The 144,179-nt window shown below is 44.2% G+C and overlaps 1 protein-coding gene and 1 long non-coding RNA gene across 2 annotated transcripts; one reads left to right on the top strand and one right to left on the bottom strand.

Annotated features, from left to right (window-relative positions):
- Window positions 1–17,650: 17,650 nt before the first annotated feature.
- LOC120997403 lies at window positions 17,651–22,340 on the bottom strand. Its single transcript, XR_005778166.1, has 2 exons — window positions 22,300–22,340; window positions 17,651–17,761 (listed from the first exon to the last, which is right to left on the bottom strand). It is a non-coding gene; the product is annotated as an uncharacterized LOC120997403 (long non-coding RNA).
- A 30,950-nt stretch (window positions 22,341–53,290) lies between these two features.
- On the top strand, window positions 53,291–114,327 carry FKBP1B (FKBP prolyl isomerase 1B). The gene is made up of 4 exons (XM_040427441.1): window positions 53,291–53,438; window positions 60,089–60,136; window positions 103,151–103,263; window positions 111,961–114,327. The coding sequence occupies exons 1-4, from the start codon at window positions 53,402–53,404 to the stop codon at window positions 112,087–112,089; spliced, it is 327 nt and encodes a 108-aa protein (XP_040283375.1). The 5' UTR covers window positions 53,291–53,401; the 3' UTR covers window positions 112,090–114,327.
- The last annotated feature ends 29,852 nt before the right edge of the window (window positions 114,328–144,179 follow it).

Here is a 144,179-nt window from a genome sequence, read left to right as displayed (position 1 = left end):
GTCCAGCGTATATTTAATTCAGAGCTATAGCCACTCCCCTACCCACCTGCTGCTGATTCCTATGGAAACAAACTGTCATTCAGCAGCAGGTGGGCGGGGAGAGTCAGGAGCTCATGAATATTCATCACTCATCATTATCAACTGGAGCTTTTCAATACAAGATTAACTGGGTCAATTAATGAAAGTGACCCAGCATTGTTGTAAGAGAATCAGTCACTTATTTATGTTGCCCTTAGTTAGGACACCATAAAACTGGTGACAGGATCCCTTTAATTCAGAGCTATAGCCACTCCCCTGCCCACCTGCTGCTGATTCCTATGGAAGCAAACTGTCATTCAGCAGCAGGTGGGCGGGGAGAGTCAGGAGCTCATAAATATTCATCACTCATCATTATCAGCTGGAGCTTTTCAATACAAGATGTTGGCAGATTGACTAGGTCAATTAACCCCTTAAGGACACGGCCATATTTCACCTTAACCACCTCAGCCCCCTAGCTTAAACACCCTTAATGACCAGGCCACTTTTTACAGTTCTGACCTACATTACTTTAACCGTTTATTGCTCGGTCATGCAACTTACCACCCAAATGAATTTTACCTCTTTTTCTTCTCACTAATAGAGCTTTCATTTGGTGGTATTTCATTGCTGCTGACATTTTTACTTTTTTTGTTATTAATCGAAATTTAAAGATTTTTTTGCAAAAAAATGACATTTTTCACTTTCAGTTGTAAAATTTTGCAAAAAAAAACGACATCCATATATAAATTTTTCTCTAAATTTATTGTTCTACATGTCTCTGATAAAAAAAAAATGTTTGGGTAAAAAAAAATGGTTTGGGTAAAAGTTATAGCGTTTACAAACTATGGTACAAAAATGTGAATTTCCGCTTTTTGAAGCAGCTCTGACTTTCTGAGCACCTGTCATGTTTCCTGAGGTTCTACAATGCCCAGACAGTACAAACACCCCACAAATGACCCCATTTCGGAAAGTAGACACCCTAAGGTATTCGCTGATGGGCATAGTGAGTTCCTAGAACTTTTTATTTTTTGTCACAAGTTAGCGGAAAATGATGATTTTTATTTTTTATTTATTTTTCTTACAAAGTCTCATATTCCACTAACTTGTGACAAAAAATAAAAACTTCCATGAACTCACTATGCCCATCACGAAATACCTGGGGGTGTCTTCTTTCCAAAATGGGGTCACTTGTGGGGTAGTTATACTACCCTGGCATTTTAGGGGCCTAAATGCGTGCAAAGTAGTTTGAAATCAAAATTTGTAAAAAATGGCCGGTGAAATCCGAAAGGTGCTCTTTGGAATGTGGGCCCCTTTGCCCACCTAGGCTGCAAAAAAGTGTCACACATGTGGTATTGCCGTACTCAGGAGAAGTTGGGCAATGTGTTTTGGGGTGTCATTTTACATATACCCATGCTGGGTGAGAGAAATATCTTGCCAAAAGACAACTTTCACATTTTTTTTATACAAAGTTGGCATTTGACCAAGATATTTATCTCACCCAGCATGGGTATATGTAAAATGACACCCCAAAACACATTGCCCAACTTCTCCTGAGTACGGCGATACCACATGTGTGACACTTTTTGCAGCCTAGGTGGGCAAAGGGGCCCACATTCCAAAGAGCACCTTTAGGATTTCACCGGCCATTTTTTACAGATTCTGATTTCAAACTACTTACCACACATTAGGGCCCCTAGAATGCCAGGGCAGTATAACTACCCCACAAGTGACCCCATTTTGGAAAGAAGACACCCCAAGGTATTCCATGAGGGGCATGGCGAGTTCCTAGAATTTTTTATTTTTTGTCACAAGTTAGCGGAAAATGATGTGTTTTTTTTTTGTTTTTTTTTCCTTACAAAGTCTCATATTCCACTAACGTGACAAAAAATAAAAACTTCCATGAACTCACTATGCCCATCACGAAATACCTGGGGGTGTCTTCTTTCCAAAATGGGGTCACTTGTGGGGTAGTTATACTGCCCTGGCATTTTAGGGGCCCGAATGCGTGAGAAGTAGTTTGAAATCAAAATCTGTAAAAAATGGCCGGTGAAATCCGAAAGGTGCTCTTTGGAATGTGGGCCCCTTTGCCCACCTAGGCTGCAAAAAAGTGTCACACATCTGGTATTGCCGTACTCAGGAGAAGTTGGGCAATGTGTTTTGGGGTGTCATTTTACATATACCCATGCTGGGTGAGATAAATATCTCGGTCAAATGTCAACTTTGTATAAAAAAATGGGAAAAGTTGTCTTTTGCCAAGGTATTTCTCTCACCCAGCATGGGTATATGTAAAAAGACACCCCAAAACACATTGCCCAACTTCTCCTGAGTACGGTGATACCAGATGTGTGACACTTTTTTGCAGCCTAGGTGGGCAAAGGGGCCCATATTCCAAAGAGCACCTTTCGGATTTCACCGGCCATTTTTTACAGATTTTGATTTCAAACCACTTCTCACGCATTTGGGCCCCTAAAATGCCAGGGCAGTATAACTACCCCACAAGTGACCCCATTTTGGAAAGAAGACACCCCAAGGTATTTCGTGATGGGCATAGTGAGTTCATGGAAGTTTTTATTTTTTGTCACAAGTTAGTGGAATATGAGACTTTGTAAGAAATAAAAAAAAATCATCATTTTCCGTTAACTTGTGACAAAAAATAAAAAATTCTAGGAGCTCGCCATGCCCCTCACGGAATACCTTGGGGTGTCTTCTTTCCAAAATGGGGTCACTTGTGGGGTAGTTATACTGCCCTGGCATTCTAGGGGCCCTAATGTGTGGTAAGTAGGTAAATGACCTGTGAAATCCTAAAGGTGCTCTTTGGAATGTGGGCCCCTTTGCCCACCTAGGCTGCAAAAAAGTGTCACACATGTGGTATCGCCGTATTCAGGAGAAGTTGGGCTTAGTGTTTTGGGGTGTCTTTTTACATATACTCATGCTGGGTGAGAGAAATATCTCGGCAAAAGACAACTTTTCCCATTTTTTATACAAAGTTGCCATTTGACCAAGATATTTATCTCACCCAGCATGGGTATATGTAAAATGACACCCCAAAACACATTGCCCAACTTCTCCTGACTACGGCGATATCAGATGTGTGACACTTTTTTGCAGCCTAGATGCGCAAAGGGGCCCACATTCCTTTTATGAGGGCATTTTTAGACATTTGGATCCCAGACTTCTTCTCACGCTTTAGGGCCCCTAAAATGCCAAATACCCCACATGTGACCCTATTTTGGAAAGAAGACACCCCAAGGTATTCAATGAGGGGCATGGCGAGTTCATAGAAATTTTTTTTTTTTGGCACAAGTTAGCGGAAATTATTATTTATTTATTTTTTCTCACAAAGTCTCCCTTTCCGCTAACTTGGGACAAAAATTTCAATCTTTCATGGACTCAATATGCCCCTCACGGAATACCTTGGGGTGTCTTCTTTCCGAAATGGGGTCACATGTGGGGTATTTATACTGCCCTGGCATTCTAGGGGCCCTAAAGCGTGAGAAGAAGTCTGGAATATAAATGTCTAAAAAATTTTACGCATTTGGATTCCGTGAGGGGTATGATGAGTTCATGTGAGATTTTATTTTTTGACACTTGCCAGTTAGTGGAATATGAGACTTTGTAAGAAAAAAAAGAAAAAATTCCGCTAACTTGGGCCAAAAAAATGTCTGAATGGAGCCTTACAGGGGGGTGATCAATGACAGGGGGGTGATCAATGACAGGGGGGTGATCAGGGAGTCTATATGGGGTGATCACCCCCCTGTCATTGATCACCCCCCTGTAAGGCTCCATTCAGATGTCCGTATGTGTTTTGCGGATCCGATCCATGTATCCGTGGATCCGTAAAAAACATACGGACATCTGAATGCAGCCTTACAGGGGGGTGATCAATGACAGGAGGGTGATCAATGACAGGGGGGTGATCAGGGAGTCTATATGGGGTGATCACCCCCCTGTCATTGATCACCCCCCTGTAAGGCTCCATTCAGATGTCCGTATGTGTTTTGCGGATCCGATCCATGTATCCGTGGATCCGTAAAAAACATACGGACATCTGAATGGAGCCTTACAGGGGGGTGATCAATGACAGGGGGGTGATCAATGACAGGGGGGTGATCAGGGAGTCTATATGGGGTGATCACCCCCCTGTCATTGATCACCCCCCTATAAGGCTCCATTCAGATGTCCATATGTGTTTTGCGGATCCGATCCATGTATCCGTGGATCCGTAAAAAACATACGGACATCTGAATGGAGCCTTACAGGGGGGTGATCAGGGAGTCTATATGGGGTGATCACCCCCCTGTAAGGCTCTATTCAGACATCTGTATGTGTTTTGCGGATCCGATCCATGTATCCGTGGATCCGTAAAAAACATACGGACATCTGAATGCAGCCTTACAGGGGGTGATAAATGACAGGGGGGTGATCAATGACAGGGGGGTGATCAGGGAGTCTATATGGGGTGATCACCCCCGTCATTGATCACCCCCCTGTAAGGCTCCATTCAGACGTCCGTATGTTTTTTACGGATCCGATCCATGTATCAGTGGATCCGTAAAAATCATGCGGACATCTGAATGGAGCCTTACAGGGGGGTGATCAATGACAGGGGGATGATCAGGGAGTCTATATGGGGTGATCACCCCCCTGTAAGGCTCCATTCAGACATCTGTATGTGTTTTGCGGATCCGATCCATGTATCCGTGGATCCGTAAAAAACATACGGACATCTGAATGCAGCCTTACAAGGGGGTGATCAATGACAGGGGGGTGATCAGGGAGTCTATATGGGGTGATCACCCCCGTCATTGATCACTCCCCTGTAAGGCTCCATTCAGACATCCGTATGTTTTTTACGGATCCGATCCATGTATCAGTGGATCCGTAAAAATCATACGAACGTCTGAATGGAGCCTTACAAGGGGGTGATCAATGACAGGGGGGTGATCAATGACAGGGGGGTGATCAGGGAGTCTATATGGGGTGATCTGGGGTGATCAGGGGTGATCAGGGGTTAATAAGGGGTTAATAAGTGACCGGGGGGGGGGGTGTAGTGTAGTGTGGTGCTTGGTGCTACATATTGCTGAGCTACCTGTGTCCTCTGGTGGTCGATCCAAACAAAAGGGACCACCAGAGGACCAGGTAGCAGGTATATTAGACGCTGTTATCAAAACAGTGTCTAATATACCTGTTAGGGGTTAAAAAAATCACATCTCCAGCCTGCCAGCGAACGATCACCGCTGGCAGGCTGGAGATCCACTCGCTTACCTTCCGATCCTGTGAACGCGCGCGCCTGTGTGCGCGCCTTCACAGGAAATCTCGCGTCTCGCGAGATGACGCATATATGCGTGACTCTGCGCAGGGCTGCCGCCTCCGGAGCGCGATCCTGCGTTAGGCGGTCCGGAGGCGGTTAAGGACCAGGCAATTTTTTGCAAATCTGACCAGTGTCACTTTAAGTGCTCATAACTTTAAAACGCTTTGACTTACCCAGGCCGTTCTGAGATTGTTTTTTCGTCACATATTGTACTTCATGACACTGCTAAAATTGGGTCAAAAAAGAAAATTTTTTTGCATAAAAAAATACCATATTTACCAAAAATTTAGAAAAATTAGCAAATTTCAAAGTTTCAGTTTCTCTACTTCTGTAATACATAGTAATACCCCCAAAAATTGTGATGACTTTACATTCCCCATATGTCTACTTCATGTTTGTAGCATTTTGGGAATGATATTTAATTTTTTGGGGATGTTACAAGGCTTAGAAGATTAGAAGCAAATCTTGAAATTTTTCATAAATTTACAAAAAAACAATTTTTAGGGACCACTACAGGTCTGAAGTCACTTTGCGAGGCTTACATAATAGAAACCGCCCAAAAATGACCCCATTCTATAAACTACACCTCTCAAGATATTCATAACTGATTTTACAAACTTCGTTAACCCTTTAGGTGTTGCACAAGAGTTATTGGCAAATGGGGATGAAATTTGAGAATTTCATTTTTTTGCCTAATTTTCCATTTTAACCCATTTTTTCCACTAGCAAAGCAAGGGTTAACAGCCAAACAGAACTGTATCTTTATTGCCCTGACTCTGCCGTTTACAGAAAACTGCTGTACGGCCACACAGCAGGGCGTAGAGTGAAAGGTGCGCCGTTTGGTTTTTGGAAGCCAGATTTTGCTGGACAGTTTTTTTTACACTATGTCTCATTTGAAGGCCCCCTGATGCACTCCTAGAGTAGAAACTCCATAAAAGTGACCCCATCTAAGAAACTACACCCCTCAAGGTATTCAAAACTGATTTTACAAACTTTGTTAACCCTTTAGGTGTTGCACAAGATTTAATGGAAAATAGAGATACAATTTCAAAATTTCACATTTTTGGCAGATTTTCCATTTTAATATTTTTTTTTCCAGTTACAAAGCAAGGGTTAACAGCCAAACAAAACTCAATATTTATGGCCCTGATTCTGTAGTTTACAGAAACACCCCATATGTGGTCGTAAACCGCTGTATGGGCACACGGCAGGGCGCAGAAGGAAAGGAATGCCATACGGTTTTTGGAAGGCAGATTTTGCTGGACTGGTTTTTTTGACACCATGTCCCATTTGAAGCCCCCCTGATGCACCCCTAGAGTAGAAACTCCAAAAAAGTGACCCCATTTTAGAAACTACGGGATAGGGTGGCAGTTTTGTTGGTACTAGTTTAGGGTACATATGATTTTTGGTTGCTCTATATTACACTTTTTTGTGCGGCAGGGTAACAAGAAATAGATTTTTTGGCACTTTTTTTTTGTTATTTACAACATTCATCTGACAGGTTAGATCATGTGGTCATTTTATAGAGCAGGTTGTCACAGACGCGGCGATACCTAATATGTATACAATTTTTTTTATTTATGTAAGTTTTACACAATAATTTCATTTTTAAAACAAAAAAATGTTTTAGTGTCTCCATAGTCTAAGAGCCATAGTTTTTTCAGTTTTTGGGCGATTATCTTAAGTAGGGTCTCATTTTTTGCAGGATGAGATGTCGGTTTGATTGGCACTATTTTGGGGTGCATATGACTTTTTGATCGCTTGCTATTACACTTTTTGTGACATAAGATGACAAAAAATTGCTTTTTTTACACCATTTTTTTTTTTACGGTGGTCACCTGAGGGGTTAGGTCATGTGATATTTTTATAGAGCCAGTCGATACGGACGGCCAGCCCTGTCGGCATTTCAAAAATCGCGCGCCTGTGTTGAATCGGCGCAGGCGCTCTGAGATGAGGAGGCTTGTCTCCTCAGCACTCCCTCAGTGCGCCTGCGCCGATGACGTCTTCTATTTCGGTGATGTCATCGGCGCAGGCGCACTGAGGGAGTGCTGAGGAGACGAGCCTCCTCATCTCAGAGCGCCTGCGCCGAATGAACACAGGCGCGCGATTTTTGAAATGCCGACAGGGCTGGCCGGAGGAGGAGATCCCGGCTGGCCCTGTCAATCAAAACGACGAGGGGGCGGATTTCTGCAGCAGCTACCAGCAAGTAGCCGCCCTACTTGCTGGTAGAGACCGAATTTACATATTATAAAACTTCGTTTTTTGCAGAAACTGCTGGATCAAAGTAACACAATTATATTGTCATATATCGCAATATAACTAATTTAACTAGCCCAAAAAAAAATAATCACTTTAGTGGGGTGACAGAAGCCCTTTAAGGATTATCTTGTTCACAGTCATTATCAGGAACAGACGTCACCTACAAAAAAACATAAAGATGGCCCCAAGGGATCAGTACCATATGGAGACTGTTCATTTTGTAAATTCATTCTAAGAGCACAGTACTTCATAAATCCCAGTGATGGAAAGAAATATGAGATTAAACAGCTCATGACCTGTAAGACCCAAATTATATGTGGGCAAAACGATATGCAGTGGCCGGGTTTGGGGTGGTCCCAACGCTACGCTGGGTCCCCGGACACGGTCGAGGTTTCACCACGTGTTGCTGCTCTCCAGAAGGGATGGTAAGGCGTGGTGCACCCCAATGAGAAATAAGTCCAGAGAGTTAGGGTCTGCAGTAAACCAGGGTGCTTCTTTACTGGAAGAATTCAGGTACAAAACAATACAGGCGAGGCACTGGGCTGGCTTCTCCAGTCTCCTCCCTGGCAGAAGAAGGGGTTGATGCTGAGGAAAGGCCTTAGCTAGCTGTCCCTCTTTCTCTTCAGAAGGCTGGTACCCTGGTCCAAGGCTGGTGATCCAGGGTCTGTGGCAGCATATCCCTGTCTCAGCGTCTTCTTCTGGTCACTAAGTAGTCTGGCAGAGTCTCCTCCCTGCAGAAGAAAGGTTTGATGCTGAGGAAAGGCCTGAGCTAACTGTCCCTCTCTCTCTCAGAAGGCTGGCATCCTGGTCAAGGGCCCACCGTCTGTAGCTTAGTAGTCCGGGTGGCTCCTTGGTCACAGGGCTAGTGACCGATGGTCTGTGGCTCAGCATCCCCATCTCAGCGTCTTTTGGTCACTCATGCAGGTTGGCATGAGTCTCCCCTCCAAGCACTATTCCCTAACTGCAGCACACTAGGGGCTCAGACTGCTCTCTTTATATACAGTATTTGCTAGACTAAAACCTTCTAGTCGAAGGGGTGGAGTGGAGAAACTCAGCACAAACAGATACAATGTTTCAGCTCCCGTCTGGTATAGACTTACATTATAGCTTCAATGATACTCAATGGCAATGACACAGCAGGTTTTCCAGACAAAAACAAGTTTCCAAACATAACAACATAGCTAAAACCAGACATTTAAAAGGTCAGACTGTCTGTTTTTGGTGGTAAACAAGTCTGAGTTTTTTTTCCTCCAAAACATGGTCTTCTTTAAACCCTATGGCAGCTGTGGAAAATTGCCAGCTTTTCAATCAAAGCCCTAACAGTCTCTCAGTATTAATTAACCCTTTCCACAGAGCCATGTAAATACAGTGATAATGAACAGGATATATATCACAACATATAAAATGCAGGTACACAGTATTAAACAGTATAAGTTAACCCTTTCAAGAGAAATAAAGTAAGAAGTTTTAACTTTGCATAGGGAATATAGGCAAATGTCCACAAATGTCCAAATGTCAAAGTACTCCCTGCTCCAGGGCACTACAGATATAGGAACTATGACGACGCATATCTGGTCATCTGAGCGCTATTGAAACAAATAAGGACACATCAATCGCGCAACATATAAAATATTTTCATGGAAACAACCCAAACAACCTGAAATTTTGGGGTATTGAAAAAGGAAAGATGGGACCAAGGGGTGAGGGGGGGGGGGATTTGGATAAAAGATTATTACAAAATGAGGCAAGGTGGATACATAGACTCAACAGAATGAGTCCCACAGGCCTAAACGAAGGCTTTTCTTTCTCAGCCTTCATATAAAAATATGGGAGATATAGAGAAATGAAGAACTATTATTCATATGAAAGATTATTCAATAGATGAAGAAGCCGCATACAAATTTTATCTTATCACCTAAGGGCTCTTTCACACTTGCGTTGTCCGGATCCGTAGTGCACTCCATTTGCCGGAGGTGCCCGCCGGATCCGGAAAAACGCAAGTGAACTGAAAGCATTTGAAGACGGATCCGTCTTCAAAATGCGTTCAGTGTTACTATGGCACCCAGGACGCTATTAAAGTCCTGGTTGCCATAGTAGTAGTGGGGAGCGGGGGAACAGTATACTTACAATCCGTGCGGCTCCCGGGGCGCTCCAGAATGACGTCAGAGCGCCCCATGCGCATGGATGGCGTGATCCATGCGACACGTCATCCATGAGCATGGGGCGCCCTGACGTTACTCTGAAGCGCCCCGGGAGCTGCACGGACGGTAAGTATACTGCTCCCCCGCTCCCCGCTACACTTTACCATGGCTGCCAGGACTTTAGCATCCTGGCAGCCATGGTAACCATTCAGAAAAAGCTAAACGTCGGATCCGGCAATGCGCCGAAACAACGTTTAGCTTAAGGCCGGATCCGGATTAATGCCTTTCAATGGGCATTAATTCCGGATCCGGCCTTGCGGCAAGTGTTCAGGATTTTTGGCCGGAGCAAAAAGCGCAGCATGCTGCGGTATTTTCTCCAGCCAAAAAACGTTCCAGTCCGGAACTGAAGACATCCTGATGCATCCTGAATGGATTTCTCTCCATTCAGAATGCATTAGGATAAAACTGATCAGGATTCTTCCGGCATAGAGCCCCGACGACGGAACTCTATGCCGGAAGAAAAGAACGCAGGTGTGAAAGAGCCCTAAAACAATAAAATTTATAAATAGAAGAAAACTGACCAAAAGACAACATAAAAAGATAGGATGGAGGATATTCAGATTACTAGGACATATATGAGATGATTATATAAAAAAGGATTTAGAGGCATGATCTTTAACAATTGAAAAAAACAGCAAATTATATGTGAAACATGTGAAATATATGAATTGAAAGAATGATTAAAGTAAAATAAATAAATAAATAAAATGAACTAAGTGAATTTTATACAAATACATTACATACTAATATATGAATAAATAATAACATTATTATGCACTAATAAACATAAAGGACCAGTGACGAGGGTATATGAATTGATAAAATGATCAAAATAAAATAATGTATTAATATGACTATGTATTAGTAATCTTTATGATGTATTTTCTGATATCATGATTTTGAAGGTATAAATTCATAATTTAATATGGTAGATAAGGCATCTAATAAACGGATGCGCTTTATTGATATATATATATATGCTGCTACAATTTATTGTACATCATTTACAATCATTATACATGTTTTTTGTGATCCTGTTTATTTTTGATCATGTCTCTGAATTAATAATAACACTGATACCTGTGTATTTAAACAACCACATGGAAAATATTGGACCCATAATTCTAAAATAATATCATCTCTAAATAAACATCATCTTAGTACCCCTTTCCCTTCCCCCTTTTGATCCTATTAGAAAGGAAAATAACAGAATGGAGCTAAGTTTAATAATTATGCACAGTGAGAGTGGGGGATACAGCACAGCATTAATAATAGGAGACAATGCTGACGATCAAAGCAAAATGAAAGTCCATAAACATGTGCAGTAAGAGGCAAGGGGAGAGAGTGGGGATGTTAATACAGCGAGAAGAAGAAAGAGGACGCTTCTTCTTTCTAAGTCCCATACGCAGGCGCGGGTCCTAACGTGTATTGGTCTACTCAGTACAGATATCAGGTAAAAATATGTATCCTATAGGTCTGGAGACCTTCGTGCCTCTATCCTAGTAGGTGACTGATATTGTCATTTTATGCATCGAGGGCTGTGAATGGATGTGATTGATAGAGGAGGGTTTTCTCCCCTTATAAAGATCTAACGAACCCAGCGCTCGTGTTACAAGCTCCTAACCCCTGAAGACGCCACATATGTGGTGAAACATGTCGGGGAGCTCTGATCTCTTTTTTTAAATACAAAAGCATTAGTGTTGTGAAACAAGGGGGCCGACCTGCAGGCGCCCCCCTGAATCTAATTGTGAGAAATAGAACTGAGAACCATAATGGAGGATATTTAGGAAATCGATTGTTTGGAGAAAGCTTGCTCAAACGAGTATTAGATTGGCAGCTGTGATACCTAGAAAGTAAGCGAAATTAAGTGAGTTGAACAGTGTAACAAACTATCTTACTAAGAATAAATACTGTCGCTAACAGAGAGCAACTGATATTAGAGCTTTTCAGTGCACTCAGGAAATAAGCAGAATGTTTAGATAATACACTGCGTGCAGAATTATTAGGCAAATGAGTATTTTGACCACATCATCCTCTTTATGTATGTTGTCTTACTCCAAGCTGTATAGGCTCGAAAGCCTACAACCAATTAAGCATATTAGGTGACGTGCATCTCTGTAATGAGAAGGGGTGTGGTCTAATGACATCAACACCCTATATCAGGTGTGCATAATTATTAGGCAACTTCCTTTCCTTTGGCAAAATGGGTCAAAAGAAGGACTTGACAGGCTCAGAAAAGTCAAAAATAGTGAGATATCTTGCAGAGGGATGCAGCACTCTTAAAATTGCAAAGCTTCTGAAGCGTGATCATCGAACAATCAAGCGTTTCATTCAAAATAGTCAACAGGGTCGCAAGAAGCGTGTGGAAATACCAAGGCGCAAAATAACTGCCCATGAACTGAGAAAAGTCAAGCGTGCAGCTGCCAAGATGCCACTTGCCACCAGTTTGGCCATATTTCAGAGCTGCAACATCACTGGAGTGCCCAAAAGCACAAGGTGTGCAATACTCAGAGACATGGCCAAGGTAAGAAAGGCTGAAAGACGACCACCACTGAACAAGACACACAAGCTGAAACGTCAAGACTGGGCCAAGAAATATCTCAAGACTGATTTTTCTAAGGTTTTATGGACTGATGAAATGAGAGTGAGTCTTGATGGGCCAGATGGATGGGCCCGTGGCTGGATTGGTAAACAGCAGAGAGCTCCAGTCCGACTCAGACGCCAGCAAGGTGGAGGTGGAGTACTGGTTTGGGCTGGTATCATCAAAGATGAGCTTGTGGGGCCTTTTCGGGTTGAGGATGGAGTCAAGCTCAACTCCCAGTCCTACTGCCAGTTTCTGGAAGACACCTTCTTCAAGCAGTGGTACAGGAAGAAGTCTGCATCCTTCAAGAAAACATGATTTTCATGCAGGACAATGCTCCATCACACGCGTCCAAGTACTCCACAGCGTGGCTGGCAAGAAAGGGTATAAAAGAAGAAAATCTAATGACATGGCCTCCTTGTTCACCTGATCTGAACCCCATTGAGAACCTGTGGTCCATCATCAAATGTGAGATTTACAAGGAGGGAAAACAGTACACCTCTCTGAACAGTGTCTGGGAGGCTGTGGTTGCTGCTGCACGCAATGTTGATGGTGAACAGATCAAAACACTGACAGAATCCATGGATGGCAGGCTTTTGAGTGTCCTTGCAAAGAAAGGTGGCTATATTGGTCACTGATTTGTTTTTGTTTTGTTTTTGAATGTCAGAAATGTATATTTGTGAATGTTGAGATGTTATATTGGTTTCACTGGTAAAAATAAATAATTGAAATGGGTATATATTTGTTTTTTGTTAAGTTGCCTAATAATTATGCACAGTAATAGGCACCTGCACACACAGATATCCCCCTAAAATAGCTAAAACTAAAAACAAACTACTTCCAAAAATATTCAGCTTTGATATTAATGAGTTTTTTGGGTTCATTGAGAACATGGTTGTTGTTCAATAATAAAATTAATCCTCAAAAATACAACTTGCCTAATAATTCTGCACTCCCTGTACATAAAAGGTGTTCTAACGAAGCAGCTGCTAATAACTGCTATAAAAGACATCTCCTTATTGTAGCGGTGGTGTGTGAAAGCTAACACAACCACCGCCATAATATATCTATACCTAAATAATACCATTAATACATACAGAAGATTTGGAAAAAACAAACGCACTAATGTTTTTTGTTTTTTTATTATTACCAAAGGCTTTTGAAAAAAGATAACACAGAGAGATATAAAGATATATTATCTTGTCTTGTGTTTATTTTAAAAGACTATAATAAAGGTTTTTGTTTTCTTTTAAAGAAAAAGAATAAATAATTAGGCCTCAAACAGAATTGGCATATCCCTTGGCTATTGATTTATGTTCATTTTCAAAACATTCTGGGCCAAAAGGGTCATTCTTTTCTAAAAGGAATACTAAATTACCATCAAAGAATAATAAGAATATCCTAGTGAAGCAATACTGTGAGTTTGACTAAAGTAGCATTCCCCAAATATATATATTTTTGGGGAATCTTTTGATACCACCAATATTAGGCTACATGCACATCTGCGGCAGCGATTCTGGCACAGAACAACCTGCCGGGATTCTCCTGATCCGGCACTGCTGGATGCAACCAGAACGCCACCGGCCTCATTAACTATAATAGGGTCCAGTGGAGATTCTGCCTCAAAATTGCAGAGAATCGGCCGGACAAAAAATGCTTCCTGCTTCGGTTTGTGTCCAGCCGATTCCCAGCATTCTCTGCTGGAGTTGGCGGCCGGAGCACCCTGCCACGGATGTGAAGGTAGCCTTAGCTAAATATATCTGGGATATTCATAATAATACAACCACTACAGCAGCATCCTTGTATATTAGTGATTATAAGGGCTTATGCACACGACCGTTGTTGTTTCGCGGTCTGTTTTTCACGGATCCATTGTTCAGTATCTGGGGGGGGGTTCTGTTTTGAGTCCACATCCGTTCCGTTATGCCACAAAACTTTCCCGTATGGTTTCATGTGTTCCGTTTTTTGCAGATCGTATACGGACAAAAGAATTAGGCAATAAAGAGTTACAAAAAAGCACCTGACTATTGTGGGCCTGGCCTAAGAATCCACAGCACGGATCCGCAAAAAGCGGATGAAATACGGTGGTGTTTCGTGTGCGTTCCGTATTTTTTGCGGACCCATTGACTTTAATGGAGCCACGGACCGTGATCTGCGGACAATAATAGGACATGCATTACTTTTTTGTGGAACGGCCATGCGGACATATGGAAACGGAATGCACATGCAGTGGTTTCAGTTTTTTTTGCGGACCTATTGAAGTGAATGGTTCCGCATACGGTCCACAAAAAAAACAGAACATACACGGAAAGAAAATACGCTCGTGTGCATGAGCCCTAATACTGTGACAAGTCCTAATTCTACCGCTCTCCAGACGCCTCCTTGGAGGATAATCAGCAATACTATTCCAATTGTACACTTGGGCTGCTCACAGTCACACACTTACTGCAGCACTACTACCTAAAGGCATTGTAAAGATGGATGCTACCAACTCCACCACTAATACTACTGCACACCAGCAGTTTTAGGGCTCATGGAGACGATTGCATGTTCAGTCCTCAACCAATCCGCGTCTTTTGTAATGCTTGCCTGAGAGTTAAATATTGATGACTTATCCTCAGGTGGGGGTCTGACTTCCAACACTCCCGCCAATCAGACCTGTAACCTATCATATGCATCGGTTGCAAGGCCTTTCTGCACCGAAATCCTATTCGAGTGAATAGAGCTGTGCTGCAATTCCAAGCACAGCCACCATACAATGGATGGTGCTGTGCTTGGCAAACAATGAAAAGGACGCATCGCTTGTCCAAGCAGCCCTGCCCCTTCAGCTGATTGCCGGGGGTGCTGGAAGTCGGACCCCATGTTGACATGCTGGTGACCCATCCTGAGATAGGTCATCAATATTTAAATCTTCTAAATACATTTGGCAAGTTGATTTTATAGCCATAAATCTGTAAATGTTTTGCATTGGCATCCTGTGCCTGCCGCTGCCCTGCTCCTCTTCCTGGCAGGCACCATGCTACTTACTTTGCCAGCCTCTCCTACCGTCTCGCAATCCTTCCCTGACAGTGGTGGTCCCGGACGCCGACTACTACTGTGAATGTGGCAGGCTGCCGCTTGTACCTCCTGTTGTAGGCCTCCTGGTCTGTTCTCTAGGGCTAATTCCTTTCCCAGCCAATGGCTGTCAGTCCCAGTGGGAGGGTGCCTGAGCTTTAGGTTCCTAGTTCTTAATTACCAAGTGAATGTGGGATTTCTGTCTGACTACCCAGGTACCATACTGCAGCCCGACTACCAGCCCTGTCAACTATCCGCCTGCCCTACTCTTGTATTGCTTTACTGCTGCCTGCCTTGACCTTGGACTTGACTCACAGATTTGTTTGTATGCTGCCCGCCCTGACTTAGACCTGTCTCCTGACTACACGTACTGCCTCGCCACTGTCTTTGACCCACGTGGGTCAGCCGCTAACCACACTGGGACTGTCTAAGGTAGCAGCCTGGTAGCTCCCCTGCAGCGAAGTCCAGATACCTGTATAGGGCTTAATGGGTAAATACCGGGGGACAGCCAGAATAACGTCCTAAGCCAAACCAGTTGGTTAGTACAGGGGGTCCACACCTAGTGTCCATAAGAAAATGGAAGTGAGCCAGTTATAATATCGCCACAGTTTAGCAGAATTATTGTAGTCACTTGCGGTACACTAACATGGCAATACTTATTATTGGTAATCAGCACTGCCGGTGTGTCTGGCGCAGCATGTGCCAGTGGGGGGCCCAACCAGCCATGCAACCTTGACCAGGGTATTTAGTATACAGGGCTAGGGCAACAAATTAATCTTTGCGCTAACAAAGGAGAGCCTAGCTAGGACTTAGGGTTTCACGTGTTTGAGATTATGGTGAATGCAGAATCTGACGGCTGAGTGCTGAGGGCAGGGCTCCATATGACAGCCTCTCCCGGTACGTTATAGATTTGCAGCAGCAGACTGGGATTAATAGCTTGAGACTCTCCTCTGTTGCTAGGAGACAGGGAAGAATAAAAAACCTTGAAGGCCACGATAGGCTGGGGCTCTGCAGACGCTGACTTTTCAGGAATTCACACTGGCTATGATGTGTCCTAGAGATACAATTGCTGTTTTCTGTCCTACCTGTGTTTTTTTTTTTTTCCTGTAAGGTGATACGGTGGAATCCAGTGAACATTGGATAATTCTGGAAAAGCTGGGTGACAAACAATCAATATGGGACAATTATATTCTAGATCTCATTGGGGTTATCCTCCAGCTTTACTGGATTGCAGTGTGTGAAATTGACTTAATTATACAGCAATATATGGGGGGAGGGGTATATTCTGTATGACAAAGATGGGTGGTCACTCATGGTGGTCATATTGGTTCTTCTCACCCATTTTTCCCCAGAAACAGTTATATGCATTATTAAAAGATGTGTCCAGGTCTTTCAAATTTGATCATCATTATCAGATAAGTGGTGCTCCGACTCCCAATACCCCCGCTTATCAGCTGGCTTAAAAGGCAAAGACACATTTTGTGTTGTCTGTTCCTGGTACTTCAGCTCTCTGTAGCGTTGTATGGCGTGGTAAACAATGAACGTTCGTTGGGTTGCCGTAACCACCTCATTCGACTGATTGTTAGGGGTGCAAAAAGTTCGACCCCAAGAATCTGATATTGAGGTCATCATTTTCAAAGACCCTAAAACCCCCTTGGAGTTTTCCACCATTTGGCTATTGATGACCCATCTTCCAGATGGGTCATCAATATCAAATTGGTAGGGGTCCAACACCCAGTACCCCCACCGATAAAATGTCTCCAGTGCTAGAACAGTGGATGGAGCCTAAACAGTTGACATAGCGGTGTGTGGAGGCCATGCTATCATAGTGCAGCTCAGTTCCCATTCACCTCACACGGTCGACAGAGCTTTCCGTTCCCTGATCCTTCCGATGTTTAGTTTCTGGCATTGGCAGCTTCCGCAAACAGCAGGACGGTGGGGGTGGTGGGAGTTAGACCCCCACCAATCTGATATTGATAACCTACATATGAACATATGTCTCCAAATGTTCCAGCATCCTCCATCACCTATGGCATTACTGAGCTACTCTCACCTAGGAGCATTGCATCTTGGGAAGATTATCTCCAGCATATGGCACCCGATTGAGCATCATGCAATCCACCAGAGTCAAGTTCTAAAAGGATATGCTTGAGAGAAGAGGTGCTCCATGATAAGCTTTTGGAGAGTACTGGGACCCACTGTTAAAGGGGTTTTCCGAGACTTAAATACTGATAGCCTATCCTCTGGATAGGTCATCAGTATCTGATCATTGGGGGTCTGACACCTGGGACCCCCGCCGATCAGTTGTTTGAGGAGGCACCAGCGCTCACAGTAGTGCTGTGTCCTTCTCTCAACTTTCCCTAGGCCAGTGACAACACATTCATCGGTCACATGGCCTAGACACAGCTCAGCCCAACTGAATGGGGCTGAGTGCTATACCAAGCAAAGCCGCCATACTATGTATGGCGCTGTGCTTGGTGAGCAAGGAGAAGGCCTCAAACCGCTGATTGGCGGGGGTCCCAGGTGTCGGACCACCACCGATCAGATACTGATGACCTATCCAGATTATAGGTCATTAGTATTCATGGCTTGGAAAAAGCTTTTAATGCCTCCTCAAGTTTAAGGAGTCTATTAAAAAAAAAAAAACACCTCATATCTCAGCTTCCTGGCCCTCAATGGTCATGAAAATCAGAACTGAGCAGAATTTGTCTTTAAAGGGGTTGCCTGGACAGTATTTTTTAAAGGGTCAGAATGGCTTAAAAATGTAAAAATCACCTCAGCTCTCCTGGTCCATCATGCTTTCCAGGTCTCTACTTCAAGGTAGACCGGCGGGGAAACTTGGGAAGTATTGAAACAAGACTGTGTATTACTTTTTATTTTTGTAAGCCCATTCTGACCTTTAACAAAAAAAAAAAAAAACTGACAAAACTCTTAAAGCGTCACTGAGCTTTCAGCAAACTTTGCATCAATCAATAGTACAGTGAGTGTACATGAGGAATAACACTATTTCTGACCTCTATATGACTTGTATCCTGCCTTTCTCTTGCAGGACAAGAAAAAGGCTGGACATCTAGTTTGCAGTCCTCTCAGACTTGGTAGGTGGGAGACTAGCTGCCATCCACTGCACACACAAAAAGTAGAGGAGAATCTGCTTCCTGTCTCACAGTCACTCAGAAGCAGCCCCATCCCAGGATAATGGAGGACATTACAGAAAGATAAGTACTGACCTGTATTTTTGTGATTGAAGCATTTGTGATCAGCAATAACCTTCCTATGTAGCTGTGCAGTCTCTCTGACTGCATCTGTCTCACTCATTTCCTTCTCACTTCTTCCACCTCCCCTCTCCATAGACTTGCATTGACATGTGTAATATGATCCTCCTGCAGAGATGATCCTGTCCTGGACCGGAAAAAGCCATTTTTCAAAGTGAAAAGCAATAAGCTGGGGATCCAGAAAATTGAAGCTGCAGCATAAACCCGTCACATAAAACAAGTATTCCTGGTCTGAAATGAGGATCATTATGACATAACTGATTATAATGAACGTTCTGCCGCTGATATTGTTAAATTCGCAACTAAAGAATTTACATATGTAGCTGTGCAGTCTCTCTGACTGCGTCTGTCTCACTCATTACCTTTTCACTCCTTCCACCTCCCCTCTCCATAGACTTGCGTTGACATGTGTTATATGATCCTTCTGCAGAGATGATCCCGTCCTGGACCGGAAAAAGCTATTTTTCAAAGTGAAAAGCAATAAGTTGGGGAAGGGGGGGGGGGGGGGATAACAGGGATGCTAAATTCTGAGAGCTGAATTTCTCACTGACAAAACATATTACAAAGCTTCTTGTACTTCACTTGTACTATTGATTTATGCAAAGTTGTTTGAAAAGTTGATGACTATTTTAATCGAAGGCTATCAGCAAGTTTTTTGCAGCATGTGCCATTCACAGTCATGTGACAACTGCAATAGAGAAACCGGGTAAAAAAAAAAAAATCACATGAATATGGTGGTATTAAAAAGTTGCTGTTGCAATTGTGGATAAGAGCGCAGGTACCATAGAGGCAGCCCATGCAGGTATTGTCGGGCCTGGGAGAAATGTTACCCACCATATCCTCCCCTTTAAGGGCCTCTTTAGGGTTGCCCCTCAGTAAGTATTTGTTTAGGCGGTCTGGGGTATGTATTCATTTTGGCTTATGGCGAAGGGGGTTATATGATTTAATTGGGGGGGGTGTCCTAATATAAATGGGAGGGGCACAATAGGTATTCATTTTGCGTGTGTCTCTTGAAATGCTGCTTTTCAGACTCTCCCTTCTAAAGAGTTGGCAAGTATGGAATTTTGCTGGTTTCAGCCTTTATTTTTTTTGTCGGGGCTTAGGAATAGCATTTTCTCTAATCATCAAAGAATTAGTCATTATTCCCCACAGAATGTGAGGAATACGGCGGCTGAGGTTAATCATGTTATAATCTTGTTAATCCAGCATTTTTTTTTTGTTATAGAAGGAGGAAGATTTATCAAAACTGGTGTAAAGGGAAACTGGTTAAGTTGCCCATAGCAACCAATCAGATTCCACCTTTCATTTTTCACAGGAGCTCTGAAAAATGAAAGGTGGAATCTGATTGGTTGCTATGGGCAACTAAGCCAGTTCTACTTTACACAAGTTTTGATAAATCTCCACTATAATCCATATGTTGCCACACTGCAAGAGGCCAAAAGGGCACCAGAGAAATTAAGCTGCAGCATAAACCCGTAAACTGATTACAATAAGCGTGCTCTCTGCCGCTGATTTTGTTATACTCGTAACTAAAGAATTTATTTATGGGGCAAAGAAATAAAGAATTATCCCGAGAAGGAAATAAAACTGTAACTAATCAACATCACACCACACCCATAGTGGGTTACATGCAACAGGGGTCTGACTGTTGTCTCAAGTTTCCCTAGTTACTAGCAATAGAATTGCATTTGATTCTGGGTTTGGTTACCACCTAGCCTTGCCTAGTTGGTTTGGGTGGAGTTGCTGATTGTAGAGTCTAATTAGAGCCAAGCCTCCCTTAACTCTAATGGTCATGTATAGTGTTTGTCATGTGCATATCCTTCGAGAATCCACAGGGTTTTATGTGTTGCTATTTTTGGGATTGTATTGTCCTGGTTAAACTGCTGGGTGGAATTTGAATAGGGACAGTTCAGTACAGCTCTATTTTATCTCAGGAGCTTGGCACTTGTCCTCAGCATGTAGGGATGAAGAGCCCCTCGTGGTAAGGCTCACACTGCACAGACCCATGCAGCTCCTCGCACTTCATTTCCCTAGGTCAGACTCACTGGCTGATGCAATCAGACTACACAGCTCCTCCCTCAGAGGGGAAATGACCAGCCTTCCTTTTGCTAAGTAGGTCCAGCCTTCCTTTTGCAAATTTGGAGGTTTGGATATTTTAAAGTCCAGTATCAGAGATGAAGCTTTTGGGCCCCAATTCAAAAATTGCAATAGGCTCTCCAACTAGAATTTGCCACTTGTAGTACCGGTGTCTTCCAATGTGGCAGAGGGACCATTGGGACCACTCAAGTATGAGGACCTAGGTGCCAATGCAACCTCTGCACCTTCTATAGATAAGCCTTGTCCTGCAACATCTGAGCTGCAATAAACTACAGTACCACAACAGCCAGAACATAACATAGCAGAAGCATGTGACCTCAACCTATGAGCCTGATAGCAGTGCCATTAAGATGCTATCTGATACTACAGGTGATGAATCACATCCTCTGGATTAGGCCTCATGCACACGACCGTTGTTTTATTCCGTGTCCGTTGTGCCATTTTTCGTGATTTTCTGCAGACCCATTGACTTTCAATGGGTCCGTTGAAAACTCGGCTAATGCACCGTTTGCCATTCGCGTCCGTGATCCGTGGTTCCAGTCCGTCAAAAAAATATAACCTGTCCTATTATTTTTGCGGAAAACGGTTCGCGGACCCATTCAAGTCATTGGGACCGCTAAAAAACGCGGAGGCACACAAGATTGTCATCAGCGTCCGCGCGTACGTTTTTTTCCTATCATTTGCATGGCAAACCTGTCTTAGATTTTTTTTACTTTCCTTTATGTCTGGTGGTCCTCCAAAAATAAAGGAAGACACACGGAAACAAAAACGGAAACGGATCACGGAACAACGGAACCCCATTTTGCGGAACGGAACACAACGGTCGTGTGCATGAGGCCTTAGGGAGATTTATTCAGAAATTTACCCTACAAAGGGTCAAGTATAGTGTGTGTCGTGGATATTGCAGCCAGGAGACGGGAAGCAGTGCTCTTGCACTTGGCCTTTGATGGTGTGCTTCTTCTATGTGCTCCTTGGGGAGAAGTCTTCATGTATTATGAACGAGCTTCTTAGTCATGCATTATAGAAGAGGTCACGCTCTCCATCCAAGCAGAGATCATTCCGGCTTTCAGGATGAAATAATGCACAATTACACCTCCAGCTTTCATATTTGGAAATATTTCAGATCTTGGTTTCAATGGTCTTGAGGTTGAGGAGGTTCAGTAATGTGCACTGTGGTCCTATACTCCAGAAACATAAAGAAAAACCTGGCTGATCCGATAATTCAAAAAGTCTGATAAACTGGCTCCTGTTTACAATGAGTTTCACAGGACTAAAGGCAGAAGACTGAGAATAGACATTACTGTAATTAAAAACGTCTCTTCTGCACCGTCAGGTCTCTGTTTTCTTATGGAGGCATACAGAGACTTTAAACCGGATTATGTCTTAATCCAAAAGAAAAACAAAGTTTGGCAACCTTAAAAGGGTTTTCTGAAATTTCTGTACTGATGACAAATCCTCTGATCGGTGGTCCGACACCAGAGAAGGCATCGGTGCTCGCAGTACGACCACAGCCTTCTCTCAGATCACCAAGCACAGCGCCGTACATTGTATAGCGGTTATGCTTGGTATCGCAGCTCAGCTCCATTCACTTCTATAGGGCTGAGCTGCGCCTAGGCCATGTGACTGATGGAAGTGAAATCACTTGGCCTACGAAAAGCTGCAAGAAGGCCATGCAACTGCCAGAGCCTGTGCCTTCTCAAACAGCTGATTGGAGGGGGTCCTGGATGTTCGAAAATCTCAGACAAACCCTTTAATCCAGTTTGGGATGTACAAATTTTGTACAAATCTTGCTTCTAGGAAAGAGTATCTCTGTACATACTTTGTGCTGAATGGAACATATGCAGAAGCAAAGGATGCCCTATGTTTTTTATGATTTACCACTGTGCCTTTAAGACACTGTGAGTTGCCAGCGAGGGAATGGTAAATGTATGTGTACTACTATGGATGAGACACCCTGTAATGACTGAGACCATGGCAGCAGGGGTGGGATTCACATTTTTTACAGGTTCTCTACTGAACAAGGAACAGCAGACATATTTAAAAAGATGCAACACAAATATACCTTCATCACACACACATAAATAGCCATTAAAAGTAAGAGAAGTCCACAGCACTCGCCATTATGTAATGACCCAGAGTGCCATTACCACTCCTTTTGGCACTTTGCTACTGTCTCTTATGTGCTAATACATGTCATCTGATGTAATTTATGTCATCTCCCAAAAATGTGCATATTTATTCCTGTAACTGTTTAACCACCTCAGCCCCTATGGCTTAAACACCCTGAAAGACCAGGCCACTTTTTACACTTCTGACCTACACTACTTTCACCGTTTATTGCTCGGTCATGCAACTTACCACCCAAATGAATTTTACCTCCTTTTCTTCTCACTAATAGAGCTTTCATTTGGTGGTATTTCATTGCTGCTGACATTTTTACTTTTTTTGTTATTAATCGAAATTTAACGATTTTTTTGCAAAAAAAAATGACATTTTTCAATTTCAGTTGTAAAATTTTGCAAAAAAAACGACATCCATATATAAATTTTGCTCAAAATTTATTGTTCTACATGTCTTTGATAAAAAAAAAATGTTTGGGTAAAAAAAAATGGTTTGGGTAAAAGTTATAGCGTTTACAAACTATGGTACAAAAATGTGAATTACCGCTTTTTGAAGCAGCTCTGACTTTCTGAGCACCTGTCATGTTTCCTGAGGTTCTACAATGCCCAGACAGTACAAACACCCCACAAATGACCCCATTTCGGAAAGTAGACACCCTAAGGTATTCGCTGATGGGCATAGTGAGTTCATAGAACTTTTTATTTTTTGTCACAAGTTAGCGGAAAATGATGATTTTTTATTTTATTTTTTTTCTTACAAAGTCTCATATTCCACTAACTTGTGACAAAAAATAAAAAGTTCTATGAACTCACTATGCCCATCAGCGAATACCTTGGGGTCTCTTCTTTCCAAAATGGGGTCACTTGTGGGGTAGTTATACTGCCCTGGCATTCTAGGGGCCCAAATGTGTGGTAAGGAGTTTGAAATCAAATTCTGTAATAAATGGCCGGTGAAATCCGAAAGGTGCTCTTTGGAATGTGGGCCCCTTTGCCCACCTAGGCTGCAAAAAAGTGTCACACATGTGGTATCTCCGTATTCAGGAGAAGTTGGGGAATGTGTTTTGGGGTGTCATTTTACATATACCCATGCTGGGTGAGATAAATATCTTGGTCAAATGCCAACTTTGTATAAAAAAATGGGAAAAGTTGTCTTTTGCCAAGATATTTCTCTCACCCAGCATGGGTATATGTAAAATGACACCCCAAAACACATTCCCCAACTTCTCCTGAATACGTAGATACCACATGTGTGACACTTTTTTGCAGCCTAGGTGGGCAAAGGGGCCCATATTCCAAAGAGCACCTTTCGGATTTCACTGGTCATTTTTTACACATTTTGATTTCAAACTTCTTACCACACATTTGGGCCCCTAGAATGCCAGGGCAGTAGAACTACCCCACAAGTGACCCCATTTTGGAAAGAAGACACCCCAAGGTATTCGCTGATGGGCATAGTGAGTTCATGGAAGTTTTTATTTTTTGTCACAAGTTAGTGGAATATGAGACTTTGTAAGAAAAAAAAAAAAAAAATCATCATTTTCCACTAACTTGTGACAAAAAATAAAAAATTCTAGGAACTCGCCATGCCCCTCACGGAATACCTTGGGGTGTCTTCTTTCCAAAATGGGGTCACTTGTGGGGTAGTTATACTGCCCTGGCATTCTAGGGGCCCAAATGTGTGGTAAGGAGTTTGAAATCAAATTCTGTAAAAAATGGCCAGTGAAATCCGAAAGGTGCTCTTTGGAATGTGGGCCCCTTTGCCCACCTAGGCTGCAAAAAAGTGTCACACATCTGGTATCTCCGTATTCAGGAGAAGTTGGGGAATGTGTTTTGGGGTGTCATTTTACATATACCCATGCTGGGTGAGATAAATATCTTGGTCAAATGCCAACTTTGTATAAAAAAATGGGAAAAGTTGTTTTTTGCCAAGATATTTTTCTCACTCAGCATGGGTATATGTAAAATGACACCCCAAAACACATTCCCCAACTTCTCCTGAGTACGGAGATACCACATGTGTGACACTTTTTTGCAGCCTAGGTGGGCAAAGGGGCCCATATTCCAAAGAGCACCTTTCGGATTTCACAGGTCATTTTTTACAGAATTTGATTTCAAACTCCTTACCACACATTTGGGCCCCTAGAATGCCAGGGCAGGACTTTGTATGAAAAAAAAAAGAAAAAAAAAATCATCATTTTCCGCTAACTTGTGACAAAAAATATAAAATTCTAGGAACTCGCCATGCCCCTCACGGAATACCTTGGGGTGTCTTCTTTCCAAAATAGGGTCACTTGTGGGGTAGTTATACTGCCCTGGCATTTTCCAGGGGCCCTAATGTGTGGTAAGTAGGTAAATGGCCAGTGAAATCCGAAAGGTGCTCTTTGGAATGTGGGCCCCTTTGCCCACCTAGGCTGCAAAAAAGTGTCACACATCTGGTATCTCCGTATTCAGGAGAAGTTGGGGAATGTGTTTTGGGGTGTCATTTTACATATACTCATGCTGGGTGAGAGAAATATCTCGGCAAAAGACAACCATTTGACCAAGATATTTATCTCACCCAGCATGGGTATATGTAAAATGACACCCTAAAACACATTCCCCAACTTCTCCTGAATACGGCGATACCACATGTGTGACACTTTTTTTGCAGCCTAGGTGGGCAAAGGGGCCCAAATTCCTTTTAGGAGGGCATTTTTAGACATTTGGATACCAGACTTCTTCTCACGCTTTGGGGCCCCTAGAATGCCAGGGCAGTATAAATACCCCACATGTGACCCCATTTTGGAAAGAAGACACCCCAAGGTATTCAATGAGGGGCATGGCGAGTTCATAGAAATTTTTTATTTTTTTTGGCACAAGTTAGCAGAAATTGATTTTTTTTTTTTCTCACAAAGTCTCCCTTTCCGCTAACTTGGGACAAAAATGTCAATCTTTCATGGACTCAATATGCCCCTCACGGAATACCTCGGGGTGTCTTCTTTCCGAAATGGGGTCACATGTGGGGTATTTATACTGCCCTGGCATTCTAGGGGCCCTAAAGCGTGAGAAAAAGTCTGGAATATAAATGTCAAAAAAATTTTACGCATTTGGATTCCGTGAGGGGTATGGTGAGTTCATGTGAGATTTTATTTTTTGACACAAGTTAGTGGAATATGAGACTTTGTAAGAAAAAAATATATAATTTCCGCTAACTTGGGCCAAAAAAATGTCTGAATGGAGCCTTACAGAGGGGTGATCAATGACAGGGGGGTAATCAATGACAGGGGGGTGATCAGGGAGTCTATATGGGGTGATCACCACAGTCATTTATCACGCCCCTGTAAGGCTCCATTCAGACGTCCGTGTGCGTTTTGCGGATCCGATCCATCTATCAGTGGATCCGTAAAAATCATGCGGACGTCTAAATGGAGCTTTACAGGGGGGTGATCAATGACAGGGGGGTAATCAATGACAGGGGGGTGATCAGGGAGTCTATATGGGGTGATCAGGGGTGATCAAGGGTGAATAAGGGGTTAATAAGTGACGGGGGGGGGGGTGTAGTGTAGTGGTGCTTGGTGCAACATATTACTGAGCTACCTGTGTCCTCTGGTGGTCGATCCAAACAAAGGGGACCACCAGAGGACCAGGTAGCAGGTATATTAGACGCTGTTATCAAAACAGCGTCTAATATACCTGTTAGGGGTTAAAAAAAATCACATCTCCAGCCTGCCAGCGAACGATCGCCGCTGGCAGGCTGGAGATCCACTCTCTTACCTTCCGTTCCTGTGAGCGCGCGCGCCTGTGTGCGCGCGTTCACAGGAAATCTCGGCCATTGCGAGAGGACGCGCCGGCGCGTCCACTCGGAATGAATCAACCACCTCCAGGACGCGTCTGTGCGTACAGCGGTCCGGAGGTGGTTAAGGTTCATGCAATTTGCCTGGTCTACCACAAGGTGGCAGCAACACTTGGCAGTGCTAGTTACAGGGAATGGACTGGATTGTCCATTCTCTATCTCCCTCTACAGGGAGAAGGAGAGGAGGAGTTTAACTAGTGAGCGGGGAGTCTAGCTTTCTACCTCCTTGGGAGAGGTTGTGTAAGGTGTTCAGTCTAGCCCCTGCTAGGGGAAGGCAGCAGGCCTTGTCCTGTCTGGACAGGCTCTGTTTGTCCTAGCCAACCTTATCTCTAGAGATTGTGCATTTTGGTTGCATGTCCCCTCCTGGGCTTGCATTGCCTGAATCCAAGCTAAAGCTAGAGCTTGAGGTACTCAAAGCCAGGATAGAAGTTCCTAGGATCGCCTATAGTAAGAGACAGACTACCATTGCTAACATAGCTGAGCTGAGAGAGCTACTGAAGGATACAGCAGAGAGGAGTGTGTTTGCAGAGAGAGTGTTTGCCTGCCATTTGCCTGCTGAAACCTATTGGAGACCAAGTTAACGCCTGAAAACTGTATGGATTACTGTTTATTATAAGTAAAGCAACTGTTCAACCATTTACCAAGTCTGGACTCAACTTTATTCTACACCATCCAAGTTATCAACCTCTTTTGCACTGCTTTGGACCACACTACGTCTGGGATCCACCCGTATTCAGGTAGGAGCACCGTGACAAGTGCTACACAACGTCTCCAGGGATATTGTGGCTTATTTAACACCACTCTGGCCTTCCTACACTGGGTACCACTTATACCATCACAACAAAGGGAGCCTTGTGCTTCCGTTGCTTCACTGCAACTACTTACTCTAACAGAGGGACTTACAATCGTAAAAACCTCTTGGAGGGGTAAGCGATCCCCCAGGCGCAGCCAGTGGGCCCGGAGTACCACAATTACCTTGGCCTGCAGAAGTCATCAGAGGACACAAGACCGTCACCAGCTGATCTCCATGTGCAGCGAGCACCGGGGGAGGCAGTGCAGAGGATAGGGGTCGTAGTAGCCCTGATGAAGTGTGAACTGGGGATCGGTTCAGTGGAAATGTAGTAACGAAGAATAAGACCAGAATTAAATGTATAACAATCCTTTTTTACTAAGTGCAATGTAGAACAGAACTTTAAATACATCCAATTGCAGAAGATTTCAATGGCAAAACTTCTGTAGCACTAGTAAGGATTATGGAGGCAGGTTGGACGGCAGCAGTTTAGCACTTAGGTCATACTGGTCTAGCGATGTTCTTGGGTGAAGGATTTCTTAACCATAGACCCTCACCTTTCAGCAGTGTCTCTAATGCTGGTTGTAGCAGCTCACGCTGCTGTCTAGCATCTCAAGACTTCACTTGAGGCTTGGAGTAAGTTGATCTATCTGGAGAATTCTCTTTTGGAGCAGAAGCTCAGGCTTGCGCCTCCTCTCCTCTCTGTCTCCTGGCAGGAAACAGAACCTCCTACTGAAAGGGGGGAACCGGGTGATTAGCTCTGTTCTTTACCAACCTTTTGCCAACCATTCTTTGCTTGAACAGATGGCCAGAAGCATACAATATAATACATAAAAATATCATAATACAAACTATATACAACTGCAGTACCCCCAGGTCTGGGGTACTACATGCGTCTGCCTCTTGTTTATTACTTAGTACCGATGATGTCATCACTTCACGACCACCTGCGCCATTTTACTGCCTTATAGGCTTCAGGTCTCAGGTATGAGGACAGCAATACAGTTGTCTGTGACTGGCAAGGTGCTCTGCACTGCAGTCAGCGACTGACAGTAGTACACAGCACCAGATCGGAATTCACCCGCCACACGGTTCTCCGATACAATTAAAAATTTTAACAATCAGATCAGGAGAGCCAGATAGAACCGACTGAATCCCATGCCTGCGGGGAAGTAATGTATAGTGATGACATCATGCACAGACTGTGACAGCATACTGACACTCTGGGGGAGTCATATACTTTTGGTAGGACGTGATGAACAGCAAAAACCGCACTGAAGATATATTTATATATTGCACTGGTGTAATGTAAGCGTATGCGCTGTAAATGTGAGTGATGGGAACAATGCTGACGTTTGATCTACTGGACAATGGTGTTATCACAGTTGGAAAGACATTTGAGACCATTTGACTAAATAGTATAACATACTGTCCAACTTTTGAAAAACAGAAAGAGGGACAATATGTGCGGCACAGCTATTTTATTCATACTAGGCCACGCCTCTAACACTGCCCAAAATATAACTATACACACCCAGTCCCACCCAGTCCTCACATAGTAATTATTCCCCCTTTGTGCCAGCACACAGTAGTAATACCAACACTGTTCCCCTCACAGTAGTTATGTCCACATTGTGCCCTCTTCACTGTAGTTATGCCCAGATGTGCCCGCTTCACAGTGGCTATGCCCACATGTGCCCCCGTCATGATAGTTATGGCCGGATATGTGCCCCCTCACCGTAGTTATGGCCCAATATGTGCCCCCTCACAGTGGTTACGCCAGATATGTGCCCCTTCACACTGGTTATGCCAGATATGTGCCCCCCACAGTAATTATGCCCAGATATGTGCTCCCTCACAGTGGTTATGGCCAGATATGTACCCCCTCACAGTGGTTATGCCAGAGGAAGTAAAAAAAGAAAAAACTCACCTAGTTCCTCCGATGCTCACAGCTCACACATCGTGGCTGCTGGTCTGTGGAGGAGGAGCACAGAGGCTGATTCCCGGCTCCTCCTCCACAGACCAGCAGCCACGATGTGTGAGGGCATCGTGCTGCTGCTGTGGAGTGTCGGGCCTAAACTGCATGGTGAAACGGGGATCGGACGGCTCTCCGCTTCACCATGACAATCATTAAACCAACCAATACCTCAGCCAAATAATAACCAATAAAGGGCCTAGCAATATAGCTCAAAGAAAAAACTATAAATAAAAGCTAATAGCCCAACCTCAAATACACACAAAATACTGTATAAAATATACCAAAAGTAATTTATTGAAGCATAATACACAACATATAATAGAGGTAAAAAAAGAAGGGGACAAACAATAAAAGCCCCCACTGTATCCCTGCAGAGCGGAAACCGCACAGGTGTAAAGACCAGACACAGTCAATATGAAAAGTCCCACGTAAAAGGCAAATCAGCCACACTCCCTTACCAATAATTAACTAGATTATATATAGTAACTAATTATCACCTCACATATCGAGTGGAGCATAAATATATAGCCCCTTAAAGCTATTAAAATAATGTTGCAGAGTATGGTCAGCTAAATGACAGGTATAGTACATATCACCCAAAGTAGTATATATTATATCAACCAATGTCTAATAAACCGGGCAGTATCTACAAATATCGGCTGATGTAGCTCTGCAGCATATACAAGAATCAGAAAAATCAATTACTCATATTGGTACACGGTCTGGTCCACCTGGCAAGACTACTACCTCGATGGGCGTTTTGCCAACCCACTGGCTTCGTCAGGAGGCAAGGATAAGTGGAGCAAACTGGGGTATAAATACTAAATTGTGCACCTGAGTTTAATATAGGTCTCGTTCACAGCATGATTAGGACGAAGACAACAGAGCACCATGTGATGCAGACTCCCAGCGCATGCATGGGACGCGTCCGAACACCAGACGCTATCGGACCAGACCGAGTGTCATATAGAGGAAGGAAAAAGAGGCCAAAAGAAAGGGGCAAAAAGTTGAAAAAAGGAGATAATATATCACTACCAAACACACCTGATTAATCAAGTATCACATATAAAAATTACATACCATAAAAATTGTGAAATTAACAACAAAAAAATGATGTGTGTAAAAAACAAAAACAACGCATAATTAATTATATACTAAGCCATGATTATGGACAAATATAATTTAATAAAGTGCCAAGTGACAATAAAGGATACATGATTCAAAAGATTTTTATATGTATACAACAATACCATGTGCCTATAAAGTGACAACTATATACCCAATTTAGTGTAATCTTCTACATAATTATACACTTGTTAAATAAATATATATAACCATATCAATTCATGTGTGACAATTAAAGTGACATGAGTGCTTGAAGAGAAGGGAGATTGCTCTTTAATCATTCCTCATCTTGGCCTTGTTTCTAGGTCCACAATGTTCTCAAAGAAGATGTCCTCATGATTACTACAGATATAATTTAGCACAAAAAAATAAAAAAAACTGAAATTAAAGATTAAAACATAATTTATACCCCAATATAAGAGAGCGCTATATTCATAGAAAAGACCTGAAACTAACAACATCATTCAATCCTTGGGGGATTTCAGTTTTCAAAACCGTAAGCATCTTTTTTAACATCACCACCCCGGCACCCTAAAATGACTCTATTGATACCCCTTACATGCAACCCCTTTGGATCGCAAATGTGTCTCTCCTTGAAGTGTAGAGCTACCGGTTGCATTTTTGCCATATCCTCAACACTGGCTGTAGTCGCCAGTCTGATCCTACTAGTATGTTCTAGGATCCGTACGTGAAGTTCTCTTGTTTTTCATACCGACATATAGTGTATTGCAGGGGCAAGTGGCTAGGTATACCACTGCTGAAGTTCAGGTGGCAACATGTCCTCCTTAATACGCTAATTTTATGATGTGCCAAGTACTACTCTGACATGTTAATCTGCACTTATCTGATTACACATCAGTCAGACGATGTTACAAGAAAAAATTTGCGAGTCGTGGCACACTTCACACTTGTCGTAGTCTTACTATACTTGACTTGACAAAAAAAATCCTGTTCAGATGTGAACGCTTTGTAAGAAGGTACCTGGAATCATTGTGGATGGAAGGTAATGTGTCACCGAGGTTCCTGGCCTCGGTGAAGTAAGAGCCGGTATTTTATGTGTCAACAGCAGCTATTGCTAATTGACACCTTGAGATTTAGCATGGCTGTCATAGCTGATCCGGGACAGCTCTTACTGGGAGTAGTCAAAGTGCTGGGTGGGTGACTACTCCCCATGTTCCAGGCCGGGTTTTGCCAGGCATAAAAACCAGCCAGCACTGCCAGGTGGTGTGGATTTACCTCCCTCTGACAGTGGAGCTCAGGAGTCTGTGTGCTGTGAACTGAGGGCTGTGCTGGGATTTGAGGTTTGAGCTGGACTGGAGGACTCAGGCCCCTCTAAAGGCGAACAGGCCGCCTATGGACTTGATGAGGCTGAACTGCTAACAGGGTGTGAATTAACACCCAGGAGAAAAGGTGACTTTTATTGTTTATGGACTTTCCTTGTGTGTGAACAAACACCAAGCCACCTGCGTTTTGTGATACACCTTATCTGCATTTTGTTATACACCAATGTGTGAATAATCACCGCCGTTTGATTCAAGAACTGTGCACTTTGCCTCTATACTGCATCCGCTAGTCCTAACTACCAGAGCAAATCCCCACAGCTCCATTTATCTTCCAAACATAGTTTCTCATCTCTGGCTGCAGGATCATTATTTGCAGATATATGGAACCACTTGATGTGATGCAATTATATTGTACATATAGGCTCCCATTAATATCTAGAACAAAGGGCTTTCCCTCCACCAACCAGACATCGATAGCATCTGACCATATGTCATTAATATTACAGGGGTAAGACAACGGCATATATGGCATAAACCATAGGATATCCCAGAAATGTCTGATAGCTGCAAGTCCCACCTTTGGAGAAGAGGGGTTCCCTGCTCTTTGATTTAAATGATAAGGAAACCACTCAATCTTTTATTTTTTCGCCACATCCTTGTTGGTAAATTCAGGGCCCCTGGGAACGCCACACATCTGGCCAGGAATGCCAACTTCTAGGTGGGGCTCAGGGGTGGGATGGAAAATTAAACTGGCTATGAAAACAAGTAAAAGTGGCCCCATTCTGTAGGCGAGTACACATTGACAGAAGGCAGGGTAACACAAGTCCCACATGTAGGAATGCCATAAACCTGGTTGGGAATGCCCACTTCTGGATGGGGCTGGAAAACTTTATTGGACTGGAAAAAACTAAAAGGGGCCTAAAAGTGGGTCCAAATTAACAGAAGGAAGGACCAACACAATTAGGTGGGTCCAACACAAATAGGCAGAGCCATCGATACCATAGTGTTGAAAACGTACTGCCACAACAGCGCCAGATAGCAGCACAAAATACCACACCAGAAGCTGTCCATCTGTGGTGGCCAGTGCCAGCTGCCACATTTCATCCTTCTCCACCTGTTTCTTATTAAGATATGCTGGAGGGAATCTGAGGAGGTGAGACCGGGACCACAGCACCAAGCCATAGGTTCAGGAGGCTTCCTGGTGTTTCAGCACTACCAGACATACAGGAGAGTACAGCACTACATACCTATTAGATCCAGTGACGTCTCCTCAGATGTAGATGTTATATTTCCTCATTTTCTCCACCTGGCCCAGACAGCCATGACGACTTCTTTCAACCACCTATCAACTTGGCAGAGTTTGCCACACTGACATCTTAGATTTCTCACTCACAGGGTAAAAAGCCATCATCCTGAGGACAGCGATATAGTTGAATGCAGGAGAGAACCTGTGGCAACAAACCAGGTTCATACTGTAAGGAACTGATGCTCCCAGGGTTAATCAGAGGCCAGACCTTAGTCCAGTGGAGAATCTGTGGCCTGACCTGAAGACTGATGGAATCCTACACAAATTTAAACAGAACAGGCATAGACCCCGGGTCTAAATGTGCTGAGCTAATAGAGACATATCCCGAGAGAAAGCAAAAGGGGGGTCCACAAAGTATGGACCTTCAGGGGGTTAATCTATTTTTTTTTGTCTCAATTATTGTTTGTGTCACAGTAAAAAATAATTTTCAAAGTGCAAATAGCGGTCTGCAATGCATTAGAACCGTTCGCGTGCATGTCGTTTGCGGATGCGGACCCACTGACTTGAATTAATCTGCAAACCGCAAGAGACAGTTCGCAAGAGACATTCCGCACCACAAAAAAATAGCACATCTTTTTTTTGCGGTGCAGAGTCACGGAACAAAATCCCACAGAAGTGCTTAGTAGTGCTTTCGTGGGCTTCTTATCCGTGACTCCACTCTGCACTGCTCCATATCTTGAGGATTGCGGACCTATTCAACTCACGGCTGGTGCTCGTATGTTGCAGTCTGCAATACGGGAATGAGGCACATACGCTTGTGTGCATGACCCTTAAAAAGTTAGTGGAAGCTAAGACACTGAGTGGAGAGGAAGCAGAAAGAGCAGGCCTGGGGAGTCCAACCAGCCAGCTTGAGAGGCAGAGCCATAAACCAGCCTCAGAGGAAGCAAATAAGCATTTGTTCTAAAGGTAGAGCAGCCGTCACAAGGGAAAAGTGCAAAGGGACAAATTTTGGTCTGTCATTGTATTTGGTCTGTTATTGAAGATTGCATCGAGCATTTGGCCTGTTCTACCATCTTTGCAGCCTCTAGGACCATGGAAACTGCAACCCATTTAAGGTCTGCCAGCCCATGCAAAGATTGTGTCTGCTGTATTTGAACTCTATGACCAATAAAGAACATTTTTTTTTTTGCAAAGCCGTCTTCATCATTGTCTGCATAAACACCTGCATTGACACATTGCATTGCGTCACTCCTTCTGTGCACGGAGATCCTGTCTTGCCCCCCAACTCCCACCAACATCAAGGGCACCCTGAACCACCACCAGAGTGGAGACTCCCCAATCCAGGGTGTGCCCCTAGGAACCAGGGTGCACCCTCCCTTCACTGTGCACACGGCCCAAGAAGCGTGGGGACTACCCACATAGCCACCTTGAGGGACTACCACCACCATACTCTGCCGCTTCTGTCCTCTCACCTCCCGCCTGGGCTACTGCATAACAAAAATGGCATCATGAGCATGTGTAAGCAGGGATGGACTGGGACAATAAAGTGGCCCTGGACTTCAGCCAGACCGGCCCACTTTATTTTTCCCAAACACACTCAAAAAAGGGGTTATGTCTCTGCAGCAAGTGGCATTTATCTTGTAGAGAAAGTTAATACCAGGCACTTACTAATGTATTGTGATTGTCCATATTGCTTCCTTTGCTGGCGGGAGTCATTTTTCCATCACATTATGCACTGCTCGTTTCCATGGTTTTGACCACCCTGTAATCCAGCAGCGGTGGTCATGCTTGCACACTATAGGAGTAGCCGGGATTGTGGGAGTGCACATAGTTTGGTGCTTTTTTCGACCACCAATGCTGGATTACAGGGAGGTCGTAACCATGATGACGAGCCATGTATAATGTGCTGGGAGACATTTTGTCTCTATGGCACTATCTGCCCTAATAGTGATACAGTGCCCACATAGAGCACGATAGTGCCCTCCTATTCACAGAAAAATAGCGCATTTGTACCCATATAGTACCTACCTAGGTGCATAGAAAGTGCCATACTTTGGCTCTATGTCGGCACTGTATGACTGTGGCCAAAGTACTGTAGGTTTTCACTTTAGGTAGGTACTGTATGGCACCATAAGCAAGAAATACACCATTTATCTGTGCATAACATGGCGCTATCTGAGCACTGTATGACCGTGGGAAGACCTGGGCATACTATGCTCAGATAAGTTGTGTATTTAGTGTCTACAGTGCCCACAAAGTGCCATATCATACCTACCTAGAGCTAAAACGTGGGCAGAAAGTGCCATACTTTGCCTATAATTATACTCTGTCTACACAAGTATGGCGCTTTCCGAGTATGGGTTCTATATGGCACTATGTGGGCACGACAGGCACTAAATGCGCCATTTATCTGTGGATAGTATGGCACTATCTGCCCACAATCATACAGTGCCCACATAGAACCAAATATCGCCGTACCCACACTATTATATGGCAGTGCCCAGAGCGCCATATGTTGACTATGTGGGCAGATAGTGCCCTACTATGCCCAGATAAATAGTGCCCTTAGTGACTGCAGTGCCACACTGTACCCACCTAGAGCCAATCTGTGCACAGAAAGTGCCATACTTTGTCCACAGTGACAAAGTGCCCTTTCTGTGCACAGTCTGGCTCCAGGTAGGTATTCTACTACACGTGGGGGCACAGCGCTCATCTCTTTAGTAAAGAGTCTTTACTACCTTACATTCAGCTCCCGCCTCCAGCCTCCAGTAACAAGTGCGGGCGGCAGCGCTCACTCACTGACGTCACGCGCCTGCGCCGCCTAGTGGGAGGAGCAGGCGTGTGACGTCAGTGAGTGAGCGCCGCCCCCACACTGCCTGCTGTTACTGGAGCTTTACCCCCCTGATGGCGGCCCTGGCCGGCCCATAATTCGATCGGCCCACCGGGATTCTCCCGGTACTCCCGATGGCCAGTCCATCGCTGTGTGTAAGTGAAAAGACTTTGGGGGTCATTTTTTTAAGACTGGCGTCAGAAGACCATTCCGCGGCCAAGATCCTGACCTCCTGGGCATACGCAGCTGAAAACACCTCCACTCATTGTGCATGCTTGTATGATACCCATTGCCATAGTGCTTTGATGAAAAAAACATTCTTGCACTTTGAAAAAACATTTATTTGACTGAAATACTCTCTGGAAAAGGCTAGGCAGAACCCCCTTCTGCTTTCAGTATACTGAGAATTAAAAAAACCTGCTGTTTATATGTATCAGTAACCTTGCTTGCAGTCAGTGAATGGGCTATAGCAAGTTACTGCTGACCAACCCATGAGGGGTTAGCTGTGAATTGTTTGCTACATCAGTGCACTAAGAGCGGAAACACTATGTGCATGGCCCACTGAGAGCGGGAACGGCTAAAGACCGTCCCTTCTAAGCGCGATAAAATAATTATTGCTCTATAATAATCATCTTTATTTACAGTACAGACCAAAAGTTTGGACACGCCTTCTCATTCAAAGAGTTTTCTTTATTTTCATGACTATGAAAATTGTAGATTCACACTGAAGGCATCAAAACTATGAATTAACACATGTGGAATTATATACATAACAAACAAGTGTGAAACAACTGAAAATATGTCATATTCTAGGTTCTTCAAAGTAGCCACCTTTTCTTTGATTACTGCTTTGCACACTCTTGGCATTCTCTTGATGAGCTTCAAGAGGTAGTCCCCTGAAATGGTTTTCACTTCACAGGTGTGCCCTGTCAGGTTTAATAAGTGGGATTTCTTGCCTTATAAATGGGGTTGGGACCATCAGTTGCGTTGATGAGAAGTCAGGTGGATACACAGCTGATAGTCCTACTGAATAGACTGTTAGGCCCCTTTCACACGAGCGAGTATTCCGCGCGGATGCGATGCGGGAGGTGAACACATTGCACCCGCACTGAATACCGACCCATTCATTTCTATGGGGCTGTGCACACGAGCGGTGATTTTCACGCATCACTTTTGCGTTGAGTGAAAATCGCAGCATGCTCCTCTTTGTGCGTTTTTCACGTAACGCAGGCCCCAATAGAAATGAATGGGGTTGCATGAAAATCGCAAGCATCCGCAAACAAGTGCGGATGCGGTGCGATTTTCACGCACGGTTGCTAGGAGACGATCGGGATGGAGACCCGATCGTCACTTCGGTCCTCACATGGTACGTCACATGATCTTTTACCATGGTGATTCACCATGGTAAAAGATCATGTGACGTACCATGTGATGACCGGAGTGACGTCATCACAGGTCCTTGAACTATAATTAATGCTCACCACAGGTCCTATTCAGTAAAAGAGACAGACGGAGATGCCAGGCTACGCGATCAAGTGGATTAAGGTGAGTTAAATGATTTTTATTTTTTTTTAACCCCTCCAGCACTGTTTTACTATGCATTCTGTATTCAGAATGCTATTATTTTCCCTTATAACCATGTTATAAGGGAAAATAATACAATCTACAGAACACCGATCCCAAGCCCGAACTTCTGTGAAGAAGTTCGGGTTTGGGTACCAAACATACGTGATTTTTCTCACGTAAGTGCAAAACGCATTACAATGTTTTGCACTCGCGCGGAAAAATCGCGGGTGTTCCCGCAACGCACCTGCACCTTTTCCCGCAACGCCCGTGTGAAAGAGGCCTTAGAATTTGTATTATGGCAAGAAAAAAGCAGCTAAGTAAAGAAAAACGAGTGGCCATCATTACTTTAAGAAATGAAGGTCAGTCAGTCAGCCGAAAAATTGGGAAAACTTTGAAAGTAAGGGCTATTTGACCATGAAGGAGAGTGATGGGGTGCTGCGCCAGATGACCTGGCCTCCACAGTCACCGGACCTGAACCCAATCGAGATGGTTTGGGGTGAGCTGGACCGCAGAGTGAAGGCAAAAGGGCCAACAAGTGCTAAGCATCTCTGGGAACTCCTTCAAGACTGTTGGAAGACCATTTCAGGGGACTACCTCTTGAAGATCATCAAGAGAATGCAAAGAGTGTGCAAAGCAGTAATCAAAGCAAAAGGTGGCTACTTTGAAGAACCTAGAATATGACATATTTTCAGTTGTTTCACACTTGTTTGTTATGTATATAATTCCACATGTGTTAATTCATAGTTTTGATGCCTTCAGTGTGAATCTACAATTTTCATAGTCATGAAAATAAAGAAAACTCTTTGAATGAGAAGGTGTGTCCAAACTTTTGGTCTGTACTGTAAATAAAGATGATTATTATAGAGCAATAATTATTTTATTGCGCTTAGAAGGGACGGTCTTTAGCCGTTCCCGCTCTCAGTGGGCCATGCACATAGTGTTTCCGCTCTTAGTGCACTGATGTAGCAAACAATTCACAGCTAACCCCTCATGGGTTGGTCAGCAGCAACTTGCTATAGCCCATTCACTGACTGCAAGCAAGGTTACTGATACATATAAACAGCAGGTTTTTTTAATTCTCAGTATACTGAAAGCAGAAGGGGGTTCTGCCTGGCCTTTTCCAGAGAGTATTTCAGTCAAATAAATGTTTTTTCAAAGTGCAAGAATGTTTTTTTCATCAAAGCACTATGGCAATGGGTATCATACAAGCATGCACAATGAGTGGAGGTGTTTTCAGCTGCGTATGCCCAGGAGATTTCGGCTGAGGTCAGGATCTTGGCCACGGAATGGTCTTCTGACGCCAGTCTTAAAAAAATGACCCCCAAAGTCTTTTCACTTACACATGCTCATGATGCCATTTTTGTTATGCAGTAGCCCAGGCGGGAGGTGAGAGGACAGAAGCGGCAGAGTATGGTGGTGGTAGTCCCTCATGGTGGCTATGTGGGTAGTCCCCACGCTTCTTGGGCCGTGTGCACAGTGAAGGGAGGGTGCACCCTGGTTCCTAGGGGCACACCCTGGATTGGGGAGTCTCCACTCTGGTGGTGGTTCAGGGTGCCCTTGATGTTGGTGGGAGTTGGGGGGCAAGACAGGATCTCCGTGCACAGAAGGAGTGACGCAATGCAATGTGTCAATGCAGGTGTTTATGCAGACAATGATGAAGACGGCTTTGCAAAAAAAAAAATGTTCTTTATTGGTCATAGAGTTCAAATACAGCAGACACAATCTTTGCATGGGCTGGCAGACCTTAAATGGGTTGCAGTTTCCATGGTCCTAGAGGCTGCAAAGATGGTAGAACAGGCCAAATGCTCGATGCAATCTTCAATAACAGACCAAATACAATGACAGACCAAAATTTGTCCCTTTGCACTTTTCCCTTGTGACGGCTGCTCTACCTTTAGAACAAATGCTTATTTGCTTCCTCTGAGGCTGGTTTATGGCTCTGCCTCTCAAGCTGGCTGGTTGGACTCCCCAGGCCTGCTCTTTCTGCTTCCTCTCCACTCAGTGTCTTAGCTTCCACTAACTTTTTAAGGGTCATGCACACAAGCGTATGTGCCTCATTCCCGTATTGCAGACTGCAACATACGAGCACCAGCCGTGAGTTGAATAGGTCCGCAATCCTCAAGATATGGAGCAGCGCAGAGTGGAGTCACGGATAAGAAGCCCACGAAAGCACTTCTAAGCACTTCTGTGGGATTTTGTTCCGTGACTCTGCACCGCAAAAAAAAGATGTGCTATTTTTTTGTGGTGCGGAATGTCTCTTGCGAACTGTCTCTTGCGGTTTGCGGATTAATTCAAGTCAGTGGGTCCGCATCAGCAAACGACATGCACACGAACGGTTCTAATGCATTGCAGACCGCTATTTGCACTTTGAAAATTATTTTTTACTGTGACACAAACAATAATTGAGACAAAAAAGAATTGATTAACCCCCTGAAGGTCCATACTTTGTGGACCCCCATTTTGCTTTCTCTCGGGATATGTCTCTATTAGCTCAGCACATTTAGACCCGGGGTCTATGCCTGTTCTGTTTGAATTTGTGTAGAATTCCATCAGTCTTCAGGTCAGGCCACAGATTCTCCACTGGACTGAGGTCTGGCCTCTGATTAACCCTGGGAGCATCAGTTCCTTACAGTATGAACCTGGTTTGTTGCCACAGGTTCTCTCCTGCATTCAACTATATCGCTGTCCTCGGGATGATGGCTTTTTACCCTGTGAATGAGAAATCTAAGATGTCAGTGTGGCAAACTCTGCCAAGTTGATACGTGGTTGAAAGAAGTCGTCATGGCTGTCTGGGCCAGGTGGAGAAAATGAGGAAATATAACATCTAGATCTGAGGAGACGTCACTGGATCTAATAGGTATGTAGTGCTGTACTCTCCTGTATGTCTGGTAGTGCTGAAACACCAGGAAGCCTCCTGAACCTTTGGCTTGGTGCTGTGGTCATGCACACAAGCGTATGTGCCTCATTCCCGTATTGCAGACTGCAACATACGAGCACCAGCCGTGAGTTGAATAGGTCCGCAATCCTCAAGATATGGAGCAGTGCAGAGTGGAGTCACGGATAAGAAGCCCACGAAAGCACTACTAAGCACTTCTGTGGGATTTTGGTCCGTGACTCTGCACCGCAAAAAAAAGATGTGCTATTTTTTTGTGGTGCGGAATGTCTCTTGCGAACTGTCTCTTGCGGTTTGCGGATTAATTCAAGTCAGTGGGTCCGCATCCGCAAACGACATGCACACGAATGGTTCTAATGCATAGTCATGAAAATAAAGAAAACTCTTTGAATGAGAAGGTGTGTCCAAACTTTTGGTCTGTACTGTATATAGCGCCAACATATTCCGCAGCGCTTTACAATCAGGGGATTCATGTACAAAGAGAGTCATAAATAACATAGCAACAAACAGGTCAACAATTAAAACAAGAGGAGCGAGGACCCTGCTCACAAGAGCTTACAATCTATAAGGAGGTAGGGGCGACACAAGAGGAATGAAGGCCTTGCTCACAAGAGCTTACAATCTATGAGGAGGTAGGGCTGACACAAGGTAAAAAGTGCTTGATTTGTACAATGGTCCAGCAATCTTTACACAATAGGGGAGTAAATATAAAGCTGCATGAGCCGTCACCAACTGCTATCTGTAGTGCCTCTGAGTGCGTGGGTTGTGGTGAATGCTTGACGATGGATCAGGTTCAGAAGAATGATGCTTAAAGGTGGTGGCGGGAAGCAGTGAAAGGAGAATGGTTAGATCAGGGGATGCGATAGACTAACCTACAAAGATGTGTTTTTAGTGAGAGACTAAAACTGTGTATATTGTAAATTAACCTAATTGCTTGGGGTAGGGCATTCCAGAGAACTGGTGCAGCTCGGGAGAAGTCTTGGAGATTGGAGTGACAGGTTCGGATTATGGTGGATATTGATCGTAAATTGTTTGCAGACAGTAGAGCATGGGTGGGGTTGTAGACAGAAATCAGGGAGGATATTTAGGAGGGTGCAGCACTGTGGGGGCTTTGTGGGTGAGAATGAGCGAATTATGGGCAACCAGTGTAATGACTGGCATAGGGCGAAGGTATCGGAGTACTGACTGGAACAGGGAGGAGGCATCGGAGTAGTGGCTAAACAGATAGATGAGCCTGGCTGTTGCATTAACGATAGATTGGAGAGGGGAAAGTCGGGTGAGGGGTAGTCCATGTAGTAATGAGTTACTGTAATTGAGACAGGAATGGATATAACAATGAGAGTTTTTGAGGTGCAAAAGACATGATTGGACAAGCTATTGAATATAGGGGATGAACAAGATCAGTGTCAAACATAGCACCGTGACAGCGGGTATGCTGCCTAGGCGTGATGGTAGTGCCACATACTGAGGTAGATGTCAGGTATAGGTAGGTTAGTAGACAGAGGAAACACCAGATGTACAGTTTTTGAAAGATTCCGTATTAGATACCGAGAGGACATGATGTTAGAGACAGCGGATAAACAGTCACTGGTGTTCTGTAGTACAGCAGGGGTAATGTTACAGGTTGAAGTGTATAGTTGGGTGTCATCAGCATAGACATGGTACGGAAAACCAAATCTGCTGATCTGCAGTATCCTTAAGGCCTTTAGATTGGAGTATGGTGATTAGGAGATGGTGGTCTACAGTGTCATCGAGGAGAATGAGTAGAGAGTAGTTACTGTTGCATTTAGTTGTCTGGAGGCCGTTTGCAGAAACCAGATGTAGTGGATCAAGGAGAGAGTTACCATTGGGATAGCAGATGAGGCTAGAGTAGATCAGACACTCCAGGAGTTTAGAGATGAAGGGTAGATTGGAGACGGGTCTGTAGTTAGTTGTGCAGGATGGGTCAAGAGAAGATTCTTTTAATAATGGGGTTATGACAGAATGTTGAAAGAAGAGGGGAAGATACCAGAAGATTAAAGATTTTAGTTAGATGAGTAGTGACAGCTTTGGAGAGAAACTGGAGGTGGTGTGAGGGAATAAGGTCAGTAGTGGATGTGGTAGAGCGTGAAGAACAGAGGAGCCTGGAGACTTCTTCGGTGACTGGGTCGAATGTGGAAAATGAACCGGGGGGGGGGGGGGGGGGGGTTGAAGTGGATATATGACACCTTTAGGCTGAAAGCTGATTTCCTGGCAGATGTTTTCAATTTTATCTTTGAAGTAGGTGGCCAGATCTTCAGCACAGAGGTCTGTAAGAGGCATCTTCACCTTTGGACTGAGGAACACACCCTGCTGCCCGAGATTCTGACACCAAGGGGACCCTGAACGAGCACCAGGCAAGGTGTGCCCCAAGAGGACCAGGGTGCGCTCTCCCTTCACTGTGCATGCAGCCCAGAGAGTGCCAGGGATGACCTGTAGCCACCGTGAGGGACTACCAGCACCATCCACAACAACTCACATCCTCTAGCCTCCCACCCGGCCGCTGCACCAGCAAATTCCACAGCGCTTTACAGATGTTATCACTTGCTGTCCCCAGTGCAGCTCACAATCTAAATTCCCTACCAGTATGCCTTTGGAGGATGGGGAGAATTCGGAGTACCTGGAAGAAAACCCAAACACGGGAGAACATATGAGGATGACCCAAGCGCTAACCACTGAGGCACCATACTAAAGAGATTGTGATAGGTAAGTAGGTAGGTAGAGTCATGGCCAAAGGTTTTGAGACTATTTTGGTTTTCACAAAGTTAGCTGCTTCAGTGTTTTTCTATCGTTCTTTCAGGCATTTCAATGGTATACTGAAGTATACTGAAGCATTTCATAAGTTATTTAAACTTTCATTGACAAATCCATCAAATTTATGCAAAGACTCAATATTTCCAGTGTTGACTCTTCTTCTGCAGTTCGACCTGGCATGCTGGATATCAGCTTCTGGGCCAAATCCTGACTGATGGCAACCCATTCTTACCTAATCAGTGCTTGGAGTTTATCACAATTTTTGTGTTTTTGTTTCTCCACCTGCTTTTTGAGGACTGACCCCCAGGTTCTCAATGAGATCTGGGGAGTCTACTGGCCAGGAGCCCAAAATGTCAATGTTCTGTTCACAGAGCCACTTAGTTATCACTTCTGCCTTGTGACATGGTGGAAAAAGTTTTGTTCATCACCAAATTGCTCCTGGATGGTTGGGAGAAGCTGTTCTTGTTAAAAGTTTTGATATTATTCTTTATTCATGGCAGTGTTCTTAGGCAACATTCATTGTCAGCGAGCCCACTCCCTTGGATGAGAAGAAACCTTACACATAGATAGAAATGCCATCAATGTCCTCCATGGGAATATCCCTTTAAATGTTAAGACACTCAGAGGACTTGTGGCAAGTTTAACTTCCATATGATCTATAGGGGACGTGTATTGTTCCAAGAGGGGGGGACTATCAGCATCTCCTATGTCAGGCATGCTTTTCGGAAAATGTACACTTTCTAACGACAGTCAGGATCTAGTTTTTGGTTCGTTGAGATGCACCAAATTTATTAAGTGGAACATGACTCTTAATAAATTTGGTGCATCTCAGCAGGTCCGTGCTCCACAGTCTGAAATATACGCCAGCTAGGAGCCAGAAAACTGACGTAAACAATCTAAAATCTGTCAGGCCGCATAGGCCCACCACCACATTTTAAAATAGTGGCAAGCACGCCGTAAAACGACAAAAGACGCAAACTGTATGCACATACATTGGGCATGCAAAAATTGTAACGTTTTAACACCAGTTTTCTGGCTCTAATGTAATGATAAATTCCCCCTTAGTCTTTGTTCAGACCAGTTGCACTAAACCTAGAAGTGAAATAGTAGCAAGGACGTGGTGGGGGATTGACTGTGCTGTCCAGATAAATAGCAAAACTTGGAATTTATTAAAACATGAAAACAAATAAATTTTTTAAAACAATAAAAAATGCATGCAGTGTGATGTGTTTTGAAGGCGATCATCTGAGGAAGAAGGTAGACCTCCCTGGAAACGTGTCATGCTGCATGCATTTTATTGTTTTAAATATTTTATTTGTTTTCATGTTTTAATAAATTCCAAGTTTTGCTATTCATCCGGACAGCCCCCATCAATCCTTCCATTACCACAACTATTGGGACCCTGTGGAGAAGCCACGAGGAAGGAGCAGCAGTCTGGTGATAGATCCACCACAAAACACTTGATGAGTCTAGTGAGTTGATTCGGTGCTTTTACTTTATTTTACCTATTTACTGTTTCACACATGGAGTGCCTTTTGTGTTTCTATATCCAACAAGATTAGAGGAAAGTAGTGATATTGTTCTCATTTCTTTTCATATCACAAGGTAATGGAGGATATCAGAAGACACGGGAAGTCATCAAAAGAAGTAGCTGAAATGAGAGTTAAACTTCAGGGGTTCATTCCTGTAGATTGTACTTAGGAGCAGGGCGTATCGTGTTCTATCTGATGTCTGCCTGGAAGGAACCTTCTAGAACTAAGGCCCCTTTCACACGGGCGAGTATTCCGGGCGGATGCGATGTGTGAGTTGAACGCATTGCACCCGCACTGAATCCTGACCCATTCATTTCTATGGGGCTGTGCACATGAGCGGTGATTTTCACGCATCACTTGTGCGTTGCGTGAAAATCGCAGCATGCTCCTCTTTGTGCATTTTTCACGTAACGCAGGCCCCATAGAAGTGAATGGGGCTACGTGAAAATCGCAAGAATGCATAGTAAAATAGGGCTGGAGGGGTTAAAAAAAAAATAATAAAAATTAAACTCACCCTAATCTACTTGCTCGCGCTGCCGGCATCTCCTTCTGTCTTCTTTTTTGCTGTGTGCAGGAAAAGGACCTGTGGTGACGTCACTCCGGTCATCACATGGTCTGTCACATGATCTTTTACCATGGTGATGGATCATGTGACGGACCATGTGATGACCGGAGTGACGTCACCACAGGTCCTTTTCCTGCACACAGCAAAAAAGAAGACAGAAGAGAAGCCGGGCTGCGCGAGCAAGTGGATTAAGGTGAGTTTAATTATTCTTTAATTTTTTTTAACCCCTCCAGCCCTATTGTACTATGCATTCTGTATTAAGAATGCTATTATTTTCCCTTATAACAATGTTATAAGGGAAAATAATACAATCTACAGAACACAGATCCCAAGCCCGAACTTCTGTGGAGAAGTTAGGGTTTGGGTACCAAACATGCGCGATTTTTCTCACGCGAGTGCAAAACGCATTACAATCTTTTGCACTCGCGCGGAAAAATCGTGCATGTTCCCGCAACGCACCCGCACCTTTTCCCGCAACGCCCGTGTGAAAGAGGCCTAATAGTTTGTAAGCCTTAAAGGGGTTATCCAGGAATTTGATATTGATCAAGGATAGGAAGGATAGGATAGGTTACCAATATCAGATCTGTGGGGGTCCGACTCCTGGCACCCCCTGCCGATTAGCTGTTTAAAAAAGCCTGCTGCGCTCCGGTGATCACTGAAGTCTCTTCAGAGCTTACCAAGCACAGCGCCATTCATTGTGTAGTGGCTGTGATTGGTATTGCAGCTCAGCCCCATTCACTTGAATAGGACTGAGCTGCGCCTAGGTCACGTGACTGACGTCACTGGCGTAGGAAGAGGCCTAAGTGTTCACGGAGAGCCACAGCCTCTTCAAACAGCTGATCGTGGGATACCGGGAGTCAGACCCCCACCAAAATGATACTGATGACCTATCCTGAGTGTATGCTAACAATATCAAATCCTTGGATAACCCATTTTACGCCTCTACCATTATTTCTCACATGTGAAGACACAAATCTACCTCTTTCTATACAGAGGTGAAACTTTACGGGTGTAGACGTGAGGCTGTCTCATCCAGAATTGCGAATAAAACTCAAATGTACCTCTGCCACAAGGTCAGTCATTGGAGATGTGGATGGCCATTATGGATGAGGAGTACCAGAAATGGGGGTTTACCTCTGTATATATTTCCCTCTTTTTCTTTCACAGGCACACAAGCACACAACGCATACCTATCTCTCTATCTATACAGGGGTGTAACTATAGAGTGCATGGCTGTGGCACCTTGGTCCTTGTACCTAACTAGCCCTAAAGGTTAGTCTAGCAATTTAAAACACAGCCCATGGTAGATGGAGGCTTTTTTGTAAATACATGGGGTTGAAACAAGAGCTACGCCTATATAACTGTCTCTTACACACGTACATGACCTCTGTCTCTGCGCTCCTTTCCCTCTCTCACCACCTCTATCACTGCGCTGCTCTCCCTCCCTCACCACCTCTATCACTGCAACCCTCTCCCTCTCTCACCACCTCTATCTCTGTGGTCCTCTCCCTCCCCCTCCACCTCAATCTCTGCTCTCCTGTCCCTCACCACCTCTATCTCTGTACTCCTCGTCCTCCCTCTCCACCTCTATCTATGCTGTCCTCTCCCTCACCACCTCTATCTCTGCACTCCTCCTCCTCCCTCTCCACCTCTATCTCTGCGCTCCTCTCCATCGTCACCTCTATCTTTCCTCTTCTTCCCTTGTCACCTCTATCCACCACCCACAAAATAAATACAACAGTGCAGCAACACTGGCAGCAGTATTGTTACACTTAACCATCCTCTCTCACTGGCAGCAGCATTGTTACCCCAAACCACCTCTCTCCCAATGATATCAGCAGGGAGATAGAGTTTCAGAAGACTTCTTCAGTCACTTACCTGCTCTGCTGCTTCTGCAGTTCTTCTCCAGACTCCCATTGAGTGGGTGTAGGACCTATAAGGACTTCATGTGATGATGATGTAATTATAGGTCCTCAGAAACTGTGCTGATACTGCAGGACTTCTTCAGAACTATCAGTGTAGTTCAATGTTGGGTGGCCCCTGACTCACTGGAAATCTTAGCAGCCCAAGCTTGGTGGGGTTTACACAATCCCTGGCCATTTTTAGCTTGAAGGCTTTGGGTGCTTCAGGGGCAATTTTTTATTATGGCATTTTACTCATTTTGGGTTAAAAAAAAAAATTCAATTGGTCTTTATTCAAAATAAAGGGCTAACAGTCTAGCTATGTGAATCATACTTTAACTTTCACTTTGTGCCGGTCATCTAATAAACCTTATCTCTAAATTATTAAAAGGTCAAAAACACTTATTTAAGCCACATTCTTATCAAGAAATAGAGATAAGGAAGGAACCATCAGCTGAGCTGCCTGTAAAAATACAGAGCTTGCTACTAGAGAATCTCTAGGCTGTACAGAGAAAAGGGCTCAACATTTTTTTTAATAAAGACCAATTGAAAAAAAAAAACTTTTTGCTCAAAATGAGCTCAATGCAATAATTGAAAAGTCTTTAAATTTGCTGGGATTGTCTCTTAAAATTAAAGACAGTCCCTGCAAATTTGGGACTTTCAGCAACTATGCCCTTATGAATTATGTTACCTGCTTTGATATAATTTGATAACTGCTTTGTAAATCAGCCATGTCTCTTGACTGCTTTTCTTTTTTATAATAATGCTGGCTTTAGCCCCAGCTGACTGGCACTGTATGTCAGGTACACTCACATCTCTGCACTTAAATCCAGCATGGAGACATTCATTACATGGAGGAAAGGAGATTTATACATCAGTACAGAAAGGATTCAGTTAGAGCAGTCACACTATGGAATGGCCAACCAAGAGGTAGTAATGGCAGATACTATGTCAGCCTTTATAAACGGGCGAGAGGCTTATCATTAATCTAACAATTAATGTCATATAATTGACCTGGGAACGGTAGTCCTTCTTCAACTTCAACTAGTGATTCTCCTTAGACTATATTGAGGAAGTGCACATTTTTAGTCCTCATTCCCATTTTATCCACATTTTATTATATTTGCCTTGTCTTTGCCTAGATTATCATGTCACTGGGAAATGTTACGTCAGCCATCTTTGTATAAGACCCTCAAACATCCTGACTTTGTCCTGACACATTGAGCTACGATAAAGAGCCCTGCGTCTAAAACAGGTCTGGAAATGGCGATTTATACGTAGGCGTCTTCAAATAACTCAAGATGCTTTATTACAGATCGTTACTGTTAGGTCCTGAAGAAGACCTGATGGAGGGTCTCAGGGGGCAATTCATGGTTGTAGCTTCGGAATACCTTCTGTGTAAATAGGAATCATTGATTACAATTCTCTAGAGACGAGCCCGGCGTCTATCTGATTACCAGTTTCATCTTCTAACCCAATAGACCTTAACTCGTCACACAGCTCACAGAAAAGCATTACTAAATGTGCTATATCTACCGCAACCCCCTCTACTCATGCTCCCTAAAAAACATCATCAATTAATCAACATTGGAAGACTTGGACACTTCGGTTAGTTGGGCTGTTAATTTGACACTGGATAGCATAATTATTTGAGCACTCTATGGGGGTATTCATAATTTGGGCACTGTGTGGGGGTATTATTTAGTCAAGGAATAATGCTTGGACTTTGTATGGTAAGGGCACCGTGTGGTAGTATTTTTTGCTCACTTGATAGCACTGTTATTGCAGCACTATTTGGGGCAGTGTACTGTGGTATTCTTTGTTCACTGGATAGCACTATTGCTTCTGCACTGTTTGTAGTTACTCTTTGGGGCATGATATGATGGTATCATTTGCTTACTGGATAGCACTGTTACTCCTGTAATATTTAGTAGTCACTACTGCTTTATTTAGGTTACTGTATGGTAGTATTATTTGCTCACTGTTGTTAGCTGTTTCCACTCTATTTGGTAGTTACCAGGGGCGTAACTACCATAGCGGCAGACCGTGGGGCCCAGGGCAAGAGGGGGCCCAGTCTTGGGATTATCTCCTCTTCTACTGGAGGTGAAAACTCGGTCAGGACTCTACTCTATAAAGGAACAACTTTTAGCAAATGAAGCAGTGGACAAAATGGCCCAAGGGTAATTGTAAAGGGTTTAGACAGAAACCCCTCAGTCCTGTGTGTGGGGCCTGGTTTGATCCTTGCTAAGGAGCCCTTACTTCTCTATGTACACCACTGGTAGTTACTACGGCACTATTTGGGGCACCGTTTGCTGTAACTATATTATTTGCTTACTGGATGGCACTGTTACTCCTGCACTTTTTGGTTATTACTACTGTACTATTTGGGGCACTGTATGGTTGGATTATTTCTAATTGCATAGTGCTTATTCCTGCACTATTTGGTAGTTACTATTTTACTATTTGGGGCACTGTATGATGGTATTAATTGCTCACTGGATATCACTATTACTCCTGAACTATTTGATAGTTACTACTGCACTATATGGTGGCATTATGTGTACTATTTGGTAATTACTACAGCATTATTTGGGGCACAGTATGGTGGTATTATTTGCTCACTGGATAGCACTGTTGCTTCTGTTTCTGCAGGACAATTTGTTATTGTTTGTCCTCCTTACTATACTGTTTTTCTTAATTTATATCTTCCAAAAACAGGGGACGGGACGGCTATAAAGCTTTCCGGTCCCTGCTGTTCCTATAGGCCCAGCAGCCAATTAAAGATGTCCAAGCCTGCCGATACGGTACCTGATGAGTAAGGGGAAGCCCCCACTGTCGGGAAGAAGCACAATAGGCTGTGTTCACTAACTTCTGCAACAGAATCTGAGGCTGTACCCTAGGATTTCTGCTGCGGATGTGCTGCGGATGCGCAGCAGATTCATTCAATGGAGCTAACCGGTGGCATTTCCTTCTGAAATAAGCGATGTGCCAGTTATTGACATCCATTGTCTCTAGTTGATGCTCTAGCTGTAGCCGCCATATGTTTATAATAATTACACCCTGGTTTATAGGCAGTAACTTTTCGTGCCCTTGGTTACGTCACTTTGCTGTCAGTTTTCACCTACTGTCAATCGAAGGCAGATCTGCTGCATTTCATTTCCAATCTGAGACACGGGAGATGCAAAATCTCATCAAATCATAAATGAGGAGGACGCAATGCTCCTTACAGCATGTACACATGTAAATCCACGCGTGATCACGTTGCGATAGACTGAAATGCGTGATGACCATCGTGGAACCCTGCCCCAAATGAGAAAGATTTCCTTATTGGTTCTGCTTCTGGTCATGTAAAACCCTGCAGTACGGACATAAGCTTCATAGAAAATCCATTAAAACAGATGGAATGGCAGCAAACACCAACGCGTTTCAATCATAAACGTTAACAACCGTGCAAAGGGAGTACCCATTCTTCATGTCATGAAGTGGTTTGAGAAGAGCGAGGGAGGATTTTCATCCCCTTGACAGATGTTAATATTCCCCACTGTCATGACAGAATGGGAATGGTGGGAATTTACAGCATGCAGTGATAGCACACTGTTCACACTGTGACCAAGATTACGTTTGTATATTCTCCTTCAGTCACGAAATGGTTAAAAAGTGGAAGAGGATGGGTGTCGACTCTCTTGGCACGGTTCTTAACGACTCTCACAATCATGACTGAATGGGGTTGGTTGGCGTTTATGGCACAATATTCACACCATGACTAAGATCGTGTTTACGATCGAAACGCGTTGGTGTTTGCTGCCGTGCCAAGGGGGTGTCATCTGTTTTAATGGATTTTCTACAATAATGAACATGATTTTAACAGCCCTGGTGCTGGATCGCTCCTTTTGTGGATTGCACGTACTGGAACATACATATGAATACATATGGTCATGTGTATGAGGCCTTAGGAAGAGTCTAGTCTGTGGTAGTCTGTTGTGGACACTGTATTAGTTAAGGGGTTTTGGAGGGTCTGCATTTATTTGGGGGTCTGGTCTTGGGGGGGGGGCTGTATTTATGTATAGGTGTCTATTCATGGAGTTTGGTCTGGGACCTGTATTTCTTTAGGGGATGTAGTCTAGGGTCTCTGCTTAAGGGGGTTTGGTCTGGGTCTGTGTTTAGAGGGTCTGGTTTGGGGGCTGTATTTATTTAGATCGTTGGGACTACAGTCTGTATTTATTTAAAGGGATTGTCTGCTTTTTTATATTGATGACCTGAGGATGATAGTTCATCAATATAAAAAAAAGTGGACAACCCCTTTAAGGAGATCTAGTTTGGGGTCTGTTTTTACTTAAGGCGTTATGGTCTGGGGTCTGTATTTATTTAGGCGGTCTAGCCTAGGATCTGTTTTTAGTTAAAGGGGTTCTCCGGGAATAATGAGTTTTTAGTAGGCGCCCACAGCCTGCCTCCTTAAGCAAAAGATTCATACTTATCTGCTCCTCGCTGTTCCGGACCGCTGCATTGTGTAAGTGTTTACCTCCGGCGCTGCATGGGCATGGTCAGGGTCACACGCTCTGCTGTAGCCAATGACTGGCTTCCACGGTGACATGTCCACAAGCAGCACATCACCGCTGAAGCCAGTCATTGGCTGCAGTTGAACATTTCTCCATTCTTATGCCAACACTGCAGGGACCAGAACATGGACAGCGCGGAGGACCTGAGCGTCGGGGAGCAGGTAAGTGTAAATCTTCTGTTTATAGAGGCAGGCTGTGGGCGCCTACTAAAAACTCATTCTTCCCAGAGAACCCTTTTAAGAGAGTCTGGTCTGAGGTCTGGATTTGTTCAGTTGGTGTGGTCTGGTCTAAGGTCTGCATTTGTTTTGGGTTTGGGGTCTGGATTTATTAGATGGCCTGCTCTGGGGTCTGGATCTCTTTAGGGGGTCCGGTCTAGGGTTCTGTAGCTGTTTGGAGGGTCTGGTCCGGGGTCTACCTTCGTTGAAGTGAGCCATATGCTCTAATTGAGATTGCCGTAGGTTGGAGCACATCCTATATAAAGGGGCAGGTCATGAGGCCATATATGTTGCGTTTCTCTTTATAGGCCCCATTTTACAGTCACCTTAATGTCCATTCTCAAAAGTTTGTCATCGGGATTTAAGGAAAATGAAGCAAATGATCGTCTTGACCAAAGGGACAAAGAACTGAACAAAAATAGCTGCCTAGAAAAGCTTTGGGTATAAAGGAGGGAAGAGCGAATGATAAATGATGAACAGTCCAGGAGTGGAGGCGACCTGCACAGACACATCAACTCAAAAAAAAAACTGAATGGCTCGAAACGCGTGGGAACGATACATTCAATCTTCTTGTCATACAAAAATTATAGCCAGCGCAGAACATAAACGTGCCCGGCCAATATGGCTGCATGCACAGGCGGGCAAAGGGTTAATGTGATTAGCAGCAGACTTAGGACGGGTTCACATCAGCGTTATGTATTCCGTTATAACATGGTTATAATGGAAAATAACGGAATCCATAAGGCGGAAGTCAAAACGTAAACCTTTAAGAGGCATTCCGTTTTGATCCTTCATAATACAAGTCTATGGGCAGCAGAACGGATCCGTCCTGGTTTTCATTATGCAGGGGTCCAGTCCTGCATAACGGAAACCAGACGGATCCGTTATGCTGCCCATAGACTTGTATTATGACGGAATGCAAAACGGAAGCCTTTAAAAGTCATAATAGAAGTCTATGGGAATCATAACGGATCCGTCTGGTTTCCGTTATGCAGAACGGAAAAAAAAAAGCCCTGTCAACAGGACTTTGTTTTCCGTCTTCCATAACGGGACCCAGACGGATCCGTTATGATCCCCATAGACTTCTATTATGATAGAAAGCGAAACGGAATGCCTCTTAGGGATTCCGTTATTACCATGTTATAACGGAAAGCCATAACGGAATACATAACACTGATGTGAACCCACCCTTACTGTTCTTCCATTCTTCATTCCCTCCCTGTAGATCCAGCCCCTCCTGTCCCTTCCTCCACAGCCTCCCTTCCTGCCCAGGCAGCAGAACTATTGGCTGCAGAGCAGACAGCCCCCTCCACCATAGCAGAGAGTGGTGATATCCAGAGCACCCAGGCTGAGAGCCATACACACACAGGAAGCCCAGACCTGTCCACTGAGCACAGCACGACCATGGGAGTGGAGATAGAGACCATCACCCAAGGAGACGGTACGCCTGCCTTTACACCCCTCTGTAACCATGCCTTAGATTGTAAGCTCTGGTGGCCAGGCTGCTGGGCCCTCTTGTTTCAGCGGTTGGAGGGGTTTCTTTTGTTCATAGCACAGGTGGAGCAGAGCTGAATTTGTCATTGAACTGTTTCTTTTGCGCACCATATACCCCCTTTAACATATAATGAAATAGGGAGTAGTGCAAAACTCGACTCTGCTACATCCGCATAGTGTAAAAAGGGTGCAAAATATGTGGGAGCTGTATAAATAAATGATTTTATTAAGAATATGAATGCATAGCTAGTGCCTAGTGCAAAACACTGAAAACCCTGCAGAGATAGATCCTCCAGCACTACATCATTTCTCTGCTACACCGACAGACAGACAGGCAGGCAGGTAGATAGATAGATACACTATGTTCTGCACGTAAATACCGTATACCTTTTTATTATGATTATTGTTGTCAGTTATAGTCTTCCTTCCTAGAATGCAATCTGAATGCACCATTTCAGTATACAGATGTAGCAGAGTTGAGCTTATCATGTGTATCATGTCACTTCAATAGGATACATTTCAGGTCTCTCGATAAGTCTACTAAATTATCCTAACTCATGGCGTACAAACCATATCCCCCCAAAAGTGTAAAATGGCAAACTCAGCCCTGCTACATTTGAGATATACCGGAGCTGAATTTTTTTGTCATTTACTTCTTGTAAAATAGCCCAGTAGGTTTACCTGCAGTCCTATGTAAGACCACAGATAGTGTTTTGCTATATCTCCACGACAGCTACTGAAATGCCTGCCTCAGCTCTGCTACATCTGTACGTATATTTTCTATTTTCGTCCACGTGGTAGGTATTGTAGTATGTGCTGTATATTCTCTGACCCGCACTACATCGCCTACAACGCTCTGTTATACATAGTACCCAGGCATTTTCTATAGAAGGGGAATCTACATTTCACATAAAAACTAAATAAATAATCTGTTTGCCAGGACTGTGTGATAGGATAGTGCTTTACATAGGACTGCCGCATGGTCCTAGAGAATTGTCACAATTCGCAGACAATGCAGCACAGTAGGTGCACTGTACGCCTCTGCTACATCCGTATAGTTGTATATTTCCTGCATACGTTTTACTTTTCTGTTTGCATGCATCCCCTATCGCGCTTTCCCCATCTGCATGTGGTCGCTGGATGCTCCTATGAACATCTGCGGGTTTTTGCTTTTCTAGGTATATGTCGTTCTCCAGACACAGATAGTGCCTGTCTGGTGATCGATGCTCATACAGTATTCGTTATGTGTTATACGTTGGCTATTAGACTTGGGCAGTGACACATATGCGGTTGTAGAACTACTAGTCCCAGCACAAGGCTCCAGCTAAATTAGTTGAAGCTTATGTTAATGGTCCCCTGGCACCTAGGATCTCAGCCTGCAGCACATGTCGCCCAGGGGGGTACCCACCATATCTAGGAGATACTGCCGTAATATTGTTCAGCACAATGATCACAGTCTTGGGGTATGGGGTAATTGGATTAGCAATGTCACCCTAGATCTTCAGCCTGACACCTGTGAAGTCCACTTTTCCTATATTCACCTCGAAAGAACAAGGAAATAAATGGATATTTCCATGTAATCATCTATCATGGAGCCACTGGTAAAGCCTGAACCACTTGAAGATTATAATGGTGCTCTTGCCACCACCATGCCGATTCCTATGACTTGGTATCTCCAACACCCTGAGTGGCTTGGAAGAGGTTCAGATACTTTACAGTGCCTAAGACTTGGGTTATCAGAGCTCATTGCTATCATGTCGTTATTAATGTATGTCAATGTCTACATGGTGGAATTGTTTTGACTGGAGGAAGGGAGGGTGGCTGTTAGATATCCATGTCAATTGTTATAACCCAAAAAACAAGAGTCTGATATCCACCGTAGACATTAGGCAGGTGGATCGAAAGAACTGATATTCATTAGGTATCTTCTGCTCGAAACATGTGGAGCTGGCCATAGCCTTTAGAGCTGAGCTGGTTGTATCACGGACAACCGGTGGTGTATACTCCCTGTTATCCCTTGTCCTCTGAGAAACCTCTCAACTGTTATCACCCCAAAAACAAGAGACTCTGATATCCACTGTAGACATTAGACAGGTGGATCGAAAGAACTAATGTTCGTTAGATGTCTTCTGCTCTAAACTTGTAGAGCTGGTCATAGACATTAGAGTTGAGCTAGTTTTGTCTTGGACAACCAGTGGTGGACAATGTTTCTTATCCTTTGTCATCTGGGAAACCTATTTCAACAGTTTTTTGATCCTAAAAACAAGAGACTCTGACATCCACCGTAATAATATTACACAGGTGGATCTGAAAAAACTAATATATGTTAGGTGTCTTCTCCTCTAAACAATTGGAGCTGGCCTTAGCCATTAGAGTTAAATTGGTTGTATCTTAGACAGCTGGTGGTGGACACTTCCTGTTATCACTCGCCCTATGACAAAACTATCTTAACTGCTCAAAAACAAGAGAGTCTGATATCCACCGTAGACATTACACAGGTAGATCTGAAAAAACTAATGTTCATTAGGTGTCTTCTGCTATGAAAATGTGGAGATGGCCATAGCCATTAGTGATAAATTGGTTGTATCATGGACAACTAGTGGTGAACACTCCCTGTTATCCCTTGTCCTCTGTGAAACCTATCTCAACTGTTGTCACCCCAAAAACAAGAGAGTCTGATACCCACCGTAGAAAGTTCACAGGTGGATCTGAAAGAACTAATGTTAGGTGTTTTTTGCTCTGAAGATGTGGAGCTGACCATAGCCATTAGCGTTAAATTGATTGTATCATGAACAATAAGTCTTATGACGCCTTCAAACGTATAATAATGTCTCCAAAAAGTAGAACATTCACTACCCATGAGGAACCGATACATTTTCCATGATCACACAGAGGATCCTGAGAGAGAATTCCCTAACAAGGTGAACAGAAATGGGTTTTACAAACTGGTTGACCACTTTAAGAGCCTGTGAACACAAAATTTATACTGGGTGATAAACTAAACCGTGGTAAACCATGAAAAGGACAATAGTTCCTGCAGATTTTACTCATTTTCTAGGAATCGAGTGATTTCCTCTAGTAATGTATTCCGCTGAGTTCGTTGGTGTAGACTGTATCTTTGGGAAATAACGTGGCTCATGCTGTGAGCCTCCTCGCTCTATGTGACATTCACACTGTGCTCCCAGTGTAACTGAAGCTGGAGACTGGGGAGGCTCTTCAGAAAAGGTCAGGCGTAAGATGTTTCTATGTTTAAACCCTTTACTTTAGCACCAGATGGGTTAACCTTTTACTCCAAACCCAGATGGCACATACATCAGGGTATACATGGGTGATATTGTACGTGATGACTGGGCCGTTATGTCTGAAATCCAGTGACACCACAGCAATTATTTCTATGCTAATTGCCCCAAATGATGGAGGACATGCAAGGTGGTTTGTACAAGGTGATCTGCAGCACAATGGTCGTGCAACCATATGCGTCAGTTGACTGCAACGTTTGCGTGAGCACCACAAGGCAGTGACAGGGGGCGCCACATTAAGGCTGGTCATATGCATTAGATATCTGTTGTCCGGCCAACAGTTATTCCTTCCAACCCCCCCTTTCCCCTTCCTCCCCTTACACATTAATGTCCGACAAGAAAGAGGTGAGTTATTTGCTGCCACATACCTCTGGGGACAGCTTATCTCGCCTGACAACGAAAGAATCAGACATGTTGAAATCAACTGCCTGAATCTTCTTTCCATGGACATCTGTCATCAGGGGAGAGTAGAGATACTCCCTCCACAATCCATCCCTGTCCAGGAAAATCAGTAGTAGTACGTTGTAACAGGTTTTACAGTAATGGTGCCTAGTGCCTGTTGCAATCTCTGTGGTAGCTATGGTTTTTGGGCTGGTGGAACTGGATGCCAAATAGAAAAACTACCCTGGGTGGGATATTAACATAGAGGGATACGGCAGAAGACTGAAGGAAAGGGTAACTATGGCTAACTAAAGACCCTCATATACAATAAACTATTGTCAGCCGAACATGCCATTTTAGGCAGCATTGGCCAATCTAATGTGTATGGTGAACTACTACCTCTTCCTCAATAGTGTTGAGGGAGAGAAGGATCAAGCATAATGAATTTTAGTGCCCAATCCTTTTGTTCTCCTGGGAGATAAGCTGCCAGCTGATATGTCTGTTAGTGGCCTTCTCCTCTTTCCCCATTGAAACGTGCTCAGCTTGGCGTGTAAGTGTATGAGGGAGTCGGGAGAGATAGCTGTTTGGCCAACACCTATTGAAGGTGCATGAGCAACTTAAAGGCTAACTCCTTGTGTTCTTTACACATCAGCCCAGAAAGTCATTTTCCCCCATGTATAATATCTGATATTCTTTAGGATTTACATATTGATGGCCTTTCCTCAGCATAGGTCTGTGATGGCTAACCTCCGGCACTCCAGCTGTGGTGAAACGACTCCCAGCATGCTCTATTCATTTCTATGGAGTTCTGAGAACAGCCAAGCAAGGGGGCATCTTGGCAGTTGTAGTTTTATCACAGCTGGAGTGCCGGAGGTTAGCCATCACAGGGATACTTCATCAATATGAGATCAGCGGGGTTCCGACTCCCGTTATCCGTGCGTTCAGCTGAACAATGAACGGCACTGTGCTTGGTAAACTGCAAGGAAGACGTGACACTGAGGGAAACGCTGCAGCCTCCTCAAACAGCTGATCGGTCAGACCATCACCGATCTCATATTGATGACCTCTCCTGGGGATAGGTCCTCAATATGTAAATCCTGGAGAACCCCTTTACAGCCTCCTCAAACAGCTGATCGGTCAGACCATCACCGATCTCATATTGATGACCTCTCCTGGGGATAGGTCATCAATATGTAAATCCTGGAGAACCCCTTTACATATATATCTGTGTATGATATGATTGGCTTGCTTTGAACATTCATAGCCTTTGTTGAATATTTTGATGTATTTTAAATAGAAACTCCTTTGAAATTTCACCTCCCTTAACACATTTAAAAAATTTGGTATGGGCCCTTATAGTGGCCAGGTTGGTGATTGGGCATGAATCTTTCAAAATGGCACCCGAGCCGTTGTCTTTTATTTGCCTCCCCAGAATGTTACCCAGAAGGGAAATTAAGCACTGAGGTGGAATTAGACTTTGAAGACCAAGCTCCATGTAATGTGGTCTGTGTAATTTGTACCGTTTTAGCTATAGAGAACATAATGTTATTTCCTCCCGCAGCTTCAATTCAGAGCAATTATTACAACAAAGTCTCTCCCTGTGTGATAATGATGCACCCTCCGGCATTGAGGGTCACAGTGTCTTCTCGGGTTGGGGTGGAGGTCTTCTCTTTGCAATCCTGATGATCTCTGAGCCAAATGGAGACTTGCAGCTCTCTCTGTTACCTAGCAACAGTCAACATGTAGGAGAGCTAATCGGGGAATGCGTTATCTGATAAATATATGATTTGTGTCTTTGGGAATCTGTCGTAGTCTCTAGAAACCACAGATCGTCTTAGGAGAATAGTTATGATGGGAACAAGTGGGAAAGGGGAGTGTAAAACAGGGACAACCATTGTTCTGAGTACTTGGCTCTTTTCCTTTTATTTTCCAATTCCCTGGGTAGAGGAGTTTAATGGTGATGGCTTCCACCAGGGCAGCAATCAGGTCATTATGGGTGGTACGTCCTCCAGGGGCCTAGCCACAAAGCTTACAAAAAGGGGTATAACCTTTTGTATGCCTCGTCCGGTCATCTTTCTTAACTGTTGACACTTGTCGTGAGGAGGGCTCCAGTTGGAGAAAGGACGGGCCCTGTAATGTCAGGGGCCCCTGTTCCTATGTACAAAGTAACTACTGCTTGGTCCCTGCTCTCATGGTCCTAATGCCTTCCATTGCTCCCTTCTCTAGAGGAGGCCCAGATTCCTTGACTATATGGGGTTCCCGATTGTGGCCCCGGACTTTCAGAATAATATAAAAAATATATATATATAATGGTTGTCAAGTTTAGAAACCACATTTCATATGGGGTAATTTAGAGGAGGGCGTCTCCTCTTCAGTGGAGACCAATTACAAAGACCACCTGTCCTGAATTATACGCACAAACCATTGAGGATGGCATGTTATGCTTAATTTGTCCTTGTGGTGGCTCTGCTGGGAAATTGAACACTTACTGCCAGGTTCTCTCTCTGATTATAGATGATTGTTCAAGGTCCCAGCAGCAGAAGACTTTGTGATCTGGTTACTTTTGAGGATCCATTTTAACAAAAATGGCTTGTTCAAAGTGGAGAACCCCATTACTGTTACTATATTCATAATTGTGGGTGTATAATATGTGGTTAAGAGGTCAACCCCAGACATGATTTTACTACTTAGATCTCGAGGTTAGGTCTTCTATTAAAGTAGCATAGTAAGGTGATTTCCATGAATGTTGTTTAGTGGACGGGATGAGAATAGCACATAATGGGGCACATAACGGAAGCCATTACATACACTGTTTGTGATCATTCTGAGCGTTTAGCTTAGATACTCATTGTAATGTAGTTATTGAAACATGTACGATCTTCATTTTCATTCAGATTTTCTTTTATTGTATTTTTAGCAAGAACTTTCCCCAAGAAGGGTCAGACATGTGTTGTCCACTACACAGGTAAGACACTCTATGGTATATTATCATGTCAAGCAAGATGTCCTCTGATGTACAATCTCTTTCTTGGTTCGTGAAAACTACCAAACAGTCTCACTTTTTGTCATCTCCCTGTCTTGGACCCACTGAAAGTAATATTAGGCCAGTATTTTCCAACTAGGGAACCCAGGGAACATAATGTTCTTTGGAACCTAATTGGGGCCTCTGTGAAAGTACCAAAAAACTACTACATTAGGGGTAGGGTAATTGTATGGATTTCCCAGTAGGTTACAATTTTTTAAGGGTTTCTCCATAGAAAACAGGTTGGGTGTTATTGGGTTATGAGGCCACAGAAGGAAAAGGCATTTGTTATTTGCAGGTTGAAACTCTATCCATTGGCATTATTAGGACATCTTATTTATTAATACTCCAGTTGGGACGTCCGGTTGAAGTGAGGGGTCACTTGGAAGACCCATGTGTTCTGAATTCGTATGCAGTTTTGACAGGGCTATGGCTGTGGGACAGCATGGTGGATCAGTGACTAGCACCGTTAAGCAGCTATTTGTGGTCCGTGAAACATGGTCCATGTGACTGCCACATTTCCTAACTCGATCTAAGCTAAACTAGTTGCATCATAATGACCTATGATGCTGTAAGTCTGCAGTAAGTTCAGTTTGGAAGGGCCAGGGTCGGACCGGGATGTGGCCAACACATGGACTGTGCATAACGCACCACACATGGCAGCCTTACCTTGCAGCACTGGGCACAAATCCAACCAGAGGACTACATCTGCATGGAGTTTGCATGTTCTCCTTCTGTTTGCAGAAGTTCCTCCAGAGTTTATTGGTTTCCGCCAGCACCCCAAAAACATACTGATAGGTAAATTTGCTACAATATCTTACCTCGGGTGGACAAGAAGGGATTTAAGTTGGTTTGCTGGAAATTTTTTGTGTCTTGAGAAGTCAGAAGAATGCTATGGCCACATGGAGCTAGTGTTATGCACTGCCTGGCCAAAGAGTCATGTCTCCTTTTCCTATGGGAATTGCAAAAAGTTGGAGCAGTTTACCTACAGGATGTCATATAATAAATAGGGATTTAGATAGGAGTAATACACATACCTCATACATTTGGTTTTTGCATCAGGGCCACTTGAGAGTGGTCACTGTCATGTTGTCATGTTACAGTATGTGCAAAGCCTGCTCAGCTTACATATACCAGATCATATTCATAGAGTGTTCCTGGGCCATAGAAGTGCCCAGCTCAGCATAATCTTCCTGTAATTAAATCTACCTCTAGGTTTCCAGCTATGCATTGCTCTCCCGGGCACCTTCAAGTTATGGTTTGTGATGCCGGGCGGTTCTCCTGACCATGCTGTACATTTCAATAACTGTTTGTATACCCATAGTGATGTTTCCCTGTCTGTCTGTCACTAGCCAGGCCCATTTAAAAGGAAATTTTTTGTTGTTGTTGTTTCAAAATCAGCACCACCATTGTCCATTGGCTGTGTCTAGTAGTGAAGATCAGACTCATTCAACTGAACTGAAAAAATATACCAGACGTGGCCCATAGACAAAGATGACGCTGTTTCTGGAGAAAAAAATAGACCCTTTATCTAATCTTGGAGAAGTAGAATTAGGCAGATGATATGTTTAAAGCCTTTGGTTTGGAACATTCAACAAATTCTCTGATAGGACGGACGAGAGCTTCAAAAGGTGTCTCAAAAATTTTAATAAAAAAATTATACCTGAAGATCAGGATAGCTTTAGTCATGGGAAGATGCTTAGGGCAAGGGTCTGAAGGTCAGGACTGGACTGAAGGGCAAAGGCTTAGACATGATCACCTGGACAACTAGCTCATGCCATCATTATGAGGGTCCCATCTTATTTCTTTCAAGAGCTGTCCAAGCTGTGACTTCTTTGAAATGACCAGGTGGTGTGAAAAAAACATCCAGCAATACAGACTTCTACTAGTCCAGCTGGAGCTTTATCTTAGGCCTCATGCACACGACCGTTGTGTGCATCCGTGGCCGTTGTGCCGTTTTCCGTTTTTTTTCGCGGACCCATTGACTTTCAATGGGTCCGTGGAAAAAACGGAGAATGCACCGTTTGGCAGCCGCATCCGTGAGCCGTGTTTCCTGGCCGTGAAAAAAATATGACCTGTCCTATTTTTTTCACGGCCAACGGTTCACGGACCCATTCAAGTCAATGGGTCCGTGAAAGAACACGGATGCACACAAGATTGGCATCCGTGTCCGTGATCCGTGGCCGTAGGTTAGTTTTTATACAGACGGATCCGAAGATCCGTCTGCATAAAAGCTTTTTCAAAGCTGAGTTTTCACTTCGTGAAAACTCAGAACCGACAGTATATTCTAACACCGAAGCGTTCCCATGGTGATGGGGACGCTTCTAGTTAGAATACACTACAAACTGTGCACAAGACTGCCCCCTGCTGCCTGGCAGCACCCGATCTCTTACAGGGGGCTGTGATCAGCACAATTAACCCCTTCAGGTGCGGCACCTGAAGGGGTTAATTGTGCTGATCACGGCCCCCTGTAAGAGATCAGGGCTGCCAGGTAGCAGGGGGCAGACCCTCCCCCCCTCCCCAGTTTGAATATCATTGGTGGCCAGTGCGGCCCCCCCCCCCCTCCCTCTATTGTAATAATTCGTTGGTGGCACAGTGTGCGCCCCTCCCTCCCTCTATTGTAATAATTCGTTGGTGGCACAGTGTGCGCCCCCCATCGGCCCCCCCTCCCTCTATAGCATTAACAACATTGGTGGCCAGTGTGCGGCCTCCCATCTCCCCCCCCCCCCCCCCATCATTGGTGGCAGCGGAGTTCCGATCGGAGTCCCAGTTTAATCGCTGGGTCTCCGATCGGTAACCATGGCAACCGGGACGCTACTACAGTCCTGGTTGCCATGGTTACTTAGCAATAGTACAATAGTAGAAGATTCATACTTACCTGCTGCTGGCTGCTGCTGCGATGTTCGTGTCCGGCCGGGAGCTCCACCTACTGGTAAGTGACAGGGTCTGTGCGGCGCATTGCTAAATGAACTGTCACTTACTAGTAGGAGGAGCTCCCGGCCGGACACGAACATCGCAGCTCCCAGGTAAGTATGAATCTTTTACTATTGTACTATTGCTAGTAACCCGCTGCCACCAATGATCGGGGGGAAGGGGGGGGGGGGGAGATGGGAGGCCGCACACTGGCCACCAATGTTGTTAATGCTATAGAGGGAGGGGGGCCAATGGGGGGCGCACACTGTGCCACCAACGATTTATTACAATAGAGGGAGGAAGGGGGGGGGGGCGCACACTGTGCCACCAACGAATTATTACAATAGAGGGAGGAAGGGGGGGGGGCACACTGTGCCACCAACGAATTATTACAATAGAGGGAGGAAGGGGGGGGCGCACACTGTGCCACCAACGAATTATTACAATAGAGGGAGGAAGGGAGGGGGGGGCCGCACTGGCCACCAATGATATTCAAACTGGGGAGGGGGGGGGGGCTGCCCTGATCTCTTACAGGGGGATATGATAGTACAATTAACCCCTTCAGGTGCGGCACCTGAGGGGTTAATTGTGCTGATCACGGCCCCCTGTAAGAGATCGGATGCTGCTAGGCAGCAGGGGGCAGTCATGTACACAGTTTGTAGTATATTCTAACTAGAAGCGTCCCCATCACCATGGGAACGCCTCTGTGTTAGAATATACTGTCGGAAATGAGGTTTCACGATCTAACTCATATCCGACAGTATATTCTAACATAGAGGCGTTCCCATGGTGATGGGGACGCTTCAAGTTAAAATATACCATCGGATTGGAGAAAACTCCGATCTGATGGTATAAAAGGGACTCCAGACTTTACATTGAAAGTCAATGGGGACGGATCCGTTTGAAATTGCACCATATTGTGTCAACGTCAAACGGATCCGTCCCCATTGACTTGCATTGTAATTCAGGACGGATCCGTTTGGCTCCGCACGGCCAGGCGGACACCAAAACGACTTTTTTTTCATGTCCGTGGATCCTCCAAAAATCAAGGAAGACCCACGGACGAAAAAACGGTCACGGATCACGGGAAAACGGAACCCCGTTTTGCGGACCGCAAAAAAATACGGTCGTGTGCATGAGGCCTTAGGGATGCATGCTCTCTACAATGATAGTCATCGAATAGAGCGCAGGGGATAAATTACTGTAGAATTCAGGAGCCGCTTGGACCACTCCAGAAACTAGTTTATGAGCCAGACAACTTCCATAGACATCAACTGAAAAACAACCAAAAAGTCTGGGGCCAGGATCACTTGCTAAGGCCACTTTTATACAACCAGGCTGCTTTCAGGCAGTCAGTGTTTTTCAGGTAGTCAGTGTTTTTCAGGCAGTCAGTGTTTTTCAGGCAGTCAGTGTTTTTCAGGTAGTCAGTGTTTTTCAGGTAGTCAGTGTTTTTCAGGTAGTCAGTGTTTTTCAGGCAGTCAGTGTTTTTCAGGCAGTCAGAATTTCTTCAGTGTTTGATTCCGTGATTCTCAACAGTGATTGTGAGCCAAAAACACAAAATCAGGTGCAAAGCTTTCCATTATACCTTATTTCTCTATAAGATCCACTCTTGGTTTTAGCTTCCATTCACTGATGGAAATCACTGATCAAACACTGACCAAACACTAAAAGTCTGAAAGCGGCCTCAGTGATTTGGTCAGTGATTTCCATCAGTGATTATTAGCCAAAGCCAGAGGTGGAGGTTACACAGAGATAAGGCATAATGGAAACTGTTCCGTGTTTTTGACCCGCACATGGTTTTGACTCACAATCACAGCCACGCAGTATTTGCGGCTTGGATGCGGACCTATTCACTTCAATGGGGCCGCAAAAGATGCGGACAGCACTCCGCGTGCTGTCCGCATCCGTTGCTCCATTCCGTGGTCCGCAAAAAAAAATATAACCTGTCCTATTCTTGTACGTTTTACAGACAAGAATAGGCAGTTATATTAATAGCTGTCCGCGCTGTTCCGCGAATTGCGGAACGCACACGGACGCCATGCATGAGGCCTTATTCACACGTCAGTGTTCGGTAAGTGTTTTCCATGAGTGATTCTGAGCCATAACCAGGTGGGGCTCTAAACCCAGAACAGGAGCAGATCTTTCCCTAATACCTTATGTCTGTGGAGGCTCCAATCCTGGTTTTGACTCACAGTCACTGATGGAAATCACTGACCAAAACACAAACGTGTGAATGAGGCTTAAGGCCTTGTTCCTTTTTTCACTGACATGTGCTGTCTTCATTTTGCATAGACAGCACAGGTACCTATTGATTTTAATGTGTTTGTTCACACTTCAGTATTTTTTACTGGTCGTGCACTACTTTGGTCCATGTTGCGGAAACATGCCTATTGAAGTCTATGGGTGTGTGAAAATCACGGACACAACACGGATGGCATCCATGTTTGGTCCGTTTTTCACTGAACACTGGTAGGAGATGCTTTGCATGCACTACTTTTTTGCAGTGCGGACCGTCGGATGCAGATCGCGGACCCCATTTAAGTGAATGGGTCCGCGATCCGCAGGCGGCTGCCGCGTTCGGTGCCCGTGCATTGCGGACCACAATTTGCGGTCTGCAGCACGGGCACAGAGCCCTTACATTCGTGGGCATGAGCCCTAAGGCTGGGTTAACATTATGTTTTTGTCTTACATTTAATGTACATACAAAAACGGTATATGTTAAAGGATGCCTCCCACGGAGCCATACAGTGGCATCCGTCACCATAGATTTCCACTGTAAAAAAAAAAAAAAAATTACACATTTGTTGCCGGACTCTGCAGGATGGAAAAGCGTACTGTATAACAGTGCATGGCCACCCAGAGCACAGCTCTCTGTCCGAAAGTGGGCTTTCAGAAACCTTTTTTGATGGTTTTTGGTGCAGGTTTTATTCTTCACTATGGTATATGATGTAAACTTAATGAATCTGGATCATAAGATATCAGAATCCATTTTGAAGCCACATGACTATGATATTAGTCCTAATTTTTGTTTAAGGGGTTGTCCAGATTTGGAGAAAAAAAAAGTTCTGCTTTTCGTAGAACGATCACCACTTTTATCCATGCGTTTGTGCCCAGTATTCTGCTCAGTTCCAGTCACTTGAATGTGGGTGAGCTGCAATACCAGACACAACCCACGGACAAGAGTGGTGCCGTTTCTGGGAGAAAAAAAGCTGAAACTTTTCTGAAATCCAGGACAAACCCTTTAATACAGCACCAATTGTGATAAATACACCAATATCTTTTGTTGGAATGGGTTGGGTTTCTAATGGACTCCTAAGGTTCCTTCCAAATCGATTAGCTTTACTGTAATAAGTTATAAAATATTGATAACAAACTTTTTACGTGCCGGTTGACAGTGAGCATAATTTATCCTTAATACAGATGGCGGTTTACATGGGAATTGGCAAGAGTTTTCTTATTCAATCACAGGATGCGGTGGGGCATAATGGACCAGAGCATTATGGATTGGTTTTCTAGAAATGATGCTGAATCAGCTGTGATGAGGGAGTTCGGGGGGGGGTCTCCGTCCAAAAGAGAAAGTTCCAACGCTTAGCCAGACTAGCAACTGTAGGTCTGCAATTCTTCTTAAATACTGCGATTTTCCTCTTTTCTGAACAAACGCTTAAAATATTTTCTATTCTTTTTTTTTTTAACCCCCCTAAAGGGGTTGTCCAGTTTAGGCCCATTTCACAATTGTGTTTACGCTTGGAATGTGGTAGCCTGATCCGGCTGAGGATCAGGTTACCAGAACCTACCGTATCTGGAGCTCACGCAACAGTTTTTTGTCTGGCCCATTCCCGGCATATATGCTGCAAAGTGGCCGGATTTCCGTTGGATCTTTATAGTCAATGGGGATCCAGTAGCACATGGTCGTATCAGGCAATGACCGATACCACGAGCATCAGTAACCTGATCCTTAGCCAGATCAGGCTACAGGATTCCAAACGTAACAGGGCCTTAGAAAAACCCATTGTCATACAGAGTTAAAAGAGAAGAGTCCTCTGTGCAGGAGCCTCATCTCTTGGCCAGAGTGTCTCCCACTGTGGAGGACTTGTCCTGTCCTGCATTACACAGACAATCCACTGATTTGAATGGCCAATGTGTTATACTTAATTTCTCCTGTGGGGGCACTGCAGGAAAATTGAACACTTTATGCCAGGTTTCCTCACAAATAACAGATGATTGCTAGGAGTCCCAGCAGGGAGGACCTCCCCATACACTTGCACACTCTGTTCAGCCAAGCAGACAGGTGTTCTGAATGAGGATAAGGGAGTAAGGTGCTGATAGACACCTTTTGCAGCAACTTATCTCACTTGAGAACAAATTGAAATTAGTCAATCCAGATCCTATTTCCCTGACATAGGCCGAACATCAGTAGAACATCCAATGCACATTAGATGGTCAGCCAGTCCTGCCAAAATCATCAGGTTTGGCTGATCTTAGTCTAATGTGTATGACCTCAGTTCAACCTCCTCTTAACGGTTACCACACACCTGCTATCTACGAGCTATTGCTGTTTTCTTCATCCATACACCCTGTTCATGGCCGGCGCTAACACCAGGCAAACCTGGGCATAAACCAGGGCCCCACTTAGGTTTTGAGGTCCCCATTCCCATCTGGAGGAACATTTTAAGCTTGTATGTAGACAGTGAGTCCTACTGTGATGTGACCACCATAAACCTGGAGCTAGTCTTGACCCTGTCCCATGTTATACACCTCCATTCAATAGTACTGGTAGTCCGTTTCCATAAAAGTGCTTTATTTCTTTAATAAGATGGTGATTGCTCCTAAAACATCCTGTACCCAATACTACCAGCAGAACCAGCACATACGGAAACCCTCCTTTCTGTCAAGACTGAAGAGCCCAGCAACTTCCTTGCAATCTGGTGACTTCCAGATGGCGCATAGTTTTTCACAAAGGAATAAATCCTATTTGGAAAGTATGGATTATATTTCGGAGCTACATCTGATTCTTCTAGAAGGCAATGACCAGGGACATGTCCCTCATCATTGGTGATTCAGATGGTGTTTTGTATCAGGGCTTCACGCCTCTGATCCACCATCTCTCCATGTGGCAGCTTTGATGTGAGATGTGTACACATCATTGTCCCCCTTGGCACAGGAGAGATGAATAAAACATGGCTGTGATTCACATGGAAGGACGTGACGTGGGTTCTTTACTGAACCACTGTGTGAGTTTTTTTAAAATATTTTTACTGTTTTGTTTAGAAATGTGAAAGAGACTAGGAAAAGAAAATCTGTATCTTATCATTTGTACTAGGCGTAAATGTGACAGAAACATGGGGCTATAAGTCAACTAGACAGGAGTTTTTGTTCTACTTAAACAGAGATTTTTTTTTGTTGGAGATGCTCTAATTCTTGGGTTCCTCTTCTGCCATTTAAGATGGCTGCACCGATTCTCATACTGATGCACACTCAGTAGCCCAAGACACTTCTGCTTTTCGATTGGCCAGCACTGATCATGTGAGCAGTGCTGACCAATCCATGGGCAGAAGTACTACTGCAAAGGCAGCTCCAAATGTATTTTTTTTCTTCTGGACCTTTCGGGATCCTCTGGAACTCTGGTGGGTCAGTCCTCCTACTCTGGGTAATAAGCGATTCAGATGCCAATCCCATAGACTGCAATACAAGTGGTTACAAAATGCCTTGAGGGTGCAGCAAACCTCTAGTATTTTTGGAGTAAAGTGATGATAAAAGATATTTTCGATTAACAGCTTCTTCCCTTGATGCAAAAAAAAAAATGCAGAACTGTTGAATAAAACCTCGGCACGCACATGGAGCGGCTTACAGTGTGGAAAAGATTATGTATGTATTGACTCCATATCTGACTGATTGCAACCACATTAGATGTCCTTAGCACAATTAATGTATTCTACCAGTCAATACATAATCCACATCCATTCAGATGGTATTATTGGATGACATCCAGATGCTGTTCACAGCTCTAGAAAAGCTCACGTTTAACCCTCTTGGGGTCATTTACTGTGAGCAGGCTGAGACCAGTCTGCGTTACACAATGTCTACCCACAGCCCCTCACTCATCGTAGTCTTCCTTGTTCCCACTTATTTCCCCCTTGCTTTTCATATTCAGTTTTTACAATCCGCTTTTACTGGAAATATTCTCCAAAAATTAGCTAATCAATAGTTATCCCACAGGTGGAATCACCAGCAATCAGCTAAAGTCTGTAGAGGAACCTGGCAGCAAGTGTTCAGTTTCCCTACACTGCCTCTATAGGGCAAAAGAAGAATTACAAGGAGCTTATAAAAATCACTGTGGTGTCCATGTAATACATTTATGTGCTGGGTCCTCCAGAAAGTGACAGTGTTGGTAACCACCCTCTGCTCAAGCAAAGAAGTCTCCAATAAAGAAGCCCTCTAGTAATTCAGTATATCTTAATAAGCTGCAGACATTTCCTTTAAAGGGTTATACCATCATATGATGTAGAAGAGTGGCGCTGTTTATGGAAGAAAGCCTTTTTTGATCAATATAAGCTAACTGATAATCAGTCACATAGAGCGGGAGAGGGATACCTAGCCGCCAGATTAAAGCTCCTGCTATCAAGGAGGAGCAGCTCATATCCCTGGCTGTCAGTGACAGCCAGGGCCCCCAAGGAGAAGACAGAAGCAATTTATTACCACTTCTGCCTTCTACTTTGCTTGGTGCATAGCGGTCAATGAGTGGACCTGGCGATCACGTAATTGGCTCAGGGGCAGAGCAGAGCTGTTGGGTCTTAGCAGACCCTAGGTACCACTAGAAACTATGACCACATCAGTGCATGTAGCTGCAAATGGTGAAATAATGTTCACCCTAGCATAAATCAGGTGGTTGCTAGGCAACATGATCCACGTACATGCAGAATACAGATAAACAAGTTCTTCAGAAATCTGTACTGCTAATTTTTTTTACTCTGTATTTTTGTTATTTTTCTTTTTTTCGTTCCATTGTACGACGTAGTAAATGGAGCAGTTATGACTGGCTTTTATTCATGGCGGTGTAGGCGGCAGATATCACTCATCTCGAGACACACTGTAGAGAGTTGAGGAGGTGGACTAGACTTTGGGCACAAAGGGTGAAAGAAAAATACCAGAGAATAGACTAGTATCCTCCGAATGCATATCCTTCATTATACAGGCCCAAAAAAAAAACGGCAATGGAATAAAAGGGATTCTAATGAGCAGCAGACTTCTAATTGTGCTCTTTACCACAACGTTCACACTTGCCGGTAAATGATATTCTTACTAATAGGATTTCTTCATTTGATGAACAAAAGTTCCCAGAGTGCACTGCTCTGATGTCATTCGAAGGAGCAAATTAGAACATTTTTAAAGCCGCTGAAGTGATGGGATAATCTGTAATTTTCCTGCCCGCCTTGTGATATGCCCATTTCTAGCATGGGCTACGGGCATAGGGAAGGCATGCTTTTCTAAATCATAGGGCATTATGGGGGAGATTTATCAAAACTGGTGCAAAGAAAAACTGGCCTAGTTGCCCCTAGCAACCAATCAGATTCCACCTTTAAAGGGATTCTGTCATCAGAATTTAGGCCTATAACCTAAACATATGACGAGGTCCCTACTAATACACAGAATCCTAAAGTGACCTTATCAAATGCGCCTGTGGCTCTATAATCATATAAAACAGGTTTATATCACCTGTCACTCACGTCAAAATGTGTCCAAGGGGACGTCTCACGCTGCAGGGTGCCCGGCTGCAGCCATCTCCTTTCGGTGCCCAGCGCCGGCCTCTGAATTGAAATCTCCGCCCTCCCTTCCATTAGAGCCGCCTACCTCAGTTCATCGTTCACTCCTGGCAGCGGCCTCGTTATGCGAAGTGCGCATGCGCCGGCTGGCGCACTTCGCTAGAACCTGCCTTGGCCGCCCAGCCTGTAATCGCACTTCGCATAATGAGGCCGCTGCCAGGAGTGAACGATGAACTGAGGTAGGCGGCTCTAATGGAAGGGAGGGTAGGGTAATGGTAGAAACCCTTTAAGTACTGATTTGTGCGTGTCATGAGTGGCAACTCATTTGGGTAGCCACCAGGCCCCACGAAAACTTTTACCCACTGGCCTCAACCAACCTTAGGTTGGTCCTGGTTCTTCTGAACCCTTAACAGGCCATTGTATGGAGTGGATCTACACCCTGGTGTACGACAGAGGTGTAATACCACCATCCGTATGTGACCAGTAGCCACGTTAGATAGCTGGGGCATAATGCAATTATTTATACCTCCCACCATTTGGGCATTTAACCCCTGCATGAGCCACAACCTACCTCCCTGACTAAACTGAGGGCATAGGTCCATAGGTCCAAATCTGACCTGGGCACATCTATATGGAGTTTGTATGTTCTCCTTATATCTGCGCAATTGTTCTTTTGGAAATCGGATTGGGACCGATACCGGTGCGCTCTCCGTACAGCGCTGTAGATGATACTACCGCTATATATATAGTTACATAAATAATAGCCACCTATTCCCCCAGAAAGTCCCCTGACAGGTCAAATGTCATCGACAGGCCGAGGCCTGACGTGCAGACAATTGACAGATGTATTTTTACTTCCAGACGGACACATGGTCCCAGGATAGGGGCAGATGGAAGGGGATCTAGTGTTTCTGATGCAGTTGCTTTTTTCCACGGCTAAGTATAGCCGGCCGGAGGAATCCCACCACCTCCAGTTACATCGGGCTGGTAATATTGCTTAATGGGCATGATTCGGAGGGGTATGTAGACGGCAGACATATTAATCATTTGCAATGCCCAGACAGATTACCGCTATATTAGGTTACATGCAGCGTGCACAGCTCTGCTGCATCACACGGGCAGAAATATCAGTGACAGGTCGTGTCTTATAGCAGGCTAGGATCGCACATGGGCCTCTATCCCGTGTTTATTTTCCAGAATTAACACCTGCATCGGACCTGGCAACTGGATTTTTATATATTATTTTTTTTTTTTAACTGTGAGCCTGTGCGGTGCGATAAATAATAGGGCACGGAGTGCTGCCCTCACTGCTTGGCCTCATTTATGCATGGTGTGGCTTTTTGGTACCTGTTATTTTAATTACAGCAAAGCCCTCAAAAAACCCAATGGGGCTCATGCACACGACTGTATGTATTTTTCAGTCCGCAAAACACAGATCCGCCCAAAAAACGGGTGACGTCTGTGTTACATCGGTATTTTTTGCGGATCCATTGTAACAATGTTCCGCAAAACGGCCATGCAGACACATCGTTACCGAATGCACACTGAGTCATTTCTGTTTTTTTTGGGCATCCCCAATGAAATTAATGGTTCCACAAACGGGAGCCCTTACGGAGATCTCCCATAGACTCCGCCATCTGATTTTGCCGGGGAAGTTGCTAATTTTCTCTGAAGCGGCCACTACAGGCGAAATGTGGTATTACATGCGGACCTTCAAGTGAATAGCCAAAAAACGTCATCTTCCCGGAGGAGAGGCACTGCTTGTGTAATACTCTGATAAGATATAAGGAAAGGGGCATCGATGAGACAACCCTATAGTTTTTGAAACACTAGGCCTCCATCCCAATAGTAGGGAATATGTTTGCTTGTAAAGGAATCAATGCTGTTAGTTGCATTCTATCACGTAATTGCTAATTGTGCAATTTCTTCTTATTTTCCCCTGTAATCTAAAGCCCTCAGACTCTATTGTGAATTGTATTCTACCATTTCTTCAGCTACTGTATTTCTGTTCTTTTAAAGCTCTTGTGGCGGTTGTAACTGATGGTAATAAATCATAAATAATTTTGGTTGCCTGCAGTCACCACTAGAGGGAGCATACTGCATACTGTGTTATCATTGCTTTCAATGTATAACTTGTATGCAGTGAGCACCCTCTAGTGGTGGCTGCTAGTAGCAAAAATCCTCTCTTTCAACTTGCTGTACAAGGGATTTGGAGCTTTGTATCAGGAAATGGAGCACTGACTGCTACAAAGATATATTAGGAAATACATCAGCACAGACAGATGGACCTAAAATGATACAGTATGAAAAGTTTAACACGCATGAACATTGCTTTTTATTGTAAATATAGGATGGGCCGTGTGAAGATTACTTAGGAGGCATCCAACTATAAAAGCAGCAAGGAAAACATTCCAAACAATACAGAAATGTATTTGGATCTGCATCACTAGGTTAACCCTATAGAGGATGTTTTGGTAGAAGAGATGCAGTCATGCGGGAGGATAAATTCCTCACGTGCTTGAGTAGGGCAGACTGTCTTCATGGTCTGTAGCGCTTCTGAAACTACAAGTCCTAGCACGGCCTGGATTTTCACTTCTGAACGTGATTGTGGCTTTTAATTTAAAGATTCTCTACTGATTTACTGTATGTGATTATTTTATCAGACAGAGCTGTCTAAAAATGAACACTCCTGAAGTCCTGCAGCCTACCACTAGGGGGAGCTTAGAAAATGTGTACATTGAATTCAATAAAAAACTGTATGCAGTAGGCTTCAAAGCTCCCTCTAGTGGCAGCTAAAGGCAGACATAAATGTATTATTTAACATTACCTATGCAGGGGATTGGAGTTTTGTACCAGATATATAATTAATCAGTGCAGAATGTTGGACCTAAAAATGACCTGAAAACATCATCTCTGCAAAGTCCCTTCTTTTTAATTCTAAATGTTACTCTCATTGTGCCTCACAGACCTACTCTCTTTTCTGTGGCAGAAGATTTTTACTGTGCTCATTGCTGCCCCCTGCTGAATAAGGCACTTTGAATGAGTAGCCAAGTGGATTGATCACCTCAATACGATATCTCTTCTTAAAGGCGTTTTAGATATTGATGACCTATGCTAAGGATAGTTTCAGGATGGTGAGGATCTGACTCCCTGCACCCCCGCCGATCCACTGTTTAAGGGAGTGACGGCGCTTAGGCAAGTGCTGCGGTCTCTTTACAGCATACTGCCATAGATTGCATAGTGGCCGTGCTTGGTATTGCTGCTCAATCCCATCCATTTCAATAGGCTATGTTTATTTAGTTATTAAACTCGCTTATATATCGCTACTATATTCCGCAGCGCTTTACAGACATTAGCACCCTACTGTGCCCAGTGGGTCTCACAATCTAAGTTCCCTATCAGTATGTCTTTGGAGTGTGGGAGGAAACCGGACGCAAAACACCATGCAGATGTTGTCCTTGGTCGGTTCGAACCTCGGACCCCAGCGCTGCAAGGCAACAGTGCTAACCACTGAGCCACCGTGCTGCCCACATGATCAATGTATGTGACGTCATAGAACGAGGAAGAGGCTTCGTGATCTTCCAACAATTCATCTTTGACGGTGCTGGGAGTCGGACCCCCGCCGATCAGATATTGATAGGTCATCAATATTAAAGCCCTGGAAAGCCCCTTGAATTAACTCCAGCAATTATAATACCGCCCCCTTAAGTATTTCGGTATATTCCTGTCTGGATGGGAGTTGTAGTTTTGTGAAGCAAGGCTGCATGGAGACAGCAGCGAAGGGGTTTTGCGCAGAATATCTGAGCTGGATTAGCGGGTAGCTGTAACATTTGTCCCCATCCATACGACAGAACACCCACTTGCTCAGTGACTAACAATTATGTGGGTCTGTGTGACTTCAGAGCGCTTTAGAGTGACAGCCTGGAGCAGACTGTGCCATTGTTCTACCCATTTCCCCCTCGCTGGAAAGCTCTAACCCACACACCGCTCCGCATGTCTTGGCATATGTTATTATATTAACATTAAGCTCTCTAATCCCACTGGAAGATAAAGTGCATTACTGTTAATTAGCAGCTTTGGGTTCGTGCCTTAGAACCGGGTCTCGAATGATCTTTTAGAATATTAAAAGGCGTAATGAGCGCGGATAATTCTACAGCTAGGATGTATAGGGAGAACCTGTTTCTATATATACAGAACCTATTGCCATCCAGTCTATGTGCCTCTGTGGGAGGGGGCTGTCATCACTTCTTCTTAGGGTTCACATGGTGGGAAGCTACTTATCGGAAAAGACATTTGCAAAAACTGTTTGCTTTCTTTCTTGAAACAGCGCCACTTTCATCCACAGGCAGTATGTGGTATTGCAGCTCAGCCTCATGCACTCGAATTCAACTTAAAGGGGTCTACATTTTTCAAAACAACACCTGAATCTGAATCATTTTTTAATTGCATATAATAAAAATTTGGTATAGCGGCTGAGTTATTCACTGAAGTCTATCTGCACAGCGCCACCTGCTGTTTGGTCCTTTTAAAAATTATTTGTCTTGATCACGGAGATGGAAGCACATGCTCAGTTCCACCCTGCCACCAGCAAAAAGGACACGCCACCTGAGAAAGGACACGCCACCATTAAGCTGACTACACATAGAAGATGGCCTGTTTAGCTGCCGGCTATCTCCCTGACCTCCCTATAGATTTGCATCAGGATATTTCCTGACAGAAAAGGATTAAGCATAATGAAACATAACGCACCCGATCCTCAGCATCTGCCCTTCGGGGATGGTCAGGAGACCCCCGCACACACTAGATAATGTAATATTGATGGCCAGATCTACCTAGGGGCTCATTCACACGACCGTATGAATGGGTCCGCACCCGTTCCGCAATTTTGCGGAAAGGATGTGGACCCAATCATTTCCACGGGGCCGCAAAAGATGCGGACAGCACACCAAGTGCTGTCCGCATCCGTTGTTCCCTGTTCTTGTCTGCAATAGGCATTTCTATTATGGGCCGCCCGTTCCGTTCCGCAAATTGTGGAATGCACACGGAGCGGCCTCCGTGTTTTGCGGATTCACAATTTGCGGACTGCAAAACACGGCGCGGTGTAAATGTGGCCTAACGCAGATGGGGAACAAGCCTATTCAATTACTAAAGCCGATGGTCATATATTGGGATACACAGGGATGACACAGATCGTGTCTCCTCTGCACAAACATGTTCAAGAACTCAGATGTCATTTGTAGTCCATCTTATAAGACATAGATCCTAGTGGTTGTCTTCTGCTGGACCTTGGGGGCCCCATTAGGCCCCTTGCAGATGAGCGTGTCCGGATTAGGTCCAGATGCGTTCAGTGAAAAATGCGATTTCAGTTTTGCCCTCGATCGCGTTCAGTTGTTCAGTTTTTATCGCGCGGGTGCGATGCGATCTAATGCGTTTTTCACGCGCGTGATAAAAAAACTGAAGGTATACAAACAACATCTCTTAGCAACCATCTGTGAAAAACGCATCGCATCTGCACTTGCTTGCGGATGTGATGCGATTTTCACGCAGCTCCATTCACTTCTATGGGGCCAGCGTTGCGCGGAAAAAAAAATCGCAGAATATAGAACGTGCTGCGATTTTCATGCAACGCACAAGTGATGCGTGAAAACCAACGCACATGTGCCCAGCCCCGTTGAAATGAATGGGTCCGGATTGCGTGCGGGCGCGATGCGTTCACATCACACATTGCACCCGTGCGGAATACTCTCTCGTGTGAAAGGGGCCTTATTGTATCACAGCGGAGATTCCACTGGTACTCTGGTGGGGCGGTCTGACCCTAGGATCATAACCTCGAAATCATCAAAGTAGAAGGTTGGCTTCTATGACTTGCCACTTTTCATACCGTCTCTCGTGCCTTTTGAGCTCCTTTATATACAAGCCATACATTCCTTGCTTTTTGTAGCCTCATATCATAGCAGATCTGCAGCGGAATAGATGAAAAATTTACATTTTTCAGAAATGGCACTGGGAGGGGGCATAATACATCTTCCTATGAAGCCCTAGGAGATCTGCGTGGGCTCCTGGACAGATGGTTCAAACCCTGATGTGAACAGAGGCCTACCCTGTGTTAGGCCTGTGATCTGTCCTCCATCTTCCTCTGTTATAGGCCACGATAGGCCTGTATTTAGCTGGCTATCTCCCACGCCTCAGGGCAGGGTGTGCTGTGATATACGAGTGTAATTCCATTACACCTCCTCTTATAAGTATGATAAATCTAATAAAAGACTTTTATCTCAGGGAAGCCGCTCGTGGGGCGTGAATATGTATTGCTGGAGGCCCGCAGAACGCAGGCCGGGGTACTGCCTGACCTTGGATAGTGATGCTCGGCAGCACCCAGGTCAGATGCAATCAGTACACATTACCAGGCGGCACTACTGAGGAAACTGGGTCATAGACGAAGATCAGCGTCACAGCCGTTCATGGTGCTTTAACCCTTAAAGGACTAATTTAAGCTTTTGGGAAGTAGACAATTTACATTTACAACTTTTTATATTTTATATATTTTTTGTGTTTCAGTTGTGTGAGGTTTTGCTCTTGCCGTTTCAGAATATCATCTACACTGTCTTCTGTACGTATAGGGGGAGATTTATCAAAACTGGTGTAAAGGAAAACTGGCCTAGTTGCCCCTAGCAACCAATCAGATTCCACCTTTCATTTGCCAAAGGAGCTCTGGAAAATGAAAGGTGGAATCTGATTGGTTGCTATGGGGCAACTAAGCTAGTTTGACTTTGCACCAGTTTTGATAAATCTCCCTCATGAAAGGAAGGCAAAAAAAAAAAAATATATATATATATGCTTTTAACCACTGGGTTTTGTTTTTCACCAAACACGTCGAAGTGCAAATTATCTTTTTTTGTACAGGTTTTTATGATTTAAGTATTTGTATGGTTATTTTTTATTTATTTTTTTATCACTAAGGTCTCGTTCACAAGCTGATCCAGCTGCTTGATCCAGGATAAATGCCGGCCGTCGACCGGACCATAAACCATTGCATTGTATGGCCACTATCTGGTATTTATGGTGCAAAGCAGCAGGATCCCCGCCGGACCTTCATTACAAACAAAGGGCATCCATCGGTGAACTATAGAATCCGGCAATGCCGGATCCGGCAAAATCCGGCAGGCTGCTCTCTACCGCAACAGCCTGCCGTAGATATGAACGCGGCCTAAGAGACTTTTATTTAGATTTTTTCTTATTATAATGCATTGGAATCTGTGGTTAGCAATGTTGCCCTACGGCAATGGGAATTAGGGTTCGAGTCCGACTAAAATCTGAGCAAAATCTGCCTGAGGTTTGTTAGTTCTTGTGCGTGCGTGGGTTTTCTGTAGATGCTCTGATTTTCTCCCACACACCAAATAAAGCTTACGGATAGGTTAATTGACTCAGTATGAAAGTTGTCCCACTGTATGTGTGTGAGAAGGGGAAATAGAGATCAGCCTCACTGGGGACAAGGAATGATATGTGATGACAATATCTGCACTGCGCTATGGCATGTGTTGCTGCTATATACAATGCATTTGGAAAGTCTTCAGACCCTATCACGTTTTTCACATGTTGTTATCTTGCGGCCTTGTGCTAATAATTTAAAAAAATCAAGTTTAGCCAACTGCATTCAATACTTCATAATAGAAAGTAATTAAAGGGATTCTGTCACCAGGTTTGACCCCTGTCAGCTAAACATATGCTGATGTTCAGGGCGTCTTCACGATTCCTAATGTGGGCTTATAAATGTCATCTGTGGGCTTATTTAGCTAAAAAACAGCTTTTACTAACCTGTCAGTCAAACAGATAAGGTGCCTAAGGGGATGTTAATGGATGCAAGGTGCCGGCCGCACCCGCCGCCGTTCGTACCCAGCGCCGCCTTTCCGGACTTCTGCGCCGCCTCCTAATCCTCTGTGCCGCCTCTCGCTCTCCCTCCCTCCCCCCTCCTCCTGCTGTAAGATCTCGCGCATACAGGGGTTGAGCGAAGTGCCGGCGCATGCGCACTTCGCTGTAAGAAGCCAAATGGAGAAGTCCGCACGGGCGCATCAGGCAGAGCCCTGTGCGCAAGCGCAAGATCTTACAGCAGAAGGAGGGGGGAGGGAGGGAGAGCGAGAGGTGGCACAGAGGATTAGGAGGCGGCGCAGAATTCCGGAAAGGCGGCGCTGGGCACGAACGGCGGCGGGTGCGGCTGGCACCTTGCATCCATTAACATCCCCTTGGGCACCTTATTTGTTTGACTGACAGGTTAGTAATAGCTGTTTTTTAGCTAAATAAGCCCACAGATGACATTTATAAGCCCACATTAGGAATCGTGAAGACGCCCTGAACATCAGCATATGTTTAGCTGACAGGAGTCAAACCTGGTGACAGAATCCCTTTAAAGGGACACTGACAAGCCAAAACAGCATATATAGTTAGATATATCACATTACAGGTCTTATACAGTCTTTTAAAAGCATATAAGTATCCCCCCTGTCCACCTTATAAAGAGCGAAATATAAAGTTTTATAACCTGCTTCTCCTGTCAGCAATCTGCCCAAGGGGCGGCGTTTCATATGAAAATGCGCCCAGCCAGCCTTCCCAACTGCCGTTCTTAAGCCCCGCCCAGCTCATCATTATTCACTTCGCTGGGCGGCGGCTAGAACTCTCCCCAGTCCCGATCCTGCGCCTGCGCAATTCAATCCTCCGGGCATCGTTCATGCCCAATCTTCTGCGCCCCGCCGCGCCGTTAGATCGCACCTGCGTACACACACCAGCCTGCGTCTTCGGCTGCCTCGAAGACGCAGGCTGGTGTGTGTACGCAGGCGCGATCTAACGGCACGGCGGGGCGCAGGCGCAGAAGATTGGGCATGAACGATGCCCGGAGGATTGAATTGCGCAGGCGCAGGATCGGGACTGGGGAGAGTTCTAGCCGCCGCCCAGCGAAGTGAATAATGATGAGCTGGGCGGGGCTTAAGAACGGCAGTTGGGAAGGCTGGCTGGGCGCATTTTCACATGAAACGCCGCCCCTTGGGCAGATTGCTGACAGGAGAAGCAGGTTATAAAACTTTATATTTCGCTCTTTATAAGGTGGACAGGGGGGATACTTATATGCTTTTAAAAGACTGTATAAGACCTGTAATGTGATATATCTAACTATATATGCTGTTTTGGCCTGTCAGTGTCCCTTTAAGTAAGTAAGAAAAAAATAGAATTTTAGAGATTTTTGCAAATTTATTAAAAAGGAAAAAATAAAATGTTTCATGGGCATAAGTATCCTTTGCTATGACACTTGACATTTAGTTCTGGGTGCCTCAAATCTCTCTTGATCATCTTTGGAGATGTTTCTACACCTTGAATGGGGTCCACCTGTGGTAAATTCAGTTGATTGGACATGATTTGGAAAGACACAGCCCTGTCTATATGGAGGTCTCACAGCTGACAATGCATAGCATAGCAAAAACCAAGCCATGAGGAGGAACAACTGTCTGTAGAGCTCAGAGACAAGAGTGTGTGGAGGCATAGATCGGGAGGCTGGTGCAAAACATTTCTGCTGCACTGGAAGCTCCCAAGACCACAGTGGCCTCCATAATTCTTAAATGGAACAAGTTTGGAATAACCAGGACTCTTCCTCGAGCTGGCTGCCCCACCAAACTAAGTAATCTGAAGAGAAGGGCCTTGGTAAGAGAGATTACCAAGAATCCTATAGCCACTCTGGCTGAGCTTCAAAAATCTTGTGTCCAGATGAGAGAAACTTCCAGACGGTCAACCTTCACTGCAGCATCATTATGGCAAAGTGGCCAGAAAGAAGTCTCACCTCAGTAAAAGACACATGAAAGTTTGGGACCACCTAAAACACTCTCACGCTGTGAGAAGCAAGTTTCTCTGGTGTGAGGAAACCAAGGTTGAAATTTTTGGCCTTAATTCTAAGCGTTATGTTTGGAGTAAACCAGGCACTGCCCAGCACCTGCCCAATAAGATTCCAACAGCGAAGCATGGCAAGGGCAGCATCATGATGTGGAGGTATTTTTCAATGTCAGGGACAGGGAGACTGGTCAAGGTTGAGGGAAAGCTGAATGTAGCAAAAGTACAGAGATGTTCTTAATAAAAACCTGGACCAGAGTGCCCCGGATTTTAGATTGGCCTGAAAGTTCACCATCCAACAAGACAATGACCCTAAGCACAGAGCCAAGACAACACAGGAGTAGTATAGGGACAACTCTGTGAATGTTCTTGAGTGACCCAGCCAGAGCCCTGACTTGAACCTAATCGAACATCTCTGAAGAGACCTGAAAATGGCCATCCACCAACAGCCCCCATCCAACCTGACAGAGTTTTCTGCAGAGAAGAGTGGCAGAAAATCTCCAAATCCAGGTGTGCAAACCTCGTGGCATCATACCCAAGAAGATTGGAGGCTGTAATCGCTGCAAAAGGTTCTTCAACTGAGTCCTGAGTAAAGGGTCTGAATACTTTTGTCAATGCAAGATTTTAGTTTCTCCTTTTTAATAAATTAGCAAAGATTTCAAACATTCTGTTTTCACTTTCTCATTCTGGGGTATTTAGTGCAGATTGATGGGGTGGAGTAGATTTTTTTTAATTTTAGCACAAGGCTGCAGCATAACAAAATATGAATAAGCTGAAAGGGTCTGAAGACTCTCTGAATGCACTGAAAATAATGCCCTAAAAGGCATAATTACTGGACTGCATTGGGGGCCTTCATTAGAACCAGGGACATGCCTATAAAATAATCAGCCTTGTGATCACAGTGCTGGGGCTGATGATGGGAAGACAAAAGACGTCAATGGTTAAATGTCCAGCATTGCCACTGCAATGACCCTAACCTGTGAGTGATCACCCAAGCACACATCTGTACCTGCATGGTTAGAGTGCTACTACTGTACCTGCATGGTCAGAGTGCTACTACTGTACCTGCATGGTCAGAGTGCTACTACTGTACCTGCATGGTCAGAGTGCTGCTACTGTACCTGCATGGTCAGACTGCTGCTACTGTACCTGCATGGTCAGACTGCTGCTACTGTACCTGCATGGTCAGACTGCTGCTACTGTACCTGCATGGTCAGACTGCTGCTACTGTACCTGCATGGTCAGACTGCTGCTACTGTACCTGCATGGTCAGAGTGCTACTACTGTACCTGCATGGTCAGAGTGCTGCTACTGTACCTGCATGGTCAGAGTGCTACTACTGTACCTGCATGGTCAGACTGCTGCTACTGTACCTGCATGGTCAGACTGCTGCTACTGTACCTGCATGGTCAGACTGCTGCTACTGTACCTGCATGGTCAGAGTGCTGCTACTGTACCTGCATGGTCAGAGTGCTACTACTGTACCTGCATGGTCAGAGTGCTACTACTGTACCTGCATGGTCAGAGTGCTGCTACTGTACCTGCATGGTCAGAGTGCTACTACTGTACCTGCATGGTCAGAGTGCTACTACTGTACCTGCATGGTCAGAGTGCTACTACTGTACCTGCATGGTCAGAGTGCTGCTACTGTACCTGCATGGTCAGAGTGCTGCTACTGTACCTGCATGGTCAGAGTGCTGCTACTGTACCTGCATGGTCAGACTGCTACTTCTACATGATCCGTGTGCTAGAACTCCATCATTGGGGTTCTAGTATTGTATGACCAGGGTGCTAGAACTGTATATTCAGGGTGTTAGTACTGCATGATAAGGGTGCTGAAGCTGTATACTTAGGGTGCTTGTACTGCATGATCAGTATGGTAGAACTGTATGAGCAGGGTGCTAGTACTGATTGATCAGGGTGCTACAACTATATAACCAGGGTGCTAGTACTGTGGTAAAGTATTAGCAAACAGGGCCATACATTTATGATGTGAAGTGAAAATATTCCTGAAGCTATGTCCCTGAGTAATCCCTGACATCTGCCTGCTCTGACAACCACAAGTATATGAGGCTGAGTGTATACCGTACATTAAAAATAATAATAATATCGCTCTCTCTCTCAAATATATAGTATCATTTTTTTGTGTGCAACCCTGGTTACTACTAGTGTTCTGTGTTTCATAGTGTCAGATGAATATGCCTCCTTTGTGCGGCCTTGCATACTGCTTTTCTGCTTCTCTGCTTTCTTTTACAGCACAATTTGCATAAAAATATACAACCTTTTCATGTAACAGAAAACGAGAAAGGGAAAGAATGTAAAAAAAAAAAAAAAAAAAGCTGCGTACTGTAAAGAAAATGTACAAAAGCCTTTGATTTTATTGTTGGGTCCCATTGCTCTGAGTCTATGCTGTGTACCTAATTATTCTCAAGCCGATTTGTTCAGAAAAGACCTCCCTGTAGAGTAGAAGAGTGCGAAACACTGGCTAATTATACCGCGCTCCATACATGCCTGCCATGCTGAAGTCTCGCTCTTAATGTCCCCCCTCCACTGCAGCCTATTGAATAAGGCAGCATGAGAGTGTCCCCGCCGCCAGCAGTCCAATGGCTTTTCTTTAAGGCTTTTATTCTACAACTGTAAAAAAGCTACATTCAAAGCTATGCCCCAAGAAACCCCAAGATTTGGCAGATTTCCACTCCTGGTGTTTGCATTGCTAGACATTACAAGAGAATCCATAACGAGGGTTTAGAGATTATCTGTATTCTGGTTTTGGAATTCTAAAACTACTACAAACAGACAAGATTTACCAATATTTTTTACATATATGTATTATAGTAGTTATATTCTTGTACATAGGAGCAGTATTATAGTAGTTATATTCTTGTACATAGGAGGCAGTATTATAGTAGTTATATTCTTGTACATAGGAGCAGTATTATAGTAGTTATATTCTTGTACATAAGAGCAGTATTATAGTAGTTATATTCTTGTACATAGGAGTAGTATTATTATAGTAGTTATAATCTTGTACATAGGAGCAGTATTATAGTAGTTATATTCTTGTACATAGGAGCAGTATTATAGTAGTTATATTCTTGTACATAGGAGCAGTATTATAGTAGTTATATTCTTGTACATAGAAGGCAGTATTATAGTAGTTATATTCTTGTACATAGAAGGCAGTATTATAGTAGTTATATTCTTGTACATAGAAGGCAGTATTATAGTAGTTATATTCTTGTATATAGGAGGCAGTATTATAGTAGTTATATTATTGTATATAGGAGGCAGTATTATAGTAGTTATATTCTTGTACATAGGAGCAGTATTATAGTAGTTATATTCTTGTACATAGGAGCAGTATTATAGTAGTTATATTCTTGTACATAGGAGCAGTATTATAGTAGTTATATTCATGTACATAGGAGGCAGTATTATAGTAGTTATATTCTTGTACATAGAAGGCAGTATTATAGTAGTTATATTCTTGTACATAGGAGCAGTATTATAGTAGTTATATTCTTGTACATAGAAGGCAGTATTATAGTAGTTATATTCTTGTACATAGTAGCAGTATTATAGTAGTTATATTCTTTTTGCATAGGAGCAGTATTATAGTAGTTATATTCTTGTACATAGAAGGCAGTATTATAGTAGTTATATTCTTGTACATAGGAGGCAATTTTTATTAGTAAAAACAAGCAAAAAATACAATAATACATTTCAGAATAAGAAAGAACAAACAATTATTTAACTGAAATCATACATATCGTCTAAAGAATAAATTTATAATAACTTTAACTTAAGAGTGCATCACAAAATAAATGGGGGGGGGAATTTATAAAAAAAACATAATTTCAGGATACTTAGGTCAAAGTTACTCCAAATATACATTCCTCCATAATTTTTCATTCTTGCCCTTTTTCCTAAACTCTATTGATCTGATCCACCTTAGTTCTGACATGAGGTTTACGGATTTCCTATGATTGAAGGGCTCACTGTGGATGGACACTCTCGTTCTTGCATGCCAGTAGTAATATTTGAGGGTGGCAATAATCAGATGCATGGTCCCCGGTCAATGTCAGCTACCTGTGATGTTACACCATAGATGATGTCTGGGTAGGTTAGAGACTGCAGCCTTGGGATTTTTAGCTTGCTGGTTATCTCCTGCCATATCTGTCGCCCTCCACATCACTCGGTTATAAAATGTTCCATAGTCTCCTCCTGCTGACAGCCCATGAGGCACATGCGATCTGGGACACTCGGAAATTTTAAATTGCCTCTGACAAAAAGCTTCCCATGCAGCGACAGTCGGCGATGTCAAAAAACTTTGCATAAAGCCTCAGTCCATTGAGGAACTTTAGACTTTCCTGCAAGGTGGCTGTTGTGCATTCTCTTAGTGCTGGCTGAAAGTAATAGAAGGTCCTACAGATTCTGATATAGAGATCGTTCCTGGTCTTAGACTGTAGATACACCTTATCTATTCCCCATTTCTTCACACACTTTAGACCATAATCCAGGTACTGAAGGGAGGTAGTCACGAGTCAATTGACCCCTCTTGAGACTGTCGCCTCGCACACAAGACTCTGCAAAAGGCAATATCCAGTTCCTGACACTATTCACCCACAGGGGACTGTTGTTTGAATCCAGGCGACCAAAATTAACTTTTAGGAACACAGTCAAAGAAAACCCTTGGATTTAACATATCCAACTCACCCTCTCTCCTCTGTAGGTAGGTGATCCCTCTTTTTATTGGGTTCAACCTGTTCCCCCACAAAAGTTGGAAGAACAGGCTAAAGAGCCTAGCCGAGAAAGATTCTGGCAAAGAAAAGACAAAACAGACATATAAGAAGACAGGGACCAGGTAAGTCTTCAACATAGTAACCCTTTCTCTATAGGTCAGCCTCCAGTTCTTCCATCGCTGAACCTTTGCATTTCTGGATTTTAACTTTTCTTCCCAATTTAGTTTGGCATTATCATCCCTCCCAAATTTGATCCCAAGGATTTTAATATAGGTGGAGGCCTTTGCAAATTGTGGCAGATCAAACCAGGATCAGTACTTAAAGTCCAGAGAGCTTGATTCTTCTCAAGGTTGACTAGAGACCCGGAGGCCTCCAAGTAGCTTCTGATAGCTGCAGACAACATCTGAACCTCACGAGGCTCAGATATCACCACAGTAACCTCATCCGCGTAGGCAACTACTTTCAAAGGCAAGCAGCGGGGGACCGGCACCCCCTGAAAATCACACTCCTGCAGTGACCTCAGGAACGCGTTTAAGGCAAACACATACAGCAGTGGACTCAACGGGCAATCCTGTCTCACCCCTGCTTCTACTTCAAAAATGTGTCCCCTTGCCAACCATTGATCAGAGGAAAGCTCTTCGCCTTACAATATAACGTTTTTAGCCAATCAAATAAATTGTCCCGGAATACAGTACTTTGACAACGTGGCCCATAGATACTCATGGTCTACTCTGTTGAAGGCTTTAGCCTGGTCAAGACCAACAACATATCTCCCACACCTCAGAGCTTTACATCTCTCAAACATCTCCCTTAGGGCCCTTGCACACGACCGTATGCCCTCCGAGACATACGGTTCATGAGCGGGCCATATGTCCCGGAGCGGCATTGATCGTGCGCACAGGAGTACACAGCATCATAGACTACAATGATGCTGTGCACATCGGTCCATCCACGGTGCTATTGTTCCGCACTTATATGATCTTATGAGTGCGGGACAATAGCCCCGCTGGCGGCCCAACGTGCACAGCATCATTGTAATCTTAGGCCATCACTTAGGCCAGCCTGCAATATTATGTTACGTAAGAGTCTGGAGTCTCTGGCCACCACTCTGCCCGAGGACCTGTCACCTGGTCACAAAGTTACACTAAAGTCCCCCGCCACTACCACAGGTATAGAGGTAAAAAGATACTGCTTCATGTCATTAAATAGCTGGATTCTCTCAGCCACTGTCTGTGGGCCGTAGATATGCATGGAATAGCCATCCTTCATATAAGATAGGGCCAGGGGTTATTCATAGTATTCAGTATATTGGGCAGACTAGATGGGCCAAATGGTTCTTATCTGCCGACACATTCTATGTTTCTATGATATTAATAAAGCGGAGCCATCTACCATGGATGGTCACTTCCAGCACCAGGCACCTTACCATAGCTACCTCCGTTACCTGTGCACAGTCACATCATTGGTATTAAACAATATGGCCACCCCGGCATAAGGCTCCACAGCCAGTGATCAGTAAGAAGGACCAGACCGCCATTCACTCTCAGCCTCACGTAGATGCCCTGAGGTCAAACGTGTCTCCTGTAAAAAGATGACATCTGCATCTAGATATCTGAGGGGATCGTATACCGCATGTCTCGCCCTTCTTACTTTGATGCTGTTCACATTGCTTGAAGCGATCATAAGACAACAGAAAACCCAGCCATCATAAGACAACAGAAAAAGAGCAGATAAGGTCAGAATCAGAGCCTCCCTGCCTACCACCGGTCTCCATATCTGACTCTATAGGAGCTTCTACAGGAGGGGGCTTCTTCTTTGTTGGGAAGTCTCCTGTGTCTGCTTCACATTCGTTATCTATTCTCTGCAGCTCTTGCTCATAATCACCATCGGACTCTGATAAAGCCTCATATCTGTTTTGATAGGACAATTATTGACTTTTTTCCATATGTTTTGGCCCATGTTATGTTCTTCCTCAGACTTAGGGCTCGACCGCATTTGTGGATACGCAATACACGGGCACCGTTCTGTGGCCATTCCGCATCACGGATAAGGACCCATTCACTTGAATGGGTCTGCAAATCTGGAGATGTGGAACGGAAGCACGGAACGGAACACTACGGAAGCACTACAGAGTTCCGTTCCGTGCTTCCGCACCGCAAAAAGATAGAACTTGCTCTCTCTTTTTGCGGAATGGAATGATCCTGCCCCACGGACAGTGCCCGTGCATTGCGGACCGCAATTTGGGGTCCACAGCATGGGCTTCACACGTTCGTGTGAACGAGCCCTTACGGGAAGACTTTTCTTTTTTCCTTCTTTTGTTCCTCTTAGCCTCTTCATATACAGAAGGTGATACAGCGGTGGCTGCTTGAGGCAGGTCCTGAGTGACAACCTCCATGGTGCCCTGAGTGTTCTCTGAAGGCTGAGGTTTGGGTGATGTCTCATCTGACCCCTGTTGTACCTCTTGCCTTGTCAGTATGGTCCCTTACATCAAAGCCTCCTCCTCTATAGCGTCTGCGGCCTCCACTAATTCTTCATCTGGAAGCTCCCTGCATAAGTTATGCCAGGCACCTGGGCAATCCTTATGTGAGTGGCCAATCTGTCCGCAGAAATTGCATCTAACATTCTTGCACGTTGCACTTAGATGGCCAAGCTCACCGCACAGGTTGCACTTGACCACTGTGCACACATTTGCTACATAACCGACCTTATTTGAAGCACTTTCTAGGTTGCCCAGGATAGAAACGGACACCTTTCTCTCTACCAATGAAGAAGGAGTTAGGGAGATGTAAGGTGATGTTATTGTGCTGGCACAGCTTCATCAGCACCTTCCACCCTCCAGTCCAGACACCATCATCGTCCCTGTTCTTAGTGAGGTCGGACACGAGGTCACAGTGCCTCCGGAGCCACACCACAATGTCCTGGGGAGGAACAGATTCATTCCAAAATATGACATTAAATATAACCAGGGGAGCACCCAGGAATTTTGTCTAGGGGGGGTCCGAAAGGCAAAAAAATGTGGCATGTGTAGTGCGCTGTGCCAATTCTTTTGCCTGCCCATTTTTCAAAGCCCCCTTTATATTTAAAGATGCGGGGGGGGGGGGGGGGGGGGCGTAGTGTGTTGCACTGATTCTTTTACTTGGCCATTTCTAAAAGCTCTGTAGGAATAGAACAATAGCAATTTTAGCCCCGCCCATTATTAAAAGCCCCTCCTACATATAATAGGCCACGCCCAACAAACACTGTACAGCTGACATTCTATAGTTGCGGCCTGTCTCTACACATCATACGAAGAGGGGAGGACCTGTCCTGGCTATACTGCCTGCTTATACAACAAGCTACAGCCAGGAAGCTCCTCCGCTCTCCTCCCTCCCCAGATCCTGCTCAAGGCCTGTGGTTCCCCCCACCATCTGTCACCCGCCCGTGGCCTGCTGCCCCCTTTGGCCGTCCTCACCCAGCTCTGAATCCTCCTTCTGCAAATGGCAGGGGGAAGAGCCGGAGCATCTCCTCTCCTACATAGCACCACATACCTCTTACATCCAGTGATGTCACCTTTGTTGTAGACGTTCTCTTTCTTTATCTTCTCCATTCAGACCAGACCGCCATGATGATTTTTCAGCCATCTCCCGTCTCTGCAGAGATTGACAAACAGACATTAGTTTCCCACATTTCCATCATCTTCACATCTTCTGAACACCCTTTCCTGTCACCCCCAATACTCTACTGCAGAGAAAGTCCCCTTCGAAATACTACCACCTTCAACAATTATTGGCACACAGTGCTCTAAAAAATAACTGCGCCCGGACACTAATAGTATAAAGATAATGTCCCCAAAAAATTATTGTGCTAAGCTGATACTGTGGCAGGGTGCCCCCAAAGTAACAGTGCTCCCCAAAATACCACTAATAGAAATAATTCTCTGCCAGAGCACACTTAGTAGTAATAATGCCCCTATAGTGCCCATACTAGTAATCATGTTCCTCATAGCCCCCCAGTAGTAGTGAAGCTAATACCCCCTAGTAGTAATAATTCTCCCTATAATATGACAGTACATGAAATACCCCCGCTTAGTGCCCGCAGTTGAGCTAATGTCCCCATAATGTATGCCAGTATAAAATACCCCTATATAGTGCCCCAGTAAATGCCCTCATAGTGCTCCTCTCGCCCTTCCCCATAGTGTCCCCCATAATATGCCAGTAAAAAATGCCCCTTCTAAGTGCCACCATATGCCCCAATAGTGCTCCACTCCCCCATAGTGCCTCCCATAATGTGCCAGTAAAAAATCCCCCCTTAGTGACACCAGATGCCATAATGCCCTCCATAATGTGCCAATAAGAAAAAAGGCCCCTTTAGAGCCCCCACTTCCCCATAGTGCCCCCAAATAATGCCCCTATAGTGCCACCAGATGCCCCATAGTGCCGTTCTCTCCTATAGTGCCCCCATAATGTGTTAATAAAAAAAAGCACCTTTAGACCCCCCAGATGCCCCCATAGTACTCCTCTCCCCCATAATGCCCCCCCATAATGTGCCAGTAAAAAATGCCCCTTCTAAGTGCCACCATATGCCCCAATAGTGCTCCACTCCCCCATAGTGCCGCTCTCCCCTATAGTGCCTCCCATAATGTGCCAGTAAAAATTCCCCCTTAGTGCCACCAGATGCCATAATGCCCCCCATAATGTGCCAATAAGAAAAAAGGCCCCTTTAATGCCCCCACTTCCCCATAGTGCCCCCAAATAATGCCCCCATAGTGCCCCCAAATAATGCCCCTATAGTGCCACCAGATGCCCCATAGTTCTGTTCTCCCCTATAGTGCCCCCCATAATGTGTCAATAAAAAAAAGCCCCTTTAGACCCCTCAGATGCCCCCATAGTGCTCTTCTCCCCCATGGTGCCCCCCCATAATGTGCCAGTAAAAAATGCCCCCTTAGTGCCACCAGATGCCATAATGCCCCCCATAATGTGCCAATAAGAAAAAAAGTCCCCTTTAGAATCCCCACTTCCTCCATATAATGTCCCTATAGTGCCACCAGATGCCCCATAGTTCTGTTCTCCCCTATATTGCCCCCCATAATATGTCAATATAAAAAAAAGCCCCTTTAGAGCCCCCAGATGCCCCCCATAGTGCTCCTCTCCCCCATGGTGGCCAGTAAGAAATGCCCCCAGAGTGCCACCCCCAAAAAAATTGGGCTGTAAGAATTGTCAGATGCCCCCATAGTGCCAGCTCCCCCCCACCTCCAAAAAAAACCCAAAAAAAACACTGATACTTACCTCCATCAGCAGTGATGCGATGCAGGCCTCTTCCGGCCTGTGTCCCTGCTGTGTTCTGCCCGGCTCAGGCGGCGCGATGATGACGTCATCGCGCCGCCTGAGCCGGCCTCTGATAGGCTGCAGGCATTAGTGCCTGCGGCCTATCAGAAGAACAGGGGAGGGACACGCCTCTCCCTCCCCTGCCCCACAGCACAGCCATCTGTATCGCTGTCCTGAGGACGGCGATACAGATGGATATAGAGATGAGCACTTCCATGCTCACGTGCTGCATGGCCTGAGCTCATCATCACCTCTGCACCTTGCTGGCTGGGCCTGGAAACTGCTGCAATCTTCACTGCACTCACTTTCTTGTCTTCTTCCTTATTCATAACAACAACGCTACATCCATTCTTTTCCTTCTGTTGCTGACTGTAAACTCTGGGATTTGCATCCACTTTAGGAATAGTTTGGGAGTTTTCTCCCAGTGTAGGCCTGGAAGTCTGGGCCTTGCTGAGGGAAGTTCCCCGCCCAGAGTGACCCCTCCCTGGGCTTTCTCCAGACATGAGGAGAGAACTAACACACGTCCTCACAGCTAGGAGGCAGTATTATAGTAGTTATATTCTTGTATATAGGAGCAGTATTATAGTAGTTATATTCTTGTATATAGGAGCAGTATTATAGTAGTTATATTCTTGTATATAGGAGCAGTATTATAGTAGTTATATTCTTGTACATAGGAGCAGTATTATAGTAGTTATATTCTTGTATATAGGAGCAGTATTATAGTAGTTATATTCTTGTACATAGGAGGCAGTATTATAGTAGTTATATTCTTGTACATATGAGCAGTATTATAGTAGTTATATTCTTGTACATAGGAGGCAGTATTATAGTAGTTATATTCTTGTACATAGGAGGCAGTATTATAGTAGTTATATTCTTGTACATATGAGCAGTATTATAGTAGTTATATTCTCATACATAGGAGCAGTATTATAGTAGTTATATTCTTGTACATAGGAGCAGTATTATAGTAGTTATATTCTTGTACATAGGAGGCAGTATTATAGTAGTTATATTCTTGTACAGAGGAGCAGTATTATAGTAGTTATATTCTTCTACATAGGAGCAGTATTATAGTAGTTATATTCTTGTATATAGGAGCAGTATTATAGTAGTTATATTCTTGTATATAGGAGCAGTATTATAGTAGTTATATTCTTGTATATAGGAGCAGTATTATAGTAGTTATATTCTTGTACATAGGAGCAGTATTATAGTAGTTATATTCTTGTACATAGCAGGCAGTATTATAGTAGTTATATTCTTGTACATAGGAGGCAGTATTATAGTAGTTATATTCTTGTATATAGGAGGCAGTATTATAGTAGTTATATTCTTGTACATAGGAGGCAGTATTATAGTAGTCATATTCTTGTACAAAGGAGGCAGTATTATAGTAGTTATATTCTTGTACATAGGAACAGTATTATAGTAGTTATATTCTTGTACATAGGAGCAGTATTATAGCAGTTATATTCTTGTACATAGGAGCAGTATTATAGTAGTTATATTCTTGTACATAGGAGGCAGTATTATAGTAGTTATATTATTGTACATAGGAGCAGTATTATAGTAGTTATATTCTTGTACATAGGAGCAGTATTATAGTAGTTATATTGTTGTACATAGGAGCAGTATTATATTAGTTATATTGTTGTACATAGGAGCAGTATTATAGTAGTTATATTCTTGTACATAGGAGGCAGTATTATAGTAGTTATATTCTTGTACATAGGAGCAGTATTATAGTAGTTATATTATTGTACATAGGAGACAGTATTATAGTAGTTATATTCTTTTACATAGGAGGCAGTATTATAGTAGTTATATTCTTGTACATAGGAGCAGTATTATAGTAGTTATATTCCTGTACATAGGAGCAGTATTATAGTAGTTATATTCTTGTACATAGGAGGCAGTAATATAGTAATTATATTCTTGTACATAGGAGGCAGTATTATAGTAGTTATATTCCTGTACATAGAGGCAGTATTATCATAATTGTATTCTCATGTACAGGGTGTGGACAAGTATTATAGCAGCTTTACTGCTACTATAAAATTATAGTAATAATATTTTTGCCAGCATAAACTTTATTCAGAGTCATTCATTTTAGAGGTCTGGGTAAATGGAGTCTCTTCACAATCTGGTTGACTCTGGATGAGATAAAAAAAAAAAAAAGACATCAGCGCCAGACTGCCATACGTTAATAACACTTGGGTGGCATTACTCTATTAAGTCTCTGGTCAAGCTTAGTTTGGATTTAGGTATCATAAGGGTCTGGGAGGGGGAGGGGTGACATACTTACTGTAAGTTGATGACGAGAATAAAGAAAAGTGGTCTTAATCATCTTTAAGCCCAAATTTATTGTTTATATATAATATTGAAATTTTTATGTCATACGCTACACAATACATTATAATACAATACCTCAATAACCCCAAATTAGGCACCTGCAGCAAAGTTCTAGGCCACAGGATACCTTTCTCCTGGGATCTGTTCAGTTCTAGCTAAATCGGTGATCTGAAAAGTCTCATAAACTTTCTTCACCAAAGTATAATATGTGTATAATTTCCCCTTCTGTGTTCTGCCTCCATTAAATGCTCTCAGGTCCATTACTGATGCTGACGTCACGTTCGTGCCTCAGACTGTCCTAAGTGCTGCTCAATTACGTTAGTGTCTTTAATACACATTTCCTAGATACATTTACAGCAGAGTTATTGAATTGTGCAAGCAGCCGCTAAATTAATCTTATTTTGGCAGAATTTGCAATCTCATGGACATAAAAGAAAGAGCGGCGAGCACCGAGTTGTGGAACATCATAATTCCTACATATAATTGCTGCGTCTGATTCTCCATACATGTTGGGTACCATGATAAAACCTTATAGTACAGTCATATGAAGAACGGCTGACCAGGCCTTTCACATTATCACTCTCTATCAGAGGGCAATATTATCAGACTAGTGGGTTTTTAACCTATACTAGTACAATCAGATGCTGTAAAGTGAGACCTTTTAATGTGCAGTTATGACTATTACTATAGATCAGTTAAAAGGGCTATCCCATGAATAATGTAAAAAATTAAAATCAGATATCATGTAGTACAAACTCTTTTTAACAAAGCTAGAACCAGCCCTGTACCTCACATGGATCCCGAGATCTTCATTCATTGCTCCATTGCTCTCCTAGATTATTTCAGGCTGGCAACTCAGGGCTGCAGCAGAAAGGACATGCCCCCTATCACATCTGAGGGGGATTGGCTTTTCTTCTGCAATTCTCTCTATCACAGCTTTGAGTGTCCTTTCTGCTACATCTCTCCTTATCAGAGCTTGGGGAGGTGCCCTTTCTCTCTATCACAGCTCAGGAGTGTCCTTTCTGCTGCAGCTCTCTCTCTTTCACAGCTCAGGCATGTCCTTTCTGATGCATCTCTCTCTATCACAGCTCAGGGTGTGTGTCCTTTCTGCTGGAGCTCTCTCTATATCACAGCTCAGGAGTTGTGTCTTTTCTGCTGCAGCTCTCTCTCTATCACAGCTCAGGGTGTGTCCTTTCTGCTGGAGCTTTCTCTCTCCCTATCACAGCTCAGGAGTTGTCTTTTCTGCTGCAGCTCTCTCTCTATCACTGCTCAGGCATGTCCTTTCTGATGCATCTCTCTCTATCACAGCTCACGGGATGTGTCCTTTCTGCTGCAGCTCTCTCTGTCTATCACACAATCTTCCTATAACTCCTAGTAACTGTCACAGCTTCTAACTGAAATAGACTGGCGACAGTCAAAGGATGGCACGTGCATGTGAAGTGGACAAAGAAGTAAACAAACCACAGGTGGCGCTATACAGATAGGTTTTATTGAATAGCTCAGTGGCTATGCTAAATTTTAAATTACATGCAATTACAAAAGTTTTCAGATCCAGGTGCTGGTTTGAAAAAGGTAGAAAATTTTATAGGACTATCCCAGGAAACAGAACATTATCCCTACCTTTCTGTGAGACATCAGGAAGCCTATAAAACCGAGTAAGTTTCTTAGGCCTCTTTTACACGGGCGTCATGTTTTTGGCCCGGATAAGATGCAGGTGCGTTGCGGGAAAATGCGCGATTTTTCTGCGCGAGTGCAAAACATTGCAATGCGTTTTGCACGCGCGTGAGAAAAATCGCCATGTTTGGTACTCACAGAAGTTCGGGTTTGGGATCGGGATTGTAAGGGAAAATAATAGCATTCTTAATACAGAATGCTTAGTACAATAGGGCTGGAGGGGTTAAAAAATACACTGCTCAAAAAAATAAAGGGAACACTTAAACAACACAATGTAACTCCAAGTCAATCACACTTCTGTGAAATCAAACTGTCCACTTAGGAAGCAACACTGAGTGACAATCAATTTCACATGCTGTTGTGCAAATGGGATAGACAACAGGTGGAAATTATAGGCAATTAGCAAGACACCCCCAATAAAGGAGTGGTTCTGCAGGTGGTGCCCACAGACCACTTCTCAGTTCCTATGCTTCCTGGCTGATGTTTTGGTCACTTTTGAATGCTGTCGATGCTTTCACTCTAGTGGTAGCATGAGACGGAGTCTACAACCCACACAAGTGGCTCAGGTAGTGCAGCTTATCCAGGATGGCACATCAATGCGAGCTGTGGCAAGAAGGTTTGCTGTGTCTGTCAGCGTAGTGTCCAGAGCATGGAGGCGCTACCAGGAGACAGGCCAGTACATCAGGAGACTTGGAGGAGGCCGTAGGAGGGCAACAACCCAGCAGCAGGACCGCTACCTCCGCCTTTGTGCAAGGAGGAACAGGAGGAGCACTGCCAGAGCCCTGCAAAATGACCTCCAGCAGGCCACAAATGTGCATGTGTCTGCTCAAACGGTCAGAAACAGACTCCATGAGGGTGATATGAGGGCCCGACGTCCACAGGTGGGGGTTGGGCTTACAGCCCAACACCGTGCAGGACATTTGGCATTTGCCCGAGAACACCAAGATTGGCAAATTCGCCACTGGCGCCCTTTGCTCTTCACAGATGAAAGCAGGTTCACACTGAGCACATGTGACAGACGTGACAGAGTCTTGAGACGCCGTGGAGAACGTTCTGCTGCCTGCAACATCCTCCAGCATGACCGGTTTGGCATTGGGTCAGTAATGGTGTGGGGTGGCATTTCTTTGGAGGGCCACACAGCCCTCCATGTGCTCGCCAGAGGTAGCCTGACTGCCATTAGGTACCGAGATGAGATCCTCAGACCCCTTGTGAGACCATATGCTGGTGCGGTTGGCCCTGGGTTCCTCCTAATGCAAGACAATGCTAGACCTCATGTGGCTGGAGTGTGTCAGCAGTTCCTGCAAGACGAAGGCATTGATGCTATGGACTGGCCCGCCCGTTCCCCAGACCTGAATCCAATTGAGCACATCTGGGACATCATGTCTCGCTCTATCCACCAACGTCACGTTGCACCACAGACTGTCCAGGAGTTGGCAGATGCTTTAGTCCAGGTCTGGGAGGAGATCCCTCAGGAGACCGTCCGCCACCTCATCAGGAGCATGCACAGGCGTTGTAGGGAGGTCATACAGGCACGTGGAGGCCACACACACTACTGAGCCTCATTTTGACTTGTTTTAAGGACATTACATCAAAGTTGGATCAGCCTGTAGTGTGTTTTTCCACTTTAATTTTGTGTGACTCCAAATCCAGACCTCCATGGGTTGAAAAATTTGATTTCCATTTTCTTATTTTTGTGTGATTTTGTTGTCAGCACATTCAACTATGTAAAGAACAAAGTATTTCAGAAGAATATTTAATTAATTCCGATCTAGGATGTGTTATTTTTGTGTTCCCTTTATTTTTTTGAGCAGTGTAAAAAAAAAAAAAAAATTTAACTCCCCTTAATCCACTTGATCGCGCAGCCCGGCTTCTCTTCTGCCTTCTTCTTTGAGGAATAGGACCTTTGATGACGCCACTGTGCTCATCACATGGTCCATCACATGATCATTTACCATGGTGATGGATCATGTGACGGACCATGTGATGAGCGTAGTGACGTCACCACAGGTCCTTTTCCTGTGCACAGCAAAGAAGAAGACAGAAGAGAAGCCGGGCTGCGCGAACAAGTGGATTAAGGTGAGTTAAATTTATTTTATTTTTTTTAACCCCTCCAGCCCTATTGTACTTTGCATTCTGTATTAAGAATGCTATTATTTTCCCTTATAACCATGTTATAAGGGAAAATAATAATGATCGGGTCTCCATCCCGATCGTCTCGTAGCAACCGTGCGTGAAAGTCGCACCGCATCTGCACTTGCTTGCGGATGCTTGCGATTTTCACGCAGCCCTATTCACTTCTATGGGGCCAGCATTGCGTGGAAAACGCACAAAGAGGAGCATGCTGCGATTTTCACGCAACGCACAAGTGAAGCGTGAAAATCACCGCTCATGTGCACAGCCCCATAGAAATGAGTGCGGCTACCTCACGCATTGCACCCGCGCGGAAATCTCGCCTGTGTGAAAGGGGCCTTATGCTAGGAAATTAACGCATTTAGAAGCCAGAGCGTGCAAAACTGAATTTTTGGAGGTGCTTTAATATTGCATAATTGCCGGTGGAATATTATTCTTTTTCTGATCCCCTTTGAGTCGGAGCCCTCCATTGGCACTTGTCTTGGTGGTCTCAGTCATCACCCTGGCCTGGACAGCTGTGGTCCTGATTAGCTTGAAGACACAGTTGCCGAAGCTGTCATCAACCCTAACGCTCTCTTAATTCACATTCCTAGACTGTACATTCCTTGCTATTTTTACCCGTCCCATCTGAGGGCACTTTTTCTCCTTCTCCTTCTTAACAGCTTCCTGTAAATCTATGAAGTTGCCCAAGAACGACCACTTAAAATGATATACTTTAGTGGACAAGTCAGGTCACCAACCCTACGTTCCTCTCAGGTCATATCTACGAGCTCCTCATATCTCTACCTAAGTTTGCTCCGTTTTTGTCCAGGGATAGCATGTGGCAGGACACAATCCAGATCTGATATTGGCTTGTCACTTCTAATAAAGACGGGGGCTTAGAGCGGGGGCAGGATATCGTGTTGGTGATTGGATTTGGCCGCCATCTGTAGGAGAGTCATCTATCAGTCATGGATCCAATGTGATGACTCACCCGTCGAGAAGAACCATCCGAATTGCTCATCCATCAAGGGATGTATTTTCTGAGGAAAACATCTTCAAGGTTAATAATAATTTAAAAAAAACTTTTAGTTCTGCTAAAGATCTTAACCCCTTCGTGATTCTGTGCCTTAACGCTTCTGCCGACAATCTTAAAGGAAATGTGTCACCAATCTTTTTTTCTTCCCGTTAAAAATCAGATAACGACGCATCTCCTTTTTTTATAATCTGTTTTTTTTTGCTGATTACAGATTTTTTAATTCTATTTACTGAATATGATTATGGGGGCGGCCATCTTCCCAGAGCTGTTCTTAACAGAATTTAGAAAGCATTTAAAGAATTGCTTTATGGCAGCCCCATGGGCCATAGACACAATGGACTGAAGGGGACCTCATTGACTTCTATGTGAGAGTTATCTAGGCGTGCGCTGTGACCTGTGCAGAGGTCAGGAGGGAGCAGATAAGCTGTGATATCGCCTAATGTGAATGCAGAGTCATGTGATATCTATATACAGAGGTGGTATCTGTCATTGTAATCCTGCCTGTAATGATAAGCAGATAACTTCGGTAAAGTGATCTGTACAGAAGTGGCGCTTATTATTAGGCTTAGTGGCCAGTGGGAAAACTGCAAGGTTCTATGGGTTTTGTTTAAATATTGACATGAAAAATAAAAAATAACCACCAAAATTTTTTTTTAAATGTGTTTCTGATCACACATTCCCTGTAACCCCTTAGTGAACTTGGAGCACTAAAAGGGGTCATCCAACCGTTTACGTTTTAAGTGATGGCCTATTTTCAGGCTGGGTCAGGCATGCTCAACCTGCGGCCCTCCAGCTGTTGCAAAACAACAGCTCCCAGCATTCCCTGTCTGTGCATGCTGGGAGTTGTAGTTTTGCAACAGCTGGAGGGCCGCAGGTTGAGCATCCCTGGGCTATGCCATTATTATTGTATTGGCAGGGGTCCAACATCCCGCACCCATGCTGACTGGATGCAGTAGCTCTGTCCATTGTGCAGTGGATGGAGCTGGTTACTGGAGTGACGCTCCCATTCACTGCAGTGGGAGTTGCAATGCAGTAAATCGTTCCGTCCACTGCAGAGTAGGCAGAGATGTGAAGCTCCAGAGCTTCTGCAGAACAGCTGATCAGCGGGGGTTCGGGGTGTCACGATCAGATAGTGATGGCCTACCCTGAGTATAGGCCATCACTTGTAAAGGGTTGGACAACCCCTTTAATGACCAAGCAATTACTTGATTTTTTTTTTTTTTTTAATCCCTGCCTTCCAAGAGCCAAGAACCAGGGTTGCCAACCAGAATTTTTCTTTTTTCTGGACAACTTATCTCAAAATCATGGACATCTAAAAAAAATTGCAGACAAATTAGAAAACCATAATGAATAATAATGATTCTAAGTGATACATGTCTATAGCGCAATATACTGATCAGAACTCATTTACCAGCATTTACTGTGAGCTGTAAAATGATGAAAATTCACACCAAAATAATGTAATCAAGACCCACCAGCCCCAAAAACATAGATTTTTTTTTTTTTCACGGACACAGGAAAAAAGTCACCTATTTTTACGGACTGTCCAGAAATGTCTTCACAGTTGGCAACCCTGCCAAGAACTTTCAAGAAATTTAGTATTTTTCCATCGATGTAGTCATATGAGAGCTTGTTTGTTGTTTTTTTTTTTCGTTTTTTGCTAAACGAGTTGTATTGTTTAATGTATTGTATAACTTTTGTATTACTTTTTACGAAGAAGGAAAGGAAAAAACAAGCAATAACAGCATTGGTTTTTTTTGCTGTTTTTATGGCACTCACTGTGCGATGTAATTAACATTTTTTTTCTACATTTTAATATGTTTCAATAGTAAATCCACTTTTAAAAAAACAAAAAAATTGTTTTTCTGTCGCCACATACCAAGAGCCATAACTTTTTTTTTTTTTTTTTGGCAATGCTGCTTGTTCTTTGCAAAATGACTTGTAGTTTTTATTGATGTTATTTTAGTATAGGTAGATACTGTACCCTGACTGCCGCTCTGTTCCCATTGACTATAATGGGGGAGGGTGCGGAGTTCTGACATCAGCGCATGCCGAGAGGCAGCCGGACTAAAAGTACTGCATGCAGTAATTTTAGTCCAGCTGCCTCTCGGCGTGCGCTGCAAGTGCTGCCGCCAGAACTCCGCCCCCGCCCCCATTAAAGTCAATGGGGACGGAGCGGCAGTCCGGGGGCACACGTGAACTAGCGGCAGGATGGATCCAACAGGCTGTTCACCCGCCGGAACAGCCTGCCGGAGTCCCCTGCCACTAGTATTAAAGTACCCTAAGTATCGAAGCATTTTATATAGGACACCACACTTTATTGGGCGCCGCACTTTATTGGGCGCTGCATTTTATTGGACGCTGGATTTTATTGGACGCTGGGCTTTATTTGGCGCTACACTTTATTGGACGCTGGACTTTATTTGGCGCTACACTTTATTGGGCACTGCATTTTATTGGTCTAATTTGACTACTGAAGATGATTGATGTGGATGTTACACAATATCGTGGAAATGTAAATGCATATTTTTTAACTTTGTTGCACTTATTATCATTTTTGATTGCCCTTTAGGTTAAATACGCCTAAAAACGGAAACTACGGTATATGGCAAGCAGGGTCAGTGAGCTTCCCTCATGGTTCTGCACACATAATGCTGAGCTCACAACTCGCCTGTTACGGTAACTGGGTTGTTTTGGTGAACTTCCTGGACGGAAAGTTCATAGTCTGTGTTATTCAGGAAGATGTTGTCTGGTTTACCTCTCTGGACTGGCTGCCAGACTTGCAGTGAGAAGCACTGTCCTGCCACTGCTGCATTGCAAGTGTATGATAGGAGCCAGAGGTGACGGAAAATATGACACACACAGTGATGGATATTGTAATGTCTTCCAGTGTAAACCTTATAGTAAGTGAAACGTGATTCATCCACCTTCTGGTAACACAATGCTGGGTAATATATACCGTGCATCCTGATGAAGTGCAGATTAAGAGATCTGTGAGCTATCAAACATCGCCACCTGTTGGCAATCATTAACATTACAGTACTATTCTCCATGGATTCCATAGTGATAAAAGTAGTTATTTTCTTGTGCATAGCAGTATTATAGTAGTTATATTCTTGTACATAGGAGGCAGTATTATAGTAGTTATATTCTTGTACATAGGAGCAGTATTATAGTAGTTATATTCTTGTACATAGGAGGCAGTGTTATAGTAGTTATATTCTTGTACATAGGAGCAGTATTATAGTTGCTATATTCTTGTACATAGGAGCAGTATTATAGTAGTTACCGGTATATTCTCGTACATAGGAGGCAGTATTATAGTAGATATATTCTTGTACATAGGAGCATTATCATAGTAGTTATATTCTTGTCCATAGGAGCAGTATTATAGTAGTTATATTCTTGTACATTGGAGGCAGTATTATAGTAGTTATATTCTTGTACATTGGAGGCAGTATTATAGTAGTTATATTCTTGTACATAGGAGCAGTATTATAGTAGTTATATTCTTGTAAATTGGAGGCAGTATTATAGTAGTTATTTTCTTGTACATAGGAGCAGTATTATAGTAGTTATATTCTTGTATAGCAGGCAGTATTATAGTAGTTATATTCTTGTACATTGGAGGCAGTATTATAGCAGTTATATTCTTGTACATAGGAGGCAGTATTATAGTAGTTATATTCTTGTACATTGGAGGCAGTATTATAGTAGTTATATTCTTGTATATAGGAGCAGTATTATAGTAGTTATATTCTTGTACATAGCAGGCAGTATTATAGTAGTTATATTCTTGTACATTGGAAGCAGTGTTATAGTAGTTATATTCTTGTACATAGGAGCATTATTATAGTAGTTATATTCTTGTACATAGGGGGCAGTATTATAGTAGTTATATTCTTGTACATAGGAACAGTATTATAGTAGTTATATTCTTGTACATTGGAGGCAGTATTATAGTAGTTATATTCTTGTACATAGGAGGCAGTATTATAGTAGTTATATTCTTGTACATAGGAGCAGTATTATAGTAGTTATATTCTTGTACATAGGAGGCAGTATTATAGTAGTTATATTCTTGTACATAGGAGGCAGTATTATAGTAGTTATATTCTTGTACATAGGAGGCAGTATTATTGTAGTCATATTCTTGTACATAGGAGCATTATTATAGTAGTTATTTTCTTGTACATAGGAGCAGTATTATAGTAGTTATATTCTTGTACATTGGAGGCAGTATTATAGTAGTTATATTCTTGTACATAGGAGCAGTATTATAGTAGTTATATTCTTGTACATAGGAGCAGTATTATAGTAGTTATATTCTTGTACATAGGAGGCAGTATTATAGTAGTTATATTCTTGTACATAGGAGGCAGTATTATAGTAGTTATATTCTTGTACATAGGAGGCAGTATTATAGTAGTTATATTCTTGTACATAGGAGCAGTATTATAGTAGTTATATTCTTATACATAGGAGCAGTGTTATAGTAGTTATATTCTTGTACATAGGAGCAGTATTATAGTAGTTATATTCTTGTACATAGGAGCAGTATTATAGTAGTTATTTTCTTGTACATAGGAGCAGTATTATAGTAGTTATATTCTTGTACATAGGAGCAGTATTATAGTAGTTATATTCTTGTACATAGGAGGCAGTACTATAGTAGTTATATTCTTGTACATAGGAGCAGTATTATAGTAGTTATATTCTTGTACATAGGAAGCAGTATTATAGTAGTTATATTCTTGTACATAGGAGAAGTATTATAGTAGTTATATTCTTGTACATAGGAGCAGTATTATAGTAGTTATATTCTTGTACATAGGAGCAGTATTATAGTAGTTATATTCTTGTACATAGGAGGCAATATTATAGTAGTTATATTCTTGTACAAAGGAGCAGTATTATAGTAGTTATATTCTTGTACATAGGAGACAGTATTATAGTAGTTATATTCTTGTACATAGGAGCAGTATTATAGTAGTTATATTCTTGTACATAGGAGCAGTATTATAGTAGTTATATTCTTGTACTTAGGGGCAGTATTATAGTAGTTACAAGTATTACCTTTATGAATGAGATGTCTTGCTGTTGTGTGACTACATTCCTGTTGCTTTCTTCTGACCAATGACACTTCTATTTCCAAATGAAGTTTTCTAACTTGCACCTTAAATTAATGGTTTCAGGTATGCTGCAAAATGGAAAGAAGTTCGATTCATCCAGAGACAGAAACAAGCCCTTCAAATTTCGATTAGGGCGGTCAGAAGTGATTAAAGGATGGGACGATGGCATTGCACAGGTACTCTAGACCCCACAAACCCGCAACATTGCAAACTATGCAATGAAAAGCATTGAAGGCCTGTAGCAGAAAATTAGGTTTTAATTTTCATTAAACATATCTATTAGCCCATGGACCATACCAGTAGCTATTCCTTTTCTATGTCATACACAAACCTCAAATTGGATGTGCAAAATCTAACAGATTCTTCTGGGGTGCCACATATGGGAAGGTTTTCCTTAAAAGCACTGTTTTCGTTCTCATATCCAGCATCTGTAAGCCACCATTATTTTATAGTGGTATGCATGGCCCTATTGAGCTCCAGTTAAACCCTTTGCCCCTGGAACACCTGCATGCTATAGGCTTCATGCACACGGTCATATCCATATTTCAGTCCACAAACTACGGATCCACAAAATACCTTCTGTGTGCATTCTGTAATGTTCTCACTTTCATCAATAGAATCGGCTATTCTTTTCTGCAATACGGGCCCGTATAGGACATGTTCTAGAATTTGTGGAATGGCTACAGCGATCCGCATGGCTCCATAAGTGAATGGGTCAGTGTCCTAACTTCCAAAAGTGTGGATCGCATACGGATAAAAAATACAATCGTGTGTATGAGGCCTTACAAGTATAGATGGGGCCAGATTCAGCACAAGGCAAAACCTGGGAGGATGCTTGGGCATGAGTGGCCTACATAATGTTCTACATTATACTGCCTAATAGTGATGGACAAACATCTGTCGGGACGGTTCGCAAACGCAATCAAATGTTCGTGAACCGCAAGTTTGCGGCGGGTCCTATTCATTTTAATGGCAGGCGAACCTGAAAAACCTTCAGCTCATATTTTCAGGCAAGAAATAATTACTAGAAGTGCACAAATAGCCCCACAACATGGACAGTGACATACCAGATGTATTATTCAAATTTGCGATCTCCATTTATTATTTTTTTCAATGCGAAATATCGGCAATATAATTTTCGCATACGCGCATGCACAAATGCACTATACAGTACCGAAATGCACTATAAAGAAAGTATATTGGTATATAACACCCCGCTTCAATCAGTTTTTTTGGGGGGCGACTGGTATATCACACCAGTAGAAATTATTTGTCCCAATAACGCTTGTCCCTCTATATACCTGCAGTATCGCAGAACCGCACACAACTGCCGCACAATATAAATGCACTATAATATCCCTTCTAACATAGAAAGTATATTATAACATTGTACAAGGAAGGCAATCCATTAGAATATACAGTACAGACCAAAAGTTTGGACACACCTTCTCATTCAAAGAGTTTTCTTTATTTTCGTGACTATGAAACTTGTAGATTCACACTGAAGGATTCAAAACTATGAATTAACACATGTGGAATTATATACATAACAAACAAGTGTGAAACAACTGAAAATATGTCATATTCTAGGTTCTTCAAAGTAGCCACCTTTTGCTTTGATTACTGCTTTGCACACTCTTGGCATTCTCTTGATGAGCTTCAAGAGGTAGTCCCCTGAAATGGTTTTCACTTCACAGGTGTGCCCTGTCAGGTTTAATAAGTGGGATTTCTTGCCTTATAAATGGGGTTGGGACCATTAGTTGTGTTGAGGAGAAGTCAGGTGGATACACAGCTGATAGTCCTACTGAATAGACTGTTAGAATTTGTATTATGGCAAGAAAAAAGCAGCTAAGTAAAGAAAAACGAGTGGTTTGGGGTGAGCTGGACCGCAGAGTGAAGGCAAAAGGGCCAACAAGTGCTAAGCATCTCTGGGAACTCCTTCAAGACTGTTGGAAGACCCTTTCAGGTGACTACCTCTTGAAGCTCATTAAGAGAATGCCAAGAGTGTGCAAAGCAGTAATCAAAGCAAAAGGTGGCTACTTTGAAGAACCTAGAATATGACATATTTTCAGTTGTTTCACACTTGTTTGTTATGTATATAATTCCACATGTGTTAATTCATAGTTTTGATGCCTTCAGTGTGAATCTACAATTTTCATAGTCATGAAAATAAAGAAAACTCTTTGAATGAGAAGGTGTGTCCAAACTTTTGGTCTGTACTGTACATAAAGATAAAACGTAACCTTTAATAATGTTACTATGAGGGTCCATTCACACGTCCGTAAGTGTTTTGCGGATCCGCAAAACACGGACACCAGCAATGTGCATTCCGCAATTTGCGGACCGCACAACGCCGGCACTATAATGGAAAATGCCTAATCTTGTCTGCAATTGCGGACAAGAATAGGACATGTTCTATTTTTTTGCTGAAACGGAAGCACAGATGCGGAAGTGCGGATCCGAAAATGCGGATTCGGATCCGCAAATGCAGTTGCAGACAGCACATTCCGGCCCCATTGAAAATGAATGGGGCTGTACCCGTTCAGCAAAATTGCGGAACGGATGCGGACCCATTTTGCGGACGTGTGAATGGAAAAGATATCCCTCAAAATGAAAATAAATTAAATTTTTAAAGTTAAGCAAAAAGCATGGATGTGGTAGGCAATAACAAGTGCTCGGCGGCAGTAAATCAGAAACTATATGTCCTACCACAATCCGGGGGGTTCCAGTGCACATCCATGAATCCCGGAGGGAAAGCAAACACCATCCATCCCTGGGCTAGATGATGATGTGGTATTAAAGGAGAGGGTGGGCAAAGAACTGTCCCTGATATTGCCCTACAGGGGGGTGCTATTCTGTCCCCGATAGCCTAACCACAGACCACCCGCCCTGATAAGAGTGACCCCGTCCGGAACCTTAACCTATATAAAAATGCCCTTAGTAAGCCCCTAGGCCCCTGACTTCCAGGTGATCACTATATAGATCTATGTGTGTTTGACTCATTATATAAGTATATTATAAGGACTTTTGTGGCCCTATTAGCTAGCGTTTGGTGTCCCTAACAGCCTGTCCCTGCTCCACACAGCAACCTCTCCCTACACTGGCAAAACACTGAATGTAAAATGGCGGCCAGGTTTATTTATAAGGTAGGGGGTATGTCCATGTGCTGAAACGTCTCAATTGGCTGTCCTGTCCCACCTGATGGATGTGTCATGGGTCAAAGTTCTTCACAATGTAAAAGAATATGGTAATATCTCCATATGTTCGCATGTTCGGCGAATTGCGAACACGCAAAGTTTGCCGCGAAACGACCGCTGGGCGAACAGCAAGGCCATCTCTACTCCCTAATGCAGGGGCTCATGCATGCAACAATAATACTACAGTATTTCCTTATGCTCGCGCTACCTATCAGGGCATATGGAGGTCGCCCTGATGGACACGAAAACAATTCTGAATTGTACTCCAAGGAGCAACAGCACTTAAATGGGTTGTGACACGAAAAATATCCTTCATTTTTAAAACCAGTACCTGGATCTGAATACTTCTGTAATTGCATTTAATTAAAAGTTATGTATAGCTACTGAGTTATTCAATAAAATGTATCTGTATAGCGCCACCTGCTGTTTGTTCTTTTTCTTATTTCTTGTCCACCTCACTGAGGCGGTCGCAATCCCTCAGTTTAAATCAACTGCCACCAGCCATATCTTCTGTTAGAAACTGTGGCAGTTACAGGGAAAGAGCTACAGCAGAAAGGACACGCCTTCCACCGAGAAAGGACACGCCCCCTGAGCTGTTAGCATGAAATAAATCTAGCAGAGCAACCAGAGCAATGAATAAGGATATATCTGGTTCCATGTGAGGTACAGGGCTGGTTAGACAGAGATTGTCATGTTCTATGTGATGTCTGATTTAAAGTATTTGCGTCAATCATTGCATAACCCCTTTAACTCATGGCTTTTCAGATGCACATCCCGTAGCACCAACAGGTTAATATACCCCAAAAGACAGCACTCCATAAATTAAATATGCTTAAAAGAGGGGTTATCCAATGATTTATGTAAAAAAATTACTGTCAGAATTATATAGTAAATAGAAATCTCTTTCTAACAAAGCAAGAACTAATTGCTCTAATAAATTTCTTTCAGACAGCAGATGATGAGGATTGTCCTTTCTGCTGCAGCTCTCCCTATGACAGCTCAGTAGGAGTGTCCTTTCTGCTCCAGCTCTCTCCCTATCACAGCTCAGGATACGTGTCCTTTCTGCTGCAGCTCTCCCTATCACAGCTCAGTAGGAGTGTCCTTTCTGCTCCAGCTCTCTCCCTATCACAGCTCAGGAGACGTGTCCTTTCTGCTCCAGATCTCTCCTTATCACAGCTCAGGATATGTGTCCTTTCTGCTGCAGCTCTCCTTATCACAGCTCAGTAGGAGTGTCCTTTCTGCTGCAGCTCTCTCCCTATCACAGCTCAGGAGACGTGTCCTTTCTGCTCCAGCTCTCTCCTTATCACAGCTCAGGAGACGTGTCCTTTCTGCTCCAGCTCTCTCCTTATCACAGCTCAGGAGACGTGTCCTTTCTGCTCCAGCTCTCTCCCTATCACAACTCAGGATATGTGTCCTTTCTGCTGCAGCTCTCCCTATCACAGCTCAGTAGGAGTGTCCTTTCTGCTGCAGCTCTCCCTATCACAGCTCAGTAGGAGTGTCCTTTCTGCTCCAGCTCTCTCCCTATCACAGCTCAGGAGACGTGTCCTTTTTGCTCCAGCTCTCTCCTTATCACAGCTCAGGAGACGTGTCCTTTCTGCTCCAGCTCTCTCCCTATCACAACTCAGGATATGTGTCCTTTCTGCTGCAGCTCTCCCTATCACAGCTCAGTAGGAGTGTCCTTTCTGCTGCAGCTCTCCCTATCACAGCTCAGTAGTAGTGTCCTTTCTGCTCCAGCTCTCTCCCTATCACAGCTCAGGAGACGTGTCCTTTCTGCTCCAGCTCTCTCCCTATCACAGCTCAGGATATGTGTCCTTTCTGCTGCAGCTCTCCTTATCACAGCTCAGTAGGAGTGTCCTTTCTGCTGCAGCTCTCTCCCTATCACAGCTCAGGAGACGTGTCCTTTCTGCTCCAGCTCTCTCCTTATCACAGCTCAGGAGACGTATCCTTTCTGCTCCAGCTCTCTCCCTATCACAACTCAGGATATGTGTCCTTTCTGCTGCAGCTCTCCCTATCACAGCTCAGTAGGAGTGTCCTTTCTGCTGCAGCTCTCCCTATCACAGCTCAGTAGTAGTGTCCTTTCTGCTCCAGCTCTCTCCCTATCACAGCTCAGGAGACGTGTCCTTTCTGCTCCAGATCTCTCCCTATCACAGCTCAGGATATGTGTCCTTTCTGCTGCAGCTCTCCTTATCACAGCTCAGTAGGAGTGTCCTTTCTGCTGCAGCTCTCTCCCTATCACAGCTCAGGAGACGTGTCCTTTCTGCTCCAGCTCTCTCCTTATCACAGCTCAGGAGACGTGTCCTTTCTGCTCCAGCTCTCTCCCTATCACAACTCAGGATATGTGTCCTTTCTGCTGCAGCTCTCCCTATCACAGCTCAGTAGGAGTGTCCTTTCTGCTGCAGCTCTCCCTATCACAGCTCAGTAGGAGTGTCCTTTCTGCTCCAGCTCTCTCCCTATCACAGCTCAGGAGACGTGTCCTTTTTGCTCCAGCTCTCTCCTTATCACAGCTCAGGAGACGTGTCCTTTCTGCTCCAGCTCTCTCCCTATCACAACTCAGGATATGTGTCCTTTCTGCTGCAGCTCTCCCTATCACAGCTCAGTAGGAGTGTCCTTTCTGCTGCAGCTCTCCCTATCACAGCTCAGTAGTAGTGTCCTTTCTGCTCCAGCTCTCTCCCTATCACAGCTCAGGAGACGTGTCCTTTCTGCTCCAGATCTCTCCCTATCACAGCTCAGGATATGTGTCCTTTCTGCTGCAGCTCTCCTTATCACAGCTCAGTAGGAGTGTCCTTTCTGCTGCAGCTCTCTCCCTATCACAGCTCAGGAGACGTGTCCTTTCTGCTCCAGCTCTCTCCTTATCACAGCTCAGGAGACGTATCCTTTCTGCTCCAGCTCTCTCCCTATCACAACTCAGGATATGTGTCCTTTCTGCTGCAGCTCTCCCTATCACAGCTCAGTAGGAGTGTCCTTTCTGCTGCAGCTCTCCCTATCACAGCTCAGTAGTAGTGTCCTTTCTGCTCCAGCTCTCTCCTTATCACAGCTCAGGAGACGTATCCTTTCTGCTCCAGCTCTCTCCCTATCACAGCTCAGGAGACGTGTCCTTTCTGCTCTATCTCTCTCCCTATCACAACTCAGGATATGTGTCCTTTCTGCTGCAGCTCTCCCTATCACAGCTCAGTAGGAGTGTCCTTTCTGCTCCAGCTCTCTCCCTATCACAGGTCAGGAGACGTGTCCTTTCTGCTCCAGCTCTCTCCCTATCACAGTTCAGTAGGAGTGTCCTTTCTGCTCCAGATCTCTCCCTATCACAGCTCAGGGGATGTGTCCTTTCTGCTCCAGCTCTCTCCCTATCACAGTTCAGTAGGAGTGTCCTTTCTGCTCCAGCTCTTTCCCTATCACAGCTCAGGGGACGTGTCCTTTCTGCTCCAGCTCTTTCCCTATCACAGCTCAGGGGACGTGTCCTTTCTGCTCCAGCTCTCTCCCTATCACAGGTCAGGAGACGTGTCCTTTCTGCTCCAGCTCTCTCCCTATCACAGTTCAGTAGGAGTGTCTTTTTTGCTCCAACTCTTTCCCTATCACAGCTCAGGAGACGTGTCCTTTCTGCTCCAGCTCTCTCCCTATCACAGCTCAGGGGACGTGTCCTTTCTGCTCCAGCTCTCTCCCTATCACAGCTCAGGGGACGTGTCCTTTCTGCTCCAGCTCTCTCCCTATCACAGCTCAGGAGACATGTCCTTTCTGCTCCAGCTCTCTCCCTATCACAGCTCAGTGGAATGTGTCCTTTCTACTGCAGCTCTTTCCCTGTCACCGCCACAGTTTCTAAAACAAGATCCATCTGGTGGCAATTGAACTGAGCATGTGCGACCACCTCAGCCATGTTACTGAGGTAGACGGAGAAATAAAAACTGACGGCAATGTACAGATAGATTTTAATGATTAAGAGCAGCTATACAAATTTTTTTTTTTTTATATGACATGCAATCACAAAACTATTCAGAACCAGGTCGTGGTTTTAAAAATGTAGAATATTTTTCATTGAACAATCCTTTTAAGTGTCGTTTATTAATCCAGCCAGGTGTGCGCTGTATAAAAATATACGCAACATTTTAGGCCTATATAAGAAACCCTTTCTCAAGTCAAACCCTGTTCCCACTTGCCTCTTGGAGCGGAAATGTCCCATATGGCTGGATTAACAAACACCTAAAATGCACTTTTTGCCTTCTAAAATAACGGATATCAGACGTAGATGGCTAAAACGAAGGCCAAATGTGCAAAGCGGATGCTTTAAATACAGGATCTGTTTTTTTCTGTATTTTGCTGATGGATCAGAACGGAAAAAATAAACGGTGATGTGAACCCGACCTGAGCTGTCGGAGGACGGTAGGACTGGCTCTTGTCCCCAGTCTGGCACCAGTATAAATGACGCTGCTATTTTTACATCATAATATGAAATATTTGACATGCCCCAATGTGTATTTTCATCTCTGACTTATTATAGCCTGTCTCCTGCTAATATGCCATCAGCAACTTATGATTCATGGTTGACTGGCGGCTAGGTTGCTTTTTATAGAAAGGCAGGCAAAATTTCTTAAAGGGTATCTGTCACCAGAATCATTGTAGTGAAACAAGCTGACCCAGAACGTGAGCAGGTCAGTTTTGGTCCCACCCCCATCTGTGGCTTTATTTCTGAGAAAACTGAACTTTTAATATATAAAAATGAGCCTTTACGAGCAACGGGGGCGTTGCCGTTACTCCTAGACGCTCCAGTGTCACTGCTAATGCCCGCCCCTTGCCCATTTATTGACAGGGCCAAGCATTCGAAACATCATCATGCCTGGCCCTGACTTCTAGTCTGTTGTGCACTTCAGTACCCAGCGCAGGTAAAGTACAGAAGAGCCCCTCGCCTGTACTGCACCTGCGCTGTGTACTGAAGCACACAGCAAAAGTTTGAAACTTGTCATTCAAAATGCAGGGGGTGCAGGAGCAGCAGGAAGAACAGAGTCTCTAGGAGTAACAGCAATGCCCCCGTTGCCCCTAGAGGCTCATTTGCATATATTAACAGTTCAGCTTTTTTAGAAATAAAGCCACAGATGTGGATGGGACCAAAATCGCTCGTTTCTCTACAATGATTCTGGTGACAGAAGCCCTTTAAAGAATATTTGAAGTGGTGGTATTACCACAAATGGCTAATTGTTACTGTGATATAAAGAACACTCCCATCTATAACTATAAAAAAAAAATTTTTTTTATTGTAGACATATTTTATGTGGCTGTATAAAAATCCTGATATGTTCCAGTTTTCGCACTGCCCACTGCAGAACACACAGTACCTTCACACATTTTCTGCAGCTCACTTTTTTTAGCTTTGCTGTGTAGACTGGGACAGAGCCCTCAGAGTCACCTCTTTATCGTTAGATTTAATGACATCTGGATTATACTGCTGTAAGCCTAGATAAGGCATGGTAGTAACACTATACACAGAGATAAGCTTCGTATGAAGCTCCCCTTCTCTCTTTGGTCTTGGGGGAGGTGGCAGTACTCCATCGCTTCCTGTAGACTGTAATAATCTATGAGATTTCTCTATAGACCACCATACAATTTGATTGTTGATTTACAGCACAAACACTGTTGTGCTATCTATAAGGTATGAATAGTAAAAGTAATTTGTCTTCTCTTTTCCATCTCCAGATGAGTTTGGGTCAACGAGCCAAATTGACCTGTTCACCAGATGTTGCATACGGACCCACTGGACATCCAGGAGTCATCCCTCCCAATGCTACCTTGGTTTTTGATGTGGAGCTTTTAAAAATTGAGTGAGCGTATACAAGGGCAGGCTGAAAAAAAGATCTCCAAAACCATTATCCACCTCTTCCTTTACCTGACCACCTCCACCACCATCATCCTCACTGCTGGAGAAGTCGACAAGATCGAATAGGGCCACTTCAGCAGAAAGGGGCCACACAAGTCTTCACATTATACTACCATGACATTGTCAAAGCAGACTGCATTGGCTTCCATTGCAGTCTCCTCTGGCATTATTATGACAGGACTACGGAATTTATGGTCTTCAAACGTAGGTTGAGTTTAGCATTGAATCCAGGCAGGCTCTTACCATGTTCCTTGAGATATGAAGAACTCATTGATCTCCCATGGCATCGTTTTCATCTAGATTGGTGATGCTGGTTCATGCTCAAGATATATACGAGGACCTTCCAAATCACATACATTCCACATAGTTTCTGTACACAAATTTTCACTGTATGAGAAAGTGTCCGTAGGTTTGTGATATATCGGTGGTGTCATTCATTGGCTGTTTATAGGCTGGAATTCATCTGCCATGTGCTTTCATCACAAAAATTTATAAAATATGAATGTATCTAGTGTGTGGCCGGTTTGAAGCCAGAACTGAAAACCATTTGCTGCTGATCCTTAAAGTCGTCCTATTCTTGGCAGCTAAAAGAGGCAGTCCCCAAAATCGAAGATCAAAGGGCATCAACCAGTGTAATCAAGTGCAAAGGTCTTCAAAAATAATTTTATTTTAGTTTTAATTTTAGTGAGCCCAGTTTGGCATATAGTATTTTAATTTTTGTATTTCTTTTTCTGTACACAGTTGGCTAATTTTACTCAAAATGGTCTTTCAAAATATTTAAATCATGCATGTAGTTTTTTAATTTATTTTTTTATTAATAATTTTTAATACTGTATGGAAGACTAGAAAAAAATGACAAAAATTTGCCAAAGGGACTGCCTCTTTAAAGGACCTTAAGGAAAACCTACCTATATCACCTTATTTTTCTCTTTTTTTTTTTTATGCATTCATCAAAGTATCTTCCCAGATCTTGGCCTCAGCCCAGAAAAAAGAATTTAAGGAAATAAAAAAAAGTACACAAAAAAACAACAACAATCTGCTCCACAAGATAGGGGGGCGCTCATTGCTGTTATTGTCATTTTATTTTCTTAAGTGGTGTCTGTGTTTTTTGTCTTGAAGCTTAAAAACGTTGTTGATTTCTAAGAAGAAGACAAGCAAAGGGGAAAGAAAAAAAGATTACAACCACAAACACGTCTGCTATTTTTGGCTCTAACACTCTCTAAGTTGTACATTTTGTTAAGCATTTCCTTCCAGTTCGGTCAATGGTTTTTGGAAATTGGGTGTTAATGGAAGTGGCCATTTTGTGTGGTGAACCAATCATGAGAACTTAAGCTAAGGAAGAGCTCCTCTTAACTTAAATCTAAGTCTAAATTCCGCCTCATTCTGTTCCGTTAAAGGGGTTGTACAAAAAAGCACAAAAAGGGAGTCACACTCCATAATAGGCTTTGTATGGTATTGGAGATCAGGCTTCTCCAAAGGAATGAGACTAAGCAGTAATACCTGTCTTGGTCCATGGACAAGAGTGAGTCTCTTTTTTTTCAAATTTACCCCCGCTTTAAATTGGCTATTGACAAGAATTTTTGTTCCATTGGTTGGGAAAATTCTTTAGAGAGATCCCATGAAGGCTCATTTTTGCGTCAGTGTGTCTACAGCCAATTGACATGACAATTTTTGGTCTCCACTTCTTCCTCGGAGAAGTGAGTAAAACAACCCAAGGTGACCCCCCAAGCCTTTCCATGTGCTAGAACTAATACCGCCACTTTATTTCTCAGGGTTCAGTGATTGGAAAACTGCTGCTCAACCATGACAATTGGCTCAACAATCAAAATGGCTTCCTCCAAAGTTGCGTGGAATTTTTTTTTCTGATTGTAAAGCTCCGATGGGACGTCTGGAAGCAAGAACCTTTGATTTGCATATGGCATAATTCACACTACAAAAAATAGAGAAATAGTTATATACAAGATAAAGCCCACTGCCTTACAGTACACTTAGGAAAGGAGGTGCTCGGGGAAGTTCTCAGTACATTGTGCACACAACTGGGCATTAGCTAACAGTTATCTGCTGTATTACACCGACTCAGTCCTGTAAGTCTTGCTTGCTGCTGATCTAAACAGAGCCTCTCCTTTAACTACGTATATACAGATCTATATATATATTAAAAAGAAGAATAAATTTTAAGAAAGTCATTGCTTTGTAGATGTGGTTTTTGGTTCTTTCCTTTCTTTCTTTCTTTCTTTTTTACACTTTGTTTTAATTTTCTGCTGTTTTTAGCTTGCAATTTATTTTTTCTTTGCCAGCAAAGTGATTCCCATATTGCTTCCTTGATTCATTTTTCCATCACATTATATACTGCTCATATCCAGGGGTTACGACCACCCTGCAATACATCAATGGTGGTCGTGCTTGCATACTATGGGAAAAAGCACCAGCCTACACGCACCCCCGCATTTCCAGCCAGCAGAGAGGCCGTCACTTTTCCCTGTAGTGTGCAAGCACGTCCACTGCTGCTGGATTGCAGGGTGGTCATAACCATGGAAACGAGCAGTGTATAATGTAATGGAAAAATGAATCCAGCCAGCAAAGGAGGCAATATGGAGAATCACAATACATTAGTAAGTGCCTGGTATTAAATTTGTCTACATGATAAATGCCATTTTCTGAAGTGAGACAACCCTATTACGTATGTAAACTGCACCACCCTACACATACAAGAAGGAAAATAAAAGTCCCCAGCAGCGCAAAACAAATACCATAGTGCAGCACACAGTACCTCCCCAGCAGTACCAGACAAATACCATAGTGCAGCACAAAGTACCTCCCCAGCAGTACCAGACAAATACCATAGTGCAGCACAAAGTACCTCCCAGCAGTACCAGACAAATACCATAGTGCAGCACACAGTACCTCCCCAGCAGTACCAGACAAATACCATAGTGCAGCACAAAGTACCTCCCCAGCAGTACCAGACAAATACCATAGTGCAGCACACAGTACCTCCCCAGCAGTACCAGACAAATACCATAGTGCAGCACAAAATACCTCCCCAGCAGTACCAGACAAATACCATAGTGCAGCACAAAGTACCTCCCAGCAGTACCAGACAAATACCATAGTGCAGCACACAGTACCTCCCCAGCAGTACCAGACAAATACCATAGTGCAGCACAAAGTACCTCCCAGCAGTACCAGACAAATACCATAGTGCAGCACACAGTACCTCCCCAGCAGTACCAGACAAATACCATAGTGCAGCACAAAGTACCTCCCCAGCAGTACCAGACAAATACCATAGTGCAGCACAAAGTACCTCCCCAGCAGTACCAGACAAATACCATAGTGCAGCACAAAGTACCTCCCAGCAGTACCAGACAAATACCATAGTGCAGCACACAGTACCTCCCCAGCAGTACCAGACAAATACCATAGTGCAGAACACAGTACCTCCCCAGCAGTACCAGACAAATACCATAGTGCAGCACAAAGTACCTCCCAGCAGTACCAGACAAATAACAAAGTGCAGCACAAAATTCTTCACAAATACCATAGTTCAGCAGTACCTCCCCAGCAGAGCAAAACAAATACCATAGAGAAATACAATATACTTCCCCAGCAGCGCAAAACAAATACCATAGTGCAGCACCAAGTACCTCCCCAGTAGCGGTAAATACTACAGTGCAGCACAAAAAATTACCTATACAGCAGTGGCAAACAAAGGCAATAATGCAGCACAAAATATCCCCCAACAGAGTTGGATTTCTTGCAAGTGTTGAAGCAACCTGTGAGTTGTGCGATCTTGTAGTGCGGGTGCACTACATGTATCGTGGCCAAAATTACCCTGTACCCTAAATCTCCATTCATCAACAGTTTAACAAACATAAAAATGATTGTGCCACCAGTTCAATGATAAACTCAGTTGGGCATGCGATTTCTGAGCAGCACGTCATGTCTGAGTAACGGCATACAGTCACAGGTGTACAAAGACAGCAGGGGGGCTCTGTGCAAGGACAGTATATGGGTTCGTTAATCCAAATTAGCTTATCCCGTATGCCATTCTACTGTAATAATCTGCAAGTAATTATAAGCTATGAGCTATATGTTAGTCACTTTTGTTTTAACACACTTTGCAAAAAGCAGTGGTAAAGATGAATATAAGAAAATTTGTAATATATCTTATCAGAGAAAGATGTCTCCCCTCTACATAGTCTTTTATGGGCAGCATGTAATCAGATCCTTCAAGATGCTGACAGTCTGCCTTATCTCTTAAGATAGACTTAGCAAAGAATGTTAGTGTAAGAGGGGGAGAAAGAGTCATTTTTCTCTGGTAAGATATATTACAAAACTTATTATTCTTATTATTAACTGTCCGCAAAAAAAACGGATCCACATTTTTGCGGACAGCATGCGGCAGTCTGAATGAGCCCCCTAAAGGGGTTGTGTCATTTCAGACACATGTGCGGCTGTCCTCCATTCATTAGCTGGCTTGGCTATTTCCTTCAGCCCCATAGTAATTCATGGGAGCGGTGGCTGTGGAAGTGCGGCGCGGTCCCATAAATTTCTATGGGGATTCCGAAAATAGCCAAGCAACGTGGCGGGCCAATTGGAAGGCTTGGTGGTGGCCGGACCCGGCACCGCCGGCCACCATTTTGCCGACCTCGTGTTAGGCTTCGTTTTAGAAATCATCTGGGACCCGCACATATCAGAAAATGGGGTCATATCCTAGCAATATGCCCCCATTGTCTGAGATGGGAATACCCCTTTAAGATTAAGTTTGGCAGGGGCGGACTGGCTTTAGACCCTACAGGGAAATTTCCCGGTGGACCGACACCCAGATGGCCGCCAGCCGGGTACATAACATTCTGATGCTCTCAGCATTAATTAATGTCGGCGCATCAGGCACTTATGCACTTGACCAACAGCCACGGGTGCCCTTCCTCAAGACGGACACACAGTTGAATAATGTGGCGAGGGCGACAGTATTTTGTGCTGCACTTGTGATATTTGGTTCTGCAAGGACGGTATTTTGTTCTGCACTATGATATTGCTGGCCCTGACTTCTTTTTTTTTAAACTCGTTTGCCCACGCAGGGGCCAAAAAGAATGGCACAGATTCAGGGAATATAATGCATACTGAACATCAATAATATAATAGGTCATTTAAGGTGAGGTTACAATAAGATTACGGAGGAGAGAAGGATATTGCATCAGGCACACTACTGTAATCAGAGAGAGCCGACTAAAGATCAGCTGGAGTGTCAGGCTGAATCATCGGCCGCTGAGTACATATGTGTTGCGCGCAGAGTTAACAGGGATGAGCACCACTCTCCCCATACCTTCTGAAACTTCTGTGGGCACCCTCTGTGCTTAAAAACAAAGTTCTCCATAGAGACTGCGTGATTTACCAGAGAAATCCATTGCCCTAGTGTAGGATGTCTATCCCCCGTCCAACGTATAGCTATGGCCTTCCTGTGGTAATGCGACCAGGACTCCTCGTCCAGTACACCCAGGATACACAATTTGGGACATAAAGGTACTGTTACCGGGACCATGGTGGAGAGAACCTCTAACACTGATGTCCAGAATTGACGAATTATCTCACATTCCCAAATCATGTGCCAAAAATCAGCACCGTCTTCCTCGCACCTGTGGCACCTATTATGGGAGAGTCGTCCCATTTTATGTAGCCTGGAGGGAGTGAGGTAGCTGTGGTGCGGTATGAATAGTTGAACCAGCTTATTTTTAATAGAAGGCGACACTTTCGTTGGGGCTAACAAAGCCTCGCACCAGTCTTCAGAAGTCAAAGAAGGAATAGACAGCCTCCACCTATTCTCAACCGTCAATGGGGACACATTCATGCGATAGTTGAGCAGGTGTGTGTACAGCGCAGAAATAATGCCGTTCGGCCCTTGAGACCTTAACACTCCAATGATGGGATAGTTAGATCTGCCTCTCCTCGCACCCTGGAACTGAGCCTGCAGTGCATGTCTTAATTGAAGATACCTATAGAATAGCGTACGAGGCACTTCAAATTTCTCTTGGATTTGTGAGAAGGAGCGCAGCTGACCCCCCTCATACACGTCTCCCAAGGTCAGAACTCCGTGGCGTCTCCAGTCAGCAACCCCCTCCAGCAGTGCCAAGTGGGGAAACATAGAGATATCCCATATGGGGACTGCATCAGGTAGATCGGTGTATATATTCAGCTTAGAGGCCTTCTAAGCTTTGTGTGCCAATCTGTGTAGTGGCATTAGGCGTCTGCGCGGAAAGAGTTGGAGCCCTCCAGAACAGGCCACAGCGTGGTCATCCGCAAATGCTCATGCAAGTAGAACTCAGCATTAGGCAGTGGGGCATTTGTAATCCAGTGCTTCAAGAACCGCAGTTGGCTAGCTATAAATCAGAGGAAGAAGTCCGGAAGGGAGGCTCCTCCCTGCATCTTCGATCTCTGTAGCACCGAGAGTGAGAGTTTCCTTCTAGCCTTGCCCCAAACAAAAGAGGTGATCAGGGCATGAATGCGATTAAAGGGAGTCTGTCACCACTATATGACCATATACAGCACTTGGCGCTGTAGCACACCTATACATGATTCTAATGGTACCTTTGTTATTTCCTTTAGACATCCAGAAGCAGGAAAAACGACGTTTATTTCATATGCAAATGAGCACTCGCAAGTGCCCAGTGCAGTAAGCCGGGTTGGGGTTATGCACACTGGCGCAATAATATGCACTGACTGGGTCAGGTGTAAATGATAGTTAAGAGTTTTTGTTCGTGACACCAATTGCAGCGTGCGCAGGGTACAGTCTCAGGGCCCTTTAAGGTGTTGCAACTCACGTACCAGGTTAGGAATGCCAGAGTGGGGTAATGTCTCTGTGTGATAGTAGGTATAGTGTCAACGGTGTCCCCTACCTTGGTACGGCTGGACTCCTGGATCCTGGCTCACTTGCAATAAAATGAGTGTTACTAGTAGGAGTAATTGAGGGTTTTAGTAGCAGTAAATGAGATCCAGACTTGGAATATAATTCAACTTGTCTTTACTGGAGGCAGCATTAATCCATATAAGATACAGCAATAGTATTGGGTTCCAGCAGGTATTGGCAATGTATGGCAGGGATCAATATCTCTTCTGCTCCTATCATGTGCCTGGAGCTCTCTTGCAGGATTAGTCGTCTGCTTATGGCTCTGTAATATGTGGCAGGAATCTATCTTCTGCTCTGTCTATCTTCTGCTGTGTATGGGACTGGCTAGCTGAGGAGGAATTTGGCTTCTCCTGGTCTCTGGACGTTACTCACAGTTAGCTCACAGGGAATGGCTGCTTGCTTGTCACCAGCTACGGCGTAAGGTTCAGACTGGGAATGAAGATCTTTGGTCTCAGCCGAGACACGATCCTGGGTTGGGATACCTAGAACTGGGAGCTCCTACCAGCACAGCCTTCCCCTAGCAGGGGTGGCTGGCACACTAACATTAACTTCCTTTACTCCCCATGAGGCAGGACATGGGCAAGCCCACTCTGCTCAAAGAGGGGGGAGCTAAACTGGAATGTACTATTCCAGTCTAGATATGCTAAATTGAACTAAGGCTTTGCTAAACATTGCAATTACATGTAACAGGCTTAGAATATGCACATTTAAATTACACAAGATGACAGTACAAATACACTTAACAGGTTGTAGCGGGGTAAAAGAGTGAAGTAACATGACTCTGGGATGTTACACCAGGGGCGGTCTTCCGTGTGTAGGTGCCCAGGCTGCTCTGCCTTTTTAACCGTTACTTCTCCCCCAGCCTCTTCCTTTGCCCGCCCTCCTATTCCCTTGTATCATTGCTAGGTCCGGTCGAGATCCCGCGCCTGCGCACTGCTTCGCCGGGCCAAGGCATGCACACTGCAATGCCCATTTTGGGTACGGCATCAATTCAACTAGTGCGCATGCGCCAGCCGGCAAAGCAGTGGGCAGGCGCGGGATCTCGGCCGGACCTAGGGATGATACAAGTGAATAGGAGGGCGGGCAAAGTAAGAGGCTGGGGGAGGAGTAACGGTTAAAAAGGCAGAGCAGCCTGGTCACCTACACACGGAACACCGCCCCTGGGCACTTGCGAGTGCTAATTTGCATATGAAATAAACGTCGTTTTTCCTGCTTCTGGATGTCTAAAGAAAATAACAAAGGTACCATTAGAATCCTGTATAGTTGTGCTACAGCGCCATGTAAGTGCTGTATATGGTCATATAGTGGTGACAGACTCCCTTTAAAAAAAAAAAACAATGGGGTACCGGCACGCAAGCATGAGACAGAAGGTATAGACCTTTGGGTAATAACACCATTTTCACTAAATTCAGTCTTCCCATGATGGACAGTGGGAGGGCTCCACAAGTTTTTATCTTATCCTGAAATACAGATTCTAGGGACTCAATATTCAGGGTATAAGACAAATGTGGTTCTTTCGTAATTATTACCCCTAGGTACTTAAAACGGTCAACCACCGGCAGATTATGGCAATGCGAAGGCCAATCGTGAGACCAAAGGGGCATGATGGCTGACTTGGCCCAGTTTATGTGCAGCCCAGAATATTGACTGAATTGTTCAATAATCGATATCGCTCTAGGAAGAGTCACCTCCGGGTCAGACATAAAGAGTATTAGGTCATCCGCATATACCGGTAATCCTATTCTGTCCTCCCTACCTCCCATACTGATGCCCGCATATATCTGGTCCTGTCTAAATCTAAGATGTTCTATCGCTACCGCAAATAGTAAAGGCGACAGAGGGCAACCCTGCCTTGTGCCTCTGTGGAGGGGGAACGTGTCAGAGTAATTGCCGTTGAGTTGGATATTGGCTGTGGGGCTCTTGTATAATATCTCTATCCATTTAATGAACTTGGGGCCAAAGCCAAAGCTCCTAAGCACGGTCACTAAGAACGACCACTCTAATGAGTCAAAGGCCTTGGCAGTATCTAAAGAAGCCATAGCCCACGTGCCTTCTCCGACGCCCCAATCTGTGCAATTACCTGCGCTCTTTGGACTGGTCTGTGTGGACTACTGACGTGATCACTTTATTTATGCGATTAGCCAAAATTCTGGTCAGGATTTTATAATCCAAGTTCAGAAGAGAAATTGGATGATAAGATCCACATTCCAACGGGTTCTTGTCAGGCTTCAGAATCACCACTATTGTGGCGTCGTACATCGAGTCCGACAAGGAACCGCGGGAGTGCGTGGCTTTGTACAAGTTCAGGAGCTGTGGTCCCAGAACATCAACATATTTAGAATAGACATCAATCGGGTTGCCATCCGGGCCTGGCGCTTTCCCTAACGGGAGGGGCCCTGCCTTCTTTGCCTACTTATGCTGGCCCTATCTACAGTACTTGTGTTGATCCATCTTATGTCAGTTTGGACCCACCTACAACATGGGGCCACTTTTAGTTTTTTTTTTCCAGGGCCATTCCTGAAGTTTGGTTTGGGGTCTGTGTTTATGTGATCTGGTCTGAGGGCTGTATTGTTTTTTGGGGTATGATGAAGGTGGGTTTCATGCAGTATTTGGGATGAAGGGCTGAGGGCACGACCTATATAAATGGGTGGGCCATGAGGACAAAAATTCGGCGGAGCAGAATCTCCCTGAAGTATCTTCGTAAAAGTTGGAAAGCACGCCATCATTGATCCTTGAGGAGTTCATCAATCCATTAATTCCCTTTTGACCCGTACTTGGTTTTTGGGGTTCTCACCAGAACAATACAATAATACAGGGGGTCGGTAATGTCAGCCGCAGCCCCAGCAGTAATGATAGTGCAGCCGCTTTATGTCACGCTGTCTTCCAGCGAGCTACAGTACACTGGCTGACACCCCTCCCATTAGCGGCAACCACTCTGACTTCTTGTATCTTCATTGTCATTGCAGTCCCCCGTGATCCTCCTGACATCCCACCATCTATTCTCTCTACTGTGCGGATAATTATAGTTATGGTATTTTTCTTTCTTCCGCACGGTTGCATGACATTTGCTGGCAAAGAATTGTGCAGCTCCTATTTATGCCTTCGGATAAGAGCCTCCCCTGCAGCCATCACTGCGGTTTTTCTCTGCTTAACCCTGTGAGACCCAGGTTCACACAAATACTGCATTGCTGGGTTCTAGAATTTTGTATTGTATTTTTGGCATTTTATATGTATATTAAAAGGAATTCTCACACTGATCATGATGTCTTAGGTGCAGGCAGCGGGTTATAGAGCAGGAGGAGCTGAGCAGATTGATATAGCTTTATGGGAAAAGATCCAGTATTAGGCCTCATGCACACGACCGTTGTTCGGGTCCGCATCTGACCCGCATTTCTTTTAGCTCGCATACGGACCCATTCACTTCAATGGAGCAGCAAAAGATGCTTTTTCCGTTCCGTGGCTCCGCAAAAAAAGTAGAACATGTCCTATTGTTGTCCGTTTAACAGACAATAGGCATTTCTGTTATATGCGGCCCTTTCCGTTACGCAAGCACGCCGTGGCCGTGTGAATGTAGACTAAGTTGGGTTCACGTCACGTTTTTGCCATCCGTTTAACGTACACACAAAAAAACGTATAGATTATACGGATGCCATACAGTAGCATCTGTTCACAATAGAGTTCTATTGGAAAAAAAAAACTATATGTTAACGTATATGTTTTTTTACCGGACTCTTGACTTCAAAGCCCATAATGAGAAGGAATTGAACCCCCTCCTGGCGCATCAATTTTCTGTTTTTGCTTTTTCGTTTTTTGCTCCCTACCTTTCCGGAGCCTTGATCTTTTACGTTTTTCCATTCACATAACCGTACAAGGGCTTGTTTTTTGTCGGACAATTTGCACTTTCTAATGGCGCCATTTAATATTGCCTTAAATGTAGTAGGAAGCTGGAAAAAAAATCCAAATGGTTTGGAATTGGGAAAAAAAAACACAATTCCACCACAGTTTTATGAGCTTTGTTTTTACTGCATTCACTGTGTGGTAAAACTGACCTGTGCTCTTCGTTCTCCAGGACAGTAGGATTACGGCGATCCCACATATCTATAGTTTCTCTTGCATTTTAATACTGAAAAAAAAAAAAAAAAAAGCTTTTGAAAAAAAAAACATTCTTTTTTTTCATCGCCATACTCTGACCCCCATAACGTTTATTAAATTTATGTCTACGGAGATGTGGGGCGGCTCATTTTTTGCAGAACGATCTGTTGTTTTGGTTAATACCATTTTGGGGTGCGTATGACTTTTTGATCACTATTTATTCAATTTTATGGGAGGCAAAGTGATAAAAAAATATTAAATTGGCAATTTTTTTTTAATTACGCCATTCACTGTATGAGAAGTTTTCTTATATTTCAGTAGTATGGGCATTTTCACATGCGGCGATGCTCATGATGTTTGAAGTGAATTTTATTTAAATTTTTTTATTGTTTAAGTACATTGATTCTGGGTAAAGGGGGGAGTGATTTAATATTTTTTTTATATATTTTTTAAAAACTTTTATTTTTTTTACTTTTTTTTTAGATCCCCAAGTGGACCCCAACATGCAAATCATCATATTGCAATTTATCTCCATTATCCTATACAGCAGGGGTGGGGAACCTCCGGCCCGCCGGCCCATTTCATGTGGCCCCCGGCCCCCTGCCAGAAAACGCTAATGACCACTTCCATTATGGAAGCGGTCATTAGCATGCGGGAAGCACAGGAAGGTGAGAACAGCGCATTGCTTGCTGTACTCACCTTCCCTGGTCTTCTTCCGGCCCCACGCTATGTCCTGACACGTAGACGCGCACTATGACCTGACATTGTGCGCTGTCAGGTCACAGTACAGCGCGGCGGGAAGAAGACCAAGGAGGGTAAGTGAATCTACCAAGAGGCAGCGTTGTCCGGAGCTGGAGAGGTAAGTTTATTTTTTTATATATTTTTTTAATGTCTGATCTGAGGTCTGATTAGGGCTGCTCTGAGGGTGGGGAGGGTTTGATCTCAGGCTGGAGGTATGATAGGGGTCTGATCTGAGGCTGGGGGGTCTATTGGGGATCTGATCTGAGGCTAGGGGGGCTGTTGGGGGCTGATCTGAGGTAGGGAGGTCTGATAGGGGTGTGATCTGAGGCTGGGGTCTGATCTAAGGCTGGGGAGGGTCTGATGAGGGTCTGATCTGAGGCTGATGTAGGCTGGGGCGTCTGATAGGAGGCTGATGGAGGTGGGGGCAGATCTGAGGCTGAGAAAGGGACAAAGGTAGGGATAGTTGCGAAGAAAGAGGCAGGGAGAGTGAAAGCTGGGTGAACCCCTCTGGGATGAGCTTGGCTGCCATTAATGCCAAATAAAGAACTAAATACACTGCTCAAAAACTAACACAAAAATAACACATCCTAGATCTGAGTTAATTAAATATTCTTCTGAAATACTTTGTTCTTTACATAGTTGAATGTGCTGACAACAAAATCACACAAAAATTAAAAATGGAAATCAAATTTTTCAACCCATGGAGGTCTGGATTTGGAGTCACACTCAAAATTAAAGTGGAAGAACACACTACAGGCTGATCCAACTTTATTGTAATGTCCTTAAAACAAGTCAAAATGAGGCTCAGTAGTGTGTGTGGCCTCCACGTGCCTGTATGACCTCCCTACAACGCCTGTGCATGCTCCTGATGAGGTGGCGGACGGTCTCCTTAGGGATCTCCTCCCAGACCTGGACTAAAGCATCTGCCAACTCCTGGACAGTCTGTGGTGCAACGTGACGTTGGTGGATAGAGCGAGACATGATGTCCCAGATGTGCTCAATTGGATTCAGGTCTGGGGAACGGGCGGGCCAGTCCATAGCATCAATGCCTTCGTCTTGCAGGAACTGCTGACACACTCCAGCCACATGAGGTCTAGCATTGTCTTGCATTAGGAGGAACCCAGGGCCAACCGCACCAGCATATGGTCTCACAAGGGGTCTGAGGATCTCATCTCGGTACCTAATGGCAGTCAGGCTACCTCTGGCGAGCACATGGAGGGATGTGCGGCCCTCCAAAGAAATGCCACCCCACACCATTACTGACCCAATGCCAAACCGGTCATGCTGGAGGATGTTGCAGGCAGCAGAACGTTCTCCACGGCATCTCCAGACTCTGTCACGTCTGTCACATGTGCTCAGTGTGAACCTGCTTTCATCTGTGAAGAGCACAGGGCGCCAGTGGCGAATTTGCCAATCTTGGTGTTCTCTGGCAAATGCCAAACGTCCTGCACGCTGTTGGGCTGTAAGCACAACCCCCACCTGTGGACGTCGGGCCCTCATATCTCCCTCATGGAGTCTGTTTCTGACCGTTTGAGCAGACACAAGCACATTTGTGGCCTGCTGGAGGTCATTTTGCAGGGCTCTGGCAGTGCTCCTCCTGCTCCTCCTTGCACAAAGGCGGAGGTAGTGGTCCTGCTGCTGGGTTGTTGCCCTCCTACGGCCTCCTCCACGTCTCCTGATGTACTGGCCTGTCTCCTGGTAGAGCCTCCATGCTCTGGACACTACGCTGACAGACACAGCAAACCTTCTTGCCACAGCTCGCATTGATGTGCTATCCTGGATAAGCTGCACTACCTGAGCCACTTGTGTGGGTTGTAGACTCCGTCTCATGCTACCACTAGAGTGAAAGCACCGCCAGCATTCAAAAGTGACCAAAACATCAGCCAGGAAGCATAGGAACTGAGAAGTGGTCTGTGGTTACCACCTGCAGAACCACTCCTTTATTGGGGGTGTCTTGCTAATTGCCTATAATTTCCACCTGTTGTCTATCCCATTTGCACAACAGCATGTGAAATTGATTGTCACTCAGTGTTGCTTCCTAAGTGGACAGTTTGATTTCACAGAAGTGTGATTGACTTGGAGTTACATTGTGTTGTTTAAGTGTTCCCTTTATTTTTTTGAGCAGTGTATATAACATTCTCAACTTAAATATTAGACTGCTATGTGTGGTCAAAATGGCGCCTGTACTATTTGTAATGTATAGTGCAAGCGCCATTTTGTGCTGAAAAAATACAGCGCTCTAGATTTTTTAAATTGAAGTGCAATTTCTGTAACTTACCCTTAAGGCTACTTTCACACTTGCGTTTTGTGCGGATCAGTCATGGACGGATCCGTTCAGATAATACAACCATCTGCACCCGTTCAGAACGGATCAGTTTGTATTATCTTTGACATAGCCAAGACGGATCCGTCATGAACTCCATTGAAAGTCAATGGAGGACGGATCCGTTTTCTATTGTGTCAGATTGTGTCAGAGAAAACAGATCCGTTTGGCTCCGTTTAATCAGACGGACAGCAAAACGCTGCAAGCAGCGTTTTGGTGTCCGTCTCCAAAGCGGAATGGAGACTGGAGACTGAACTGATGCATTCTGAGCGGATCTTTTTCCATTCAGAATGCATTAGAATGCAAACTGATCCGTTTTGAACCGCTTGTGAGAGCCCTGATCTCGCAAACGGAAAGCCAAAACGCCAGTGTGAAAGTAGCCTGAGTCAGTTATATGTTTGACCAAATATAGCCGTCAAATTTTTAAGTAGAGGATTTTGTGTGGCCCCTGAACGATGCTACAAATATCCAAATGGCCCTCGGCAGCAAAAAGGTTCCCCACCCCTGCTATACAGAATAGCCGTATTACAATTCAGTGCTGCCACCTGCTGGTCTGAATTGTGCTATACATGTTATGAGCCTGAAAGCCTAGTACGGGCTGAGGCTCATTACTGCAGTGGAACGCCTTCCCCGATCTTTGCCAGGGGTAGGAGTTCCTGCCCCTGTAGCGTGCTTCCGGCTTCTCAGATGCCATGGTCATATTTGTTAAAGTTAAGTGTTCGTGATCGGCATTACCGTCGGCCGCGGACATTAGCTGCAGGTGTCTACTGTTTGAAACAGCAGGCACCCTCTAGCTATGGCACAAGCTATACTGAATATTTCCCCATAAAACTATATATCAATCTGCTCAGCTCCTCCAGCTCAATAACGTGCCGCCTGCAGCTTACAGTGCATTTTCATGGTGACTGGTTCTCTTTAAACATTGCAGCCACCGCGCCCTCCTTTTCAGCTTGTGCTGTGTGCACTGAGGATCAGCAGTCATTTCTTCAGTTGGAAGGATTACAATAAAAGGAATCACCTTTTATAAAGCTGCAGGCAGATCTCACAGGATGCACCATTGACAATAAGTGATGGACACATCTCACCTCCTCCTCCCTCTCGTAGCACAGCGACTTCTGAACGTCACAGAGCATGCTCACTACACTCACCCATGGAAGTCAATGAGTCAGTTTGAGTTTTGTCATGTCCAGGTACCTGCTGTAAAGCAAGTCTCTACTGCAGAAACTGAGGCAAGAGGGTTGACCCTATAATTAAGTAATGAAAATAAGAATAAAAAAAATAAAAAATTAATAAATAAAAAAAGGAGGAGGGGGGGGGAAACGAATATGTTATAGTATAGATTTCAATTATTAAAAAATTGACTCCTTGATACCTGAGCCAATGTCAGAACCAGACAAACCCAGGGAAATTCCAGGGCTTATTGGGCATGGGGGCCCATGGTATTCTGGGTAAGTATGTTTAACAAAGTCCAACCAAGAATGGGATATGCAAGGGACCACTGTGACTACAGCCTAAAGACATATGGTACCTGAAGGTGACCCAAAATATGCAAATATAGCTAAACACAATAAAATAAAAACCAAGACTAATATAACAATTTAATAGGAGTTCTGGGTTGTAGGGTTGGGATTACCCTTTAAGGCTACTTTCACACTGGCGTTTTGGCTTTCCGTTTGTGAGATCCATTCAGGGCTCTCACAAGCGGTCCAAAACGGATCAGTTTTGCCCTAATGCATTCTGAATGGAAAAGTATCTGTAAGGAATATTCTTTTCTTTCCCTTTTATTTGTACCCCTTGTACAAGACTTCAGTATTCAGCTTGATTTGATTCTTATCTGGCGCCAGAGAGAGCAACGTTGACACAAGACACACTTCTAGTGTTGTTCAAAGTCACTCTGAGTTTTTATTGATCTCGTGAGACATATATAGTCCTAATCTAATGACATGATGTTTAAGGTAACCAATTACAAAGTAACACACGTCTTAGCCAGCTACACATTTCAGTTATCTTATCTTTTAGCAGAGTCCAAGGCTATATGTGAGCAAAACCACTTAGCTCTTATGAAATAGTTTTCCAAGAACTCTTTACCCCCTATGTGTTACGTGATGATGTATTAATGTATAGATAGTGATGAAATATAAGCTTATATAAGAAATAGGCTTTGGACTTAAATAGAACCTATCAATCCCCTCTTAAAAACACCATTTACATATAATGTGTTTTATTCATTTTGTTCCTTTCTTGTTTTTCCTTAGTTTGCTTGTAAGCCTTTAGATATTCCATATACCCTTCAGGAGTATAATCCTCAGGCTTTGTTGGGGTTGTGTTTACCTCTTTTACCTCTACCGGAGTATAGAGGAATGTTGTGTACCCACATTTCGGCCACATTTTTACATATGGTAAGAAGGGAGGGCACACACTGTAGACAACAGCAGAGACCCACCATTGCAGCGACCACGGCGAGTGCCACTCCTAAAACATACCTTATTTGACCAAAGTCAGGTATTCAGCCAAAAAGCCAGTCCCACCAACCTTGGTCAACATCTTGTTTTATATGTTTAATCTCTCTTCTAGTTGGCCTATTTTATCTTTTATTCCACGGGAGTGATCTGATAAATTGAAACAACACATCCCTGCGAACGCTGAGCGTCCTATACCATGTTGAAGCAATAAATAGTCAATAGTTGCCCTATTCTGCAAGATAGCCTTTTTATATGATTGTATATCCAGCAGTATATCTTGCAGAATTGCATTAGTGACATTTATCTGTTTTACCATAAAACAGGCAAGTTTTGATATTGTCCTGTGGTTATATATGGCCAACCCTGGTACTCCTACCAAAGACATCCCTAAACTCATGTATTAGTAGAGGAGATTCACATTATAGTCACAATTTTCTGGTAGCTGTAGGGAAGTGTCTCTCGTGTGTCGTGTCTGCATTGCTGGGAATAGTGGTATCATTGCTAATGTCAGCCTGGCTATTGTACAGGGTCCCTCTGTAATATTGGCTGGTATGTATGTGTAACTAATATTCCCACAGGCCAATACCCATCCTGTTGGTAGAGGTACATGTTTGTCTAGGGATGGTACTGTTTTTGTAATATTACATTGCATATTCTTTCCTGATACTATCTTTTTACAACTTTCTAGATTTCTATCATATTACTTTGCAGAGTCTCATATGTAGGACAGTTATAACAAGCATGATAAGGATTTAGATATCCATATTTAACATCATGATCCTGCAAATCTGTGTCATTCGCTTGGAAACGTAGGAGCCCTGTCCATATATCTACTGGGGTGGGGACTGCTACCAGACATGTCTCCAAAATGTTAGATGCAGATAAAGTGGTTCGGAGACAGAAATCAGTTAAGTTCAGAGTTTTGGCCAGGTACAGCCATAAGTTCTCATTTGTCTTCCACAGATTGTCTTCCCCTCTGCATTCTGTTTTCAAGTATTTCTGTCTGTTCCACAGCCGTGGGACAGTAAGTAGGAGACACAAAACTGCAATTATCAAGGCACTGCATCTCAGCCATCTCGAATTTTCTTCAAGGCCAAGGCTGTCTGCCTCCGTTCCTGCCTCCTCTCTTTCTCTCACAAGCTTCACTCGGGTGGCGTGGATCCAAATTGGAGATTGTTCAGTCAGCACAGCTGTTCTGGTTACTGCAACCACAGTAGTAGGTGAGCCATATACAAAATCACCTTGAGCTCTTCTTTTCTTCAGTGTTTCGACCACCACCTCATCCCCCACCCTGTATGGGTGGGTGGGTTCCTGTGGAAGAGAGGGAGACTTACAAGCAACTTTTTTTCCTCAGTTTTGTTAAGTACCTGTATCAATTTGGTGACATAGTCTTCCCTTATTAAATCAAGGTCTCCTCCCTGCACTATGATTGGGCCCAAGGGGTGGGGAAAGGCCTCCCCATGAGTATCTCAATGCTGTTATGTCCTACTCCGTGGAAATGTGCTATTAAGATGGAAGCACTGTGTTGGGGAATGCATAGCTTCCCCTCTTCGCAGACTAATCCTATCTTAGGATTTTTCTGCAATACTGGATAACACCAGTCTTGCTGCTCCTGTTCAGTGGTGTATCTTTGAAGATCATTAAGCATTTGCAACATCTCAGGGGTTGGACGTGCCAGACATGGCATCTCCCAATGGTTACACAAACCTGTGGGGTTACATTTGGCCACTCATTTCGCCACCTTATCTGCCAGCGCATTGCCCTGTGAGACATGATCCTTACCATCTGCTGCCGTGAATCCTCTCCTCTGCCAAATCATACCATGGTCCCTCACTACTCCATGTGCGTACCTACTCTCAGTATAGATGGTGACAGGTCTATCAGTATGTATAATACATGCTCTAGTGAGTGCAATGAGCTCAGCTGCCTGCTGTGTTGAGTGCGGATGCCCTTGTGTAGGCCTACAACATCATGAGTGGTGTGCAAAATGGTCTAATGTCACATTGTGAAAGGAGTTGCCAACTCTACCATCATAGCACAGGCTGCAAGAGTACACAGACATGCCGGCATCCCTTGAACAGGGGTGGGCATTACCTTTGAGAAAAATACACAAGGACGCAACTTGCCTCAGTTTTCTTGTGTCAGTACACCCGCCATGGTTTTACAATTTTGGCGTGCAAACATGTGGAAGGGCCTATTATAGTCAGAGAGGCCCAGCCCTGGACTCGACATGAGCGAACATTTCAGATAATCAAATGCATTGTACATTTCAGAAGACCATTTAATCAAATCTGGATTTCCATCCAGAGTGGCTTGCCTCAAAACATTTGCAAAAAAAGAGGGTTAGTCAGCACCTCCCAGTGCGCAGGTGCACGCCGCCATGGCAAAGACCTAGAGGGAAAAAAGGAGACAATGCGGCAGCACTCTGCAAATCAGACAAAGTACAACAATGCTTACAAAAATTATGGTGCTAATACTACGCTTAAAAAGCGAGATGCTTGGTCAATGCATTTTGTACAAAACCATCTAAGCCCGTATGCCAAACGTCAAGGCGATCTCTGTTACACGGGTCCTAACACTAAATACTACCTGTTATGCGCCATAATGACCGCCATAAAATTCAGGGAGTGTTGGACCCACATGCATGTTGGATCCACTCTGCCTTTTTCCGTTTTTTGTGCCAAAATGGCCTCCATTACAAGGGATGCAGGTACCAACATGCATGCTGAGCCCACTCTATACCCTTCCTGGTGCTAAACAGCTTCCAATGAATGTAGTGAGAGCAGGCCACAGCTTTATACTGAAAATAATTAAAATCAGCCTATGGGGCAGACAGGCTAATCAGGAGTGCACGACTCGCTGGAGTGCCACATCTCCAGCATTGTAAATCTGCAAAAAAAGAGGGTTAGTCAGCACCTCCCAGTGCGCAGGTGCACGCCGCCATGGCAAAGACCTAGAGGGAAAAAAAGAGACAATGCGGCAGCACTCTGCAAATCAGACAAAGTACAACAATGCTTACAAAAATTATGGTGCTAATACTACGCTTAAAAAGCGAGGATGCTTGGTCAATGCATTTTGTACAAAACCATCTAAGCCCGTATGCCAAACGTCAAGGCGATCTCTGTTACACGGGGTCCTAACACTAAATACTACCTGTTATGCGCCATAATGACCGCCATAAAATTCAGGGAGTGTTGGACCCACATGCATGTTGGATCCACTCTGCCTTTTTCCGTTTTTTGTGCCAAAATGGCCTCCATTACAAGGGATGCAGGTACCAACATGCATGCTGAGCCCACTCTATACCCTTCCTGGTGCTAAACAGCTTCCAATGAATGTAGTGAGAGCAGGCCACAACTTTATACTGAAAATAATTAAAATCAGCCTATGGGGCAGACAGGCTAATCAGGAGTGCACGACTCGCTGGAGTGCCACATCTCCAGCATTGTAAATCTGCAAAAAAAGAGGGTTAGTCAGCACCTCCCAGTGCGCAGGTGCACGCCGCCATGGCAAAGACCTAGAGGGAAAAAAGGAGACAATGCGGCAGCACTCTGCAAATCAGACAAAGTACAACAATGCTTACAAAAATTATGGTGCTAATACTACGCTTAAAAAGCGAGATGCTTGGTCAATGCATTTTGTACAAAACCATCTAAGCCCGTATGCCAAACGTCAAGGCGATCTCTGTTACACGGGTCCTAACACTAAATACTACCTGTTATGCGCCATAATGACCGCCATAAAATTCAGGGAGTGTTGGACCCACATGCATGTTGGATCCACTCTGCCTTTTTCCGTTTTTTTGTGCCAAAATGGCCTCCATTACAAGGGATGCAGGTACCAACATGCATGCTGAGCCCACTCTATACCCTTCCTGGTGCTAAACAGCTTCCAATGAATGTAGTGAGAGCAGGCCACAGCTTTATACTGAAAATAATTAAAATCAGCCTATGGGGCAGACAGGCTAATCAGGAGTGCACGACTCGCTGGAGTGCCACATCTCCAGCATTGTAAATCTGCAAAAAAAGAGGGTTAGTCAGCACCTCCCAGTGCGCAGGTGTACGCCGCCATGGCAAAGACCTAGAGGGAAAAAAAGGAGACAATGCGGCAGCACTCTGCAAATCAGACAAAGTACAACAATGCTTACAAAAATTATGGTGCTAATACTACGCTTAAAAAGCGAGATGCTTGGTCAATGCATTTTGTACAAAACCATCTAAGCCCGTATGCCAAACGTCAAGGCGATCTCTGTTACACGGGTCCTAACACTAAATACTACCTGTTATGCGCCATAATGACCGCCATAAAATTCAGGGAGTGTTGGACCCACATGCATGTTGGATCCACTCTGCCTTTTTCCGTTTTTTGTGCCAAAATGGCCTCCATTACAAGGGATGCAGGTACCAACATGCATGCTGAGCCCACTCTATACCCTTCCTGGTGCTAAACAGCTTCCAATGAATGTAGTGAGAGCAGGCCACAGCTTTATACTGAAAATAATTAAAATCAGCCTATGGGGCAGACAGGCTAATCAGGAGTGCACGACTCGCTGGAGTGCCACATCTCCAGCATTGTAAATCTGTCTGATTTGCAGAGTGCTGCCGCATTGTCTCCTTTTTTCCCTCCATTGCCTCAAAACATTGTCATAATAGGAGCAATCAGGAATCCATTGTCTACAGTAGTTTATCATACCAAGGAAAGATAACATTTCTTTCTTGGTGTGCGGGGTGACCAGACCCGCAATAGACTGGACTCTTTCTATGCTTATTCTCCTTTCACCTTTTGTGAGGACAAAGCCCAAGTATTCAACCTACATTTTACACCATTGCATTTTCTTAAGTGTCACTTTGTGACCACATCCTGACAACCATTGTAAACCATCCTGAATGCTGGCCTCCGCTGACATGCTACACAGTAACAGATCATCGACATATTGCAGCAGCACAGAACCTTGGGGGCGGGTACCATGGTTTTAACGTGGCTTGGAGGACTATGCTGTACACTACAGGTGAATCAGCATATCCCTGGGGTCTGCACCAGGTCAGTTGACGTCCGTCAAAGGAAAAAGCAAAAAGTTGTCTGGTTATCTTATCAACTGGGATAGAAAAGAATGCATTTTTCAGATCTATCACACTGAACCAGACAGCGTCTGCTGGAATGGCAGATAATAATTAAGTGACATCAGGTACAACAGGGGCTATAGGCACAATGATGTTGCTGATGGCCCTTAAATCCTGTACAAAGCGGGTAGTACCATCTGCCTTTGTCACTGGATTCACGGGCGTGCTGTAGGGTGAAATCACCTCTTCCAGGATTCCCTTTTGTAGGAATATTCTATCATTGGTCTAAGTCCATCAAGTTTGTCTTTTGACAGCGGGTATTGTTTCTGGAACACTGAGATGACACCTGGTTTCACAGTAGCTTTGTAAAGTGTGCAATCTATGAATCCTGTGTCATATTCATTTGAAGACCATAATGCAGGGTTAATGTTGTTAAGTTCTGAGTGGTCCTGTATGTGTCATTTCTGAACATTTAACACAAGCCCTTTCTGATTGCAGACACTGGGGCACTCACTCACCAGAGCCCCCCCTTCACCATCACAGGAGTTCTGATGTACACAGTCTGTTAGCTCTAACTTCACAGATTCTTACAGATTTTCATCCCTGTTGCCAGCCGGGTAACCTGCTGTCCGGGGCCATACTTTCTCTATAACATTCTGTTTCCTGCATACGCATGTGTGGGGGCAATGGATTTGCTAATGTCGAAACACCCTGCGGCTTCCTTTTCATAAAGGTGTTTTTCAAATTGATCTATGCTGTCTGAAGTCCACGTGGAGACGTTCTGTTTTACTGTAAGCATTAGCCTATCAGATAGATTGTTAATAAATGTGGAAATAATTAGACTGTCATTCTGGAGAACCGGTAGCCCTGCCTCCAATTTCCAGCAATCCACAAATCTCCAGAAATCAATAACGCTTTCTGAGGGTTTTTGCTTACATGCTACGGCTACTGGGAGTAAAGACTTTTGTTTAAATACCTCTATCATGTGTCCTTCTATCTCCTTTCTGCATATAATCCATATCCCATGAAGGGTCAGGTTCAAAATACGGTCAGGCGGCAGTGTCGCCTAAGCATAGACCCTTGACCATGTCCATGTGATATATGCTATTGTCTCCTTCCCTGGGAAAGGGGTCTACAGCTTCCATTGCCTCTGTCCACCCTGCCAAATTATCTACCCATGGGTTAACAAGGTAATACTTTGTAGGACTGACTCGGGCAACATATTGTTTACATGTTTCTCCTGGTTCTGGTTTAGGGTATTCTGTCTTAGATTTTTTACTACCCATTATCAAAACTTATTTTCTTACAAAAAGAATTCAAAACAGTAATAGCAAAATACAAAACAGAATGTTAGTCTTGGGATGACAGCTGTACACTTACGACCCAGCCTGTCACTTCCCCTTATATAACTGTGTTAGACAAAACAACTTATCATGCAAAACTTCTACAATTATCTTATTAAGAATCAAATCAAGCTGTAAAACCTTCTGTTCCCTGAACAGATCTTTTACGGGACTCCCTGAGCCCTCTGAAGTGCACTTTTCTTGTTACTGGACTTCCCTGAGTCCTTTCTGTTCCCGGAACAGATCTTTTACGGGGCTCCCTGAGCCCTCTGAAGTGCACTTTTCTTGTTACTGCACTTCCCTGAGTCCTAAGGCAAAACTCCCTGAGTTATGCTTACTGTATCCCTGACACAGTACTTCACCCGAAGTCTATCTAAGGGTCCCTTATGTACTTACTTGAATCAAGACATGGTCAGTGCCCTTGGAATGGCCAAAGGACAAAAAATCGGTGTCTCTTCTCACCAGACCTGAGGATGACCTTCTCAATCCCGGACACAAGCCCCCATATTGTAAGGAATATTCTTTTCTTTCCCTTTTATTTGTACCCCTTGTACAAGACTTCAGTATTCAGCTTGATTTGATTCTTATCTGGCGCCAGAGAGAGCAACGTTGACACAAGACACACTTCTAGTGTTGTTCAAAGTCACTCTGAGTTTTTATTGATCTCGTGAGACATATACACTCACCTAAAGAATTATTAGGAACACCTGTTCTATTTCTCATTAATGCAATTATCTAGTCAAGCAATCACATGGCAGTTGCTTCAATGCATTTAGGGGTGTGGTCCTGGTCAAGACAATCTCCTGAACTCCAAACTGAATGTCAGAATGGGAAAGAAAGGTGATTTAAGCAAATTTGAGCGTGGCATGGTTGTTGGTGCCAGACGGGCCGGTCTGAGTATTTCACAATCTGCTCAGTTACTGGGATTTGCACGCACAACCATTTCTAGGGTTTACAAAGAATGGTCTGAAATGGGAAAAACATCCGGTATGCGGCAGTCCTGTGGGCAAAAATGCCTTGTGGATGCTAGAGGTCAGAGGAGAATGGGACGACTGATTCAAGCTGATAGAAGAGCAACGTTGACTGAAATAACCACTCGTTACAACCGAGGTATGCAGCAAAGCATTTGTGAAGCCACAACACGCACAACCTTGAGGCGGATGGGCTACAACAGCAGAAGACCCCACCGGGTACCACGCATCTCCACTACAAATAGGAAAAAGAGGCTACAATTTGCACGAGCTCACCAAAATTGGACTGTTGAAGACTGGAAAAATGTTGCCTGATCTGATGAGTCTCGATTTTTGTTGAGACATTCAAATGGTAGAGTCCGAATTTGGCGTAAACAGAATGAGAACATGTATCCATCCTCTGATGGCTACTTCCAGCAGGATAATGCACCATGTCACAAAGCTCGAATCATTTCAAATTGGTTTCTTGAACATGACAGTGAGTTCACTGTACTAAAATGGCCCCCACAGTCACCAGATCTCCACCCAATAGAGCATCTTTGGGATGTGGTGGAACGGGAGCTTCGTGCCCTGGATGTGCATCCCTTAAATCTCCATCAACTGCAAGATGCTATACTATCAATATGGGCCAACATTTCTAAAGAATGCTATCAGCACCTTGTGGAATCAATGCCACGTAGAATTAAGGCAGTTCTGAAGGCAAAAGGGGGTCCAACACCGTATTAGTATGGTGTTCCTAATAATTCTTTAGGTGAGTTTATAGTCCTAATCTAATGACATGATGTTTAAGTTAACCAGTAACACACGTTTTTAGCCAGCTACACATTTCAGTTATCTTATATTAGAGTCCAAGGCTATATGTGAGCAAAACCACTTAGCTCTTATGAAATAGTTTTCCAAGAACTCTTTACCCCCTATGTGTTACGTGATGATGTATTAATGTATACATAGTGATGAAATATAAGCTTATATAAGAAATAGGCTTTGGACTGAAATAGAACCTATCAGTATCCGCTCAGATTGCATCAGTTTGCCTCCATTCAGTCACCATTTCGCACTGGAGGCGGACAACAAAACGCTGCTTGCAGCGTCTGACAAAGCGGAGCCAAACAGATCGGTCCTGACACACAATGTAAGTCAATGGGGACGGATCAATTTTCTCTGACACAATCTGGCACAATAGAAAACGGATCCGCCAGCCATTTCAATAGTGTTGAAGACGGATCCGTCATGGCTATAGAAGACATAATACAACCGGATCCGTTCATGACGGATGCATGCGGTTGTATTATTGTAACGGAAGCGTTTTTGCAGATCCATGACGGATCCGCAAAAACTGCTAGTGTGAAAGTAGCCTTACAAAACACTTCAGCTCTTCACAGTGTCCTGATTAATTGTCTCTTCTACAGAGCGTCAAGTTCAGAGTACTGGGACCACCGGACATAATCAACCGGGTACATAGTGTCATTGGGTAATCCGGCGCCCTTTGGAAAATGGCGCCAGTCAATGGTGGCCCACTGCTACAATCAAATACAACTCAAATGGAAACCTGTGAAAAAATGTCATGAGGTCTTTATTGCTAAATGCCCCCCATTCATAAAACTGGGGGCGTAATGTATGTTCCCTTAGAACTCTAAAGAAAAAAAAGAAAATAGAAATAAAAAATACTAAGTGACTGTTACCATGACAACCTTCCTATTCTATTATCTCAATGTCAACATGACATGATATTTTTCTCATCAACATCTACATAAAAGGCTTGTATTTCACACCAGGGGTGATGGGAGCAATAGAGATCATGCACACAAACGTATTTTCTTTCCGTGCCCGTTCGTTTTTGTTTGTGGCCCGTATGCGGAACCATTCATCTCAGTGGGTCCGCAAAAAAAAAAAGGAAATTACTCCGTGTGCATTCCGTTTCCGTATGTCGGTGCCGCAAAAAAATAGAACATATCCCATTATTGTCCGCATTATGGACAAGGATAGGACTGTTCTATTAGTGCATTCCGTTCCGCGAAATACAGAATGCACACGGATGTCATCTGTATTTTTTTGCGGATCTTTGCGGACCGCAAAATACATACGGTCGTGTGCATGAGCCCTTAAGTGAATAAATAGCTGACTTTCCTTAATTCAAACTGAGCATATTCTGCTCCGGTTACTAATGTTAGTAAATTACATTTATCCCAAAATAAAATCCCAAAGAAATCACCAGTAAAAATAAGACTTAGGCCTCAGGCACACGACCGTATGTATTTTGCGGTCCACAAAAATTACGGATGACGTCAGTGTGCATTCCATATTTTGCGGAACGGAACAGCTGGCCCCTAACAGAACAGTCCTATCCTTGTCCATAATGCGGACAATAATAGGTAAGGACATGTTCTATTTTTTTGCAGAACGGACATATGGAAACGGAATGCACACGGAGTAACTTACTTTTTTTTGTAGACCCATTGAAATGAATGGTTCCGCATACGGTCCGCAAAAAAAAGGGAACGGACACGGAAAGAAAATACGTTCATGTGCATGAGCCCTTAAAGAGGTTTTCCAGGACTTAGATATTGATTGTCTATCATCAGGATAGCTCATCAATTTCAGGTTGGTGGGGTGTCTGACACCCAACACCCCCTACTCTGACTAAACAGTGGACAGACCCTTGCTTCCACTGTATTTTCTGACACCAAACTGCTAATCGGTGGGGAGCTGGGTGTCAGCCCCACGTCAATCTGATATTCATGAGCTATCCTGAGGATAGACCATCAATATCTAAGTTCCGGAAAACTTCTTTAACCCTTTCCCGACTTTGACTATATACGTCTGGATGGTCGTTTTTCATCTCTGCACAGATGTTTTAAAACTTTAATCGTGCTGCTGCGGGAGCAGGAAGCCGGCTGTCAGTGACAGCAGGGCTCCCCATAGAGAAGGCAGGACAGTTTTTCACCATCCTTGCCTTTCCCATCGCTCTACACACAGGGCTCAATGAACGCTGTGTACAGGGATGCAGCTTCCTGCTCTGGTCACTGCGGTCAAATGATCGCTGGGGTCAGCAGTTTGTGCGAGCTGCTGGGTCTTAGCAGACCCAGATCAGCTCTCCAGTGATATTGTACAGTTTTGTGCAACCTCTCTGGGGGCTGTATTCCCCCTGTATCTGGAGCTACTATGTCAGCAATAAAATAAAAAAAATTATAGGTTAAATGTCCCTCAAAAGGCTTATATGACCTTATGGGAGGACACAAAGTGTAAATATTTTTTTTTTTAAAAAGCCACCACACCATAGCTTTTAGTCTTACCCCCACAGACCATAACCCATACACCCAATATAGCAGAACAACCTTTATGGAAAGATGACATAATGAAAAAAAATATTTTCATTGTATATTGAGCTATTAACAAAAAAATAAAAATAGAAACAGACTATTTTTCCCCTTTAGGGATGAGCAAACTTCAGTTTTTGAAGTTCGGGTTCAGGTATATGCTGAATTGCGTTACGGATTCCGTTATTACGGAACATATTGCAATTTAATGACGGAATTCATAATAAAAGTCTATGTCCAGCATAACAGAGCTGTCCGATTTCCGTTATGAATAGTGATGGACGAACATCGGCCGGGACGGGGCACTATTCACTTTAATGGCAGGCGAACCTGAAAAACCTTCAGGTCATATTTGCAGCCACCAAATACTTACTAGAAGTGCACAAATAGTCCCACAACATGGACATAAGTGATTATTCGGCTCGAGGTACATTAGGCGGTCACTGAATAACAATTTTACTGTAGGCCAGTACAGGCCCCAAAAAGTAGGCATTCACCAGACAGAAAAGAACAAGTGATTATGTGGCTGGAGGTACATTAGGCGGTCACTGGATAATAATTTTACTGTAGGCCCCACAAATTAGGCATTCACCTGACAGAAAAGGTATTTTATGCCGTTGTATATACATAAGACAAGGAACATTCTTTGTTCTGTGTTGTGGCGGATATGTGTGGGCTGGCATGAGGAAATTCAATTACACGTGGTCGTCACTGGTTTTGAATTCATCCGAGATCCATGCCTCATTCATTTTTAGAAATGTGAAGTAGTCCACACTGTCATGAGCTAGGCGAGTGCGCTTATCGGTCACGATCCCCCCTGCTGCGATGAACGTCCTTTCGGACAGGACACTCGACGAGGGGCAAGCCAAGAGTTCCATGGCAAATTGTGCCATCTCTGGTCACAGGTCAAGCCTGCATATCCAGTAGTACAGGGGTTCCTCGCTTCTCATCGCTTCTCAGAGCGTCCACATCAGCCGTTAACCCGATGTAGTCGGACACCTGTCGGTCTAGGCGTTTCCTGAGGCTGGATTCGGAGGTCGGCTGTCGATGGGTTGGCTACAAGAATGATCTCATATCCGAAGTGACCAACACATCTTCAAACTGCCCTCTTCTTGCAGGCACGGTAGGATTGGTACCCGCACCTGTTTCGCTGTGGGTGGAAATTCCTCTGCCAGTGCCCGCAACAGCAGAATGCAGCATCTCTCGCAGCAAGGCCTGGAAATGCTGCATTCTGACAGCCCTCTGTGATGCTGGTAACATGTCCGCCATTTTGTGTTTGTACCAGGGGTCTAAGTACGTTGCCACCCAGTATTGGTCCTCGCCCTTTATGTTTTCATACAGGGGTCCCTCTTCAAACACTGGAGCATGAAGGCTTCCATTTGCACTACATTGGAAGCGGTGGAGTGGCCTGGCTCCTCCTCATCACCCAGGAGAATGACGTCCTCGGTCTCCTCCCCCCAGCCACGGACAACACCAGGGATCCCAGAAAAGTTTAAAGTCCCCCTCAAAGCCTTCTCTTCTTGCTCCTGCTCCTCCTCCTCCGCCTAGCCACCATCTTCCTCTGACTTCTCTTCAGACTCCTGCTGACTTGTCTCAGATGGAGTAGCCCCCCTGGGAATTCATTCAGCATTGCGACTTCCTCATCTTCCTGCTCCTGCTCCTCGACGGCTTGATCAATGACACGACGCAATGCACGCTCCAGAAAGGTGTAAGGTACGATGTCACTGATGGCGCCCTGGCTGCGACTGACCAGTTTGGTGATCTCATCAAATGGCCGCAGAAGTCTGCATGCGTCTCGCATGAGCAGCCACTGGCTCCCCAGAACCTGTCCTGCTGCAGAGCTCGTACAGGTAGTCAATAACGGCACGTTGCTGCTGGAGCAGCCTATCAAGCATATACAAGGTGGAGTTCCAGCACATCAGGCTGTCACAAAACAGATGTCCGATGGGCAGGTGGTGTCGCCGCTGAACGTCAGCAAGACGAGCCATGGCCGTGTAAGATCTTCTAAAAAGGCCAGAGATTTTCCTGGCCTGCCGCAAGACGTCCTGGACCCCGGGGTATTTGGCAACGAATCGCTGAACGACTAAGTTCAGCACGTGTGTCATTTTGCCCTGTTTCAGCACGCTCAGCAGATTGGCACCGTTGTCGCACACCACTTTACCAACTGTCAAATTGAGCAGGGTTAGCCACTGATCGGCCTGTGACCGCAGAGCTGAAAGGAGTGCAGGACCGGTGTGGCTCTTGGCTTCCAGGCACAACAGCCGCAGCACAGCATGGCAACATCTCACCTGGCACGTCAAATAGGTTCTGGGGAGCTTGGGGGGCACAGCGGAGGAGGCGGTAGCAGTGGAAAAGGAGGAGTCAGCCGAGGAGGAGACGGAGGATGGAGTAGGAGGAGGAGAAGAAGAGGCAGGTCTGCATGCAATCCGTGACGGTAACACCAAATCCACACGGGTGCCACGGGTTACATGTTTGACGACCATCAGAAGGTTCACCCAGTGGGCAGTAAAAGTTATGTACCTTCCCTGCCCGTTTTCTTGACCACGTGTCTGTGGTCAGATGTATCTTGGCACCGACACTGTGTGCCAGATATATTCACTTGCCGCTGAACTTGGCCATATAGCTCTGGGATGCCCTTCTGGGAGAAATATTTCCTTCCGGGGACCTTCCATTGCTGTGTGCCAATGCCCACAAATTTTCTAAAGGCCTCCGAGTCAACCAGTTTATATGGCAGTAGTTGGCGGGCTAGCAGTTCCGACAAGCCAGTCGTCAGCCATTGGGCAAGAGGGTTATCCGGTGTCATCAATTTTTTACGATCGAATATTTGGGCCACGGAAGCCTGCCTTCTGCCAGATAAACGCAACGACGGCACGATGGAAGGTGGAGGAGAGAGGAAAAGGAGAAGAGACAGGACGTGGAGCGCCGGGAGTGTGGCTTTATGGGTTCTGACGGCATTGCTCCTACTGGGCTCGGTGATGGGAGGCCAGGTGCCTTCTTAAGGCAGTCGTCCCTACTTGAGTGTTGGGCTTACCGCGACTTATGCGTTGACAGGCTGCAGATGGCAACACTATTGTCAGCAGCAGACACGTTAAAAAAAAAACACACTGCGGAGCCATGTGCCGGCGTCCTGGGAGCGAAAGATGTGACCGCGCATGGTGGATGGCTCGCTCCAGATACGTACATTTGCAGTCTGCTTTTTGCCCCCTGTGCACTGTGAGTTCTGCCTGGTTCTCTTCCTTCTCCCTATCTGCTGCTCCGTCTCTCCCTCTGAACTCCCCTCCTCTTCCTCTCTTGTGGGCACCCACGTGACATCCATCGACACTAGAGGTCTCGGAGTAGGCGGGGACCACCCTCCTTGGGCTGATCTGAGTACTGTCGTCAGACCGCTGGGTGGCGGCCGTTGCTACCTCCTCTTCCTCATCCGATGCCAAGAATGGCTGTGCATCGGTAGGGTCTGGGAATGGATGGGAAAATAATTCCTCTGACTCGAGTGGAGGGGCTATGATGGTGGTGGTGGCGTCTTTGGGGGTGCACACAGGAGAGAGTGAGGAGGGCGCAGATACAGAGGATGAGGAGGGTGCAGAAGCGGAAGGCTGAGTGAGCCTCTCATCCAACTCTGGTGCGTCCTTTAACGTAATCGCACGCACCTTCTCCAACTTCCCACTTAGGCTCCGGCCTGGTGTACCTGCCCGACCCCTACCACCCCTGCGGAATGGCCTGCCTCTTCCTCTGCCTGTCATTTTCAAAATGACCCTGTGACAAAAGTCCCTATAGAAGAGCAGTATTTGAGGAAGCAAGTTTATCGCAGGCCTCAATCAATATTTGGTGGAAGCAGGTATATCGCAACCCTCAATCTGTATTTTGCAGAAACAGGTATATAGAACCCTTTAATCAATATTTTGTGGAAGCAGGTATATAGCACCCCTCAATAAGTATTTTGTGGAAGCATTTATATATCGCAGGCCTCAATCAGTATTTTGTGGAAGCAGGTATATTGCACCCCACAGTTTTTTGGGGGGCAACAGGTATATCACACCCAATGCAAATAGTTGTTCCAATAGAGCGAAACGACTGCCGGGCGAACCGCAAGGCCATCTCTAGTTATGAATTCCGTCATTGAATTGCATCATGGTCCGTGGTAATGGAATCCGTAACGCAATTCAGCATACACCCGAACTTCAAAAACTGAAGTTTGCTCATCCCTATTCCCATTTTTTGAATTTTCCTTTTTTTTTTTTTTTTATAAAAACTAAAAACTACTAACCTAAAAAAAACCATAATGATAAAGCCAAAATGTATCACCGGAAAAAAATGGAAAATGTATCCGGTCAGGAAGGTAGATAAATTGCCCGGTCTTGAACTGGTTAAATAATCTCAGTCCTGTGGGTACCATAGCTGTAGCCATATTGGATTTTATCCACCGCTCACAGAAGAAGACATACTTAGCTGTGTTTACAAAGAAAAAATGAAAATGAGTATTCACACTTCTTATGACCGATGGTTTACTAATATCTATCATGGATGGTATAGGAGAGCATAGTGCTCAGCAAAACACAAAGTCAGCATTAGGCCTCATACACACGACCGTATGTATTTTGCTGTACACAAAAAAAAACTGATGACTTCCGTGTGCATTCCGTATTTTGCGGAACGGAACAGCTGGCCCCTAATAGAACAGTCCTATCCTTGTCCGTAATGCGGACAATAATAGGACATATTCTATTTTTTTGTGGAAAGGAAATACGGACATACGTAAACGGAATGCACACGTAACTTCAGTTTTTTTTTTGCAGACCCATTGAAGAAAATGGTTCCGCATGCG

The sequence above is a fragment of the Bufo bufo genome, chromosome 4 (assembly GCF_905171765.1).
Source record: "Bufo bufo chromosome 4, aBufBuf1.1, whole genome shotgun sequence".
NCBI lineage: Eukaryota > Metazoa > Chordata > Amphibia > Anura > Bufonidae > Bufo > Bufo bufo.
Note: the sequence above shows the minus strand (reverse complement) of the source record. Positions and strands in the feature narration are given on the sequence as shown.

Coding starts and splice junctions, on each gene's coding strand:
- FKBP1B (XM_040427441.1), top strand. CDS start 53,402: ATGGGAGTGGAGATAGAGACCATCACCCAAGGAGACG. Junction 60,137..103,150: donor ATGTGTTGTCCACTACACAG/GTAAGACACTCT, acceptor TAATGGTTTCAG/GTATGCTGCAAAATGGAAAG. Junction 103,264..111,960: donor GGGACGATGGCATTGCACAG/GTACTCTAGACC, acceptor TTCCATCTCCAG/ATGAGTTTGGGTCAACGAGC.